The 144,179-nt window shown below is 38.1% G+C and overlaps 2 protein-coding genes across 9 annotated transcripts in view; both read left to right on the plus strand.

Annotated features, from left to right (window-relative positions):
• Window positions 1-19,461: 19,461 nt before the first annotated feature.
• Window positions 19,462-87,324, plus strand: Rlip (Ral interacting protein). 5 transcript variants are annotated; one of them, XM_083142742.1, is made up of 13 exons: window positions 19,462-19,592; window positions 26,546-26,650; window positions 58,607-58,748; window positions 60,027-60,226; window positions 62,182-62,298; window positions 65,800-65,944; window positions 69,258-69,435; window positions 70,339-70,469; window positions 72,543-72,738; window positions 75,953-76,484; window positions 80,640-80,835; window positions 81,697-81,814; window positions 87,071-87,324. In XM_083142742.1, the coding sequence occupies exons 2-13, from the start codon at window positions 26,566-26,568 to the stop codon at window positions 87,179-87,181; spliced, it is 2,151 nt and encodes a 716-aa protein (XP_082998868.1). In that variant the 5' UTR covers window positions 19,462-19,592; window positions 26,546-26,565; the 3' UTR covers window positions 87,182-87,324. The 5 variants fall into 5 exon arrangements, with proteins under 5 accessions (XP_082998868.1, XP_082998887.1, XP_082998877.1 ...); XM_083142761.1 differs by having other exon boundaries at window positions 80,652-80,835; XM_083142751.1 differs by lacking the exon at window positions 19,462-19,592 and adding an exon at window positions 23,300-23,318.
• Window positions 87,325-106,120: 18,796 nt separating this feature from the next.
• The window catches only part of LOC146004114 (AP-4 complex subunit epsilon-1-like), a 42,738-nt gene continuing 4,679 nt past the window's right edge, over window positions 106,121-144,179 (plus strand). Inside the window, exons 1-7 of one of the 4 annotated variants that reach the window (XM_083142795.1) lie at window positions 106,121-106,203; window positions 122,734-122,929; window positions 124,527-124,723; window positions 129,902-130,060; window positions 132,595-132,728; window positions 134,609-135,201; window positions 141,036-141,744. In XM_083142795.1, the coding sequence (XP_082998921.1) occupies window positions 122,848-122,929; window positions 124,527-124,723; window positions 129,902-130,060; window positions 132,595-132,728; window positions 134,609-135,201; window positions 141,036-141,744 (1,874 nt within the window). In that variant the 5' untranslated portion in view covers window positions 106,121-106,203; window positions 122,734-122,847. Of the gene's footprint in view, window positions 106,456-122,210; window positions 122,316-122,733; window positions 122,930-124,526; window positions 124,724-129,901; window positions 130,061-132,594; window positions 132,729-134,608; window positions 135,202-141,035; window positions 141,745-144,179 lie in introns of those variants that run through there. The other 3 variants (XM_083142782.1, XM_083142788.1, XM_083142797.1) reach the window with 3 other exon arrangements.

The following is a 144,179-nucleotide window of genomic DNA, read 5'->3' on the forward strand; positions in this document are numbered from 1 at the left end:
AGGGTAATCCTCGAGTACCGATCATCTGTTGCACCAACGTGTAAGCTGCGATAAACATAGGGAGTCACGAAACTCTGGATTTACCCTAGGAGAGAAGCTAGCCTCAAAGCAAGTGCCTAAACGTCATACAGATGGACGTACGTGATTGGTTACTCCTTTTGAGAAGGCATGGTTGGCTAGGTTCTACACGTGGTGTGGAAGGAAACAGGGAAAGAAGTAACAGTACCTGGACATTTGTCCTAAACAGTGACAAGCAATGGGCATGAGGAAATTTCAAGCATTGAATAAAAATTGGGAAAAACATATTTACATGAATAAATGTTGATATATTAGTGCAGCTTTCAATCGTAGTTATATTATATGTTACAGTTATATTTCTAGTTGATTTTTATATATATGCATGCATCTATCTCCATGTAGAATTTACGATCGCTTTGCTAATGTTTAAATCGCTACAGGTTTTTGGGTGCACGTTTATGCTTGTATTGCATGGGCAATTTTACAAATTATGTACTGCAGAATATGTACAGTAAACATCTCCCAAAGTATATACACATAGTAACATACTATATATTTCTCGCTTTTGAAATGCACAGTTTGAATCTATGACTTCCTATTTTATCGTTTATTTAGTTTTGAAATTCTGCCGGTTGCGGATGGTAGCCCTTATTCCGCTGCACGTTGGTTAACTCCGCTTTTACTCGCCAACCTCGGAGGGTAAAGTTTACCCTCCTCTTACTCCCAGATTACCCGGCATTTCTGTTGGTGCAACAGATAATCTGCTGATTCGTGGGTTTTAACTTAGTTTACTCTTACTCGCGAGTAAGTTGACGTTGGTGCAAACGAACATCAGACATTCAGGGGACCAAATATTAACATTTAGTTAACACATCGAAATTTCCCACTCTTTGAAATAAATGCTTGGAACTAAGTTGAAATTATTTTCCTCCATAATGGATATGCATGTACACATTAATATTGTGCCTTGCAATTTTTATTTTCACAGTATAATTCCGTTACTTTACTTTTAAAATAACATCACAGTATGCAATACTTTCATCCATTAGTGCCAATATTATTATACTAATGTGAAACAATAGCTTGCAGTATGGCAGTTATTTTTTCCCCCCCTCACTACAGAAACAAATATTATATTTCTGGTAATTGAATAATTTTGTGTACTTTTAGTACACAATATGTGTACTAAATATGGTGTTCAGGCTATGGATGATCATCCGTGGTGAGTTTTAAAATTCATTTTGGCAGATTAAATGAAATCATGGAATATGTAGAAGTTTGATCATAGTGTTTACTATAAAAAACTTGGAAATTAAGTAAATTCTATATTCTACATCACTAAAACAAAAAAAATGAGCTGCTGAGCTGCTGTTGCACTATTTGCTGCAACTAAAATTGATATTTTTTCCATCATATGGTTTTGAGTGATCACTGTTGCCAGCATCTATTGGATTGAACTGAATGATATCTGTTTTGTTGTTTACTTATGCATGTGACGTGCCGAGTGCAATGTTGCTGCAGCTACTTGCTTGCTTTGTATAACTTGCATGTGATATCTAGCCAGGAGTAGTAGCAGTGATCAGGCAAATTAATTCACAAGCATTCAAACAAAAGGACAGCTATATATATATATTCCTCGACATCCAAATTAGTAGAAAATCTATTGAATATTTTACATTGTGACAAACTATTGGGTCTCGACAATATGAACCACTTTATAAAATAAAGAACATAGTCCTGTATCTTAATACAAGAATTTTGAGGTAGATTTTTTTTGTTTGATACTTGAATCTTAATTGTAAAGGAAATTATGTACATTTTGAGAACTACAGGAATTCAGCAAGACAAGAGTTCTTAGATCTGAGTTGAGAGTTTAATACTTGATTATGAAAATAAGTAATTTTTTTGAAGAGAATCCTTCTTTGATTCAAAGAATGCTGAAAGTGTTAAAACTGAAAACGTATTTGCTCAAAGTTAATTAGATTTAATAGCAACAATTAATACAGAATATTTAAGATATAATTCAGGATAATGGCACAGTATTGCATATGTAGACGATCAAAAACAGTACAGTAGAATATCATTTTATAGTAGGGATGTAATTTCTCTTCAATATTTATGCCACCATTTCTCACATAAATAAAATAGATTAATGAACTTAGCAGACACTGTTTGTGAATGAAGAGGGCAAATTCTAAATGTTCACGTGGTATGCTGATCCAATTTGGGAGCAAAATAGACATCTGATTTTTTTTCTACATGACATGTTCATTGAAAAATACCTTGTGCTAATTGGCCCTGATACCTCCTACTTTGTGAGACACTACACATTTAATTTTTATACATTGGTAATTTATATGCATATGTGCATGGCTAGTTTACATGATACTGACTTTTTCTGTTTTTTGCATTATTCAATTCATTTATGCAACATACTACTTCTTCCCTCCAAAACCATTCTCCACTCTCCCAAGACTAAACCTGTTAATTGATAGCCTGTTTTTTCAGGAACCATTGCTATGAAAGTTTCCATATTTTGTTCTTTTCTTGATTAACTTCTTAAAATTGAACGAAAAATTTAAATGTGCATATGCATCTTTTTGCCATGCCTTATTAAAAAAAAGTGCTTAAAATGTAATTTAGGCAATGCTCCTGTACTTTATTATGTAAGCAAGAGTTGCAGTGTCATGTTTCCCTTTCCAGAAGCCTCACTTCTCGTAAGGTTATAATTGCAATTATATCTCAATGGAATAACAAAAATGGGGATTTTTACTTAAATAACTGCAATAAATTTATTTATTGCTCACTTCAAATTTACATGTCTTAATAGCCGAGTTGAAAGTTCAGTTCATTGCTTATTATCAAATACATTGTCTGAAAATCAAGTATAAGATTGTAATATGTCATGTATGAGGTGTGTTGATATGGGGATATGTTAATGTAGAATTTTCAAGTAAGTCGTGTGTTGATCTGAATTAGCATATGACTTGTATTGTATCACAAATGCTTATTTGTATAATCCTGCTCATGTGCTTTCTTCCAATCACCCCTCCCCAAGACAGATGCCTCAATATTGTACATAGTAAATTTGTACAACATGTTGTGACTGCTTGAAGAAGTGTGTGCTTTACTGTAAATAGTACTGGACTTAATGTTTGTCTTAAGATACACCGTGAATACTTGTTGAAAAAGGAACCAATACCATGTTGTTTAGATTTGTGTGTAAAATTTTGTAAAAAAATAAATTCTACCATCCATTAGAGGTACCTGAAAGTAATGTCAAATAATGATGTGAAAGAAAATAATACGATTAGAATTCTCTTCATATTAAGAGTGCACTTCAGAAGGTAAATGTGTCTTATTTTATTCAAAATATTGTGTGTGTGTGTGTGTGTGTAGATATATTTATGCATGTTTATGTATTGGACAGCATGTTATCGATTTGTGGTGACATCAGTATTTGTCAGCAGCAACATTAGTCTAGATGTAAATTGTTTAAAGGAAAAGCAAAAGTACCTAGTAGCAGTTTTGCTCTGTCTGTTAATGGAATCCCTTGATTTTTTACTACACACTGCACTATTTTAAACACTATTTTGCTTAATTTTACAGCGTGATACAATTATTTTGGTCGGAAATAAGTTTACACAGGAGTACCATAGTTTAATTTCACATAAACCAGGTCCATGTGCAGGGTCAAAACAATTAAAACAAATCTAGAAGCTTCTTCATGCGAGACTGTAGTGAAGAATTTTAACTCAGTTTGTGATAACAGTAAAATTACAGTTTGTATTTTTATTATTAGCATCATTTTTCTTTCATTGTTAATCACAATGACTAGGTTTTGTGTACAATTTGATGAAATTGACAAAGGGAAAGAAAGAACAGGTTGGGATTCGAATGTGGGAACTTTGGTAATGTGCTCAGCGACCAAGAAAAAAAACAATGAAATTACGCTTTTTCTTTTTCTTCATATTTTAGAAGTAGCAATGCCTGACAAGCAAAGATCTCGAAGTTTGTTACATATGTACCTTTAAGTTTTCACATGCATCATATTTGTAGTAAGATTACTTACTTTCAGCAGTGTGTAAAAATATCTCGAATGACACAACATATTATTCTAAAACCTAAAATCAGTGACATGTAGAGTAAAATTTTTGGGGGGGGGGTTAATCATGGTTAGTGGAAACAAAAGCAAGATATGATTACAAAAAAGAGTGGTGCATGTTAATCAATTGGAAATTTCTCGAATATTATGTATGCTATGATAGACTGGACTGTCAGTTTAAAGTGTGATCTCAATCACCGGACTATGTCTCACTGGAAATTGATTCTTGGGCTCCTTGATTTCAGGACATCAGCATTAGCCACTAGACCAGTGGTTCTTAACCTTTAGTTTACTCTTGTTAAGTATATTTTGTTGTTACAGACCCTCAGAGGCATTACATGCTACTCATCAAGAGTTTTTGTTACAATCAGTGGCACCAACTTACGTTGGCCTGTGGGGCTCAAGCCTACCCAGTAATTTGCCTGTTATATTTTATTTTAGAAATAAAGTCCCAGCACTTAAAAGAAAATGTTTCATCATTATACAGATAAAGAATTCCCACAACTTAATAACTGACAGTGTTAAAAAACATTTGGTAATAATTTGTTACATCTCCAATATGATATTAATGTAGCCCTGGAATCTGGACCCATCACCAGTATAATCCTTTGTTGGACTTGAGTTTGCCCCTTCATCTATTTTATCTTATCATCATTCATCCTCATCCTTGCGATTAACCAAAAGTGGCAGGAAGCTAAGTAAAATAAACTCAACCAATCAATCCAATATGATACTTTTCAGTGTCCTATATTATTTTCAGTACCCGCGAGGGCCTATAACAGGCTGATCTATAGACTTAGAAACTCTCAAAATAGGCAGCCGAAAAAGATAAACTACACTCTAAAAGTGATGAACGTGGACAGATTATTTTTATACTTTTCTCAAAGTAAGTACTCAAAAAGCAGTTGTCTTGAAAATAGGCACTTATGACTAAAATAGGCAGAAACAACCATTATAAAATTCTTGTATTCCTCTCGGTAGTGCCTCGAATTGTTTTTAAATGTGAAACCCTACATTTTCTGGCCAATGAACAAAATACATTTTAGGGCAAATCCCCGCCCTACTTATGGCATATATTAGCTATTGCATAAAATTATAAAGCAAATCTCTTGTTTCAGCCCACCCAAAGTTTCTCAAAGTAGTTGCTGCTTTTTACAATTTTACAATACAGTTTACAAATCCATATTTTATTGTAACAACAATAATGCAGTAAATGATTAGATAGCCTAGTGTTCCTTTAATGAAACGACTGGTGCTGCATTCTGAGTTCTGGCTCCCATGTTTCCTAAATGGTTTCCATACCTATGAGAAGCAAAAGTAGAAAATGATTTTTACACCAAGTATGCCATTATGCAAGGCATCAATAGTCATCTTTTATAGTTTGTTTGTAAGCGAGCCCCAACATTTGGAGGGGTTCTTTGCTGCCTTTGTTGATCTGGAAATGTGAATTTTATAATAAGTGGACCTTACATTAAGAATTTGTGTAATATGCACAATGTTGAAAGTTCATTATATTTCTTGAAGTCTAACATTAGTGCCACTCAATAAACTAATATGTTCACAAATATGGCAGCAATCATTCTGTAAATGATTTCACAGTAGTTATAAGAAGATGGTACACAGAGGGAGAGAATAAAGTTTCCATAAATACAAAATTACAACCCCAAAACAATTTTTAGAGAGACGTCAATGTGAATCTGCTTATGGAACATAAACAGTTGTTCTTGGATGATCATCAAAGTTAAATCTAGAGTTTGCATTTTGAGATAAGATATAGCTGTGTCAGTTCTCAAAAAGGGTCAAAAACTCCAATCTACCCTGATTGATTACCAGTGGCATCTGTATTAAGCATGTTGACCAAGAAAGCTTCATATTGTTTTTCCAGGTCCATGAAATCTATAATACTATCATTTTTATTCAGAAAAATATTGGTGCAGTCTTTTGCACAAAAGAAAGAATAACCTGTGGCACAACAGCCCCCATGACTGGCTTGCGCTATTCATTTGTAGCTCCCCAATGGTGGGTGGCCGCCGGTCCCATACACAGGCTGAAATTTCAAGAGAAAAGTTTTTACGCTTCCTCCAGGAGACTCGAACCTGCATGCGCCCAAAGCATGCCGCCTTAGACCGCACAGCCATGGTGTGGGACATGAAAGAAAGAATAGAAAATATAAATGCAATCAAATATCAGTCGAATTGTCTCAAGTGTGTTGTATAATGAAACTAAACTGCTGCTGCTGTCAAGTGTACAAAACAATAATTGTATTATTAATAAGGGATGGGAGCAGGGGGATAAAATATGAAAGCATAATTTTTCATAAATAGCCAAACTAGTGAAATCATATTTAACTAAATTATTAATACAAATGTGGTGTATTCATGTACGAATGTGTATTGCCAACATCTATAAATGAAAACATAAAACACACATAACGTCTAAGAAAGTTTTTGTTGCAGGAGGAAAATTTGTGTATTGCATTAGTGAAATCAATTGGTAGCATTGGTACAGCTTCTTTACATTGTTGCCATGTTTTCATGTGTTCCAAATTATATTCCTCCATTTCTAAAATACATTTTAACAGTATGTATTTTGCATTCTGTCATTTGCAAAATTTCAGTCCATACTACCTACATGTAGTAGCAAAGTACTGATAACATTTGCTAAACAATAGAACACCAATGAAAGAGAGATTACATCAGGAATCCGGGACACAGTACATCGTGCAGGGCTTACTCCTCCCCTTCTTACCTCCATGGGTCTCATAGCCTCCTAAGCCATCATATTCCTTGTAAGAATTCTCTTGCTCCTTCCTGAAATACTCTCAAGAAATGTTCCCATTGATTTTCTTTAGCTTAATTGTGTTACTCATCTCCTAAAAAGGGAACTGTTGTGTTGTACACGTTTTTACTGTCTTAACATTTTCGTTGCTACAAAGGTGAGAGTTGAAACAAACACACGATATTAAAGTGATAATCATGGCTATGTGAATGCATTTGGTGTCCTAAGTGACTATAAATATATCTTCACACATGTGACATATGATACTAAAGAATTTGTACTATTTTCGGGATAAACACTTATTATTTGTACAACAGTGCCTATAAAAATAATTTCCCTTTAGCTTGTAGAAAGAGATTTCTTGTGCTGTTGGTAACATGCAGAATTTATTACATTTTGTTACATCAAAGGACTCAGAAACAATGAAATTATTTTAACACTTGTACACTTTGAATGGCGTGCAATTTGATATTGCTGATCTTTATTAATCATGTATACGAGTTTTATATTTACAGGATTACCTTGAAGAAAGCAAATGAAAGATTAAGCTGTTGTGATAATGTTATATCATAATTTTTAAAAAAGAAATTATTAAACTGTGTTAATGTCTACCTATTTGGGTACTATTAGTAATTTCAACTATGATAATGCCTCTTTCACATAAGGTGAATGGTTGCAGTGATTGGTTTATTTAACTTCTACTGAAGCTCTGAATTCATAAAGCATGACAGAAGCCAATGGTCCCTCACTGCACTGTGAGGTACTAGATAGTTTCAAGTGTGAGATTTTACAGACAGACAAGGGGCCTTTCATTACATGGCCCACTCTGGCCGTTTGTCACGATCAATCACTTTCTATGGAAGAGGATGTAGTTTCTGTGTTGAAAGCTGGAGACAGTTATAAAAACATTCATAGATTACTTATCTTTGAGGGTCAATACTGGAGTGTCAAAATTAAATTTCTATGGTTGCAAATCTGAGTAATATTTTTAGGAATTAGTAGAGATGAAGAGATATAGGATAGAGACAGATGTTAATTGTTGCTGGCATTTGATATTTAATATATTTTTTACTGGTGACTAACACCAATGTGGAATGTAAATAAAAATGGGAATTACAGTGGACCAAGATTTTTCATAAGTGTACTAAAATAATATGACTGAAATGCCATGGCATTGGTCCCTTTTCTCTGTAGCTTATATATTTTTTTCCATGTTATATCTTGTGTGTGCATTCATATTTTTGTAGTCAGAGGTACCAAACATTATAGAGTTTGCATTGTGTAAAGTATTAACGTAGTTATGTGAGAGATATGAGGTAACATGGTAATTGCTACAATCCTTATATCAGCTGTTATCTCCCTTTAAGTCATGCCGAATTTTACACAAAAGTTTTTAAATTTTCATTTTCGCATAATGTGGTATGACTAGTTGTGTCTTCTTATTCGCCAGCCTTCCCATCAAACATTAGAATCTATTCCTTAAAAAAAAAAGGCTGTAAGACTTGCTCCCCAGTGCACAGTGGTTTGGATTCCAATTTAAACTGTAGGCCTGGTCCCAATTACCCTTTCTGAACATATAAACATATAACACACATACTGCTTGTATTAAAACCTATAGCAATTCAGAGAGAACTGCTGGTATTTTTTTCCTCCTATTGCATATTTTGGCCCTGTTCATGTACAGTCGTGGAACTTCTGGATTGTAATGATACCATTGAAGAAGTTCTTGACTACAATAAGCATAAGCATAAATGATCTATTTAATGATCATGCTGTTACCATATCTTTAGTGTTGTAAATTTGTTTGAATCTTTAACTTAATAAAAAAATGCCAATTCCATATTGCTGGTACCTCTGAATCACCAATGTTAGCTTCTTGAGAGAGAGAGAGAATATTGTAAATTTGGGGCTTTCATAACTGTATTTTAATCCTGTGTAACAATAACAACAAAAATGACCATACATGAACAAGAATTTTTATGCATACCTCATTGTTTCATGAAAAGTGTGTGTTTCTTTTGTACGCAATGACAATTTACCGTATTGCATTTTGTGAAAATGAGTATGTTTTTGTAACTGTAAAGACACAAATATTCATATATACATATAAAATAATACGCAGTGTGTGAAAGCAACTAGGAAAATAATGGTATGTTGCATTATTCCACTATGAATAAGTGATTTTTCTTAATTGTAAGGAATATTTAATGTACAGAGGAAAAGAGTGAAATGCAAGTGGTAATATTTTATAAATATAAGCTAGATGTTGTTGTCTACTTTTATGCGAATAAGCAAAGTTTTATGATTCATGCTGAATTAAAGATAAGAGTATGCAGTTTTCCCATCATTAAGTAGTGTTTCTAGTCTTAGGTTAGTTGCATTGCATGAGAAAAAAAAAAACTATACTAAGATTATAGAACAATTGCATACATGTATGTTGGAAGAGTTAATGTAAATAGTTACATCCGTAATGAAATACTTTCAGAAACTGTAACTACGTAAGAAATAAAAAGCAACTATGTTATTTGAAGTAGCTTACTGTATTGTTTCTTGAATGATCTACCTCTGTTCTTCAAGTATAATATTGGGGAATTCGTAAGAATTTTTAGGTTTATACAATCATGTGTGAATCCACAGGGGAGGAGGACAATGGGGGAATTTCCCTTCACCACTACTTGGTCTAGGGTTTTCATGGCATATAATTACTTAATACTGTTGGTGTGTTTATAGTGCCATAGTTACTTGGAAAAAATATTAAATTATGGTAATGAATAGGAAATAACCACATCTTACCCAGAATCTAGACTAGAGACCATTTAATTTTGAAGTTTGAGTTCTTGTTTATAGTAGTATGCATCACATAGTTTGTGTAAAGTAATTCAAATATGAGACATTTAACACTGGAAATATAATGTACCAATTTTTCCAGGTAATGAACACAAGTAAGTACAGAGTGGGTGAAAAGTCCCTACTCACTGCTACATAGGTGTATTAGGACAAAGTAACAAATCAACTGTTAGGTATTACAAATTACTTTTATTATTCAATACACACAAAACAATAATAAAACAATGCTTACATGATTAAGGATCCAAAACAACTGTGTAGCAGTGGGTAGGGACTTCGCCACTCTGTATATTGTACATGTATATGTACTTCACATCAGAAAAATGAGAAGGGTTCGTTTCAGGTCCAATTTGTAGTCGGATAAACTAATCCTGACTGGACCTTCAAAGTAGGATCTGAACCACTGCACAATTTACTTCCACCAGATAATCAACCCAAGACCCTTTGATTACAAGGTGATGATGGCATTAGAAAATTTTTGTGAAATTGAATTAAAGTTAAAACTTCCTGTGTTCTCCCACTGTGAGATGAAGGCACATGTGAAGATGTGGAGGTAGAGCCCCTGCACATTCTAGACCTCGGTTATCTTTGGAGGTGATGTGATCAGCACCACGTTCTGGCCACTTTACACCTCCGGTACAAATTTATTTCAGACTAGGCAAACCTCAGAGTCACTTTATGCTGGGACAAGGCCAGAAAATTCGGAAATTGTTCACCTCGGGAATGAAATGAAGGTCTTCACCTCGGGAATGAAATGGAGGTCTCCTGCATGGCAGTTAGATGCTCCACCAAATAGACCACCACGGCTCTGAAATTAGAAGTCTACATTTGTGATTTATCCCCCCCAAATTTCTTCAACACCCATCTACAATTTTTCACAAAAGCTGCTCAATTTATGGTCATTTTCGCACTAAATTTACACACTCACTCTAGTTATGGACTATACCCCTCTTCCCCTCCCACAATGATTACAGAAAGGAACAAGCTTGGAAATTCATTTCCTCAGGTGAAACTGTCCCAAGCATGGGAAATATTTTATCTACAATGCTCTCATTTTGTGTTGTCCACCAGTGAACATTATTGCCTTGTTACCAAGCCCTGGATTTAACTTGCTTAAGTGTCTAGTAATTATAGTAGCCATGTCTTTTCTGGTGTTCCAATTTAGACCTAATTAAAAATATTGAAATAATTCCATGCATAGCTGCAGGAAGAACGAGAAGAAGAGTATTTATTTATTTATTAGTAAATTTCTTTAATCATGCCCAGTCTGGGATTTACGAGGGCAATTCGGAAAAAAACTCCATTTTTTTATCAATGACAAGACATTGGTAGATACAGAACTTTTATTATACACATTACAAAAGTACAACATTACATTACTTTTCAACATAATCACCATGCAAATTGAGGCCCTTGTCATAAAGTTTCACAAGGTTTGAAATTCCTTCTGCAAAAACAACTTCCCACCTGGGAATGAAGCCACCCTCTAACAGCATCGTGAAGCGCATTGTCATTGTCTAAGCGGTGCGACGTAAGCCACTGTTTCATGTGCCTGAAGAGGTGGTAGTCGCTCTGTGCCAAATCTGGGATATAGGGAGGATGATCAAAAACCCCAACGGAACTTTTCCAAAAATTCTTGTCAATTTCCTGCACAAGTTCATTGCTGACTACAGATGGGTGCCCACTTCTTGCCACATTGTGCATGTCAGTTCGTCCATCTTTAACACATTGACTGCCGTGTGTATGATATGTCATACACATGGCTTCTTGCTTCTGGGCCACGTGTATGCTACTCCATACACAAACAAGAACCTGATTCTTGGCCGCGTGTATGGAAACGCATACACTGTTGAAGCAAAACTATATGGCTGTTAAATAGCCATGGCGTACAGCTAAGATGGGGCAGTAATAATTTTAATTTCTGTAATGTCTTACAAGAGTAAAAAAATCTTCAAAAATTTATTTACATTTACGTATTCTTTTCACTAGTACAAATGTATTGACAACTAAAAAAGAAGGGTAAATGTGTAAATACATTTTTTTCTGGTTGGAATTCACAGCAAACCATTATACATTATGGAATACATTGCTAGTACATCATAATTCTTACAAAACGATTCGTTATATAATATTTTTGTAAACTTATGTTCCTTGTAGATATATAGATAGATATAAGGATGACATATTTTATACGGAACACTTTGGAAGTTCAATGATTTTTGTTGAAACACTCCCGGCACATAAAAGGATTTTTGGGACATTTGTCAAATACTGTCTTCACCCACCTGGCAAACTTCCTCCCTGTCGAGTCAGAATTTCCACTTCGGCCATAGATTTTGTAGCAATGTTCACAGCGTCCTTGCTTCTTTCTTCCATTATCCCCTACTTTGTTTATCAAGTGATGAGTTTGAGTTTTTCTGCCTTGTTGCACAGGTAAAGTGAGTTTGCTGTCCAGGAGCTAATTGTTCAGAAATAATATTTAGGATTACAAGTTTCCTGAATTCATTTATGTGTATGTTACTGGACTGGATGCAGTCACTGTAGAGAATGTAGGCATTCACGAGAGCCGTTCCCCATATAAATTCAATAATAACTTTATTGTACCATTTTGTAGTCTTTCGCAGAGCATTCCCATATGAAGCGAATTGATCACTTACGTCAATGAAGGACTTGCTAGTAGTGTAATCAATAATTGCGGTAGGCTTTCTAATTTCTGAACCACGTCTCTCTGTTACAGTTACCTCTTCAGCAGAGTGAGCTGTAGATAGGACAAACACATCTCTCTTATCTTTCCACTTCAGAATAGTCACACCTTCCTGAGTTTCCATTCCTACAATATCATCTTTCCTCAATTTATCTTGAACAACATCTGCTGGCAAATATTTACGGTTAGACCTAATTGTACCGATCAGATGGGTATTATTGTCAATGGCAAGGTAAGCAAGAGGAACGATGGTGTAATAATTATCTGTGTAAAGACGCCGGCCTTCACCGAGAAGATCTCTTACAAGCTGTAATACAACAGTTTCAGGAACTGACATGTTACCGGCCGTTTATATTTCCAACATAAAGGATAATGTTCCATGTATAACCCCTGCTGGCACACAACTTGAAAACTTTCACTCCGTATTTATTCTTTTTGGAATGGATGTACTGCCGAAATGAAAGTCTTCCCCGCCATGGTATCATACTTTCGTCGACACAATTTTTTTTCCCCTGGTGTGTATATTTCTTGGAATTTTGAAATGAGTTTGTTGGTGATGTTCGTAATTTTATGTAATATATCATTAGGGACAGCACGTGAATTGTCTGCAATATGCCACATTCGTAGAAACAGTTCAAATCTGTTTCTACTCATTATACTTCGGGGAAGAGGAAAATCAAACAAAGCACTAGTGCTCCAGTAGTCTGATAATTTTGGTACTTTGATCACCACAAAATTTTAAAACAGCGTGATATTCGGAAAGAACAAGACAAAATGTGGTAACACAAAGCGAATAATTACGTGTATGAAATCATATACACGTGGCATACAACGTCAAATTGAAAACCTACGCCGCGTGTATAGAAATGCATACACACCACAAAAACCTCAATAATGGGCTTAATTTCAATTGTATTGATATATTATGCATACACATTTCATTCACAGTCGGTCAGTAACAAGAAAATCGGATTGGCCCAGAAGAGATACATTTTCAGTTACACGGTGGCAGTCAATGTGTTAAACATGCAACACCTTTACCCCTCACGTTTGGTCCGTAAACATTACACAGATGAATCGCAGCTACTGAAAGTTTTTTTTCACACAGAAATCATATTACTGCACGCACTTCACATTTGAAGGGATTTTCTATTGGAGCATTCATTTTCAATTGTTATAGCAGACGAGTCAACTGCAACACAATCTTCTTCTTCCACTGCTCACTGAACTACTGCGCACAGCACCACAGGACTAATGTCGCTATCCCCGTCTATTTCTCTCACATACACAAACCAATTTTTTTTATTATTTTTTTCGAATTTCCCTCGTATATGTTCAGGGTTGAGAACACCAAGATTCCCCCCCCCCCCTCTATGCTTAGTTATAACTTTTAGATCAAGTTATGTCAGATGGTTACTGATATTTTAAAAATATTTTTACATTCCAAGTACCTCATTTCTTCATGTGGTCTTTTTCAAAGCAACTTCCCTCTCTGGAAGCCTGGGACTACAGCCATCTAAATCCGGGCCTGATGATAATTTTGTGCTTCGTTTAAAAGCACTGATGTACAAAAGGGGAACCGATGGGGCTATGGCCCCTTCCAAAATTTTGAATAATATAATCAAATGAAAGCAGTAAATAACAGACAAACCAAAGTGCATGGTTTGCGAACTTACCTTGAAATGACCTCTGAATAATATTTTTTTTCTTTTGATGAACTTCTAAAACGAAAGATAAAAGTTGTAATTACAAGATATTTTAGAATGTACCCCACCACACCCTCCTAGAATCCAGTTATGCAATAACCACTCTTACAATTCCAGTCACCTCCGAAAGAGTTCTGTGTACATTAGTGCATAAAACCGATGCCTACTAGGCATATTGGTTGCTTCTAATAACAGAAGTGTTCATTCATTAGATCACATTTTTTGTTGCAAGAGATTTGGTAATTACTTTCACTTCCCAATAACGAAGTTAAAGTTGAAACAAAAGCTTCAATTAATTTCATTCAGCAGGATATTTGCTCCAATTCTACTGGCTCACTAAACAAATGTTTTGTCAAAAGACAGCAAAGTTGTTATTTGTGACCATTTTTACTGCCGACAATATTTGGGAACAAAATATACATGGGGTGATCACTAGATTATACTGTTGTTGTTGATTTGGTGTTTTAAGTCCACTTTATGCGCAGTAAGGCTAATCGGGACTGGGCCTACAGTTTAAAGTGGGATCCGATCCACTATGAGCCTCCACCGGGTATCGAACCCGGGATTCCTTGATTACAAGGCGGAGACGCTACCACTGCGCCATTGGGGAGGCCCCCACTAGATTATACTTATTGAACCATTCACATTTTTTTAAGTGTTTGCCAACCCCATCGACATCCTTGTTTTCTAGGGAGTGCAGTCACATTTAGTACACACCTAAATACCATACAAAATGCATATTTGGGTCAAAGAGCATTCCTCTTTGCTCTAGGATAGTCTGGTCTGGACCCGGGCCCAGAATTTTTTTTGAGAGAGGGACCAAACCTGAAAATATGGAATAACGTTTGATAATAATAATAATAATAAAAAGAAGAAGACAGTTTTTTTATTTTGCTTAGCTCTTACTTAATTTATGTAGTGCGTGAAATCATTGAAGACTCGGGGGTGGGGCAGATCTTAATTTCCACACACACAAAAATACCCAGTCTTGCCATAAATACTGTTACAAAGGTCTGACGTATATCATCCAACAAGTGTAAACAATTGAGCGCCACCTATGTGCTGGCTTCTACCCTGAGTCATTGTGAGAGTGGCTGTGATACAGCAGCTGTCAACATGGAATGGGGAGATTATGAAAACCGTGAAATTATCCAGACCTTAAAAAAGTTCAAAATCAGTAGCCGAAATCCAGTTCTGAAGCAGGTATTGATGGCTGGTGAGATGAACGTATCGAAAAGATTGATGTTCAGGCTACTTCATGAGGACCTTGGCTTAAAGCATATTACTGATCTACCGGACATTATCTTGATGCACGACTAAAGCAGCAGAGGGTGGTGAAATGCAGATGCTTCCCACAGCGTTACGCCCAGAATGGACATCGGAGGATTCTTTTCACCGATGAGAAAATCTTCACAATTGAAGAGAGCTTCAACCGCCAAAATGATCGGGTGTATGCCACTATCTCGCAGGAGGCCTATCAACAAGTTCCCAGATTTCAGAGGGGCAATCATCCCTCCTCAGTGATGGTTTGGTGAGAGGTGAGTTATTCTGGTGCCACCCAGCTGCATTTTTGTGAAAAGGGGTTAAAACCAATGCAGTAACGTATGCAGACATAGTCCTGGAGCCGATTGTCAAAGATTTAAGCATCACGTTGTTTGCAAACCAACAGTGGAGTTTCCAGCAACATTCTGCTCCAGCCCACAGGGCACAATCAACACAACAGTGGCTTGAGCATCACGTGCCTGATTTCGTTTTACCTGCAGACCCATTGGACTACAACTTGTGGTCAATGTTTGAGGGCATTGTCTGCAAGAAGGGGCACCCCACAATTGCCAGTTTAAAGTGTTCCTTGGTAGCAGCAGTAGCTGATTTCCCAGTGGACATCATGCATGCTGCAATAGATGAGTGGAACAAACCAACTGGCTTAAGGACAAAGGGTGTTCTGTTGCACAGTGTACAGCATGGTACTTAATGTTTACATTCAATTCTCAGAAGTATTCAAAGAGTTCTGCAAATGAAAGAATATTTTCAAATTTCTTTCCCTTTTCTTTTGCCTTTCACATCAATTTCAGTTAGAAATAAGTTGGGACAGCGATTAAAAAGAATGGATTGTCCCGGCGATATAGGGCAGAAGGTTTCACCTGGCACAGTTCGTGCCAAACCATAGATTTCATTCTGCAGACTTTCCCCGGCGTCACGTGAGTGTTTTCAACCATTGGCAGAAGCCTTGGAGAGAGCACGTGCTTTGTCCTCTGCCTACGAGGGGTAGCTGCTTCCTTCGCATGTCCTTTGTTGCCACGTTGTCAAGTACGTGAATGTTCTGGTGGTGGAGACATCTGTCCTTACACCCCCAAATTATCGCTCGCAGCCTGGCCTGTCGCTATGTTTGCTCGCTTCCGCCGAAATCAGAGGCAACAACGTTCTGCAGACGACAGAGAAGGTTTTGGTGGGATCCGTGCCAGGTTAAGCCTTTTGCACCGTAGTCTATGTCCCAGCTTTGCAATGGTTATAAAAATTAAAATTACCAAATATTGCAGACTGCAGCCTGTCTTTTTAACAAAACAAAAAAAATTTATGCAAGGAAAAAATCGTGTTTTTCTTCATAGGTTTTTGTATATTCACATTATGCCATTTAGTGGTTCGAAGGGGGCAAGCTACGTGCCTGGTCGGGTTGGCCGGATGTGTTCTCTAGCCCCTTCCACCCCACCCCTCAGTGACTACGTAACTGGTCAGAAATCATATGATTTGGATTAATTACACGTGTTGTTTTGCAAATAACTTTGTTGTGTTACATTTAATATATACAGGGTGATTGGTAATTCGACCTATTCCTGGAAAGGGGTAATACTAGAGCCCATTTGCAACAAGTTTGACCCTATGCACCGGGGGTTGGAAATCAATGTTATTCGAGTTATTGCAGTTTGTAGATTTTCGTGACTTATTCCAACTTGCGACCAAAAAACTACTAATTGTGAAAAAACGACTACATCCTGGGCACTTAATCGACATGTTGCTAACAACTGACGAATGAGTGACTACTGGGAAAAAAATTCATGTCCAAAATTCCCATACCCACAGAAAGAAACAGTCGTTTGACAACATTTGTATCGTTTTGGAGAGCTTATGAAACGAGGAAGTTTTTTCCGTAATTTTTACGCTAAGTGTGTTACCAATGTTTTGAGTAATCCTCTTCAAATTAAACGATAATTTCCAAATTTCTTCATGACGTGTACTCCAACGACTGTTTCTTTCTGTGGGTATGGGAATTTTGGGCATTATTTTTATTCCCAGTAGTCACCCATTCGCAGTGGCGAAGCGTCCTATGAGGCCCCGAGGCCAGGCCTACCCTAATATATTTGTCTATAACGGATTATTTTATTACTTATAAATTTCATTAAACGACGCTTAATAAAAGAAAACTGAAATTCTTGGTCTTCCGATAATTACCGCAAGTTTGCAACCCTGCCTGGAACCGTATCTGAGCATTCAGCGAGGCCCGCCCGAGAGTGCCTCAGCTGGTCCCATAACAACCTATGTGATTCTTGCGGGAAAGCATAATTTCAGGGGTGCGTTCGCCTGTAATGTAACCTGAGAGGCCGGCCTCTTTTCTCTCTCTCTCACCCCCTCTCCCTGACTTCCGAAGAGTGCCGATCGTGTACGAGCGCGTGACGAAGCAGGCAGTGGACGTACAGAGCTTGTTGAAGCAGTGTTTCCATGGAAGATTCAGAGCTGTGCCGGGAGCGGAGCACACCCAGCTGCTAACATGTAGCGAAAATGTGTTGCTAACACCTCTAAGCCTGACCTCCTAACCTATCAAAGTAGGCTTTATTAGAATTCTAACTGCAAATAATGCATGCAAGTTGGTTACCAGTGTTAAGTTTGGTGCTTTCAGCTCTTTTGAAGAACCGCTTTTCGCGAAGTGTTAGCTGCTGGATATGCCCCACAGCAATCTCGATTCAGAGAGGGAAAGTATTTTATTTCTTTGAGGAAAGGGATATTGAGACGAAATTTCCTTTCATGATTAGTGACGTAACTGAAAACGCGCTACTTTTAAAATAGGGCAAAGTACGTACAATGCAAACGTATAGAGAAAATCCATGTTACTGAAATTTTCTGGTCGGTGTGTTACACAGTCCGTGTTCTCATTTAGCATTTCATCATTTTCTAAATCATATTATATTTTTTTAAAAAAAGTCGCCTGTTGAAGAAGAATTATATGCATAAAAAAGTTAAAAAGAAATAATTGATTGATAGATTTACTTTATTTTACTTGGCTTTCTGCCATTTTTGTCTAATTGCGAAGATGAGAATGAGCGATAATATGATGACATTGACGGAGGGACACTCACGAAGAACACCTATGTCCAGGTGGGGATTCGAACCTGAGGCCCTTGTCGTAGCACGCTGTTATAACCAATCTGCCGCGGAGGTCAGCATTAAAAAGAAATAAACGCTAAGTGACGATCAAGTGAACCAACCATTTCTGTAATGCGAGAAACATTTACAATACTGTTATTGAAGTAGCAAATAATTTTTACGAGCAGCTTTAATCTAACAAATGTAAGATGGCTAGGGTTTGACAGAACGGCTTTTTCATTGGGTGACGCGTGGTCAGAACATCGAGTCCCATTGTCACTGTTTTCTGACCTTCGAGACAGAAGCGCCTTTATTCTCAGATATCTAATCGAGACTAGATTAAAGTAGAATCGTAACTAATGCCTCCAGGAGGAATCGAACCTTCTACTTCTTGATTATAAGGCGAGAGCGTTAATCACTACATTATCCTTTACAATCACTATCCCGACTTAAGTAGACGAGATTCAGGCAATATGTTATCTTTTATTTTCTAGGGGCTATATTTTAACATACTACTGTTAAAAAAATCACATCTTACACTCCCCCCCCCCAAACCCTGCTCCATCCTGTGCCTACCCTTCCAGAGACAGCACGCTTCGCCACTGCCCATTCGTCAGCTGTTAGCAACATGCCGACTAAGTGCCCAGGATGTAGTAGTTTTTCACAATTAGTAGTTTTTTGGTCGCAAGTCGGAATATGTCTCGAAAATCTACAAACTGCAATAACTCGAATCCCATTGATTTCCGACCCCCGGTGCATAGGGTCAAATTTGTTGCAAATGTGCTCTACTATTACCCCTTTCCAGGAATACGTCGAATTACAAATCACCCTGTATTTTTCATTTTTAGAAAATGTAATCCTTTTTTGAAGAATGGGGTGTCGTGTCGGTGAAGTATTCTGTTTGGAACGCACCCACCTGGCAACACGCCAGTTTAAAAAGAAAACAATCGAATGAAGTGAAGCGCTGTAAAGAGGGTGGATGAAAATAGTTGACAAGTGCAATTATAAATAAAGCAAGGAACCAAATATTTACGGATTAATAATGAAATATGGACTTCTACTAATTTAACATTTACGTGTAAGTGTTAGCGATTGTAGAGGTAGCAGATGCTCATACCACATTTTTTAGTGTGCTTATTTACTCTTGCTTCGTTTCACAGCTGTTCAGAATGAATTACTGTATGATCAGAAATAACTAAATAGAATGCGTTAAAGGGTTGTAATTAAATGACACCAGCCAAATTTACAAGACAATATGTCGCTATTGCATACGATGACAAAAAGTTTGCCGACTCGGTGCTGAATATGTTCGGTGGTCGACTCTAGATCTCATCATCAATTGATGGTTCCCGCTTCGTGCCCCGGACTGGATATATGGATGTTCATTTTTCTGCACCCCTTTCTCAGTTTCATCTAATCGCCATTCATGCCCATCGCCGCGATTCGCCTAAATATACAGGAATGCGACTTAAAGTAAAAATATAAATAGGCAACAAAATGTGCCAGGCGTTAATGTTCGTATTTTACATCCCAAAATTTTACTTATCGGAAACAAAAAAATAAAAACACACTATTACGTTCTCACTCACGTTATCTTCCAGATTTAATGCATTTATTCCTGAATATATCTTCCAGACTTAATGCATTTTTTCCTGAATATGAGCAACATTAAAGAATTCGATTATGTACATAACACTGTTGTAACATTGGTAACGGTTACGTATGTTTAACGATGAGGTACTACTTTACTATACCGGAGACACCTATCAATGAATTATTTCGCATTTTTTTACATTGCTAACGTACTATTCTGCATTGCGGAACATTTCTTTAGGTGAAATAATGAATTTCTAACGAAAATAATGTCTATTTTTTACATTAACGAGTACTTACTGTTGTTCCTTATTTCCCACAAACCATCCACGGGTAGCCCAAAAATTCACGACAGCCCCACGAACCATCACGGGGACGAGGTATGCCTACTAGGTTAGGTTAGGCCTGTTAGGTTAGGTTCCATTAGCACTCCCTTCGTTCAATTTAGCATATACGGACAATACGAGAGCGTAGCGTGCAATAGCGCGTCTGAAAGAGATTTTCGTAGAAAACCACATGCATTCGCATTAAAATGGATCAAAACTACATTCCCGAACATCAACAATGCTACAGAAAATGATTTGCGTAAGTACTTTCTCCTGTAAATTTGAAGAAATCTGTCTCTGGTATAGTAAAGTGTTACCAACGATTATAAGCAAGTTTTACAGGAGTATTAGGAAATGCTTTAGAATACTCGAAACCTGTACATATTTAAAATAATACAAAGGTTACGTGCCTCACCAAATTGTGCACGAAAACCTTTTTACATTGTACTTGTCAACTAATTGGGACTTGAGAGGTAACACAATTTGTTAAATTTCTCGTATCGGACAAACGGCTGAAATTTGCTAGTTCATTTAATTTGAATATTCGTACTTATGTATTCTGCATTGAGAAACATTACTTAAGGTGGCATTTCGCTTATTTCACGGAAATAAGCTCTATTTGCGACATATCGAGTAAGTTTTCTTCGTTTCTTTTTGCCTTCGGTAACACGCAAACTGGCGGTCACAGTTTCACTACCGTACTCGGCATGTAGTGTTTCCACCCCCACTCCAACCAAAAATACCTACGTAGCCCCACAAACCATTGACGCATAACCCCACGAACCATTCATACATAGCCCCACAAACCATTTCCGGTAAGGTTAGGTTAGGTAGGGTCACGTATAGGTTACAAGTTAAAAATTGGTTTCGAAAAAAATATGCGTAGCCCCACACACCATTCTCGCATACCCCCACGAACCATTGACACATAGCCCCACAAACCATTGACACATAGCCCCAGAAACTATTTGCGGAAACGTACCTTCTTCAGTTACAAAAACACGTGTTTGGAAACACTGATCGGGATTACATCATCACACACAGACTACATCCACCTGGAAGTAAATGGATGCAAGAGCTTTCGTGCATCGGTCACACATTTATATCGAAAAATAGATGATTTACCGGCAAAATTCAATGAACGATGCAAGAAAACACTTCCCCGAACTTCCACAAGTATAAAGAAACTGCATTCGGTAAGTAATTTCTCTTGTAAATTTGAAGAAATCCGTTTGTCCGATACAAGAAATTTACCGTCATTTTTAACATTTATACTTACATATTCTGCATTGCGAAAGATTCTTCAAGGTGCTATTTTGCTTTTTTCACAAAAAAAGTTCAATTTTTTACATAAAGAGTAAATTTGACATAAAGAGTAATTATTAAACCATTGGCGTTAGCCCCAAAAATTCACGATAGCCCCACGAACCATCACGGGGACGAGGTATGCCTACCAGGTTAGGTTAGGCCTGTTAGGTTCGGTTCTATTAGCACTCATTTCATTCAATTTAGCATATACGGACAACATTGGTTTTTCTCGATAAAAGAAAATACCAATGAGAACTTCTAAATGCTACAGTAACTTATTTCGGTAAGTAGTTTCTTGTGTAAAAATGAATAAATCCGTTGGGACGCTATCGAAGTTTTACCATTTCCTGAAATTTTTTGTGATGCCTAAAAGCTAAATTGTGAACATCAATTGACACGAATATATTTGTTTTATGCGAGCACTTCTGTTTCATATTTATAATGTGCTCTGTAAATTGACCTGAAATTGATATCGTTGAACACTAGTAGGAAAGCTGATGTAATTTAAACACTATTGTAACTCCTGTTTTACTTACATAGCTGGCTGGCTCTGTGGTCGATAACGGTTCCAATTGTTTTATGATTTCTCCTAGCACAAAGACTAATTATCGTAGAATTTTGGAAATCATTGTCACACGAAATTTGAACCTTCCTTGAAGTAATGAGCACTGTTTGGACTCGAAAATTTTTTATTTATGTTGAAAAAAAACAATTTGAAAATTATCTTACACACTTCTCATGGACAAGATATTCTCCGTCAACAAGTGACAGTAAATATCGTAGAAGCATGGGAATGAATGTAGAAGTAAATCGGAATCTTAGTAGAATGCATTTAGGGACTTTATTTTAATGCTAAGGGAACCAAACCTAACCTGCCTAACCTAACCACGAAAGCATATATTGAACAAAACCTTAAGTAATCGCTCAAACTCCACAGTATGTGTTAACAGACATACATCGAAATCGAACGATGTAAAAATTGCATTCGTAGCAACTTGGGCCCAAGCATGAGTATTCTTTGTGAGTGTCCCTTCATTGATTACATGTAATTCTCATCATCATGATTAGCTGAAAGTGGCAGAAAAGCGACGTAAAATAACAAAAATGAAAATACTTATACACATGCATAATTATTTGGGCACACAGTGTTATCTTTTATTTTTATCTGCCTTTGATGTGACAGATTTTTTGTTGAATAAATATGAGTTGTGAGGACAATAAAATAAAAAAAGTCACTATTGTACTGGAGGTATAAAAAGATGTGACACTCTTTACTCCTCCTTCATACTCCTACTCCACTGCAAAAATAATTATGTGTAGAACCTTTAAAAAATGCACCATGGATTTCAACAATATAGTTAGCAGCTAGCCATTTCCAAGGTGCTCTATCCAAGATTTTTGCATGTTGTTTCTTGGTGAAAGGAACACATTTGTATAAAAAAATTGTGTTGATATATGTCTAGAATTCACCCAGTATATCAGTGGTGTATTTTCCAGATGGATGGATTGTGAAATCTGATCACTAGACGATGTGGCATGCACAGAGTACAAATATAGAATAGTCTCCATATCCACAGGTAATGCTATCAATGAGTTACCACAGATAATATTTATAATATTTATGTCATGACAATGAAGATGAGTGGTAATTAGATGAAGAACACTGATGACAGGACACTTACAAAGAAATACCCATGCCACGGCCTCCCAGATGGCACAGTGGTAGCATCGTCGCCTTGTAATCAAGAGGTCCCGGGGTTGATAGCCGGTGGAGGCACATAGTGGTTTGGATCCCACTTTAAACTGTAGGTCCAGTCCCAATTAGCCTTACTGTGCAAAAAGTGGACCTCAAACATAAAATGAATCAATCAAAACACCCATGCCAAAAACAGGAGTCTAACCTTGTGCCTTTGGTGGCATGATCGCGAGTCAAACATTAAACTCACAGTGTCACCAAGATGGCAGTTACAGATAACAGCAAATCGTATCCACAAGTAGTATTTTTTTTTTTTTTTTTGTTGTTTAACTCTCCATTAGGCACATAGAATACAGGCATCCCCATTGATATTCATTGCAAGATTGCAACACTGTGAACTGTATGGTAATGGTTGCGATTGTTTTATGATTTTTCAAATTCTCTTAGCAGAAAGACTAATTTGTAGAATTTTGGCAATCATTGTCACACGAAATTTGATCCTTCCTTAGAGTAATGAACACTGTTTGGATTTCAAAAAAGTTATTTATGTTGGAAAGAAACTTAAAAATTATTGATTGATTGATTTGCTTTATTTTACTTCGCTTTTTGTGCAACTTTTGGCTAATATGTGAAGATGTGGATGAGTGATGACATGATGAAATTGATGAATGGACACTCACAAACATCCATAGCCAGGCCGGGATTCGAACCTGGGACCCCTGGCATCATAGCGTGATGTGCTAACCACTCCGTCACGGGGACCAAAAACTTAAAAATTACCTTACACAAGCATGCACGCTTCCCATGCTCAAGGCATTCTTCGTTAATATGAGCGACAGCAAGTATCATAGAATAGTGGGAATGAATATAGAAGTAATTTGGAACCTTCTTGAAACTAATCAGCACAGTCATCATTTTGAAAAAGTCCATTTTATGGGTAAAATAAGATGTTAGAGGTATCTTGCGCAAAACTCCTCATTTCGCATGCTTGACACATACCACCTACCCTAACTGCGAGAGCATTTACAGATATTATTTTAATGCCAAGAGAACTAAACCTGGCCCACCTAACATATCCATGAAAGCATTTAGGGTTATTATTAAAATTCTAAAGGAAGTTAACCTGACCCTCCTAACCTAACTATGAAAGCATGTATTGAACAAAATCTTCAAACATTTTGGCAACAAGAATTATATTGAAGTGAGAAACCAGTATCAAGGAAACACACTAAGTAATCTCTGAAACTCTGCAGTATGTGTTAACAGACATAAATCGAAATTGAACCATGTAAATAAATGCATACGTAACATGATGAAATCGTAATAAAACAAATGGATCTTGGGCCAACTGTAGCCTACTGCACATGAGTGTGTTTGTGTAGCTGAACGTTGTCTCTTTTTTTGTTTTATGCACAGTTGTGTAGCACTTCCAAGCCACGTAATATTAGAATGCTAACATCTTTCACGTGCTTGGTGTACAGTTGGCCCCATACATCTAAATACGCAACAAGAAAAATATCAGTGCATCAGAAGACAGAGCACACTGCAGATCCAATGTTATATAGCTATGGAAGTATGAAAAACTCAATATCCTGACCAAGGCAGAAATTTATTTTATTATAAAACATAAATTTGTCTCACTGTGTGTAATGACATAATCATTTAGTTTATGTTTTATAATAAAATGAATTTCTGCCTTGGTCAGCATATTGAGTTTTTCATATCATGGAAACAAGGCTTAATGGTGTTATAATATGGAAGTAGGTTAGTGAGTAAGGGGAGGATACGTAGCTATGTATTAGTGCTGAAAGTAAGCATGAAAGTCGTCTTATGACCGAGAATGAACATGGCAGTGCTTCAGTTGTTAAGGATTTAGGCACGTGGGGAAACTATACACCAAGCATGTGACTGGTGTTAACTTCATAATATTACATTATTTTGAAAGAGCATTAGAAAATTGCAGCTGATCTTAGAAGGAGGACAAAGAAAGAACATTTTGCACCCATAATCAATATAATTCATGGTGTTTCATACCTTGAACATAGTTAAAGGATTGGAAGACAGGGGTAAACCACGGGCCTATGCATGTTACAGAAAATGACATGCCTTACAGAGGGTTAAATGCATTCCTATGATAAATCTTAATTGTTGAATTACACACAGTGAGACATTTTATATTTGCTTGAAAAGGGGCATTTTTAGCATCATTACCTTTGCAAAAAATAATCTAGGTCTATTTTCTTAACATGTTCAAGGAATGCAGCAGCCAGATCCACAGCAAGTGATGTTATGAGTAGAAGACAACTATTTACACTATTTGAAATATACTTTCCCATTTTTTTAGTTTACAAAATTTTCTAGACCACATTGTTCTTTTAAACTTATGAGAACTAAATTCACAGCTGTTTTACAGTATTATTTGGGCTACAATGAAACTTTTAAAACAATTGCATGGTTCAAGAGGGGTGGCAGGAGACAAGGTGGCTACAATAACTGCATGCTAGTTAATGTTACTTTAAAATTTTGCCATTAGCAGCAGCAGCAATGTATGAACAGCACAACAACTACTGCAATCTCCATTTTGGTATGAAGTTTCTGCATAATTACAACCACTGCCTCTACTTGTAACGTAACTTTCAAATGCTTTTTCCATCCTCATATTTGCATACATGTTGCAAATAAATGAATGCATTACATTTCAAACTTTTGGGAAGCAAATAGACAACTTCAGATAAACAGGTAACATGTTCAGACAATGCTACAGGGTGATGCATTGACTCCTGCATGGGAGTTAAGAATTGACCCTTTGGAAGACCAAGATGAAAGTAGAAAGATCATGTTGCAATGAACATGAAGGAAAGTGGCAAAGATGGTAAAGATTGGACTGAACTTGCTCAGGACAGGGACAGGTAGAGAAACCTTTCTTCCTACAGAAGAATAACTGAAACTGGGATTAGGAATCCCTGAGATTTAGCCCTAGTTAGTTTTTTAATAAAAATAATCCATATGGAAGAGCCGCAGTTAAAGTAATCTGTTTTCATTTATGTTTTAAGTTCAATTTAACTTATTTGCATTTCCAGGTACTCTCATAGTATTTCTCTTTTCTAGCTTAGGCAAGCCCTAGCACTATGGAGTTCGAAAGTCCAGACGTGGAGAGGGATTTTCCTGGCCTGTATGCATCTGAGTCGGGAAGGAAAAGCAATGAGAGCGATTGTGAGTACTTCGTTTTTTTGTTTTTTTTGTGAGATTCTTATGAGATGGAATAAACTGCAGTATGAGAGAGACCATTATTGTAGGAGTGTTGTCAGAGTAAACGCTAAGCTCACACATAGTTGCTTTACATTACTTTTTTTTTATATTTTCATTGATGCATTATTTAGTAAATAAGTCTAGGCTGTTTTTAGTGATTTTTCATACCTATATTTTTTTGCAATAGAAAATATGAAAAGTGTTTAAGTGATTTTATATTATATGTATAAGATGTTGTGCAGCACAGATGGACCTGCCTGTGAGAACTTCAGCGCAGCTTTGAGGAACATGCGAAGTTTGTTAGAGCTGAGAGTTGTTGAAACATAGATATAATAAAGAAAAAGGCTAGTAATAAACAAATCACTAGAAGAACAAAGAAAAAAATTAAAAAATAGTGCAGTTAAATATGCAAGGTGAATGTTGTGCTCAGCTGCGACCGATCCGGGGTCAACAAAGGCACAAATGTCATATGTTGTATGATGAAATAGAGTAGATGATGTCAATGGAGTTTTGTGGTTGTTATAGTATATTTTGCACTTTGCACGCCGTGCACACTTTAGGGTGACCAGCTTCTGATGGCGAACTCATGCCTGGCTACACCAGTGCAAAACAAGCAAAACATAAATAAAACAGTTGATGGTATATATATATATATAAAAGAAGGAAACACTATGCATATTTACATTGCAATATCAAATATATTGAATGCTGTTCAAGGAAGGGACTTTTACACTAATATGAATGTCATAATACTTTGTTCAATTATCTAATTCGTTTTTGTTAACCATCTCTTCTTATTTTGTTTTAAATGGAGGTCACCAGTTACAGCCTGTGCTGTTTTGTGTTACCCTTATCTTCTCTGGCAGTAATGCAGGGGGTGGACATTTTTGCAGTATAATTTAGAGTAAAAAGATTGTTACTTATCAGCAGTAAAGCAAACGAGAGCTCTTGACCTAGTTAGATGTAGGTTAGAGCTTAATTGCATGTGATAAGAAATATTTACCACCTGTGGTCAGTAGAGTTGAAACTATCATGGCTAGCACTGTATTATTCTCCTACCGATTTGTGAAGTGTTATAGTGTTACACCAAAGGAACACAGTGAGCAGAGAATATTTCTTGTGTTTATTTCTTTCACACTGGTACATAGCACATTGTACAATTACAGAAATCACAGCCAGGCTTAAGAAATTACAAATTGAATTTGTCCCTACTTGCCCATATTTGATGTTAATTGAATTCAGCACTTGAATTGGAAATTATTAGCTGGGGGATGTTTGAACCGTGAAACTAGCTCGGGTGATGCTCGTATGGTTTAACATGGTAATAAAGCTGGGGGAATACTTTGTGAACATTTTGCTACCTGGGCAGTATGCCTTCTTCGCTTCAAGCACTGCTTGGGGTATAAACTAAAACATTAAAATAGAAAATTTCAATAAGGCATACTGAGAAATAAATTCAGTCTGCTAAAAGATTGCCTCCACTTGAGCAATGTTGCTTTCTGTGATTGCAGTGACAGAGCGACGTGAATGCAGAGAATCTTCAACACTGGTTATGCCCTGTTTGAACTTCTCAGCTCACTCCTACACTTGTGATCGACTCATACAGTTGTCACTGTACTGAACTGTCATGCGGAGATGAATTTCTATCGGTTTCATGCCTTCACTCAACAAAAATTTCACGTCACTTCGCTGCTTCAGCTTGGAGCACTCCTGTAAGGATGCCGCCATCTTGTGTAACTGTTTCCCAGCATTCTGTCCGTGAGGCAGGCATGCCAGCCCCAGCTATGAATAGCTTACAGATGCCTTCACAAAATAACAAACATATAACAATCACGTTGTATGTTTAGATTTTTTTTATACTAATTTTTTGGTTATTTAGTGAATGCTCCTTGTATTTGGTCTTACTTCTCTCTCAAGTTATTCACAGTGCATTACAGTAAATAATGATATTTTGAGCGAAGCGAGTAAGAAAATTTTTAGATCCAATTTTTGCAAACTGAAAACAATATTGATTTAATAGTGCTCAAATAATTTCACGGGTCGCCATGGCAGATCCGACTCCTACCGCCCCCTAGCTATTGCTCTGAACTTGTTGAGACTGTAAGAAAAGGAGGTATTGCGAGCGAAGCGACGAAGGAAATATTACGAAACATATTTTTTACTTGCATAAAATTTTAAATAGAGGGGGTGCAATTACTCCTCTGTGCCCCTCCCCCCCTCGCCAGAGGTGCTCTTGGCCATCTTGAAGAAAAATGCCAGAAATATATTAAAACTAATTCCATCTTGAGTATCATTTTGTCCTACTACTCTTAGATTCTGCTAGCCTTGCTTTTCTTTACTTCAATGTTTGCCCCCCTAGAATTGGTTTGCATCCAAGGTTGGGGGGCAATACCCTGCTCCACTGAGGACATGTTCATGTGTGCTGAAAATTACAGATTATTCCCCAAAAAATTGAAATCATCCAAAATAACTTTGAAATTGAAATATGCCGTAAAATGTATAACGAAATTAGAAATCTTAAAGGAGTTGTAAAATATTACAGATTTCAAAGACAAGCATTATAGCAAATATGTTGTGCTGTAATTAAATAGCAAATATTATTATAAACTTTTATTATTTTCTTTTATCATCTTAACTTGGAGGTGACTCTTCTACTTGAAACACCGGATGAGAGAATATCTTGCACAAGTGTTTTTTATGATTTTTTTCACATTTCATCAGTGGCGTAGCATGGACATTTCGGGTGGGAATGCCAAGTCCGAAGGAAGAGTCGGCCCTTTCTTGCTTAATAATTTACTTATGTTATTAGTCGCCACAGGTATTATTTGCCTGAAGTAAGCTCGGTTTTCAATAAAACATCATCATTGCATGTTTTAGCTAGAAAATTAGATGCCTCACTATGCCATAGATGTTTTGAACTCTGGTGTTCTATACCATTTTTTATATCTTTGTGCATGACGCAAGTCATTAAAAACCTACCTGAATCACAAGCGCCTCTGCACAACAGTAGACGTCATTGTTGTGGGCGATCCAACTACTGATTGATTTGGTTTATTTTACTTCGCTTTTCTACCACTTTTGGTTAATTGCGAATATGAATATGAGTGATGATATTGATGAAGGGACACTGACAAGGAACACCCGTGCTCACGCCGGGATTCGAACCAGGGACCTCTGTCGTCTTGGCACACTGTGAAAGCAGAGTGGATGATCCAAATATCGTACACTCTACTGACGTAACAATGCCGATTAGTAATTCAGACCACTGTTTATTACATCTTGAGAATGCTGATAAACATTTTAAAATAATTTTGTCCAGAGACCATTCGATGTTAAGAGTTTTCAAATGAATGCTAAACATTTCCATTCACACAATATTAAGTAGTTAGATAATAATGAAAAAATACAATAAAAAAATAATAGTTTTGCGGGTTAAGTGGTAGAGCAGCCACAGGCTGAATTTCTATCACGAGGACTTCAGCAACTTATTTGACAAAAACTGTGTTGATCTTTTAGTTTCTAATGCACATCGCTGTTCGTGCGATAAATTATACAATGCAGTGGACATTAAGAAGCAGTATATTTGAGATTGGTAAAGTTACGTCAGTCAATATTGCGTATTGTAGCATCACATAGCACGAGTTGCATGAGCGCGAAGAGCGAAGAACCGGGTAGGAATTCTGCCACTGTCGTCTGCTTCAGAAGGCAGGAAGGGTCACATGAACCAATCACGGTAGACCTCTCGTACGCTGGCGTAAGAGAGCCCATTCACGCGTGTGCTGTAGAAATGGAAGCTTTCCCTCCATAAAGGCAGCAAGGAATGTAGGAGTCCTGTACGCCGAACCTGCTCGGCATCCGGCCGGGAAAGGCATTGAAAAGAGATGCTAGAAAGAGTGTTGAGAGTGGAGCGTTGCAAGCAGATCGCGAAAAATAGCCATTATAATGCCATGAAGGTCAAACATATATGAAATTAGTCCCGTTTTACTTTATAATCACAGTATTTAAGCATTTTTGAAATTTTAAATCTGGGAACGCCGGGCATACTATAACGCTACGCCACTGCATTTCATACCATTAATAAACTGTAACCTTGCAATCAATGGTTCTGGGTTTGATCCCTGGTGGATTGATATTGCACAGTGGATTGGATCAATTCTGAACTGTAGTTATAGTTCTGATTAGTGTAATGGAGTTAAAACAACTTTGATCAAAATAATAAGCTTTCTCCTTGTTTTTCTAATTTGAAATGAAGCATGCTGGTTTTCAGTGAAGGAGAGGGAGTGAACTGATTTATTTGACTCCATCTCTGTATACCCATTCATGTAATACATTCTCTGGCAAAAAGGAGTGAAAGAAAGGGGTCCGGATTGGTGTGTAATTTTATGGGATATTGCCATGATACAAAGGTAATTAATTTCTTGGGTGTCCATGTTTGAGAATACTTATTGATACATTCCAATCTGAAAAAGGTACTTTGCAGCTATTACTTGCTGCTATACCATGGATTCAGAAATATCTCCTTTCACACACAGGCACAGATGAAATATGAAAGACTCAGTTAAGAAAACCGATGGAAATGGTTATGATAAAATGTGCTTAACATTGTCGGAAGTGTCATCTCATGGGTTTATATTGAAATTTCCACTTGAAGTCAACAGTGCATTTAGCACCAAAATTACCGTAAACTGGACTTTTGTGAAAATTTTTAGGGTTGTGTGGATAAATCACTGTCACCTTAGAACAGGAGTGTACAACTGCTTTGCAATCGTGCAATGCATTGTTGCAGGTTTTGACATACTTTGTAATCAGAGTGCAATGGCAACTGCTCCTTATTGTTCAACCACTATATAAAGCAAATTATTTCCTGAGTATTTTCTGTTGTTCTTTGCCTATGCACAGCTGGAAATCTCTGTGTTTCCACAAGATGGTGTGCTCAGCTGCTGCCACTTCGAGAGAGCATTGGAAGCCTACCTATCCTCTTACATGCATTTCTGGCATTAAACCTGACTTTATCCTATCCCAGGTGGACTGCAACCTCCTCCAAAGTTGCCAACCTCAGAATGGGCGAATCTTTCCACGCATGTAAAAGTGGCCATATTCTTGCCTTCTGGACCGTGCGCCCACACGGTGTGTATTGACTGGAAACGACACCAAATGTCCTGAAACTCGTAAGTTCGTAAAGATTGTGTTGCATACCTACCAATGTCAGTGGCGTATACTCTGGGTCATCTAGTTATCGGAGATGACCCGGGTATAATTTAAATATATATATATATATATATATATATATATATATATATATATATATATATATATTCTTCATATTCTTCTGAACCAATCATTGATTCATACATTTCTTTGCTTCGTGCGCTCGAATGTTTTCAACCGTTTGCTGCGGAATGTCCGAGAGGCTTTCTCCAACTGGTGGAATCTTGGCAGGGTGAGATTCCACAGACTCCCTTTAAATCCCTTGATGGGAGGAGGGGAGAGGAGGAGGAAACACTGCTTCTCAGATGCGGTGATTCTGTAGCCAGGGTAACCTCCTTTTGGAGAGAGTCCACCAGTCGCACTCTCCACCCCAGAGCCTTTGCCGTTCCATCGGCTGGTGCCCTCTTCTGCCATTCTTCCCTGATGGCCTTTGTACTGTAGAAGCTGTGTTGTTTACGACAGGGAAATTTCTCAGGAACGGGAATTCTGGGTTCATAAATTATGTACTTGGTTTGATTTGAGTTGGTGTTTTAAGTCCACTTTATGCACAGTAAGGCTAATCGGGACTGGACCTACAGTTTAAAGTGGGATCCGAACCACTATGTGCCTCCACCAGATATCGAACCCGGGACACCTTGATTACCACTGCACCAAATGGGAAGCCACAAATTACGTACTGAAAAGGAAGTAGGGAAAATACATCTGAAAGTGCGCGAGAAACAGGGAAATCTGAATAACATTTGCATACCAATTCCACGTTAATTCCCATTTTACATTTTCTTCTGTCTTCCTCATCTCTGCAATTTCAACAGAATTTGTCGAAGGGAATAAGCTTAAATATTGAAGATAATTAAATAAATTAAAATTTAAACTAAAAATTCAAGAAATTACACCGACCTCCTTGGGGGAGTGCTTAGCACAGTTCCCTACGACGCCAGAGATCCAGGGCATGGGTGCTCTTTGTAAATGGCCCTTCATCCATTTCATCATATTTTCACTTATCGCGATTAGCCAAAAGTGGAAGAAAAGCGACGTAAAATAACCTAACACAATCAATCTAACAGCATGGATTATTTCACTAGCACATTCCTTACATATTCTATGTTACAGGTTATTTTTTTTATAGGTTTATCATACTTTCTTGTTTTATTATTTGAAATTCTAAAGATAGTTTAATTACAATCTCAACAATTAGGCTAATCGATAGTGGTCGCAACAATAAGAAAATTTTCCACCCATATATTAAAAAATTCTGTATGGATGCTGAAGCAAATTTGAAGGGGAACTTCAGGAGTGGATGGATGAATCAAGGTTCGGATATTATCCACTCGTTAAAACCAGCATGCGCCACTGATCAATGTTTTGTTTACGTCAAGTATTGAACTTCTATACAGTAAACGGAAGATATTGTTAAAAACATTCATTGGTTATTTAGAGTGAAAAAAATAAAAAGGAACAGCACCAGTACTTATTTTGCGAGCATGAAAGGTGCTTAGAATGTCTGTAGTTTGTCGACGTACAGAGCAATGTATGTAAATTTTAACTTCCACTTTTCTAAGCTGGTCGCGCTAGCCGTTTTCCCCTCTGTACAGCTCGCGCTCAACCCCGCCCCCCCTCCACACTCATCCACGGCCCTTTTTTCTTTCACAATCGGCCGGTCTTCCAAGAAAACCGCATGCTGAGAGCTAGGAAAAGAAAAAAGAATGCAGGGAGAGGTTTTGGGGGAGAATCAATGGTTTGGGCGATGCTTGTAAACAGTTCTTCACTACGCTATATCCTAATACTAAATTACGATGGGGTTGTAGTGCAATGACAACAGTGAAGAACGGGGGATTTGCCCAGTATATTGTTCACAAATGGGAAGGGCTGGTTGCACAGACTCAAATACACCTTTACAAAAGGTTTGCCTGCAAAAGAAAAATTGTGCCAAATTATAACTTTTTTTTTTGTGAGAACACGAAAGTCTAGTACCAAGGGATTTTTTTTAGGAGGAAGGTGACTTTACTCAAAGTTTTTAGGTAAATATTATGTAAATTCTATCTGGTGGTGGATTATCAACCAGCCACGCAAATGAATGACTTTTTAGCTGTCGATCATAAATAAGTTCAATGAACGTTCATTGTCAGTTTGAGATATTTCTGAGGGTCAATGGTAAAAAATACTTGATGATCTGTTATGGAACTAGTGCTATTTTTAAACATTTTGAACGTCCGTTCAACTTAATTTCGAATTTGGCTCCTTTCATGATTTGTAAGTAGGGGGATAAAATATAACCCAAAGAAGTCACAACATAAGATAGTTCTGTGTCATCATATACAAAAATACTTTTAGGCATAGGTCTTATGTAAAATAAAATACATTAATTATATGTTGTTTTTTCTTTTCCAATGACATTATTTAGTTGAATAATATGACAGACTTACTATTGATAATGATCATACAAAACACACCATAAAAATTTCATTCACTTTCAACTTTCTGGGGCCGGCCACCGTGGGGGAGTGGTTAGCACATCGCGCTACGACGCCAGGGGTCCCGGGTTCGAATTCCGGCTTGGCCGCGGATGTTTGTGAGTGTCCATTCATCAATTTCATCATATCATCACTTATTCCCTTCTTCGCAAATTGGCCAAAAGTGGCACAAAGAGCGAAGTAAAATAAAGCAAATCAATCAACTTTCTGGATATACGACAAATAACACTATTTCTGTATAAGGAATTTTAGGCGTGCTCAGATCCTCGGATTATGGGGAGCAAGGGCCTTGATAAGAGTTCAGCTGACGAAATAAAGCCTTCATTCCATCTCACTGTTTTTATTACATTGATGGGAACAAAACAGGGTCGTGTGTGTCCCGACCCACCTAAAATCACTTTATTAGATGAATTTCAACTTCAGTGGCACCATTGTTCTCTGCTGGCGCTTTATTTTCCATCTCTGCCGTTCAAAGACTATTGTACGTATAAACGTGGTTTAGTACCGCAAATTCAAAAGAACTACACATAATTTATTCATGTGCAATATATGGGCAATTTATTCTGCAGACACATACAGATAATACAACTAAAGAATAAAATATGTGGAGGTGTTAATAAGAAATTTGCTAGTGGGAGAGTCCAATTACATAGGAAGTAATACACTACCCTTTCCTTACGTAGTTACTTGGAACTTTCGTAGGTTTGAAAATAGTATTTACTTTTATTTCTATAAAAGCATAATGTTGTTTAAGAACTGTTATTAGATTCTTCTGCACTAAATTTCTAAGTGAGGCTATTAAGGGGCAACTTCTCCCTTCCCCCCCCCATTTACTCACCATATGCGAAGAGTGTGAATACTTTTTTGCTGAAATGGGAAAATGAACCACAGCAAGAAACTAATAAAATACGTCTGTTTTTATGAACAGCTGCAGAATTATCTACAAACTTGTTGAAATTCACAGTTTTGCTAGCTTGTACTCATTGGACGAAATACATACAGCCAGGGACGGAGCTACAAGGAGGTTAGGGGGGATGAAACCCCAACAACATATCTAAGCTCCCTGTAGCCCCCAGATTTTTATAGTACTGTAGACGCCTTTCGATCGAAAATTAAAGAAGTAGAAGCTATCTTACGTAATATTTTCCATTATAAAACTTCCCTTAGGGCAAGGCCATTGCAATGTACAAGTACATTTCCTGCTTTTATAAGATCGCAAGATTATTACAACGTGTTGTACGTAAAATCGTGGTTGGAGGTGGCAGCTGCAGATCTGCATGGATCAACAACGGACATTGATTATTTAATACGTACTAAGTAATTGTTAAATCACAAGTCTCCAAACTTGCCAAAAAAAAATTTACAGATACTCTGCTGCCTATCTGGTAGGTGGATGTGTTCAGTGGCTGTGGGATTGCTGTTTGGTTGTTGGAGGGTCAAACGATGATAATACGATGCCTACGAAGTTAAATGATAGCAATTATTATCCTATGTAAATCATGTCACTATTTTTGGAACGAGTGTTAAAAATTAATTTTTATAAGTTGGAGGATGTTACCAATTGTATTGTGAAGGCAACACTGAGAGAACAAACATATTTTCAGTGCAAATTCACCTACACTAGGAGACAAAAGCATTGACTATCAATATCATTGACATAAATCAATGGATACAGTTGCAGCTCTCGCACTGGGCAGATGTGATTAGTATTGAAAATAACTACCAATAGTTTTATATATGTTTCACATCTGATTCTTCTCCATGGAATAGAAATTGGCCACTCGGCATAAATTATTTTCCAACGTCATAAATAATAATTTATTAACATGAAGACCTAGGCTTACAAGGAATAAAACTGCCCAAGCTTGCTGATTTTTGCACTAAATTGCAATGTTTAGTTGCTCAAAGGCTAATCGGGACAAAACCTACAGCCTATAGTGGAATCCGAGCCACTTAATTAAATGTCCCTAACCGTTGACTGAACTCGTGACCCGTCGATTACAAAGCATCATTATTACCGCTAACCGAGGCGGGAAGGTTCACTTATAATCTTTCTAATTATTAACATTTAAGAGTTAGTTAGTTTCTTTAGTCTTTTAATTCCTTAATGTCGTATTTTTGCCTCTCGGATGTTTTCAATAACGATGTAACGATGAAAGGATTGAGAAAACATCGCTGACAATTATGTTCATTGCAAATACTCGAATGAGAAACTACAATCAGAAAAGCTGCCCCCCGTGGCGGAGTGATTCAGTTCCTTTTTCACATGCATGCTCGGATCCGGAGAGATAGTTCGAAACTATGAATAAGAGGAGTGTACAGTTAACAGAATCAAGCATATCTGGAAACTAGTAAGCCGCGTGAAAACTGACATACGTGTATTTCAGGATAACTATGATAGATATGAACAAGAAACTGTATTAGCCTTATCTGCGGATGTTTGAAAAGTCCTGTAGTAAATTCACAAATTCGTCGTTCCGGTTCAATATGAGTAATATGCATTGGCTGTAAATAGTTTTAATTGTATCAAAAATGCTAAAAGTACACATTTTACTAACTACACGACTTTCCCAATGATTCCAAATGGCTAACTTAGATTGATATTCATGTGAATTAGCACTGGGCTCCGTGATGAAGTGCTTAGCACATCCGGGAGTTCGAATCCCGGCATGGATGCTCTTTGTGAGTGTCCGTTCATCAGTTTCATCATACAATTCATCCTCAGGCGGAGCACAAAGCATGACGCCTTAGGTTGTAAGACACGTTTTTATTACGTTAAGAAAAGAAAGAACATCAAAATCATCTCACTTAGGATAATCCACCAACTGCAGAAAACGCAAAAGAATGTCTTCCGCCTGTTCTGCACATGTGTCGCAACAGGCTGAATAGCTATGCACTACTACAAAACATCGTCATTATTTCCCTACTTTACAGCACCATACAGGAGAGATATCCTGCTACTCGATGTTATAAACTATTCCATATATGTTGGTCATAGGCGTGCGCACGGGAGGTGGGGGAATTGCCCCCTAATCACGGACGTTCGCAGATTTTTCCACAAAGGGACAAGAAAGGTATTTTTTTCATGGGGCATATTACCCCGATACTAGTGCTGTCCCCTCTAAAAACACCACTTGAATTTGAAATTATCGCATTCCTGTGTCCCCATTACATAATAATTCATGTAAATTACTATGACTGAAATATAATTATACTTGTGAAATATATACTTTTAGGTTGACCTTCGTTTTCGAGGTGTGGTCATCCTTGCCCCCCTCCCAGACGTTCCATGCCCCTATATTATTATACTTTCACCTAGAAATTTAGTGGAGAGCAATATTATTGCTGTTATTAAACAATATTATACTCTAAAAGGAAATGGCGCAACCACAAGGGGACAGGGGGGCATTGCCTTATGCCTTTTTCCAACCTTGGACGGAAATCAATTATAGGGGGGGCATACATTGAAGTAAAAAAAAGCAAGACTAGCAGAATCTATACTAGTAGCAGGACAAAAGGATACTCAAGACGGAATTAGTTTTCACGTCCATCTTGCATTATTTCTTCCAGACGGTCAGGATCACTTGCTGGGGGTTACAGAGGGACAATTGTCCCCTCGACTTTAAATTTTATACAAATAAAAATACATTTCGTAAAATTTTCTTTCTCGCTTCGCTCGCGGTACCTGCTTTTCTTGCAAGTCTTGTCAACTTCCGAGCCGTAGCTAGGAAGTAGCAGGAGTTGGCCCTGGGCGCCGAACAATCTGATTGAGAAAAATTGTAAAAGAGAATGCCATGCCGTCTCATGAAATTTTTTGCGCCCTATTAAATCAATACTGTTTTCAACTTTCAAAAATTTGGATCGAAAAATTTTCTTGCTCGCTTCGCTCGCAGTTTCTTTTATCCAATAGATTGTAAATTACCAGAGAGAAAGTAAGAACAAATAAGTAATGCAGACAGTTGCTGCTATAACAGTTTGGTTTGGAGGAAAACGAGCGCTCACATTTCAGAGACAATCTATATAATTTTTGCTGTTGGTTTGTTAAGGGGCGGATGAATAGATTACGTAATGTATTTAAATAATATGTTAATACCTAGGTATATATATATATATATATATATATATATAATATACACGCGCGCGCGAACACACACACATATATATATATCACATCAATGCAAAAAACTAAAACAGTGAGATAAAATGAGGTTTTCTTTCCCGATCTGACTGAATTTTCAAGGCTTTTGCCCCCCCCCCTTATCAGAGAGTCTGCGCACGCCTATGATGGTGGTACCTTCTTCTAATAATAAAAACAAATTAAAATAACTGTAATATTAAATTAATAATTAAAATATTAATTAATATTGTTATTACATGAATGGGAAAAAGACGGCATATGAATAGGAATATAACCGCACATATTCATTATCTAGCTCATGAATAGTTCAGATCGCTTCAATTTGTATAAGAACAACTGCCCTGGCAAGGTGATTGTGAAACAGATAAGGAATTGAATATTGTTTGAATAACGAAAAAGGATGTTAGATCCATTTGACGAAATGAAAAGCACTTAATTTAATATTTAATCATATTACTTGAGTAGTGGTGTGCATAAATCTTATTTGATACAGTCATCCAAAGTTGTTTGACCCCAATGTAATCCTTCCCTTAGAATATGTTTGACGGAAATACACGTCTCTCGATTATACGACAGATGGTAAACAAAACAAGCATATTTACATTATTTAATTTTAGTACTTCGTAAGTCTCTCGTGGAAGATTCGGACTCCCTGGACACCCCGGCTCCCCTAAATAGTCCTTGGCTCTCAGTTGTATTGCGATGTTCGTCAATGTGTGTTTTTCTCGTCTATGGTTTTTCTTCTTTCAGACACTCGGAAAAAGTTTTGTCTTGTAACAGGAAACCTGTTATGGTCAGACACTTGAGCGGGGGGAGAGTAGCGGACAGGGAACCTTGTGGTCTGCTTCTTTCGACAGAGCAACCCCTCCCTCCAGCAAAGTCCCATGCAATGGATTTGCCTTCGAAGGGGGAAATGGAATCAATATTGGTAAGACTAGGAAGAATAAATGACATCTGTCTGTTGCTTTTTTCGAGCGACGCTGATACGGGCTCTTAAACAAAAGTCACTTCGACAGGGGCTGACGGATGGGCTAGTGCGCCTAGGGTGCAAAATCAAACAAGGCGTCAGTAAACTACTGAACAAAGAAAAAGCAAATAAAGTTGTTACAATCAAAGCCAGTTCTCTCTTGTACGCAAACTCGTGGAAATTGAAGGTATAATTTAACAATACAGGGAATTTATCCAATTTGTTTAAAATTTGGTATACTTACTAATTTGGGCCTCGTAATCACGAATCTGCACTTAAAAATTGGCGCTCACGTATAAATTTGGCGCTTATTTGGGGACAGTTGAATCCGGCCAATTTCTAACATGCCTTTAACAGGAACTCTATAGATATATGCGGGGAGTCGGAGCGGAGCGGAGTCGGAGCCGCGATAGCGGTTGGGGGCGGTAGGTCAATTACCCCAGGGGCGGAGCCCGGAATCGGCGGGAAATTTGGAAATTGAGGGTGTGGAAATAAGAACTTAATGTACATTATTTTGCTATTTCCACGTGCGAGCGCCAAATTTTGACTGCAGATTCGTGATTAGGGGGCCAAAATTAGTGAGTATGCCGAATTTCAAACAAAATGGAGAAATTCCCTGTATTGTAAAATCGCTCCGGTAATATTTATGTATCCCACTGTACGTCCCTCATGCCCTCTCCTCGAAAAGAAAGAAGAAACTTATTTCTGAATTATTTAGGGGATTCCATCCCCGCGCTGCAGTGTGTAGATGTAGAATGGGCAACAAACGTACGGAAATCAACAACGTAAAACGATCACAATAAATAGCCCAAACCCGCCGTTAGCAGGGTGTGATGCATGCATTACAAAGAGCCTCATACTATAGTTGTATAGTGAATCAAAATCATCTGAATCAGGATTCTATAAAGGCTAAAAAAAGTTAAGAAGAAAAGGGTGAGTTTCTTTAAAAAATAAAAAATAAAGAGCCTTCGAGAAAGAATTACACCTGCAAGCACCTTTCAACAATGCAAGTATTGAGCGAAAGGGTTAATCTCGATGTTTCATCCTGTCGGCTTCTCTGCTTCTATGAACCAGTTTGCTTAGTGTAGTAACGTTATGTTATCCCGTAGAATAAAAATAAATATTAGTGACAAAAATGAATCTAACTGCCAACCGGGAGACCAGGGTTCGATTTCCGGGGTGGGTGATCTAAGGCCTTTTTTCCGGCCTTCGCCCAACATAAACCGGCTCCGGGGCTCATCCAGCCTCAAATCAATGAGTACCCGGGGGCAACCCTGGGGGTAAAAACGGCCGGAACGTGGTGCTGATCACATCACCTCCAAAATGGCCAAGATCTAGAATGTGTGGGGCTCTGAGATGGTCATTTTCATTCACCCTCACACATCCTCACCTTCACAACTCGGGCTCGCCCTCACCCTCACGACTCGACTTTCGCCCTCACCCTCACACCCCCTCACCTTCACGACTCGAATTTCGCATTCACCGTCACGCCCAATCTCACCCTCACGGATAGGCTTCGCCCTCACCGTCACGACTCGCCTTTCACCCTCACAAGTCTTCGGAGGGCGAGGTCTGCCCTCATGAGGGTCACCCTCCCTCTGGGCCGTATCCCCTAAATATGCCTTTTACACTGAATCGATGTTGCATGGCTGCATGCAAGCATGGTAAATTATTTGAGCGCTCATAAAATATTTGGACATCTCTACCCAGTGCCAAATTTTGTCGGCAGTTTACCGCGAAACATTGTCTTAACACACACAAGCAAAATATGTAGTAATTACCCAATAGTAATCATGTCAAAATGTTTACGAGATATGAAAGTTGTCTGTTTATACTATATATGAGGGCCTTGTTAGTTCGCACAGGGCCTCGAGTTTCCTCAAATTAGCCAGCCACTCACACGAAATAAATTCGTATGCTTTAAACGCATCGATGCTGCAGATAGTAATGAAGATCTGGTACAAACCTCGTGAATTCGTCTGAACAGTTTTGGGAACCCGCCTAGGGCCAGCTGTGCAAAAAAAATCGTACAGAAAGAAGCATTTAGAAACTCAGTTGTATTTACCTTGCCGCACCAAGACCTGTCTGATAACGAAATATCGTTTATGTAAAAATTATTTCACTTGTGCATGACGTAAGTAAACAGCATACCTCCGTTGAATGTTGGGCTAACAATAAAAGAATGATAACGTGAACTATATAGTCAAGGCCGTTTTCGCTTCCACTGCCAGGTACGGGATACGTATTGCACCAAGGTTGGTTGGTCGGCAGGGAGCTTTCCTATCGCAATTGCTTGCTAGCTGCTGGATAAACAGACTGGGTGGGAATAATTAACTCGTGACGCAACCCACGTGTGTTTCACTTTAAAATACCGTTAGTACGAACATGTTTTATCTTTGTGTTCTCTATTTTAGTATGTTGGAGTAGTTTCTCTGTTTTTATTGGTGTTCTGGAATATATGTAATGAAGTGTGCAGTTCGAAAGTGCGAAAGTTTCTGCTCTCGGGATGTGGTAGTGTAGTTGCAACGTCGAAGTTATTGGGATTGCTTAGTAAGTGACAAAATTTAGGTATGTATACATTTAGCCATTTTTTTAAAAAAATATAGTAGGAACATGCGAACAATTTTTTGCAAATTTGATGAGAATATCGAGTCTGTGTTCGTTTCGTGAGAGTGCGAGCGCATCGAGTTGATGACTTTCTCCGTGAAGGGTCTGTGTTAGAGTCCCGGCCAGGGCATGGATATTTCATTGTGTTTATTCTTTCAACTGTTTGATCTGTCTGTATTAAACCAAGGAGGTAGAAAAGAGACGTCAGATCATTACGATTTTTACATTGTTTTCGCACGCAGGTGCACTAATGTAAAGATCAGCGAAATATGCACTCTCGACCGGGACTCGAACCCAGATCTCTAGCATACTCAGACTTATACTCATATAGACTCAGACTGAGCTACCGAGCCAGCCCTGATTTAGACTGATTTTTCGCTTCACCGGTATTTGTAATAATCCGTGATAATTTTACTGCAACGGAATTTGCTGTTTGGGTATTGGTGAGCGCGATGTTGCCGAGTTATTTCCCAGCTAGAGATGATCGAGAGCCTCATCTTGTATCGTAAGTCTCTCTCGGTCTCATCTTGTTCTCATGCAACCTCAAAAGATATAAAAGCAGTACAGGGTTTCTATAAATTAGTTATACAAAAGTAACCGTTAATTGTGAAGAAAGTGTATTTGTAACAGAAATGTTTTATACATCAATGAATACAGCATATCTTCAAGTTTTCTCTACAAGTGTTCAATACGTGATCCTTTCATCACATGGAAAATGTCCCAGAGGTATTCGATTTTCTGCCAAACCCTTTGAAGCATGTCTGCATCGATGGGCGCAGCTGCCTGCGTTTTTCGGATCCGCAGCTCGTCGACCCGCAGCTGGGAAGAGGGGGAACAAACACACGTTCTTTAATGTAACCCCAGATAGAGAAATACATGGGTCAAATCAGGCGAACGAGGTGGCCACGGAATCGTTCCACCACAACCAATCCAAGTCGGTACTTCACGATTGAGGTAGGCGGTTACTTCGGTACTTTAGTATTATACGGACTACCTTATTTGTCTACGTTAAAATAGGCTAGCTAGGTTTAGTTCTCTTAGCTTAAATAATATTTTTTATTGTATTTATGCTAATGGAACCTAATCTAACAGGCCTAACCTAACCTCATAGGCATTCCTCGTCTTACCACTGTTTTTCTTATTTATGAAAATGCGGAGGAAAATGAATTCAGCACCCATATCTTCACACAATTGTGGCATTAGATAATTCTCAAGCATGTCCAGGTATGATATGCCTGTGACAGTCTGGCTCAATACTAGAGAAGATAAGCAAACACTCACGCCTCCAGTGGCGGCGTCTGAAACTAACAACTGGAAACAAATGACGTGCGACAATAAACTTGAAGATATGCTGTATTCATTGATGTATAAACCATTTCTGTTACACATACACTTTCTTTACAATTAACGCTTACTTTTGTATAACTAATTTATATAAACCCTGTATATTAAGCGTATAGAGACCATTAAGGGAAAATACTTTTATTGATAATGTTTTTCCGTTTGACCCCTCGCTACGAATGAATCCTCGTAAAAACGAACTTTTATGGTATGTATATGCAGGCACGTAAAACACGTTCACGTTTGCTTAGTGATGGATTATAGCTCTTGCACGACAACTTGAGCTCTGTGGTAAGCGGAAATTGGAAGGCCATGTGGGCTTTGTCAACAAAAAAGGCAGGCTGATGCATCAAAATTCCAATGTTGCCACCTACATATGACAGTCAGATTTACCGTCATTTATTATCATTATTATTCATGTATGTAGCGGTAAAAAGACGTGTTGATTCAAAGCGTTGAGAGTTTTAAGTTGTAAGAATACATATTTGATTTTTGCCAAGCCGACGGGAGGAACGAGACATTCGCTTGTGTTAAGGGTGAGCACCTGAAGGGTCACGCTATGCGTCTAAAGCTTAGGAAATTCGACCGTAATGACAAACATTTAAATATCTCGGTTTCCAACGGTCAGATTCATGTGAAACTTATACCAGCGCAGCGGCATGTGTGCAAGGACGGATATGTGGAGTTTCGTCACGATCAAGCGACAATTACGGACGCCAGATCAAATCGGTTCTAATTGATCAGTTTGTGGACAGCGATTGCAATTGAGCTATGGGCGACAGCCAGGCGGAAGCTTAATCCGCACAAGTCAACTTCGGACACGGTACGTCCTAGTTTGGAGACAATAGAGCAAAGTGGACTGACCCCTTCGGAAGCGTCACTCCAACGTGCGCATAGCGTCGTTTTTCAAAATCTAAATAAAACGAAGGACATGGTTTTTCGTTAGACAGTCTTACCGCGATCTTTGTAAGGAGAGCAGCTCCGTGCTACCTCTCCATATACAGTCTTACCGCGATCTTTGTAGGGAGAGCAGCTCCGTGCTACCTCTCCATAGACAGTCTTACCGCGATCTTTGTAGGGAGAGCAGCTCCGTGCTACCTCTCCATAGACAGTCTTACCGCGATCTTTGTAGGGAGAGCAGCTCCGTGCTACCTCTCCATATACAGTTTTGCCGCGATTCTTGGAACGAGAGCACCTTCGTGTTACCTTTCGTGTACAGTGGACTTTGTCGTGTTGTGCGAACACCAGTGTGTGTGATAGGCAGTAAGTCTACACGAGTGCGCCTACCTCAACCGCTGGGGGAAGTTGAAGCGAAACTGTTTCCGTGATTACCTTACGCCATTTATAATTTTTGAGAAACGAGGAACACCGGAAACTATGGCGGGCTAGAGGGAGAAGAGAGATGAGGGCGTTACGTCGATTCGCCTGATGTCAGAAGAAACTACGCCGATGATGCCTATCCGCCGCCATGGAGAGAGAGAGAACGTCGAACGCCGCCCTATTGATACGCCGACGATGCCTACCATCCGCCACGTTGACGCCCCGACGACGCCTACCAGCCGCGACAGAGAGACGTAGAGAGAGATGTTGACGCCCCGACGACGCCGACGACGCCTACCATCTAACACGTTGACGCCCCGACGACGCCTACCAGCCGCGACAGAGAGACGTAGAGAGAGATGTTGACGCCCCGACGACGCCTACAACGACCGCTCAGATGCGACGTCCGAACCGCGCCATACCACGGAGATCCACCGATCCCGAGAGGAAGAGGAGCCGGGAAACTAGGTGTTTGAATCCTTCTCGCATCTTCATCGTCGCGACCAAAGGAACCTTTCGCGTGGATACTATGTGTTTCAATCGCCCATAAAGACGCCTGGATGCACCCCGGAAGCTGAGAGATGGTAAAGTATTCATCTGTGTGAACCTTAACACGTGACGGCCCGATTGATTTAGAGAACGCCCTTGAAATTCGTCGACATTTTGCAAACGCTCACTCAACTCGAAATTTTATATCGAACTCCCGTCGCGCTTGTCATGTGTAATCTATCCGTCTCAGGTCAATTTTTCTTATTCCTTGTGATATTTTTTTTTATGATCTTAAATTCATTGTTGTTTGTGCTCCTTTGTATTTGTTTAAAGTGCGTACTATTAGAGTAAAGCGCCGCCCGCTTAATTGCATATTCTACTTGAGGTTTGTTCATTTTTATGTGTGAGCGCTGTGTCGCTGCTAGCTATGTCCGGTCGCATATGTGATTATTTGTTAAAGTATTTGCCTGGTAATGTGAATTGCTCGTCGCGGCGAAGTGTTTAAGTCCCGCCTGCTAGAGAGTATATTGTTTGAGCCGCTCAACGGAGGTTATTTGTTATGTATGGAACCACGTGAGGTCTTGTAAAAGGAAAACGTCCGCCCACGTGAATGTAATTGCCGTTGAGACGCCTTTGTTTATACTGGTCAAGTAATGTATTGTCACCGCGCCGACTAGTTTCTTTTTAAAAAACAAAAGGTGAACTTAAGTAAGGGCTGGCTAGGATTTAAGTAGCACTGGAGCAAAATCACAAATGACCTGATTAGACAAAAAGTAAGATAAAATTAATTGAGAATGCAATAATTAGGGCTTGTCGTCATAAAACCTGTACATGTCATGTATAATTTCTTGTGTCGATGACCCCATGAGGTTTGAATCTGAGAGAGAATGTGAGAGTGCAAGTGTGGGGACCTGTAATGATTCCATTTTGTTGGTTATGAATAGAATATACTTTTTATTTTCATGTTAATTTTGGGCTATATCATTTTCGTATGCATGTCGCTACCCGTGATTTTCAGGTATGCAGCTAGCCGCTTCCCGGCTACAGGTAAAGAGGTGGTAATTTGAAAGTACATATGTCTTTGTTTTTATTCGATATGGCGTATCACTATGCACTGTTGGTCACCGGTTCCTACACACGAACTTAACCTGGACCGTAACGCTATTTCGCTTGTCCGAGGGAGATTTTGCCGCCTCTATTTAGGTAGTGGTAGCATTTGTTTTCCCGGGCAAGGGAGGGTGTTTCATTCATTCACACATACAGTTGTAAACAATTATCTGGTCACTCAGTTTAGATGTAGAGTTGCGTTATTCGACATTCCGCATTCCAAAGCCAGGTAAGAAATGTGGTTTGCAATGTGTTCAGTGTGTTATCTTTCAGGAAGGAAGAAGCACAAGTTTCGTTTCCAAAGATGCCCGCCGACCTTTGTGGTGGAGTGGTTAGTACAGCGCGCTACGACTACAGGGGTTCCGGGTTCTAATCCCCGCCTGGGCAGGCTTGTAAGAGATTCTTACGTTGTGGACAATACTGTAGCGTAATGTCGCGCAACCCTAACTTTGAAACCAGTGACTTGCCCATAGGAGGGTTTTTTGTCACATTGGTACTCACAATTGAATTTATTCTGTAGTTTTTGATAATGAATTATCTCGTTTTGCAGTTCGAGTTTGTGGTATACCTGACATATAAATGTTGTTGGAAAGTTCAGGGATGACGGCGATCCAGGGGCCTCCCCGATGACGTAGTGGCAACGTAGTAGCCTTGTAATCAAGGGGTCCCGGGTTCGATACCCGGTGGAGGCACATGGCACAGTGGCTCGGTTCCTGATTAGCCTATCTGTGCATAAAATGGACTTCAAAAACAACAAATCAAAACTCTTTACAAGGAACTTTGATGCTTCGATTAGACAACACTGCGTGGTAAATGTTGCCGTATCGTGTGCGTGGACAAGAGATAGCCCTCGCTCGTTTTGCCTTCCCCAATGACACCAGGGCACTTCTACCCATACGCTTAATTTCTTGGCCCCTGCTATAGAACTCGCGACTTAGTACGGCGCTACATTAACCATTCCGCCACCGAGATTGGAACTCAAGGAGTCTTTGTAATCCAAACTACCTCATCTTATCCAGAACATTAGTATTACCTCATTTCCGTCATTTTCCATACATTTCCATGTTCTTAGAAAAGTAAGCATAGCATTCATGTTATTTATCCGAGTCTCCCCGTATTTTTATCGTAATGATTTGTTTTTTATGAGATCAATAACAATTACCAGCCACATAATCATATAACTAACCGAACAAAGAACTGTTTGGCAGTGAGAATTATAAATCTGTTCCAAACCTTTCGATTGCTTTTTCCTCCTTTTTTCGCGTGCTGCTTTATTTTTGCCGATGGCTTTTTTTTGTCTTTTTAGCGGCTGTAGCTTTTTTTAATGTGTATTTCCGATTGCTTGTCTATAATAACTCTGCCAATATATATATATATTTTACACCCGACATCACGGGAGTACAGTTAACAAATTAGGTTTTGGTAGGTGGGTGACTTGTACGTTCCATTTTAGTCAACAGTAAGGAGTTAACGAAAAAATGTCAACTTGTTAAAAATAAGCCAGTGAACAATAATGATTTTTTCATTTGTTTTTCCAACTATTCATCATCGCAGTTAGTAAGTTGCTACTTGCAGTAACGCTTTGTTACCGTAGCGTGATTCGAAGTCAAGATGTGAAAGGTTCGAATCTGGGGCAAGTCATGAAGGTTTCATTCTGCTATTTTCTTTATCTGTTTTTATCAATTTATCATTCGTCCTCGGCTTTGCAATTATCCTAGAGAGGTAGAAGAGTGACGTAAAACTAAACATAACGTACCAAATATTGTTATCAGTATCGTGCTGGCAAAGAAACAACAACAAAAAACATATTTCCTGAAGGTAGATATAAGTAGCTTGGATGGCAACACAACAAGCAAAACGAAGGAGGCACGAAGTTAGGCTGCGTCTGTTAGCCTTGGTTACATTATCTGCCTGATCGAAATAGAATGGGCACTTCCGGGAGATCTTTCCGCTCGAGTGCGAGGCTCTTCACACACCCTTCTGATGCAAGGGTGGTTGTCAACGCCCCCCCCCCCCCTTCCTGGAGAGTTCGCTTAGTTTACAGTCAGGGGGTGCTCGTTCGGCGGCGCAGATTGTATGCGCAGTTGTCCGTGGATGAATTACGTCATCGTCGAAACGCTCGGCACGGAAAAGGCTGGTTCCTTACGCAAATATTGAGATATTTGACAATGAATATTTTCTAAAATATAGTAGCAGGGGAAAAGTTACAACTTTTACTGTTAAGATTCATCCTTTGTAATCAATTTATCACAAAGTTGATTCAAATGTGAAAAACGGTTTTCAAGAAATCGTGTTACGAAGGAACCCCTGTTTTGTTCTCTCCAGGCTTCCAATGTAAGGGAGTTTGGATTTCTTTTTTTTCTATGTTTTGAAATAAGATTATTTTGTTCTTGTCAACTTAAATCATGCCTAAATGCTATGGAAAGCTGTGAAAACTATTATCAGAAAACTAACGGAAGTAATCTAAAATACCACAGCTTGATTGATATAAAAAATGCGGGATTGCCCATTTTTATGAAAGTCACTGTGCGAGATCTAAAAGCAGAACTTTTTAATGTTGTATGTAAATGTAAGGGTGTAATAAACGTGACTGCTTCCCAGGCACGTATCCAAGGGGGGACTTAGGGGGCTCGAGCCCCCCTAAAGTTTTCGGTTTACACTAGATAAAATGAGATTTTTTGATTCTTGTGGTGTCAAATAAAATAATGTGACGTTAATTTAAGGAGAGAAATAATTATCGAGGCAAGACGGATAATATTCTATAACCCTGTTATTGGTAACAGCTCGTATCCAAGGTGGGAATCAAATGGCTCAAGCCCCCCTTCAGAAAATTTTCAGTTTACGCTAGATAAAATTAGGTTTTTGGCTTCTTGAGTAATATGGTGATAATTTGAGAGATAATTATCGACGCAAGACGGAGAATGTTCTATAAGCCTGCTATTATTAATAGCGCGTATCTGAGGTAGAGATCAGGTGCCTTGAGCCCCCCCCCCCCCGCTCCCCAAGGAAATTGTTCAGTTTACACTGATAATATTAGGTTTTTGACTTGTTGAATAATGTAATAATAATTTGATATATATATATATATATATATATATATAATTATTGCCCGACCCTGTGGCCGAGCGGTTAGCACATCGCGCTGCGACGCCAAGGGTCCCGGGTTCGAATCCCGGTCGGGCTTGGTTGTTTGTGAATGTTCATTCATCAATTTCATCCTTTCATCACTCATCCTCATCTTCGCAAATTAGCCAAGAGGCACAAAACGCGAAGTAAAATAAACTAAATCAATCAATCAATATATATAATTATCGACGCGAGACGGAGAATGTTCTATAACTCTACTCTATTATTGTTAATAGTGCGTATGCAAGGTGGGCATCAGGTGTCTCGAACCCCCTACCCCAGGATTTTTTTCAGTTTACACGAGATAAAATTATGTTTTTGTCTTCTTCAATTATGCGACGATAATTTAAGGAGATGAATAATTATCGACGCAAGACGGAGAATGTTCTATAACCCTGTTATTGTTTATAGCGCGTATCCAAGGTGGGGATCGTAACTCGTGCCCCCCCCCCCCACCAGGAAATTTTTCAGTTTACACTAGATAAAATTAGGTTTTTGTCTTCTTGAATAATGTGACGATAATTTTAGGAGAGAATTACTTATCAAGGCAAGACGGAGAATGTTCTATAACCCTGTTGTTGATAATATTGCACGTAAACTTTTCTTACGCTTTCGGTGTTGTCGTAGCGAAATTGAACACTATGTAGAGACTTGTCAACATTTGGAAGCTGCACAACAAAGGTAGCGCCACAGGTAGGGCGATTCGGATTCATTGTAATTTTTTAATCTCTGGAAAACGCGAGAGAGAACCTTCTTGAAAAAGAGAAGGAGTTGAACTACTGGCAATATTTACGAATCGTTTTATCTGCGGAACGTTCTAGAATATAATGAGGATATAAATACGCAGCTTCAATTTCCCGGTTGATCTGTACAACAGAATCAGTTAATGAGACTTCAGAGGTAAGTGTGACAGTTCATAAAGTTGATTAGTGATCAGTCAGTGTCCATTGGTAGCTTTATAAGATCTAGTGATTCGAAAATGAAAAGGACTAAATACCGTAAAGTAACGAAGTTTACTACTAGTTCCAGTTCGGTCCCAAAGCTAAAGACATTGACGACAGCGGAACGTCGAGTAGTGCTACGAGTAGTTCGGGTTGAAAGACGAAGAGATCGAAGGTCTCTCTCTCTCTCTCTAAAGTGAATATTTCGGCAGTATCGGTCTGGGCATTGGGGACATTATCTGCCCCCAGTAATAATTGAAGGAATGCTCTTTTAGCCAAAATATGCATTTTTGTGTCGTATGTAAAATAATAATAAACATGATTGCCCCGGGATATATGATTTACCCCTCCATCTTTACTATTGCGCCATCACTAGCTACAACATATTTTGATTTCTATTGTTCCCACATATTTATTTTAATTTTAGTATTGTTAATCATATTCCACTGTGTTACCTCACGTAGCCCCCCCCCTACACACACGTACGATTTCAGTTGTAAGTTTTAGACTAAGCTTGTCAAATGTCCACTTATATCTTTGTATTCTTGAGCCATTTAAAAAAAATAATTTCGCCCCTTCTTCTGGACTACTTCATAGCAATGTTTTCCCACTGAAAACCCCTTTGCAGATCGAGATCCGGCGCTATAGCCTTCCCAAGCCACCGTCCCCTCCAAATACTCTCTTGGCCTCATGAAAGAAAAATATATGTATTTCTACGAAATATTAATTTGACTTGGCAGTTTCTTTTTTCGAACAGGAATAAGTTTTAAATTTTAATAGCTTATAAATTTACACTAGCAATTTTTAGTAAAGATTTTGCGTAACCCTAAAAGTACATTTAGAGACTGCAAGATCAACTCTCGATATTTCAGATATATTAATAATTTTCATCACCTCGTCTTGTAATAATTATTTGTTACTTCAATAACCTCCTCGCAAATGTTTCTCGCATATTAAAAACATGGATGCCATTTCCTGTTTATTTCCTTGTAATGCTGACCTCCGTGGCGAAGTGGTTAACACAACGCTTTACGATGCCAAGGGCCCCCAGGTTCGAATCCCCGCCCGGGCATGGGTCTACTTTCCTTTCTTCAATTTCATCATATCATTACGCATCCTCATCTTTGCGATTAACCATATGTGACAGATAAGCAAAGTAAAATAAACTAAGTCTATTAATCAATTATTTTTGAAACTCTTTAATTCTTCTTTAGCATGCCACGTTTTTTGTTAAAATTATATTACGATTTGTAAAATGACGAAATTCTTAAGGAGAACACGCAACTTTCTTATTGGGGTGTTCATAATGTTGAGTAGTACATCAATATTATGCGTACGTATCAGGGTTCGATTTCGATATTTAGACGCTATTTGGGGACAAATGTGTAACATTTAGGTGCCAATGCTGACAATTAGTGCCGAAATGCGATTCAGTAGTAATATGTCAAGACTCAAGAACTAGTTGGGCGGAGGGGGGAGGGGGGATTATGGGTACATTTCTAGGGCTTATAGGATGAAAAAGTATAAAGAGACGATTGGAATGCCAGCCGCAAGGTTCACGTTAGAACAAAGAATTCTTATGTATGACACTTACGTGAAAACAGTCTCGTGTCGAGACGTGTGTAGGCAATTTGTACAGAAATTCCCAGGCGTTTCACCTCCACATAGAGATACGGTTAGACATCTTGTCCTTAAATTACGAGAAACTGGATCGTTAAATTGTAAAGCACCTAAGCAAAAACGACGGATTCTAACCGAAGCAAAACTCGATGAAATTGGTGCAGCGTTAGAACGTTCTCCAAACAAACCTCTACGCCGTGTTTCACAGGAGATGGGCGTGTCAAAATCATCGGCACATACAGCCACTAAGCTACTAAAATTAAAACCGTACTCTTATAACACAGGTTAGTGCTCGTTTTGCAATATTTATATAAATGTCTGCATATGTCCATAAAAATAAGCGGGCATTACAGGCCGCAAATGTCGGCATCTCCGTCAGCGCCGCCCGCCACGCTTCTCCCGATCTCTCGGCTGAAGATCGAAATGAACGCACGGTATAAACTGATAACACATGTGTATCAGTATCATGTATGTAAATACGTGCTTCTAAATTATTAGGTGAAAGCTCCCCTTCGTTCAAATACTTTCGACACTTGTGCTTGCCACTGTTCATATAATTTTGATTACTCTCACATAAAAATAACCAGGAATTTGTAGCGACCAGGACACATGCAGTAGCAGTTGGTTGTTGGGTAGATGATTATTTAAAAATGTGTGCGTGCGGTTGCGCGCACCACATTACATTTATAACCTTCGTGATTGTTGCTTTAAGCATTGCATCAATCATTAGAGTGTGCACGATGTAAAATTATTACAACACACGCGCAAACATTTATAGTTGTATCTCATTCCAATTTTATTGATTAGCTTTCGGACTTGCGGACAAGAGATAGGCATGTTAAAACAAATTGGTACTGTTAAAACGAGAGAGAGAATGCTTGTATAATAATAATAATGATAATGTTGAAAAATTAAAATCGTAACATTTCTTAGTAATTTGTGTTCTTACACATATTGCTTTACCATGCCATAAATTAAAAACTTCAGATCATATGCACCATGCTATTATCCTTGTCCATAAATGCGACAGGAAATGTTTATGGTGGTATTACTATAGGTGTATAATGAGTACTGAAATCTCTCCCCCGAGTTTCTTAAGGACATAGAGGGAAAACAATCCCCTATCAGGCTCTGTAGGTGATAGACTTCACTACTGAAATCACGGCATATGAATCACTGCACCCGTTGACGGGTCGAAGGCGAGAGGAGTGGGAAAGTAGAAACAGAAAAAGTATCGTGCCTGCCAACAGGCGACAATATGTACCGCCTAGTGTAGTGGGGGAGTTCTTTCCAATCTACGTAGTCACACCGAGGGATGAAAATGTGTATCGCATATGAACTGCGACTCCGATAAGATAAATCTTACAAAAGCTTTAAGAGTGATCTCTCACTGCTAGACTCGCTACTCCTGCACTGAAAAATAACACGTCGCGATTAGCTTAGATTAACTTGAGTACCTACTGAAATGTCGAATGTCTGCAGCTCTTTTGTAGACTCTGTAGTGCAACAATGTATTTAAACTTCTATTCCCCCATCCCTCTTAAGAACCATTATTTTGAAATTCAAACAAAAAAGGGATATTTGGATAGTTGTATTTTTTGATTGGCTTCATTTTTTTATATGTTGAAGTAGGTAATGAGAAATGAATATTGTGCAATTTTGAGACCTTGAAAAAAAATTTCTCTCCCCTGTAGAAAATGTCAAAGTTCAAGGTCAGACCGCCCATTTTTCATAAAAGTGAAACATGGGTAAGTTCGGAGTGCTGTATCTTTAGAAATCAACATCCCAAACTTTTGTTTCGATATACTGTCAATATAAGACTGTTTGCTTATATACATTCAATTGTTTTGATGGGACATTGTTGCTTTCCATTGTTATGCGGCAACCAAGAGGTCCAAAATGCAGTTTTTTTTTCCGTTTTCGGCCCTTAATATCTTCGTTAAGCAACAGTATCCCCAAAGATTTGTTTACTGGCCATTGAAGCTCACTATTAGGACAAGCTACCTGATATAGCAAATTACTGGGATATTGATAATGTTAGCAGATATAACCCTTTGAATACTCAAAAATTGCGAAATCCGCATCTTTAGAATTAGGCCTATCTCAAAACAGCATCAAGGTAAAAAATACACTAAATATGCCAACTTGTAGGTGAATATCTGTACTAACACCAGAAAATTAAAAAAAAATAAACTTTGGGGCCTCGTCCCATTTTCGAGAAAATAATTTTTAAAATATTAGGAAACGTCAATGTAAATTATCATACTTCCTCCTCTATCAGAAAATGGAACAGACATTTCTCCTACTTTTCTTTGTTCCAAATGGAACAGCCCATGTCTTGACAAGTTGTGGGACAGTTTTAGTTTTTCTTTCTTTGATGGAAAAGCGTAGTGCTAACGTCGCATCCTTGTAATCAAGGGGTCCTAGGTTTTATGCAAGGTTGAGGTACAAGTTGTTCGGAATCCGGGACCCTTGATTGCAAGGATGTGACGTTACCACTACGCTACCCATCAAAGAAAGAAAAACTAAAACTGTCCCATAACTTGTCGAGACATGGGCTGTTCCATTTGGAACAAAGAAAAGTAGGAGAAATGTCTGTTCCACTTTCTAATAGGGGAGGAAGTATGATAATTTACATTGAGGTTCCCTAATATTTTAAAGATTATTTTCTCGAAAATGGGACGAGGCCCCAAAGTTTATTTTTTTTTAATTTCCTGGTGTTAGTACATATATTCACCTACAAGTTGGCATATTTAGTGTATTTTTTACCTTGATGCTGTTTTGAGATAGGCCTAATTCTAAAGATGCGGATTTCGCAATTTTTGAGTATTCAAAGGGTTATATCTGCTAACATTATCAATATCCCAGTAATTTGCTATATCAGGTAGCTTGTCCTAATAGTGAGCTTCAATGGCCAGTAAACAAATCTTTGGGGGTACTGTTGCTTAACGAAGATATTAAGGGCCGAAAACGGAAAAAAAACTGCATTTTGGACCTCTTTGTTGCCGCATAACAATGGAAAGCAACAATGTCCCATCAAAACAATTGAATGTATATAAGCAAACAGTCTTATATTAACAGTATATCGGAAACAAAAGTTCGGGATGTTGTTGATTTCCAAAGATACAGCACTCCAAATTTACCCATGTTTCACTTTTCATGAAAAATGGGCGGTCTGACCTTGAACTTTGACATTTGCATAGAGGGGAGGGAAAATTTTTTCAAGGTCTCAAAATTGCACAATAATCATTTCTCATTACCTACTTCAACATATAAAAAAATGAAGCCAATCATAAAATACAACTATCTCACTTTGTTCGAATTTCAAAATATTGCCTCTTAAACAATAACTAGTATTTCACGAGCATTGGTGTGCAATAAGAAATTTCTTCGCTAGGCAAATTCACACTATAATAAAATAGAATGATACTAATAAAAATATAATAACACTAAATCTCGTGATTCTGGGAGGTTTAAATTTGTTCGGGAGACTGGGAGAGTGAGTTCGATCCCTGCATGCGTGAGGGGGCAGGGGTAAAGGCAACCAGAGCAGGCGCGGAGCGTCCATGTAAGCCGTGTAAGCCGGGCTTACACTTTATTAGTTCTAGTAAAATATATGTAATTATATGGCAAAATTCCTAAAAACTTCAAAGTTCAACTCGGCCCGATACCAGTCTTTGAGATCCTGTTTGTTAGATTGCAACACTTCAGCACCAGACTGCACATGAGAACTCCCGCCTTTTGCTTGGGGAAAGTTGTAAGCCGTCTGAATGTTGCCTTACAAATTTCTGACCGCGAAGGAGCAGTGCCTACCGTCGCCCACCGTATCTGGAAGGAGAAGATCAAGGAATATAGGGAGAAAAGCGCGTTGAAACCCTAGGTGTGTAAACCTACGGGCAGAGGCTTACAACAGCGTTGCAAACCTCATGTTTAGAAAAAGTGTTGTTCATGGACGTCCGCAGTATTTCTTTCCACCAGGGAGGATTAAGCAAAGTATTTTTTTTCAGGGGTTAGGGTAAACTAGGTATATTTCCCTTCTCAAAATATACTAATTCAATTTGAAGTTAACATTTTTCTGCAACGCCCTTACAATAATAAACTATTTGATGTGACTGAAATGAAATTATATGTGTGAAAATGGTTGACATTCATTTTTCAGGAAGTGTCTCTTCCCCTTGCCCCTTCTGGACATCCATGATGTCGTTTAAACTCCGAAATTATGCTACATACTACTAAATTGTTCTGGGATTTTCATATTATAAATATTAATTTATAACAAAAACAAATATAAATTCGAATGGTTCAACCAGCGGCATGGGTTCCACGTTATGTGAAAAGTTTGAGAAAATTCAACCACAACGAAAAGCGGCCCTGTTGTTTTATTTATATCTCCAACTTACAAACGACTTTTTAAACTTGTGCGAGATTTAGCACCATTATGCTTGGGTTGGCTTCACTGAATACGCGCTAGCGAGACACAGGTCCTGCAAGAGGAGGGGCTCCAGCGTTGTCGGATATGAATGGTTGACTGCAAAGGAAATTTGAGCCGGTGGTGCTTCAAGGAGGTTTTTTCCCAGGAACAGGGAATTCTGAAGCAAAAAACTAACAGGAAGGGGAAAAAGGAGAAACCTAGAAATGAGCGAGATACGGGAAAACTTGATACACATTGATGTGCTAAATTCTTGTTGTTTCTGTTTTTCGCTTGTAGGAGAGCATAAACATTAGACATATTAAGACTCTGTTTTCCGTTTATGTATGAACTCAGCTGGTAATAATTGAGCTAAAAAGTGAAATAAATGTTAATGAAAACTGAAGATTGAACCAATTTTACAAATTCCATGTCAAAGTGAACCAAATATTATTAATTACATAGTCCGTGATTCAAACACTCTTCGAACAACCTACGAAAAGCCTGTTTATGATCTTTTAGGTGCTAGATTTGCTTTTACACTATCCTAAGAAAGCACTTACATGTCCTTTGATAGAAATTTCTGGATATATCCCTACAATTTGTGAGCATTTCTTTTATATTGTATTTTTTTTTACTAAATATAGGGAATTTTAAGGCAAGAGAGGGAATTTATTTATATCCGAAAGGGATATTCCCCTCACAGTCCGAAAGATCACTGCTTTGAGCAGTGACCGATTTTGGATCTGGTTTCTTTTTGTTTCCCCCTTCTTGCTGTGTGTTTGTTAAAGTCTCGAGGTATTGCTTTTGCGAATTCCATCTATTGAAAAGCGGACTGTCGTCCCTGTGCTGTGGTGTGATACAGTAGTGAAGTGCATTATGGAATAAAATGAGTGTGATTGTGAGGTGGGGTGGAGAACTTGTTGAAGACGCCATTGTCCATCAAGGATTTTGTGGCCAAGAAGAAACTTGTGGATATAGATAGGCCCACCCCTTCCTTCTCTAGCAGACATAGTAACAGAAACGAAAAATAAAGTGCGCCGATTTTGCGATTCATGATACGGAGCTGATATTTGGTTATGCGGTTGTAAAAAGTATTCAGCACTTTTCTGTTTCCTTCTGTTTTCGTTTGTTTATTATTATTCATTTTATCTAACTTTGCATATTTTTTATCGATACGTTACTCATTGTGATAGGAATAACACTGACTTAATTATCAGATATCCAGAATTTTTAATTTGGTGAAAAATTCCAGGGAAGTGTTCTGAAAAAATTGGGGGGGGGGGTCGATGTGTTTGGATAAATCACTAACCATGTCAGCCCAAAAATAAGCACAACGGGAAATAGCCTTCGTCATGCTAGGCTTACACTGTTGGAAAGTCACGCTCCGCCACTGAACCAGAGCATGGTGTTGATCACATCACCTTCATGATGGTTGATATCAAGAATTAGTGAGACCCTACCTCAGCATCCCTTGTGTGCTGGAACAGTTAGAACATTATATTTTTTATAATAACATGCACTACTTTATAAAAATGAATATGTATTTGGTTTGTTTTTTAAGTCCACTTTATGCACAGAAAGGCTAACCAGGACTGGACGTACAGTTTAAAGTGGAATCCGAACCTCCTTGCCATGTGTCTCCACTGGGTATCGAACCCTGGATCCCTTGATTACAAGGTGATGATGTTACCACTACACCACTGGAAAGGCCTTAAATGCATATGGATTATACTATAATAATAATAATAATAATAATAATAATAATAATAATAATAATAATTATGCCTTCAGTTTTATCTCAACTAGATGATCGACCTAGAAACATTTCTGTTGTATCACCATGTGTAGAATTCTTCATTAACATATTGACCACAATTAATGATACACCCTGTATATAAAAACTGCTGTTAACCAACAGAAGGATTGGTGTGGGTGTGTTATAGTGAATTGGATTTGTATGAATATTGACCCCCTTTTTGTTATTCAAGCCTGTTGTTTGCATTCGTTACATGTCATGCCCCGTTGCCCCTTCCTTCCTGTGAAGGTGGAGAGTTGCAAATTTGTTCCCCACCCACTATTAGTGGAACTCGGCTGCCGTTGTAGCCAGCATATGAGTGCCTCCTCCCTCAGAAGGTATTACAGCTGCTTGCTGAGTACTTCTTTCTACTTTTCAGTTAGCGATGATTCCCACGAGAGGCCATCAAAGAAGGACCTTCTGATAGGAAAACGGAAAGACAAGAAGGAATCCAAGAAGGACAGAGGATATGCTGCACTGGAAGGGGAGAGCTCAGCAGAAGAAATGGACCTGGAATTGAAGTAAGTTTTTGTTTTAATGAATTGCCCCCCTTTCCCCTCCTTATTTCAAATTCCATCAAATTTTATACCTTTGCCAAATTAGCAACAGAAGTTTCTTTATTCTCTCAGCACAAGTAATTATGTTTCTCCACATACTACAGGCTGTTCCAAAACTATTCTACAGTTTCATGTTTAATAACTGATGATTTATTATTACTGTATCAGTTATTCGTTGTTTCAAGTCACCAACATTATTAGCAGGGTAGCGTCAGCTTTGCTTACACACTGTATTTGTTTTTGTGTGTTTTTACATATGTATAACTAACTGTTTGTATTGGTAATTCATTTATGTGTGTAATTTGGCCAGATCATATATTAGTAAAAAAAAAAAATGTAAAGTGTTCTCCTGTGTCCCCCTGGTCGTGAGTGGGGGTGATGTGATCAGCACCATGCCCCTGACCGCCTTTACCCCCAGGTTTCCCCAGGTACCCATGTTATTCGATGCTGGGTGGGCGCCGGGGCTGCTTCCAATGTTAGAAAAGTTCCCGGATTTGAACCAGCTGGGGATCAAACCCGGGACCTTTAGCATGGTAGTCAGACACATTACCGACTGAGCCACCACGGCCACAGATCATATATTAGTGTTAGTTTAATTTCAACTGTGAATATATTCTGTAAATTTCTGGTTTTTCCACAAGTTCTCTGGAGTGTAGTTTAAATGAGCCAATGGGATTTGAACCTTCAGCCCTCCCCCCACACGAGTGAGTGAGTATAAATATTGCTTCTCTGGCGGATGGGTGACAGAGTGTCTGAAACTGAAATTTCGAGAGAGAGAGTGTGGAAAGTTATCTTACGGATTTCAGCGGACTGCTATCAGCGTACAGAGAATAAGGCAGTTCCATCGATGTAAATAAATGTATAAAGCCCATTTCTGCAACTTTCAGCAACAACCCTGCAACGTTAATTTCGTAAGTTCTTGCCTGTCATTTTATTATTTAGTTCTGAGCGCTTTGGTGAGGGATGGGATGCGAACCCAGGGCTAAAAATGCAAATTAGTTGTTTATTTGAGTTTTTTCTGCCAGGAGCAACCTGTGTAAGGGTGGTGTGTTAACAGGACATAGAATTATTTTGGTCTTGTCCTTGGATTTTTTGTGTGTGAAAGAACACAGGCAAAGAAAGGGAAAGTGAATAACGATTGCGGAAAAGGGTCAAAATTCTAACGAGGGCTCAATCTGTCTTGTGAAACCCTGCTATTGTTTTATGAACACCCTGTATATTGAACTGTATTTCCTTTTGTAGAAGCCCTTCAAAGTCCAAGAAATCAAAATCCTTCAAGTTCCCCAGCAAGAAAGACAAGAGGGAAAAGTCAAAGGAGAAAGACAGCAAGGACAGTGAGAAGGAAGACAAGAAGGAGAAGAAGAAGGAGAAGGAAGGAAAGGTCAAGCTAAAGCTCAAAGAAAGGAAAAAGTCCAAGCATGGAGATGAAAGTATTGACCTGGGTAAGTTGCATCTTTTCTACCCTTCTGGTGTACTTTATTGTTTATCTGTATTTGTGCATTTAACCAGTAACTGAAGTGGAAATTCGTACATTTGTGAACGTTGTCTTTTACAATGTCTTTTCGAAAGGTAAAACCCATTGCAGTTACCTAGTTGCATACATGACATAAGGTGGTTAATGAACACTATAGTTCTTCACTGAATCTTTTCAATTTTTATTGGATCAGTAGAATATCAGTTATTGGTATCAGGAAATTTATGTACCTAGTCTGGCCATAAATACTGTTACAAACTTTGGGCTTGGACTGTACATCTGGTAATCATGCTCATGAACCATGCTTGCCCGGAAGTTCACTCCTGACCATTGTGTGTTCAAGTGTGAAAGAGTAAGCGTGTATCTTCGTGGTGCGAATATGAAAACAGAGTAGCCGTAATTGCTCTGCATATGGTTGGAAAGTCACACACTGAGATTTTCCAGACCCTAAAAATCCTGAAGATCAGCAAAAGGTTTGTGTAATGGACAATCCATAGATTCACTGAGACTGGTAGTGTGAAAGAACTCGTCCAAGAGTTGGTCGACTTCGCACCATATGAACAGCGGTGGCTGTTAAAGCAGTGGTGGCTCGTGTCTGCCAAAATCCCACCAGGAAGAAAGTGATAATGGCATGGAAGCTGAACATTTCAAGACAATCAATGTCTTGGATGACTTTGGAGTTGGAGCTTACCGGCGGAGTACTAGACATTTACTGGCGCAGATGGAACTGAAATCGAGAATGCTCCTGTTGTGGTACGGTGCCAATGGGCCTGGCAGGATTCTCTTCACTGATGAGGAAGTGTTCGCCACTGAAGAAAGTTTTAACCACTAAAATGAAAGAGTGTATGCTTCAAGCTCTCGAGAAGTTCGTGAGAGAGTTCCCAAAGTTCATGGATGCCACCAACCCTCCTCAGTAATGATTTGGTGGAAGGTGAGCTATGAGAGTTCCACCAGGCCTCATTTTAGTGAAAACCCGTGCGAAAGTGAATCTGGGAAGTGTCCTGGAGCCTCTTGTGGTGCCGTTGAACCAAACAATGTTTCACAATGAACCCTGGAGCTTTCAGAAAGATTCTACCCGAGCTCATAAGACGAGGATGATGCGACGGTGACTGGAGACCATTGTACTCTATTTCATCTCCACTGTTGATAGACCATCTGATAGCCCTGATTTCAAAACCCTGTACTGCAAACTGTGGCCAGTGCTAGAGATGACTGTCTGCAAGAATAGACACCCTATAATTGTAAAGTGATCCTTGATGGCAGCAATGGTTTTCTTTCCCATCGACACCATCCGTGCTGAAATAGCGGCCTTGCCAGAGAAACTTTGAGCCTGTGTAAAGTGGACATTTTGAAAACTGGTTGATGCTATTTGTGTGTAATGCATGTAAGTGTAACATACTAAAAGAAAATGTAAAAATCTGAAACCATATTCAACTTATTCACAAAATAGTACGTAACAGTATTTATGGCCAGACTAGGTCGTACCTGATTAATTATATTCTTTTATCTTTGGCTATGTACATAGTATTTCTTGCATTTTTGTGATTATTAGTTTTCTTCTTGTTTTTGTTCAAGAGTTGGTTGTAAGAGTGTCACATGACACATAAAATCTTTTCTCTTTTATTCTATTATGACAGCCTCTTAAGTTTTTCTGTGAGGAATACAAATAAAACACACAGTAAGTGCATTTTTGTTATAATATAGTGACACAAGAGACTTTAGCTATGCAGTGTTGAAGTAAATGTAGGAAAATGGTTGTGTGTAAAATCATGCTGATGTAGGGAGATAACAGGAACATGTTGGAAATACACAGAATAGATTATTAAAAGACTGAGCTATGTATATTCTTGCTATTATTCATTTACTGAACAAGTAGTTCTGCATGCCAATACTAAAATGTAATTATTTCATTTTGACGTCCAGATGAACAGCCAGTGTTTGGTGTTTGCCTGCAAGTGGCTGTTGAAAGAAGCAGGTGCCATGATGGTGTTGACATTCCAGTTGTAGTTAGAGAGTGCATTGATTTTGTGGAAGAGCAAGGTAGGTTGTAAGTTAAACTTTACAATATTTTTATCGATTTTAATTACTTTAATGTAGACTATACGACGCACGGTTTTAGAAGCGATATCGGGCGGAGTTACGGAGAGCGTGTCCTTGGCGACCAGCCAATAGCAGGAGTGCAACGTTGTACAGTTAGGAAACTGCGGCGAGCAAGTTAAGCTCCGTGTTCTGTAATGTTTTTGCACGCAAGAAGTTCTTTATAAAACTCACAACTAAAAGGTTCATCATTGCATGGGACACGACATTATGAACCTGACTGTCCAAATCTCATGCATTTCCGTCGCCTACAGCCGGAGATATCGTTTCTCGAAGAAACAAGGGAAATAGCGCATCTCTACACACACACACAACGACCCTTCATTTTCCTTCAGTGTTCCGGCTGTTTTTTTTATTTGCCACCTTGTTAACCCCGCTGAGTTGTGTCTTGGTAAAGTATGAACAATGGCCCTTCATTGTCGTGGGCGTTTACGAACATTGCGAGTCTGAGTCACTTTCAGTTCAGCGTTTTCATAACAAGGGCGGTGTAAGATAATTATACTCGTACGCCACGAAGAACAGTTGTGAGACGATTCAATATGGCCCTTATTGATTGATTAAATGTTGGTTTATTTTACTTCGCTTTTCTGCTACCTTTGGCTAATCGCAAAGATGAGGATGGATGATGATATGATGAAATTGATGAAGGGACACTTACAAACACCTATGCCCGGGCCGGGATTTGAACTGTGAAGCACTGTTAAGTCCAGCCCTTATGTTCGATAGTTATGCAATAGTGTGTGTTCTGCGAGTGTTACTTATAATTTCGTGCCGGCCCCCATGGTAGAGTGGTTAGCATATCGCGCTACGATGCCAGGGATCCGGGTTCAAATCCCAGCCTGGACATAGATTTTGTGAATGTCCACCCATCAATTTCATCATATCATCGCTCATTCCCATCTTCACAATTAGCCAAAAGTGACAGAAAAGTTAAATAAAATAAAGTAAATGAAATCAAATTAATAATGTCGCTCTCGAAACCTATTACAAGTAGTACAGGCACCAAGGGTAAAATATTACGTTCACAAGACAGAAATCTAGTGTATTCTTGCTTCAAGGAATTGGCATCGGAAGAAGTGCGTGCTGAAACAGTGTTTTCTCAGAGTCGAGAACTTACGGCTAAAGTGTGTGGTGTCTGTGTGCATACTGTGTGGCATATTATATAACAGGGTAAGGTATCTACCACAGAAGTCGGTGAACCCCTATTCAAATCTTCTGGGAAACATGCCAGAAAACAGAAACGAGAGTGATGATGATGACCTTGCAGTTCCTCTACAATAAATACCTTCAAACTTCTTTCAGGTACGAGTTTCTCTTATATGCTGCAGTGATATGATATAATTCTGTGTAGAATTCTTTACTATATATTTCATTGTACTCAAATATCACGTGCATGCATTATATATAAAAAGCTGAATATTGGACACGGCGAAATCTCTGCGTTTCCTTTCTGCTAGCAGTTGGTTTGGCAGCAGCGCGATAGCACTGGCTGCGTATTGGCTGAACTCATGTTTCGTCTAAAAGTGTACGCCGTATAGTATGTATTGCAATTATTTCTTCATAAATCTGTCAGAATATACAGAAATAGATGTCAAAAAAAGTTTTATACCAAGTTATCTCGGGCTGTAAACCAGTTACTAATTTTAATCAAAATACAAATCTTAGCAACCATATTTGTGCTTAAAGATTGTATGACTTTGGTGAAAAGTCTATAAGTCTATATTAATTACTGTGTTTTGTTTATATGCTATTACTAAGATTTACAGTGTTCAATTTTTTTGAATTGTCATGGCCTGATTACTAGTTACTCTAGTTCCTGGTCACTAATTCTGCCATCAGAATCACTCAAGAACTCCATTGGCAAAGTTACACAGTTATAAATGCAATATTTTTATTACAAGAAATTATCCAACAGATTTCCACTAGGACACAAGGTTTTCCAAGCTTACGCTTTACCATGCTTCGAATGACATCTGTTGAGGAAAAAATAAACACACAAACTCCTGACACGAATTCATTCATGATAGAAACATAGGACTGAAAATAGTCACAAACATGAGATAACCCGGGATAAAAATATTTGATTGGAATTTGACACTTAAGTTTACTTGGGATAAGGACTGGAGGAGTTAATGAAGAAGACAAAATTCTGGATTTTAAATTTTTCTGCATTTTAAGTTCATTATCCACAGCCCCTTAAGGATGTATTCTCGAGTTTCCACTGCAATACATGCAGAACAATATTGCAGCAGTAAGGTCTGATTAGACTGCAAGTTTAGCACATACATGCTTAAGAATATTTTGCTGTATGGACCAAATATATTAAACTATGCCCTCATGTAATAGTGTGATAAAAAATTTGTATGTACCTGACAATTACAAGGAACCCTAAATGACTAGTGAACACTAAATATTTTTAAAAAATTAATCAGCAAATCTGGAGGAAAATAGTATTATGCCTACTTGTCTGTACATCCACGTTGGTGATATATGATGTCCTTGATAACAAGTAATTTGGTAAATAATAGAACAAAATTCTACCTTATTTCAAACATCATTTATGCCATTTAGTCTGATTCTCTGCCTGTATGTATCCAGTTAACAGTGTTATTAGCAAAGAAGCAAGCTTTGTCAAGGTGAAGTATCTCCACTTTAAACTTTTTAATTAATTTGAATTAAAATTTAGTTGCACACTTATTTTTATTTCATGTTGCTTTTTGCACCACTTTTAGCTAATCTCGATGATGAGTGATGATTAAATGAAATTGATGAAGGGACAATCACAAAGAATACCCATGTCCAGGCTAGAACCCTCGGAACTTCTGTGGCTAGTTGAAAGTCAACCACTTAATATGCTTGGCCACCAAGCTGGCTCATTTAGTTATAATAACAAGCAATGCACACCTTCAAGAAGAATGGTAATATAGTGTGTTATTTCCTAATGTAAAAATTGTAGCTTTTCTGACAACATTATTTGAACAAGTGTTGTTGGGTTACCAGCCAGTATTAACGTTAGTATCCATTGTATGTACTAGAAACGTTGGATGCAATGTTGGCTGGTAACCTGAGAAGACTTGCTTGAATCTCCTAATGTATTGTACAAAATAGTGTTTATTATATTTCCATGCTGAATATAGTTGGAAATTTGACGTTATGTTAGATGTTTGGATAGAATATACAATAAATTTGAAAGTGTTCTTATTTATTTCGTTGCCACTAACATTATTGATCCATATTGAGTGTTGAACTCTAAATTATATAGTAGTTTTAATAACAGCTGTATGAGGAGAAGCAGATGTTCTATAGTTGAAGTAAAATATAATTATATCAAGTACATTCATTATTTGATAATAGTTTTAGCCTCTGAATATGTATGTGATCAAATCAATTTTATGTGTAATTATTGGCTTTGTAATATACATGCACGTGCAATGTTTCTTCTAGGTCTGAACTATGAGGGTATTTATCGATCATCTGGCATGAAATCCAAAGTCCAGCAGCTGAGAAAAATGTACAATCATCGAGAACCAGTCAACTTGTACGACTGTGATCCTCCCATAGTCACTAGCTTATTAAAGCAATTTCTTAGGTATGAAATTTATAATATAATTGTGAAGTAACAATATGTAAATTACATCATTTTGGTATGAGGTGCAATGTAACAAGGTCCTACTTTAAAGAGATAGATGTCTTTCAACATTTGGAAACGTCCCTTTAATGTTGTTCTATCTTTGGCACCTTGCCAAGCACTTGTAATTTATTTAAATTAAATTTTGTTGAATTACTCCAGTCTATCTCTTTGGCACTTTCCATTACTGTTTCTGTATTTAATTGTAGTTGTGCACAGTGTGAACTGTGTGAACTGACGTAATTATTATCTCCTGACTTACATAGTATGGCAAAGAGAGTGCCTTTTTGTTCTGACAATGCATAATGGTCCATGTACTGGCACGTTTGTTCATAGCAAGAATAAAAAGTAATAATCATTCGTCAACTAAAGAAACGTAGATATGTACAATCATGTATGAATATATCACAGTATTTTTCAGTAGTTCTTATGATTAACTTAGCTGCCGAAACCCTGTTCCCATACATAAACATCATCTTGTAGAGAAATTAAAAGTATAATAATGTATATATTGAGTTTAACGTGATTATCAGAATAACTAAAAGGTCTAAATGTTATAAAAATAATGCAAAATTATTCCTAATTTTTATATAAACTGTGCAGGGCCCTTTACACAGTATTCCTACCTAGAAAATTAATTATTACTAGGGTTGATCCAATAGCACCTGGAACCAATGGCAATACTCGTTGTAACGTTCCTTCCGTGTGCTACACACTACACCTGGAAGCGATGCAAAAGTCTACCCATATGTGCTAGCATGTAGCCAGCCATAGACATGAACTCAAAGTATCTCAGGGCTTGCCGGGTTTAGTAAGGAAAGGTAAAATATCAAATAGTAAAATTTTATTTATATTTACACACGCATGTAAATTACCAGTTTAGCACACTCACACTTATTTAATTTAGGAACCTCAATTAGTGTGTGTAACCAATAGCGGCCTTTGTATTTGACACGTGCCACGCCACCTGGGGACAACATGCGTGGAATCACAAAAGTGTTGTGATCAAAGGATACCACAGTGTCAATCAGGCTACTTCAAGGGAACGGACAGGTCCCTTGGTATGTCCAGTCAGTAGCAAGAGAAGGCGAGGTACAAAGGGAAGGTCTGGGAGCACTCAGGAGACTTGGGCGTGGGCCACCACGACCTAAGGGTAACACACCAGGCTCGTATAGGGCAGACCTGGCAGGTAGGCTATCTGCTTCTCTTCTTTTCCTCCTGGCTGCTTGGCTGTTGGATCCTGGTCGAGGCAGCATCCAGACTAGATATTGGAACCAGGTCTTTCGCAGTCGGTATCTGAGCTCCAGATAATAAACCTTTTTAAGCAAGGCCTCAAGTGAAGAGTGCTCCCCTGTGCTTAGCACAACGCCATGAAGGCGTATAGGAGGTGTGGGGGTAACGCCCCACATTTTCTTGATCCGGTCGTGAGTGGGGGTTATGTGATCAGCATCACGCCCCTGACCGCCTTTACCCCCCAGGGTTTCCCCCAGGTACCCATGTTATTCGATGCTGGGTGGGCACCGGGGCCGCTTCCATCGTTAGAAAAGTTCCCGGATTTGAACCAGCCGGGGATCAGATGTAGTCAGATGTGTTACCGACTGAGCCACCGTGGCCATTAAGCAATGCCTCATCACTAGGAGAATATCAACTCTGGCCCTGGCACCTATTAACCTGTTGGGTGAGATGAGTCAAGGCAATATGAATAATAAACCTTTTCCTGCTCCCTCAAAAATAGGCAATAGTTACGCTGGAGAGTTCAATGAACAAACCGATCTCTAACTACGCACTGATAATGATCAGGCTGGAAAGTTCATACGAACTAATCGATCACTGATATTTTTAATCGACTGAGCTCCGGGTCTGGCTGCATCGTTTATATACTGTTTAATAGCAGCACAGAGGTGGGTGCAGAAGATCGGAACTAAGCTGGCTCCAGCGTTGCAAACTCCCTTCAAATTTAAGAGTTGCAACCTATGTGCTATGAATTATCATGTTTTTACATTGTAAAAATCACTAACATAAAAAGTTACTGAAAGCACATGGTAATACAATCTTAACCCTTGTGTGCTAAAGGACTTAATGTTACAATAACAAGTTACATTCAAAGAAATAAAAGAATACAAGTTTCATGTTTAACAACAATGCACCCTAGATTAGATAAAAGATAAACTGAATGCATAAGCCTTGCAGGGCATTTTGCATGCTTTCTTAATCATCCTTAATAAAACATTTTAAAGAATATGGCAACCACACAGGATCGCTAAATGTGGTGACCACGCAGGGTCGTTGCATCAATATCAATACCAATACTTGTATATAGTAACAATTTAAATTTATGCAGGCTCTTTATAGATGTTGATAAATTAGTATTCCATTCCATCTCTATCATTTCCATTTACCAGAGCTGTGTTTTAAAATATTCACAGGTTCAAATACAGAACAATCAGAATATTAAAGTAAGTGTCATTTATACATAAAATGGTGCAAATATTTGCACAGAATGATGGTATTTGGAAATTTTACATAATTTCCTCGATATTTAGACTCTGTGAAAGTGTCATTTCGCATTTTGTGTACATATTGTGATTAATCTGGTACAATCACCAGTGCTATCATCTGAGCCCTAATATTATAGTTATCTTTTCATGACTGTAAATCATTTTCTACAAGTTGGACAAAATGATTTTTGAATGCTTTGAATGCACTTCGCTAGAGAGAAGAGAAAGAGAAAGAGAGAGAGAGATAGAGAGAGAGAGAGAGAGATAAATACAGGGGGATCCGTGGGTACCTGGGGAGGGGGAGGAGAAGGAAGGAGGAAGAAGAAAGAAGAAGAAGAGCAGAGAAGAAAAGAAAGAAAGAAAGGGAGAGAGAGAGAGAACAAAGAAATGTTTGGAAAGGGGGGTAAAGGTGGCCAGGGGTGTGGTGCAGGAAAAAGGGAAGAAGAAAGACAGAAAATATAAGTTTCTCCTTCTCTTATATCTTTCTTCTTGGTTTTCTTCATTATAAATTTGTCATTCTTTCCTCCCTCTCCAAGATAGCCAGACCAGTCCTAGAAAAAGACAATCTCAATCTTCCTCCCTGGAGAGAAAGAAATGAAGAGAAACAACTTTTCTCACTCTCTCACTCTCTCTCTCTCTCTCGTCATGTGGGAAAGAAGAAATTACATCTGATTTGTAAAATTATGATGGTGTGTATGAAATTGCAAATACACCACTGAGCATAATGTTTCATGAAAGCTATCCAATGCTAATAATGATTGTCCTTCTATTTTTAGAGAATTGCCAGAACCAATTTTAACAAATGAATTGTTGCCAAAGTTTGAAGAAGTGTCTGCTTTAAAAGATACAAGACGGAGGGAAGATGAGTTTGTAGCCTTGATGGAGAAACTCCCAGCATGCAATAGGCTACTTCTTGCTTGGATATTTGTTCACATGAATCATGTGATTGAAAAGGTAAGTGGTGCTCATGTCAATCACGAAAATCAGCAAATTTGAAACTGATTTTTCTTTCTGATTACAAAGCTGTTAAAAGTACGGCTATTGGCAAAGTTTTAAGTTTTGTCAAAAAATAGAGTGTCTGACCAGCATAATATTTCTCTCACAGTAAGACTAGTCCAATTATAATTGAAAAGTATGTGATATACATACCAAACCAAATGGCCTAAATGAGAAATCTTCAAACAACATCAGTTAGTGTGTAAATGGTAATTAATAGTTTATGTCAGAGCAGAGAGCAAACACATGGAGCAGTTGTTGGATATTCATTCCTGTATTCACCGTCTCATTGAAGTTTTTAATATTTATATGTATTATCATTTATATGTAGTATAGTCAATTGATGTATTATCAGTTATCAACCTGTATAAATGGTATATTGGCACTTTAGTATATTGATAAGCAGGGGGTAAACAAAACTAAAAATAATTCAGGAGTCGTTATTTATATATTTTTCAAGTAGTGGCTAAGAGAACCATGAGTCCAACTAAGATAAAGCTACACATTTTGAAATTTGACCTTAATAACTATTTTATTAGTACAAGATTGGATTAAAAGTGATTTTTTAAGACACATTTGCGTTATGTATCTGATTTTCCACCAAAATACAGAAAACACAGAAACAACAAAAACATATACTGTGCTCGTTATTGAAAGAAAAAGAATAATGGAAATTTCTAAGAGGAAACTTGAAATACGATTCAAATATTTTTTTTAGAAGTAAATGTGAAGATACAGGTGCCAGGTAAAAATTTTCAGGTGCCATCCTGACCGGGCACCCTACATTTGTCTACCCCTGCTGATAAAATGTTCGTATTCATTCATCTATGTGTTTCTTCAATTTCTTTTCCTTTTCTGTAGGAGAAGCAGAACAAGATGAATTTCCAAAACATTGCTCTTGTGTTGAGTCCAACCATGCAGATCAGCCACAGGGTATTGAATGCTTTGTTTTCTCACAGCAAGACATTATTTAAAGGAACAGTATTGAAGAAGTAAGTGGTCATTTGATTTGATTGTTACTGTCATTTCTTGAATTGGTACATTTTACAGTTATTTGCTTGAATTTTGGATGTAACAGTACTTGAATTTTGCTTATTCTATTTTGTCTTTCTACCTCTTTAGGCTAATCCTGGAAATGAAGATAAATTGTCAAAATAGATGAGGGACAACCACCATAAAACATTCATGCCATACTCATTCATGGATGCACCACTTTTGCTCGCTTGTAATCGTTTGAGTGCCCCATTCTTAAGTATGCTACGCTTGAGTGTACTGCATTCATAGTAAAATGGTGGACGGTGTTATTGTTACGCAAAACATTGTCTTGTATTACAAAGCCTAATCACCAGCACTGTCAACTGAAAATCAATACATGGAAGGAAACTACTCCATGCAATTACAAATTCTAAATAATAATAAACACAAATGAACATAGTTATGACCTCCAGCAATGATACTATCAGTCAGCAGAAGTAAATACTGTATTGTCTTTTTCCATTAAAGACAGTAGTAACATAGACCTAATAATAATAGAACCCTTCATTTTTAATTAATTTTAACTTCTTATTAAGTCAGGATGGGAATAAATGTAATGTAGAATAGGTGTTCCAGGTGTGGGTCTAGATATATACAAAGGTCGGCCAAAAAGTAATGCACAATCCACTGTAGCTCAGGAATGGTAAGGACTAGGGAAATGAAATTTTGGAGGTAGAAGCTTTGGTCCTTTGGAAATGTCACTCAATGTATGATCCATGTGCTTCACTGCACTGCAGCCATCTTTGTTTCCATGATACGAGTTCACTTTCGTAAAATTCTTTAGGTTGGTCTTACACCACTTTTTCACAGGCAATGAGCTCGTTGTCATCTGTAAACTGTTTCCCACGCTGATGAGCCTTCAGTTGTTGAAACAGATGGAAATCCGATGGCACTAGGTCAGGACTGTATGGGGGTTGTGGCACCACTGTCCATACCAGTTGGCCAATGTTCTGAACTGTCATGAGTGCAGCATGCTGTCGTGCGTTATCGTGATGCAACTTGATGACCGTTACACGTAACTCTGGCCTCTCTGTTCCAAAAATAACATTGTTTGTTAATGGTCATTCCATGTTCGAGAAAGTCTATGCAATTCACCCCCATGGGATCCCAAGAGAATGTCACCATCAATTTGTTGTGTAACCTGGCAAGTCACGGCTTCTTTCGCCATGGAGATCCGGAATGCCTCCATTCCATAGACTGCCTTTTGCTCTCCGGATCGTAATGAAACAGCCAGGTTTCATCACATGTAATGATGCCATGAAAGCATTTTGGAAAATCCTTGGAGAAACTTTGCAAAAGATCATCACACGTGGTGTAAAGACCAACCTAAAGAGTTTTATGAAAGTGCATTTGTGTCATGGAAACAAAGATGGCTGCAGTGCAGTGAAGCACATGGATCATACATTGAGTGACATTTCCCAAGGACCAAGGACCTACAAAATGTAATTTCCCTAATCCTTATCATTCCCGAGCTACAGTGGATTGTGCATTACTTTTTGACCGACCTTTGTATATGTTTATATCACAGTTTTAAAGAATAAATTTGTACCTACTTGTGCAATGTATTTTTGTCTTAAGGATAGATGTTGTGCCACAATATCTGGAAAATAAATGTGTTCGTAATTCCATAAAAAGTGATCGGTAGTGAAATCATGGATCATTGCACCAACGCACTTGGCCCACTAAAGTGGCTTAAACGATATATTTTAGTTAGTTGTCCAGTTGGTGGTTCATTCAATTTTTACTAAAACTGCAGTCGAGCATCAGTTCCCTGATCAATGTAGACAAACAAGACAATACTTACGTCTGTGTGTAATCCACACTCGTTGTACCACCGAGAATTAAATTTAGGTTGCATATTTATGATAGATTTGCACAGTGTTTTTGTTGGGAAACATTTCTCATGCTTTTACACTGAGCAGGAGTTGTAGTTTTATCTTTAGGAAACAGCCATGTTCCGAGTAGTGTTATCTGCCCATTATCTGCTCTGACCTTACCCTTTGTTAGTGAGCCTGTTATCTCTTTTGCAGATACATCCCCCCTATCAGTGCTGGCAGCCCTCTTCTTCCTCCCGCGCTGCCTGAAACTCCCACCGGCATAGAGGAGGAGATAAGGAAGCAGGAGTCCTTGCTTAATCAAATCCACCAGGAGATGAACGCAGGCTACGTTTCCAAACGGAGGGAGGAACAGTTGTGGGAGGTTCAGCGGATCATAACTCAACTTAAGGTAATTATGGGATCGAATTCATACGGTTAATCTTCAGAATTCTTAATCAAGGCAATTATGTGTGTGTTGTAAGTGGAACAGATTAGTCAGTACCAGTGGTGTATTCTGGAAATAGGACATGGTTTACCACAATATTTCTTATTTATTATACAGCATGTTCCAAAATGATTATTGGGCTTTCATAGACGTTTAATTTCCGTTATATGTGGAGTACAAGGACAAAGCTTATATGGGAGAAAACAACAACTCAACAAGTTTACATAGTGTACGTTATAAATGTTCAATGTGAGCACCTTTAGTGACATGGCACACATCCATCCGGTAGTCCAATTCTTCCCAACACTTTCATTCAACACTCTTGGACATCCGTCCCGCACCGTGATCTAAGGCGTCATGCTTTGGGCTTTGGCTACAGGATGTGCACAGTTTTGAGTCTCCTCGGGGAAGCGTAACAACTTTTCTCCTGAGATTTTGGCCTGTGTATGGGAACGGTGACCACCCACCATCGTGAGGAAATTTGGGAGCTACGAATTAGTACCGTAACCTGGTCATGGAAACCTACAACAACGACTGGGGGTTCGTCGTGCTGACCACATGCCACCCCATAATTGGTTGGAGATTCTCCCACCTCGGGATCAGGTGAGAGTGAGGTTGACAGTTGGTAGATAGGCCAAGGCATTTGCACCATGGGTTATTATTACTCTTGGACATACAGAACTCTTCCCTTTGCAGACACATCCAGTTGTTTGAAACTTATTAAACCATCGACGAATGTTGTTATCGGATGGAGGATCACTTCCAAATCACTGTCGAAAATCTCACTGAACTGATACAGCAGAACCACACCTTGCAAATTCAATGACACAAAAGGACTCCTGCATGATAGTCACCATCTTGTAATACACCTACGCCACTGTGATTGATGGGAAACACTCAAGGTAGCGAACTTCCACAGCCGTTCTTATCATACATGTACGATATAAACATTCACCTCTGTCTGTTGCAATATACAAACTATACTTGAAACCCCAATAATCATTTTGGGACATGGTGTATATTAATTACATAATTAGATATAATAGAAATAAAACACCAATGCAGTCATGCAAGTAAAACAAAAACAATAGTCTGACATCTTCAAATTTTCCAAGTAAAGCTTGGAGGAGAAGAAGACATCAGACGATGAATTCAAAATAGATCTGACACTGCAGAAGGCCAAATCTTCCACCGACGAAGACACGGAGGAGTGCCGAGAATCTGAAGTGGGAACAGAGGAAGAGAAAGCAGGGGGAATGCAGTCATGCAAGTAAAACAAAAACAATAGTCTGACATCTTCAAATTTTCCACACTTTCTTGATCTCGGCCGAGCTGGGTGTGATGTGATTAGCACCATGCCCCTGGCTGTACCATGGCTGCCTTAACCCCCCAGAGTTTCCTCCAGGTACCCACTTTATACGATGCTGCGTGGGTGCCAGAGCCGCTTGAACAGGTTGAAAAAGTTTCATTTCTCCCCTGCCGGGGATCGAACCTGGGTCTCTCGCATGGTAGTCAGACGCCCTAACGACTGAGCTACCACGGCTTTCCTTAATATATAATTAAAATGTTCACTTGGTGTTGAAACATTTTTGGGAACAAGCAGCGACACCACAGTAAGTACGCATATTGCACTACGACACTAGGGGTCCTGGGTTCAAATCCCGGCCTGGGCATGAATGTTTGTGAGTGTCCATTCATCAATTTATATCATCCCTCATCCCCATTTTTGCAAATTAGCCAAAAGGGGCAAAAAAATCAAAGTAAAATAAAGGAAATCAATCAATCGCAGTAAGTACATCATGCTTTGAACATTTATAAATTTAGTGGCATTTAATTCTATGTATAATATATTCAGTTGTAGAAATATTCTAATTTTGTTTGCAACATTTGAAGGCATGGCTGCTATACTCCATATATATATACCGTGCGTTCATTTTGATCTGCAGCCGAGAGATCGGGAGAAGCGTGGCGGGCGGCGCTGACGGAGATGCCGACATTTGCGGCCTGTAATGCCCGCTTATTTTTATAGACATATGCAGACATTTATATAAATATTGCAAAACGATCACTAACCTGTGTTATAACACGCAAAAGTTCTTCTGTAATTCATCCAAGTTCTGCTCTTATATACACAAAAAAATACGCTTTAGAAACGATGTTAAGAGCCACAGATAATAAAACATTTTAATCATAGTTTTGACCAGTAACGTCCTGCTTAAGTTTATATCCTTGAAAGAGTTTTGTGCCGATGGGGATCGTTTGGAGGTTTTGAATGTGCAACACTGTATCAAGATTACGCTGTAGAAGAAACCGTTAAAAGTCAATAGTGTTCGTGAGCTTCCTTGCAATCCGAAATCTCCGAGCGTGTTAATTTCGTACTGTGTGCAAGAGTGTTATTCTTGGTTACTTGCAGTTACTTGTTTGTGTTATTGTAGTGTGTATGTGTGATGTGTCAGTGAGACGATTGGAATCCCAGCTGCAAGATTCACGTTAGAACAAAGATTTTTTTATGTATGACACGTACCTACGCGAAAACAAACTCGTGTCGAGACGTGTGTAGGTAATTTGTACAGAAATTCCCATGCGTTTCAACTCCACACAGAGATACGGTTAGACATCTTGTCCTTAAATTACGAGAAACTGTATCGTTAAATTTTAAAACACCTAAGCAAAAACGACGGATTCTAACCGAAGCAAAACTCGATGATATTGGTGCAGCGTTAGAACGTTCTCCAAACAAACCTCTACGCCGTGTTTCACAAGAGGTGGGCGTGTCAAAATCATCGGCACATACAGTCACTAAGCTACTAAAATTAAAACCATACTGTTATAACGCAGGTTAGTGCTCGTTTTGCAATATTTATATAAATGTCTGCATATGTCCATAAAAATAAGCGGACATTACAGGCCGAAAATGTCGGCATCTCCGTTAGCGCCGCCCGCCACGCTTCTCCTGATCTCTCGGCTGCAGATCGAAATGGACGCACGGTATATATATATATATATCAATATCTGTCCATTATTATCCTTCTTCTTACAATACATGGACTACATTTAACTTACTTGACCACATTCTGTTTATTATAGTTCATTCTACTCTAACGCAGATATGTAGATGAGAATGTATATTTGTGCTTAATTATACTTAAGGTTGTAATTGCAAATGTTTTAATTTCAGAGAAAGCTTAGAATGGTGCAGAAGGCCCAGGGTCTTAGCCAGAAGAGCTTGGAGGAGAAGAAGACATCAGACGATGAATTCAAAATAGATCTGACACTACAGAAGGCCAAGTCTTCCACCGACGAAGACACGGAGGAGTGCCGAGAATCTGAAGCGGGAACAGAGGAAGAGAAAGCAGGGGGAAAGGGAGACGATCAGACAACAAAGCACGAGCAGAAAGAATTCCCGGCGGAGAAGGAACCAGCCGGTTCGGGTTCCTCACAGGCAGAAACCGAGGCTGAAGGAGCAGGGGTTGAATCTCAGGAGCAAGTGGAAGCGCAAGTAGAAGTGGAGAAAGTGGAAGAAGTACCGAGGGAGCAGCAAGGAAAGTCCGATGAGGAATCCAGTGCTCCTGCTGCTTCGAGTGAGAGCAGTGGTGATCAGCATGGTAGCGGGAAAGAAGAAGAGACGCGGCCTGCAGCTGTTCTCCCTCATCCTGCTGATGTACCCGACGGCACAACAGTCGCAAGGGCTAGAGCCTCAGAAGAAACTGGTAAGCATCTTATGCTTTATGTTAGATATATTCTATGGCTGAGGTGCAGCCAATACCAGTGGTATCTGTATCTGTTGGAACTTATAGCAGCTGATATTTTCCTCAGTCCTGGTGTTTTGTGAGGTCTGCAAAATGCTACGCTACACTTTCTCATAGTCTAAATATCATGGAAATTATGCAAAATGCACAAATTTCACAATTTTTTTGCAATAATAAAATTGTTACAATTTTCAAGTATTGGTATCGATGGCAATCAGTAAAAGTATAAGCGCTGGTGTCGGCTCAGCTCTGACATATATCAGTATGATATTCTTCATAATTTATTTCAGCCACCACTGAGCTACTAAGCTGCAAGTTACATGCTTGACCAGAAGTTGATTTGATAGCTCTGTGCTGGAGTACAGAATGCCAGAGACAGAGGTTTTATCCCTGGTTGAGTCAAGTTTTCACATAACATTTAAGTCAGTTATAATGTACCCCTCTTGAGTGCCACAAGCTATAGGTAGTTCAGATGAAACTGTTCATTTGAATTAACTTAATTGAAACTAATTTTATTTTTCAATATTATTAATAGACAACAATCACTATCAGGCTGTGAAAAGTCATTACTTTTTTTTTTCATATTCTTTAAAAGCCATTTTTATCTCTGTTTACAGTTATTGACCTGAACATCTTGAGAAATTAGGTAAAGGTAAAGCTAAAGTTCCCCGTTCATATACTACCATGCCATGAAGGCACATTTAGGGGATGTGGGGGTAGGGCTCCACACATTCTTGATCTCAGCAATTTTGGAGATGATGTAATCAACACCACACTCTGGCCACCTTTACTCCCCAGGTACCGTTTGATTTGAGGTGGGGGTGAGCCCCAGAGTCTCTCTATGCAGGGATAAGGCCAGAAAAATTCTGACCTTAGATCACCCACCCTGGGAATCGAACCCGGGTCTCCTACTTGGCAGTCAGACAGACACCCGACTGACTAGACCACTATAGCTCAAATTATCCACAAGTACTCGTAAATACTTTCAGAAAAGTTAAAGAGTTTTGAAAAAAGGCATTTGTGTTTTACAAACATCATTGTCCCACAGCAGCTGCTACTTATGTAAGAAGAGACACTTGAAAGATATATCATCTCTGTGAGCGGAAGCCATGGGGGCCTCCCTGATGGCACACTGGTAGCGTCGTTGCCTTGTAATCAAGGGGTCCCGGGTTCAATACCCAGCGGAGGCACAAGTGGTTCGGATCCCACTTTAAATTGTAGATCCAGTCCCGATTAGCCTTTCTGTGCATAAAGTGGACTTAAACAACAAATCAATCAATGAAGCCATGGGTGTATTTGGGGGGGATGGTTCAACGGGTCCAATGCCCCCCCCCCCCTTTTTGGTTCAGTAAAATTACCAGATTACCTGTTCTATCCGCTATGCGCAGAGACTTGTTCGTAAAAATTTCTTCAGACTTATTTTGTTCTCATAAATTACAAGTGTATAGAATGGGATACGGATGGGAAAGAAATTAATTTCACACACCAGATGGGACTGCAAAGCAAATGTCTGCAATTTCCTGATAGTTTCAGAATTTATCTGGAAAATACTCAAAAAACTCCTGACATTTCACAAATTTTATAATACCACATGTAATTTCTGCCTGAAGCAGCTGCTTGTGAACTTATAGTGTGAACATTATAATTTCATTAGAAGTTCCTGATATGGTTTGTTACCATTCAAGATTTAAGTATTCCTCAGGTTCTAATTTTTTGATAATTTGAAATTTCCCAACTGTTTGATAATTTCGAAAATTGATAAACCATTTTCCAAACTGTAGATTGAAATGGGAAACTTGTCCCTATTGGAAATTGTAACTGCATGTGGGTTAGCTTCAGCTATTAGTACTTCTACTCTCTCTGGGTTGAGTGGGTGTAGATTTAGAAAAAAAAATAGTTGGTGAAGAAGATGATGGTGCTGATGTAATGGGTGGTAGAATTAAGGGGGTGAGATAGATAGATAATTTCAGAGAAGTGTCCAAAAGCAATTTTTGTACATTGTTCAGCACATATTTTAACCCTGGCTATTGCCCATTTCTGTGGAATTTCTGCGATATTGAGACTGTCCAATCAGTTATAAATTTTCCCCTCTAATCTTCTCAAAGTATCAGACCCCCGTGGTTAGCACATCTTGCATCCTAGGTTAGAAGTTCGAAACCTGGAATGGGCATGGGCGTTTGTGGGTGTCCATTCATCAATTTCATCATGTCATCACGCATCCCGATCTTCGGAAATTAGCCAAAAGTGGCACAAAAAGCGAAGTAAAATAATGCAAATAAATCAATCAATCTTCTCAAAGTAATTTGGTTGTAAAAATGTAGTGCAAGATAGCGAGGGTAGTTCTGTAATGTTCTCAAGTTGTTTGACACAAGATGGACAGAAAAGTATCAATACTCAGTAGGGTGACTTGTGAAATCTTATACATTAATAGTAGAACTTTTACTGTTGACCATTTTTGGACCACTGTGTAGTAAAAATGAACCCAAGTTTCTTTGAACACAGTCAACACATTGAAAAATTGCAACAACTTATTCCAATGTGAAATGCCTATTCCTCATTCATTGGAACCGTGTGTCAAAATGTTGGATGGCCTGGTTGATATTTTTTACATTTTCAAATCTGAATGAAAAATGTGGCAAACAGTAATTGAAAATACTTGTCCAGGGTCTGCATTGTAAGCAGTAGAAAATTGTGACAAGCTCTTGTACTCAAATATGCACAAATTGTTTGGTGATCTTGGCCACACTGCCAGTTTCATCTTCAACACCCGAGAGGATGTGTTTAACATTATGGAGGTTGAAATAATGTCTTCGCAATTCAACAGGAGATTCTCGACTAATGAACCCTGCACTGTTAGGTGTACATACAAACAAATATTAAAATAATACCGATGATGTTATTTTCAGTTTTGTAGCAAGGAGGAAAAGACTAATTCTAACATTGTAATTTAATTCTTTTTTAAAGAGAAGCTGGGATTAGCTTTTTCAAAAGCATTTTCTGCTCCTTTTATGTAGAAAAGTTAGTTCATAGATAAGACTTAATTTAATAAATGTGTGACCTTACATGTGGTGGTAGAGTGGATTTTGATAGCCAGATCATAACTAGGGACGCTATATGTATGTCCCAGATTTTCAGGGACATTTGTCCCGGTGTTTCGAATAGTTTCTTCGGGATGCACAAATGTCCTGGAATCGGGTGGGAAAGAAGAAATGATTAAGACTATACTTTCCTGAACTTTTTTATATTTAAATGCGTGGACGTAATTTTAAAATGCTAATTTTACAAAACAATCTAACTCTACATTGAACCACTCCCTCTCCATAATGCAAGAGAAACAAGATACAGACGGTACTGCAAACATATTTGACTTCACAATGGCGCAGCCATCTGTTAGCATTGCTGAATTTCAGTTACGATTCTCTTCCATTGTATAATAACCTGCTTACTATCAGGAGTCAGTGTTGGGTGCCTATCTGTTCAGTCCTCAGTTTTCAAATAAAGGTCCCACACAATGTGTGATGTAAATGACAATTATGTTGTACAGTACATACATACAACTTTATCGTGTCCAGCCCTCCCCCCCCCACTCTCTAACAAGCTACCAGTCAGTAGTGTCCTGGATTTTCACTTATGAATATAGGAACCATAATTGAACCAAACTTAACCCCCACCCCTTACGTGGGCTATATATACGGCCTTGGCTGAAGCCAGTAGCTTTTGTTTTCCCTCTAATGAAATAACATACAAGTAATTAGCTATAAACAGTTACAAATTATATTGATGTTTCTTGAAGCAGTACAGGTGGAATAATGGGCTCATTAAGTAAAGACATTTAACTTTTAGCCTTAACTTGCAGTTTAGAATATTTCACACAAGTATATATATATGTTGTTTTTTTTTAAAGTTTTTTTTCCAGTACTTGTCAATAAACTTGAATCATATGAACAATCAAGATTTAATATTTGTTAATAAATTATAAAACCTTGCTGACCTATCTGCAAATGTATTTAAAAATACTTTGAAAATGTGGGAAACCTGTGCATTGTGATCAGTTAAAGATGATATAACTTTTGCATGTTTTCTTTTTGTTTTAACGTGGCGGTTCCTCATGTAAAGTATTATCTGTAGGGAGCACTACCACTGAAGAACCCAGCTTCCAGGAAATGATGCAGCAAGAACTTGTATTGAAGTTGGAACATCAAGAGTTGATGAGTCTCCAGACTGAACTCCAGAGTCGAATCCAGAAGGAAAGGCTTGAAGTAGAAAGGCTCAAAGCTGAAATAGCTGAAATGCGAACATTGTATGGCTACAGGTGGGGGATTACTTTATAAAATATAATATTGCATTTTACATTCTAAGCATTATTTTTACACACTCGCCAATTACAGATCATAATTTGAAATGCTTACTTTCATTTGATGTACATGGAAATAATGCATTGTGGTCTACCCTTCTATCATACATTCTGTTATTTTTTATTCACAAGATTACAACTTACTTCATAGATATACGACAGATTTCTTTAATTTGCAAAACAGGATAAAAGTAAAAGACATGTACGTATTTATTCAAATATGATTTTGTTCATAGTAATATTAAATTCTGAAGAAACTGCATATTTAGATATTTACTTCACAAAATAAGTGTGTAAGACTTTTATATCTCTGAAAATAACAACAGAAATAACAGAATTTTGGAAAAAGTTACTGGTTGTTTAAGAAGTTGGAACATTATCTGAGATCCACACAGTTTTCAGCAATTTTACTGGAATGAAACTGGAAAATCAATATACCTATATTGGCCGATACCATCAAGTATCGATTAATCTGCTCCATCACTCTCTAACATTCACATGTGTGATATATGGACATTAGAATTTATTTATTTATTTTACCCTTCAGTAGCAATTTTGTACATATGTACCAATGTGTTGAGAAATTTAATATTAGTGTTTGTTTATTCAAACTTTTAATAATAATTCATAATTGGGAAAAGAGAGACGCGGTAGTATATAAATACGGAGGAACTAGTACTCACTTTTATCCACGAAGCTGTTTTTTTTCTTTTTCGTATTTTAATAATTGACATAATTATTCAGCAAACTATAATTGTTGTATTATCGTTTTAGCATAATTGGTTTAAATCCACACATACATTTTACTTTCTTCTGCAGGACTTTCTCAACAAATAGTTCTGAGAACAGTTCTGGTTCTAGCTCTGAAGATAGTGATGCAGAAGAGGAACTGCAGAAGAAATTATCTGAGATGGTAATGGAAAATGAAGTGTTGGAGGTAAGTTGTCTTTGCTTTTACCTGTTCACATAACTTTTCAGTAAGTTACAATTTACATTTTTCATTCTGCTTTAAGGCATTTCTGTGTTCAATACATTTATGATGTTCAGTGGTGTTACGTCATTATAACAACAGTCAAAAAATCAGTGATCAGAACGCTACATTTTAAAAGTAGCTTCGCTACAGCTACAGCTACTCTTCCAAAATGTAGCTTCGCTACAGCTACAGCTACATTTTCCAAGAAGTACCTCGCTACGCTACTCCTGTTCGCTACTCGCTACTTCGCTACGTTTCCGCTACTTTTGCATAAAAGAAATTAACAACCACATGGATATTCCAAGAAGACCCTAGTATGATAGTTGTACTTGCTGGAAAATAGATTCTGTTATTTATTATCATGATTCCCGTAATTCTGTAATTTTGATAGCAGTGTTACTTCAGTTGCTTATTTTCAATATAGTGTTTCAGAATAACATACCTATGTAAGCGGCAGATCAATTCAAATTTGATATATGAGTATTTCAATTAGGATGACACAAAATTAATGAGTACAACTATACACAAATAAAATTAGGTAGAATTACACTGATGAACAAATTTAAACTTTTTTTGCTCCTTTGAACGAAAATAGGTGATTATTTATAATTCGACCCCGCTGAATCCAAATCTGAAAGTAGAAATGCTGTATCACCTATCGTTTTCCCTGGATTTTCATATTTTGTTTTTAATAAAAATTTAATTCCCTTTGTAATAATACATCGAAATTTGAAATTATTTTCGTTTGTTTGCTCATGAAATAAGATTTAAATATTGAAGTGAATAACTATGAAATATAAAAAAATTAAAAAACATATATAGGACCGATTTTGACTGTTCAATTTAGAAATTTCATGCAAAAAAAAGGAGAAAAACACATTTTTACTCACATTTTCAAAATTTCTTTCTTGAACTCTGCCGTTTGTAACTGTCACCAGAAACCTCTTCCTTGAGGTTCCAACAGTAGTCTGCTAACATGTTCTGTACCGATTTTCCTGCATATCGTTTCTCCATGACACAAATATCCTGGTGAAATCTCTCGCCGCATTCGTCACTAACCGCGCCCAAGTTAGGGGGGGGGGGAAGTTCAAATGCGAATGTAAAAAGTCAATTTTCAAGGACATATTGCACCCCATGTGCTGATAATACTTCAACAAGTTCTTAACAAGTTCCTTGTAGTTGTCAGATTTCACATTTCCAAGAAAATTACAGCTTACTTGTCTGAAAGCTAACCATGCGCATTTCTCTTTTTCTGTTAGCAATTCCACAAAGTTGTCATCATGAATGATCTCACGGATTTGCGGCCCAATAAATATGCCTTCTTTTAACTTACTATCACTGAGTTTAGGAAATGTTTTTCTCAAGTACCAAAAACCCTCACCGTGTTTATCCAAAGCCTTAACAAATTTTTTTATCAGCTCTAACTTTATATGCAACGGTGGTAACAAAATCTTATCTTTCTCAAGTATAGGGTGATGCCTAACACTCTTCTCTCCAGGAATTAAGTTTTTCTGTATGGGCCAATCCACAATGTTGTAATGTTTATCTCTTGCCCGGCTGTCCCATTCGCAAAGAAAGCAACAACATTTTGTAAACCCAGACTGCATGCCTAACAGTATACCAATCATTTTGAGGTCTCCGCATATCTGCCAACCATATTTTTCATAATTTATCACTTTTAATATTGTAATCATATTTATCATATGTTTCCTTCATGGTGGAAGAATAGGCAAGGGGTACTGATGGGTATATATTCCCATTATGCAACAATACTACTTTTAAACTATTCTTAGATGAATCTAGAAATAGTCTCCACTTGTTTGGGTTGTGACTCCTTCCAAGTTCTTGCAGAAGGCCTTCTACATCATTGCAGTAAGTTAACTCATTACTAACAGAAAAAAAATGTGTCAGTGATTGTTGGCGTTTCCAATATGACACCTTAACACCATCTTGTAATAAATTCCACCCTCGGAGACGAGAACCTAATAATTCCGCTTGAACTTTAGAAAGATTGAGGTCTCTGACTAGATCATTTAGTTCGAATTGGAAAATAAAGTGAGGTATATTTGGATCAGGAAAATTTGGATCGGTGTTTGAATATGAGGGTCCAGGTTCGTCATCTGGAGAAGCACTGCTTGGTTCTGTTTCATCCGCTGTCCATTCTTTAGGGGGCTTAGGAATTGGTATGAACTCATGACTCATAGGTTTTTTGGCTGAAGGAACATCAGGATAAAATATAGAATGTTTTGATTTTGAACTATATCCCAATATGTTTGTTAAACAGAAGTAACAATCCGAAGTATGATCTTTCTGTTCTGTCCATATTACAGGTTTCCGAAGGGCATTGATATGTGAGTGCCATTAAGCCAACCACTTAAAGTTCGCGAACAATACAACAAATTATACCTGGTGACCAGCTTTTTCCCTCGTCTACTTTACTTACAAAATACAACTCGTATGCTTTTTTCACTATAGGAGTGATAGTATTTCTCTGTGACTTCGGAGTAAATTCCCCGCAAACATAACAAAACAAGTTCTGGTTATTCACACATTTGCGTGACATGGGGAACTCATTAATTGAGTTATAATATATTTCTTTAAAAAAAAACAATTTGAATGCTCTGATCGTTTTGTTAAAATACAACTTACACTTCACTTCACTATACACAAATTTACATTCACAATTTCACGAACATACACAAACATAAAATACGGCTACTCGCGAAGTTATCGGAAAGGAAGTTAAGACTCGACTAACCCACAGAAGAACAAATTTTAACAAACAGGAAATTACTCTACTGCCAGATGTTTCTTCCACGAAATATTAAGTGCCAGTCATAAACACACAAGGTCGCTAAAAGGTTCTTATCCATTTGCTAGGAACCGAACGTTAAGCCGTATGCTGAGCAGGGTGCGGAGACCTGAAACCATAAAACTATAAAGTGTGGGTGTTCTGCAAAAACTTTAGGTGATACAGAAAAACGGATGCGATATTCGTTATCAGCACATCTGAATACATAAAGATCACTTATTTAAAGGAGTATTTCATTGTTTATCAGTGTTATTTACATTTATATATCAACATATTTTCCTTGAGAATAAATATTGAGTTAAGTCACATAGTGGTTCGAAACCAGTCTCGATTTCCTTATCTGTGCATAAAGTGGACTCCAAATAAAAACTAGGAAAGACACATGGAGGATGGGATCCTCCTGCTCCTCCTTTCCCCACGCTGCTCTTTCATCATTCTTTTTCATTCTCACAATTAGCCAAAAGTGACAGGAAGCGACTCTAGATAAGATTGATTGACTTTTTGTTTTAAGTCCACTTTATGCACAGTAAGGCTAATCGGGACTGGACCTACAGTTTAAAGTGGGGTCCGAACCACTATGTGCCTCCACCAGGTATCGAACCCGGAACCCCTTGACTGTAGATAAGATAATTACTAAATAAAACATTGATCTTTATTGTCATGATTAGCAAAATTAACAGAAAATCTAAAGGGGAATATATTGAGAAAACTGATGTGCAAATCCGAGAGTTCTGTTAACATACTGAGCCATTGATTGCTGGCACTATTGCTGTCATTCTAGTGGAAAATGGATCGCTCCTTTTTGCACTGCAAGTTGTGTTTTACACAGTAATTGAAGACATTTTGCTGCCTCTTATACTAGGTATATCCACAATATATGTTCCGGGGTGGCGCAAACGAGGATTTTTTTTTCAGGGGTGCCACAAATGAGGCATTTCCCCAAAATCTAAAAAAAAAGTAGTTGTTAGCTGAAATATATTCATATATGTCAGTTAGTTGTCTGGATTTTAGAATTATTAAGATACTGTGATATCAAGATATTTATTATCTACATTATCCATATTTTCATGTAATAGACTTTGTCTTTATGAACCTCCTACAAAAGTAAGCGTTATTGTCGATTTTTTTAATGCTGTTGCCACATTCAAAATTTACCTCAAAATGCTGAGAAGAAATGTAGCTGTAGCGAAATTTTCGCTACAACTACAGGAATTTTGTAGCTTCGCTACCGCTACAACTACAATTTTCAAAATGTAGCGCCGCTACAGCTACAGCTACAAATTTTGTAGCTAGCTACAGTAGCGCCGCTACAAGTAGCGCGCTACTTTCGACCACTGCAAAAAATTTACAAATATTGCATATACCCAGTTGTCTGGTCTGATAATTATCAATGGCCCTCTTTAAAGGTACCATATCAACATTCGTTTGGAGCGACTGAGGTAAATTCAGTCAGGATGACCCACTGTGGGACAACCTCCCAAATATACCCATTAGTAAAATTGTATTAATATATATTATTGTGAACAGCAAACAAGCGAATGTTGGATGTCCATTTTGATAGTAAAATATTGTAAAGATTAACAAACGGATTGTGAATTTAGCACCAACCAACAAGTGCAGGTGAAACCGTGAGAGGACATCTGACAGTGCCATGGTCCACAGCAGATGTCTGGGTGTGTGTACTGTGCAGGGTGGTGGGTTGGGGAATCCTCACTGTGGACCCCCTCCTCACCTTCCTCTTTCTCCCATCGGGCTTCCTCCACCCATCAGCTGAATTTTATTTTCTACTCTTCTTTGTGCAGATCTCTGCTTAACATTTTCTTTCTAACTCAGGATTCATGTAATGGATGTGTCTACACAACATTCCCCACCCATGCTCACCTATTCTGAACATTCTTTAATTTTCATATGGTGCTGTGAATATTGATTTTGTTCTGATTTTGACATTGCTTGTCAAAATGTTTCTAGTTTACCTGGAAACATGAATAAGTGAGGGTGACTGAAAAAATCATCACAAAATTTCTTACGAAATATTCAATAACTGAAGAAGATCAGTATGTACGTACAGCAAACATGCCATGAATATGGATATTTCTCATTACAATTTGTATCCACTAATTAGCTTCAACAAGTGTTCCTTTGCCAAAATGATATCTCTTACAACCAGAACCACTGCATTCTTCCATAAATAACTGTATACGTAGTTAAAAATAAACATTTCATGATGGTCTGGAAATTTACTTAGAATATCTGGAAAATCTTAATTTGGTTTAACAAAGTGAGTGGGAATTCTGAAAATATTGTGCTGTCAAAACAGGATTTTCTTCTAATTTTAAGTATAGAAATTTTTGTGTGATTTCATATTGTTTGCTATATATTAATATTTGACCATTTGTTTCTTCTTGAAGCACAAACGAGCAATGTTGACAGAGAGGATACAGAGCGAACGTGAAGCTTGCATTCATTTACGTGCTCAGATCGGAATGCTTCAACTGCAGCAAGAATCAAAACAGCTGTGATATATTTCATCTCCATGAAATACTGTTTTATGCTGAAAAAGGAACTATTTTAAGGATGTAATTTATGCCATAGAAAGCAACACTTTTAAGTTTTGTATATGTGTAAATATATTTAAAATAAAAGTATCTTGTGAGTGAATATTACTGAAAAACGTGTCTTATTTCATATTAATACTAATGATGATGATACACTGCTTCTAAAATTCAGTTCTTAATTGTTATTCTGGCAAACTCTCATCCCTGTTAGAGGTGTTGTAGACCCATAAATATCATTCAGCAGACCTGTTGAATTAATTCCGTATGTGATCTCATGATAGTTTGTTGTGAATTTTACTCAATGCAAAGAGTGCTCTATGTATCAGTTTCCTAGAAATGTTGATTTTGCTTTTACCTTATGTAAATATCCCAGATTCATGCCTTTCGTATATGGTTCTAACTGTGACTGTAGCTTAGGTCCTACTACTGTTATAGATATAATATTTCTGATCTCTTCTGAAACCTTTCTGCCAACCTAATTAGCTTGTTTGTTTTGTTTTGTTTGTGTGTGTGTTTAGGCCTTATTTTCCAAATTCTTATAAAAGTAGTTATGGTAATGACAGCATAACCAAATATCAGATAATTTTCTTTTCTACATAAACCTAGTGAATATATCCATACTTCATCAGAAATTTCTAAAACTTAACCATTTCATAGTGTTGTTGAAGTCCTGATTCGAACACCTCTTTACTTCAAAGAAACTACCGAAAGAACAGTTTCTCTCTGACAACCAAATGTCAAGTCCACGTGGAGCCCAGTATATCCTTCCCTCAAACCTTTCCACCAATGGCATCTGTTTTAATAACTGAGGTACTTGTCAAGTCCACGTGGAGTAAATTAGATGTAGCCAATTCAGTATCTTTAGAGATTTTATAATGTCAACTTGCGGTTATCTCTGCTAGGTTGTGTTATTGTGTTGTGCTATTTTTTATTTTTTTATTTACAATTTGGAGACCTTAGTAGTGTAACGTTGTCGCAGTTTGTGTTGGATGTCTGAACACTGCAAGTAAAAGAGCCAACAGCGCTTCTCACTCAAAAAAACAGGTGCTGGCTCAGACAAAGCACTTCGGTTGGTCTTCAGAGTGAACATGCAGGTTTCAGGCCGGCTGATGTAATGTATGTTAATGAAACTTGAAGAGATTTTCTTCTTTTGTTGTAGAAAGCATGCACATATCACATCATGGTGCTGAGAATAAATGTTTTGAAAGAGAGAGATTCTTTTCAGGAGATACTGTATAACTAATTGATTTATTTTAATAGGAAACAAAAACTTGTACATAATAAAACCACTTCAACTATTTTGTAATTTATTGATATTTTGAAACCAATTGGTAAAGGAAATTATTTGCTACTATATAAATATGTATTTGATATATGGGGTGGGTGAGAAATAACTAGGCATTGAAAATTTCCGGTAGTTTTTGTAATATGTAAGCAATATCAAGTAAACTTTCTGTTTTCATTATGTTTTCACATTATCACTTTCATTATGGAATAGGATTCCATATGCGCATACTAATATTAGTAACAACCATTCTCAAAATAAACAAATAAAAGCATTATGACGTAATGTAACAATGCGATGACATTTTGAATAGTACCTGACAATGTTGCAAGGGTATGCTTAGCCTATCGTAGTTGGAGGAAGCTGGTGGATCCCACCGGTGCCTACATTGAATGGACATTTCCACTCAATTTTTTTTTACAACAATTTTAAAAACTACACCCTGGAAAAATTACCCCTGCAAGTTCTCGTGTTTCTCTGCATCCAGTTTAAGGCAGAAACGAGACTTCCAAAGTTGTGAGGCTAGCGTTGCACTGAAAACACGCCGCCGCCATGTTAACACGTCATGCCTTAGAGAGAGCTCGTTTGTCATCTGCTTCGAGCGTACAGTTTACTGTGGGTAGCCCACGGTGAGCGAACAGTGCAGCAGTTTTACAAATCTGTACAGATTTAAATAATGGAAGAAGGGGCGATAGTGGAAAGGAAAGCTATGCTTTGTAATGATCATTCTTCCATGAAATATCCCTGCTGCTCACGTGCAAGATAAATGAAAGGGTTCTGCTGCGTACGTGTTCTCAGGTCATGCGAAAAATATTGCTCGTAAAAATGGTTGCTGACCAAACTTTCAAAAATATATATATTTTAAACTTATATTTATCGAAATTTACTGTAACCTATGTAGTGCAAAATAAGAATTTTCACATTCTTCACTTTATTTATAAAGCCTATTTTACTTTATTTTCCATAAAGCAATTTCAGTTTGTGTTTCATTTCTGTTGCGTAAGTTATGATCATTTTGGGCAATTAAGATAAAATACAGTGAGAAGATTACATCAGTTGCACAGTACATATTAATACTTAGTTTGTGTGTAATTATTACAAGGAAATAATGTGTATAACCAAGGGCGTATTTAAAGGGGGGGTTCAAGGGGTCCACCCCCCTTTGGTTCAGTAAAATTGCCAGAGTTACCTGTTCATCCACTTGTTCATAAAAATTTCTTCGGACTTATTTCATTCTCTTAAATTAAGAGACGTAATTACAGGATACAGATAAGAAGGAAATGACGTAATTCCACACACCAGATGGGACTGCAGACCAAATGTCTGCAATTTCCTGATAGTTTCGGAATTTCTGCAATAAGAAACTGCATTGAGACTGTCAAATCAGTTATTTTTTCCCCCTCGAGTCATCTTAAAGATATTTGGTTTTTAAAAACGCAGTGACACAAGATGAACAGAGAAGTATCAATACTAGTGTGACTTCGTGACTACATAGTACATACACACAACTTTGTCGGGTCCAGCACCCCCTGCTCCCCAACAAGTTTCCGGCCAGCAGTGTCCTGGATTTTCACTTATGAAGTAAAGCAACTCTAATCATACCAAAAGTTGATCCCCCCCCCCCACGTAAACTATATATACGCCCATGTGCATAACAATATCCCATACTGAAATAGTACAGTCAACGGCAAAGATAATGGTAGGCAAATTATCCATCACTATTTTCATTACTTTTTTTATTCTACATTCTGTGTTGTTTTAAGGAATGAAACTATGTTGACGAATTTATTTTAATTTATTGTTATCACGTTGTGTAATACAGACCGGATGAAAATAGTGGTGGACTGCCTACTGTTGTTTTTGTCGATGGGTGTACGATATATTTTGAATTTTGTACTGCAAAAAAAGCTGCTTCATCTCATTACCCCAAACGCATTAATTGGTTGGTTCACAACTTCACCACTAAGGATCCTATCGAGACGAGACATGGCAGCCTTGGTCTCGTTCTTGTTGAGAGTTGTAAATGTCTGTCTCCTGTTTATTTGTAAATGTCTCATTGACATTCTCAATTTATAAACATCCATCTCTGTTTGGGAGGGCAATTCTCGTTTTCGTCTGAAGTCTCAAAAAATATAGAATTAACTACGTATGCAAAGGCTTATGATTAGGGCTCGGAAGTTGAAGACCTATAAATTGCCAAAAAAGGACCTATAAAAAGATCTGAAAATATAAAAAAAAAGGACCTAAAAATGGAAAAAATGACGTATAAATGTATTTCAAATTAATTAATAAGTTCAGTTTTAATTACATTTGTAATGAATAAAAAAAATTCAAAATTCTGGTGGTATGGAACGCAGTGCGAAAAAACTATATGAATGAAATGCATCTTCTTCCAGATTCTTCTTTTAGATTAACATAATTTGAAAAATCATATTTGGCCTTACCACACTAGGCTTACAGAAATAGGACTTCGGATCCTATTTCAGTCGTCCAAAAATGTTTTTCTCTCGTTTCAGGGATGGTTCAAATATTTTTTTTTTTTTTTTTTTTTTGTTTCTTTACTACAGAAAGGACGTTTAAGAGGTGATGAACTCATGATAATTCGAATTGAGAATGGGCAGTAAAAACGTAGTCGAAAGAAGGTGAAGTTGCAAGAAAAAGCCGTTAAGACCTAAAAAAAGACTAAAAAAGGACCAATAAGCCAAGGAAATACCGAAAAAGACAAATAAAACCCACCTTTTTCTGGCCCACAATAACCCAAAATGAACATATATTATGTTGGGACTTGTCTTCGGACACTAGGAAAGAAAAGGATTTTTCCTCAACTTCCGAGCCCTACTTACCATTATAAAAAAAAAGGAAAAAAAAAAACAACCTTAATATATATATATTTTTTTACTCCTCATTTTAACAGTACGAGCCCTCAAAAACTGAATATTATCCTGCTTATATATATGCAAACCAAACCGTATATTCAGAATTACCAGAAATGAACTGGCTTTGTAATTATTATACACACAATTCATGATTTATCTGAGGAAGTCGCATGTTCCAGGTTTGACTCTCGACCTGGGCATGACTGTTCCCTTGTGAGTGACATTTCATTGAACTGGAAATTGTTACATGGGAGGATGTTTGCTCGAGACTTTGGGGACACCTAGGGGAATGCTTCTATTGTTAATGTTAGTGTTGCTCACTAGACGAGACATTTTCAGTCTCGTCTCATAAAAGGAGATGGGACAGAAGAAAAATTCCGTCTCGTATCGTGGCAGGTTGGGTGATACTTAGATTGTGCTTGTTGGTGGTAGTGGTGTCCTCCTGCACCCCGACTTCGAATACTGCTTGTAGTCATTCATATTCATTGTAGCGATTATCCAAAAGTGGGAAGAAATGTGATGTTAGAGAAGATACATACTAAATTAACCATGTGTTCTCATTGTTGCGGTTAAACAAAATGACGTAAAAGTAGGCTAAATACAAAAATTTACAGTATATATATTATCTGAAGAAAACTGTCATTTACTGAGGGAAATTTAAAAACTCCCCGTACCTTTTCATACCGTATCACCTCCTATATTGCAGAAATTGATGTGTAAACCAGAGTGTTGTAAACGTATTATCTTAAAATTTGCGAATAAAATAATATAATGAAAATAATTGTAATTCCAGAAAAGGCATTCCTATAACATTAAGTTCGTGCCAGTCAGAACCAACCTATGTATTTGCAAATGAACAAGGCTGTTCACGTGTTCAGCCATTGACTGCTACAAGTTTTGCTTTGTCACCCTAATGGGAAAACCCTCTACCGAGTGGCTGAATTATAGTAAATTCTGCTATACTGCTAGGGCATAATTCATCTTCAAGAAAAGAAGCACAGATTTTTGCACTGGAAGTTACAAGATACTTGTTTTACACAGTAACAAGTGACTTTGCTGTCGCTTCCGCAGCTCATGCTAAGTTGACGGGATGAGCAGAAGCCCTGCCTGCATGCATTTGTAAGTGATGACGTCAGAGGACCTCGTGTCTGTGGAGAGGATGTTTTCAAATCCGTGACGTAGAAGGTGAATTTCAGTGGTGTTTGAATCCGTGTTTCTCGAGAAGCAAAACAAATATCGCTGAGATATTTTGCTCATCTCATGTTTGTGTCATTATCTGTAAAATGAATGGATTTAAAACGTTTTTCATGTCAAAGTGGAAATGTCCATTCTGAGCTGACACATAATGATATTATGTATATCATTGAGATTGCTTAAATATTACAAAAACTACAGCAAATTTTCAATGCCTACATACTTCTCTCCCATCCTGTATATAAAAGTAACAAATTAATTCTTTTAAATATATTCAACGTATTTGTGTGCGTGTGTATGTGCATGCATGCATATATATAAAGAAATGTGTGTAAGTGTGTGTGTGTGTGTGAGAGAGAGAGAGAGAGAGAGAGAGAGAGAGAGAGAGAGAGAGAGAGAGAGAGAGAGAGAGAGTAGAATTAGTTTGTTTCCTTCCACACCAAGGGATACAACTGTGCATACAGTTAATATTCAATATACCAGGTGTGCCGGTTAATCATTCTTAATTTCGTCGCTGGATGGCGCTGGAAGCAAGGGTTGGTGCCCAGTCTCAACTGTTAGGGTCAGTGTGTTGCCAGGACAGTACTTGTCAAAATGCCGTGGATGTGCAACCAAGTGCGAATGCGATATTGGGTTTGTGTGAAACATGTTTACCTTCAAACCAAATAAGTAGCATGTGCGGCACGTCCTGCTTTTCTTGTTCAATCAAAAGTCAAAAGAAAAATGTGAGTGAAAGCCATCGTATCCTTGTGGAAACGTATGGTGACAATGTCCTAATGCAAGACACGTGTGTGCGTTGGTTTTGACGATTCAAAAGTGGTGATTTCGACTTGAAAGACAAAGATTGCCCGGGCCAGTCAAAAAAATTCCAAGATGCCGAATTGCAAGCACTGTTGGACGAGGATGATACGCAGACGCAACAACAACTGGCAGAGAAGTTAAATGTTGGTCGCCAAACCATATCTGATCACCTTCATGCTATGGGAAAGATCCAGAAGGCAGGAACATGGGTCCCACATCATCTGAACGACAGACAAATGGAAAAGCGAAAAACGGTGTGTGAAGTATTGCTTTCTCTGCATGAAAGAAAGTCTTTCTTGCATCGGACAGTGACTGGGGACGAGAAATGGATCTACTTCGAGAACCCAAAATGCAGAAAGTCATGGGTTGACCCAGGACAACCTTCAACATCAACCGCAAAACGGAATCGCTTTGGAATAAAGACAATGCTGTGCATTTGGTGGGATCAGAAGGGTGTGGTGTACCATGAGCTTCTGAAACCAGGTGAAACAGTGAATGCCGTTCGCTACCGTCAACAACTCATCAATTTGAACCATGCATTGATCGAAAAGCACCCAGATTGGGCGACAAGACACGGAAAAGTGATTTTGCAGCACAACAACGCCTCATCACACACAGCGAAAGGAGTCAGAGACGCCATTTCTGCACTTGGCTTGGAATTCTTGCCCCACCTGCCATACTCACCAGACTTAGCCCCTTTGGGCTACCACTTGTTTTCATCGATGTCTTACTCCCTTTCCCAGCAACACTTCAACAATTACGAAGATGTTGAACAATGGCTTGCTGACTGGATCACCTCAAAATGTGAATGATTTTTCTGGAAGGGCATCCACAATTTGACGGACAGATGGGCACAATGTATAGCTAGCGATGGCACATACTTTGAAGAAAGCATTTGTTACCTTTCTCCCCAGATACACTTGTTTTCTTTCTGATCAATTAAGAATTATTAACCGGCACACCTGGTAAATCATTTGCCAAAGTTACGTCAGATCACTGTACTGAGATCAGCTGCCTGATGTAGATAGAGTCAATAGACTCGTAAGTTTTAACTTTCTCCTTATATTTATTTACTAATTTATATTTTCTGTGTTAAAGTACAGAAAAAACTGTCAAGTATCATCTCGATATACCATCCCTATTCTGCTTTCTCAGTTTTTAGTGCTGCAAACTTGCAAAACAATGTTTTCGTTCATTTTGTCCCATCGGAAGACATTGCAAGCACTTGTGGGTAGTGGCAGAGCAAACACCTTCTTTTGAATGATGCATAACTGTAGTAAACATTCTACCAGACATAGGTAAAAGTATACCAAGTTTGAGTGAGATTCCCCCCCCCCCCCATGTGTCACTTTCAGGATGACAACAGATTCTAATAGAGTGGATATCCTTCATCAATTTATGCTGTAGTATTAACACATTGTATACTCTTATGTTTTCATATATGAAAATGCGTAAATGTACGCTATAGATCCAGTTTGTTCTCTTTAAATCAGGCATGTGTTGTTTGGTTTTCTTTTATAGCAAAGAGCCCATGAGGTTCACAAGAAATTTCATGAGACCCTTAATTCTCTAGAATCGCTTCCATTCAGTACTAGAAAGTTAAATTCTGTCTATCATGTCAAATATTTTCCAAAGTTATGTTCTGGTAAGTTATGTAATAGTAAAACACCTTGATTGATTTCGTTCAAATGTAATCTCGGGTATCTGGCTGGTATGAAAATTGGATTTGGCCCCCATTTAAAATATTTGGTGGGAAGTTTAATTTTATACCATATACAATGAATATGACTGGCAAAAGTTAATGAAGTACCAGCCTTGATGGCAGTGGCGGCTGCTCCTTAGGTGGCAAAGTTGCATAACAAACTCATATTTCTAGACTTATATGGATAATTATTAAACTTATTTTGTAGAGAATATTAGTTACATAAGGATTTCCCCCCTCCCCCCACGGCATATTTTGTTGTGTGCCTATGTATGGGATGGAAATCTCGGTCTTTCTGTGTGGTGGTGTACTTGTCCTCTGCACTTCAAAATGGCATTGGAGGCCTCCCTATCCTTTTGCACGTGTTTCGAACACTATACCTGCCTCTTCCCCTGTACCAGTGTATGGGCTGCGGGTGGTTGCAAGTCAATTCCAACTACCTCCAGAGTTACCAACCTCAGAACTGCAGTGCCCACTCAGAATGTTGAGAAACGTGCATGTCAAAGGAACCTGTTCTTTTGGACATAATTTCATTATAACCTGTGATTTGAAGAGGGATAAGGGGGGATTTCCCATTCTGGTCTCTTATGTGCTGGGAAACTGGATTGAGATTGGGTGTCATTAGAAGAGGAGAAGTTAAATTCTTGTATGAATAAATGCTCGTAAAATACTGTGTTTGTGAACATACGTGCACGCACATTGTTTTCCCCACTGCAAGCACCAACATTCCGAACCATGAGCCGTTACACTGCTTGTTGGTTCGTTGTGTTGTGTGGCATAGTGACAATGGAATAGAGGTTGGCTGAGAAACTGAATCTGTGTTTACGACCAAAATAAGTGTAGAAAGGTATGAGACATGAGATTAGGAATTTTGAAAGGCACCTACATGCTAATTCGCTTGGCTTCCTCTGACTGATCCAGTACGCTTTTGCATTATTGCTGACATCTTCTCATGCTATGTTATTGTGAACCTACTCCACCACCTGCGCACGTATTAAAATATATTGACAATAAACACTGAGTCGTGAAGTTACATGTGGTGCCCATTAGCTCGTACAGAGTGGTAATTTGAATGTTGATGACTCAATACATTTCTAAGTTCAAGTTCACTGACAGAACCGGAGCAGTGCAGAGAATTTCCAGTGCGAATTGCCATGTTGACCCACAACATATGTTTCATAAATCTTGAATTTCTGGGTTTATGCAAAATTTCAGGAGCACAAGGGCATTGCTCGACTCCTAGCCATTGTGGGAGTGGCCGCTACACCACTGGGCATGCAGGATCCCAATTCCTGCCTGCAGAAAATATTTCTTCCCGGTTTTCGGGATTCTAATCAGTGGACAGTTTCGATTGGAAATAATATTTCCCATCCAAAACAAAATATTTCCGCTCTGGTCCCACATAAAGTACCAGTATTGATATTATACTGCAGTGGCGTAGCATGGGCATTTCGGGTAGGAATGCCAAGTCCGAAGGAAGGGTAGGCCCTTTTTTGCTTAATACGTAATTTTCTTATGGAATTAGTCACCACAGTTATTATATTTGCTTGAAGTCAGCTGGGTTTTCAATATAACATCATCCAAGCATGTTTTAGCTAGAAAATTAGATGCCTCACTATGCCACAAATGTTTTGAACTCTGGTGTTTTATACCTTTTTTTATATCTTTCTGCATGACGCAAGTCACTAAAAACCTACCTGAATCACAAGCGCCTTTGCACAACAGTAGACGTCATTGTTGTGGATGATCCAACTACTGATTCATTTGGTTTATTTTACTTCGCTTTTCTACCACTTTTGGTTAATGATGTTGAAGAAGGGACGCTCACAAACAACACCCATGCTCACGTCGGGATTCGAATCAGGGGCCTCTCTCATCTTGGCGCGCTGTGCAAAACACTATGACACGGAGGTGGGTGGATGATCCAACTATCGTACACTCTACTGACGTAACAGTGCCGATTAGTAATTCAGACAGGGGCGGCGCCAGAAATTTTCGACCGGGTGGGCAGAAGCTCCATATTGATAGATTAGGGTGGGCAGTATGAATTTAAGACCATATATATGTGTCCATGTAAGACGTACAGTATATGTATCCCCCTCTCTCTTACACGCCCAATTTCCTTCTTGCTTCTTTTCCCTTTCATTTCCTTGTTTTCCTCTTTATTCTTTCCTAATCTATTCTCGCAACTTGTTCCATTTCCTTTCGCATTATCTCTGATGGACACAATTATTTCAACAAAGTGTTTATCCAAGCCATACATTCACAGTCACATTCTTTCATGCATGTTCATGTAATGAAATAAATGTGAATTAGCTTTAAGCTTGTGTTGCATCACATTTTGCTCTTCGAAAAAAAAAAAAAAGAAAGAAAGAAAGTACAGCACATACTTGATTTTATGTATTCGGCGACAGTGATAGAAAGTGCGATGGTAGACAATCGTGATGTTTCTCGTAATTTAAATGCATGTTCCTGAGCATAGTATTTTCATCGTATGAGTTTTTGACTGAAAGATTTATCTTACTCTTTGGGGGTCACTTTTCTTAGCTTACAAGGTTTGTACAACTGACAACCTATCTGAATGTTTGCAGTAGGGGCGATTAGGGTTCCAACATTTGAGGGGCAAGGGCAATATATTTTATTTTGGTAGAAAAGGCTTAGCGGGGGCAAAAAGTGGCAAAATGTGGGAGGGGGATGCACTTCCCCTCCTGCTGTCCCTAATCGCCGCCACTGAATGTTTGGATTAAAATGAACCTCATTAGGAATGATTTAAAACACAGACGGAAAGCAAATTCTTTGTTCATTGTCCATGAAGAATTCCTAGGCTTATGAAAGGCTATTTTGACAAAATATCACTCATAAATAATAAACAAGTAAGATTGAAAAATCTGTTCAGAATTGAAGAGATTATTAGCTAAGTTGATATTCGTTTTCTGAGCTAAGCCAGAATAAAACTTTAATTTAAATTAAAAAGAGAGGTGCATATTATTACATAAGATGAATTATATTAAATTACATTATAATTAGGAACAATACGACGAAAATCGCCCCCCCCCCCCCGCAAATAATCTTTCCTTATATATTTTTGTTTTTATGTTTAACTAGAAATGCTGGAAATAATACATAGGAAAGTCATGTGGATTTTATAAATGTTGATATTGTTAGGCAGGCAATAATAGTTTGTATAATTAGTATATTTCCTATAGATAGAGGATGTTTCATTTGTAACAATGGTACTCATGCGGGAGAAGCAATACATGTATGGTTACATGAATATATTTTTTGAGGTAACAAAATTATTTAGGACACTAGGAATTCATCGAAGTTGATCACCGTACCAGAAATAATTCATCTAACTTATATTTCATAGATGACTTGGGTTGTATGGCATGATCATTTTGAACACACTAGAATGTCAACCTCTGTCCTGTACAGCATACCCTGCAAACTTTATTCATGCAGCTCAACGAGTCCCTGGCACCTGGAACCACAGGCGAAGAAATAATTTATAGGGATTTGTATTTTGAGTGTCCGCGTGTGTTTGTTTTCGCTCCTTCGTCACTTTCATCTAATCACCATTGAACCTTTTCGTCGTCATTATCCAAATTAGCAGAAAAATGACTTAAAATAAGACAAATCATCCACAACTTACTCTTCCAAATATGTAGTTTCATTAGTACATACCACTTCGAAAGATGAGGTGGTAGTTTCTACTAATGAAACACATTGCACAGTGTTCATTAGTAGATCAAGGCAGCTATTTCCGTGAACAATGACGTTGTTTTCCAAAAGCCTCAAATATTTGTCTCAGGCAATACACCCTCTTAAAATGGACGCATCTTCTGTGGTGGTAAAATGACATGTTGACATAATGACATAAAATGTTGCGAGTTCTTTCTGTATATTTTGTCTCCAATGGCATAACGCTGTCGCATTATAATGAAAAGATCCTGTGTTCAACTCCCCCTCCTCTGGTGATCCATACATACATAACTGGTTTATCAAAATTTATTCAGTTCGGTATTGTTGTGATTATTGTGATCCTTTCTTATTAGTAGAACGAATATAAAGTTGATATTTCACATACCATATTGGTATTTGAAGATGACAGGTATATAAAAATTGTAATGAAATAAAGAAAGAGATGCTTCTGAAATTTCAATGCGGAGCTAATTAGAACTATGCTACACTGCGTAGAATACTTAATCCCGAAAATTTATGACTGCAGCAACAGAAGCCTTCCATCTGTCCCTATCCGGAGCAAGATCAATCAAATTTTTCCCATCCTTACCTATTTCCTTTAGGTCCATCTCAATGTTATCCCTCCATCTTCGTCTTGGCCTTCCTACTGGTCTCTTACCGTCAGGTTTCCCAACAAGAATCCTGTAAACTATTCTTTCCTCTGCCATTCGTGTCACATGGTCAGCACATCTAAGTCTTCTTGATCAAATTATTCTAATAATAATTAAAATGTCGAAATAATGTATTGTGCTGCTGGAGGAAGTAAGGCTAAGATGTTTTTATTTGCTTATTTGGAGATTATTTCAACCATACCCAGGCCGGGATTTATATACGTATGTGGAGGCCTGGAGCTTACAGCACCAAGACCTCGCTCCAATTCCCTCTACACAGTTTCTGTTAACTTCTCGTCAAGTTACATGGTGTGGTTTGTTATTATAATTTTTTACCACATCCGAAGTACCTAATATTTTAATTATGTGGTACTTTCCAAAGCAGTCTTTCCCAGTGAAGGCCTGGAGCTGCAGTCCTCAAGTTCACTCTAAAGTCTGATCTAATCTTGATTATACCCTGCATAATTTTATCCTCCTAAGCATACTAGCTGCTTTTAATCATAGAAGTATTAATTTGGCAGTTTTTTTTTGTTTCAATACCTCTATTAATTACTTTCACTTTCTAATGAAAAAATAGCTTTTTATGGGTTGATAATATGTGAACATTTCTAGCATAGATAATATTCACAAATAAAATATACATGTTATGAACACCAGAATACACTTATTTATTGAGTGATTTACATATCCCTAAGCATATCCCTTATTATATTTGATTGGATGGGCACATAAATTTTTGGGTGGGCGCTTGCCCACCCGTGCCCACCCCTGTCGCCGTTGCTGGTGCAGAGGCGCTTATGATTCAGGTAGGTTTTTAATGACTTGCGTCATGCAGAAAGGTATAAAAAAAGGTATAAAACACCAGAGTTCAAAACATTTGTGGCATACTGAGGCATCTAATTTTCTAGCTAAAACATGCATGGATGATGTTTTATTGAAAACCCAGCTGACTTCAGGCAAATAAACAATACCTGTGGCAATTAATACCATAAGTAAATTATTAAGCAAGAAAGGGCCGACCCTTCCTTCGGACTTGGCGTTCCCACCCGAAATGTCCATGCTACGCCACTGCTGGTATAATTGTCATATCATTTCGTTATTTTTAAACTCTTTTTAGTAAAAATGTCAACAATACTCATAATTATGTACTTAGTATATGGTAATAAGTCATGTGTTTTGCTGTCTCCGGTCATAGCCCCCCCCCCCCAAAGTTGATGGTTTAGCGGTCTCAGCCCCCAAAGTTGATGGTCTAGAACATTTTAAATATGTATTTAAAGTTAAGTTCATGTTGCACAATTCAGAGTAAACTTTACAAGAGAAGCAAAATAATACATTAGATCCTCTTAAGCAAAATTATTTGAGGGGATCTGCCCTCACATCGTTAACATTGGGGCGGGCTCGAGCCCCCCAAGCCCCATACAGTCGGTGCCTATGACATCCATATATGTATAATGTATGTGTGTGTGTGTGTGTGTGTAATTATTGATCTCAAGTCACATATAAAGGCCCACAGGGTGATTCAAAAGTCCCTTAACACCCCCTATAAAAAGTAAAGAAGTTAGGATTATATTTATATGGTCATGATAGAAACAGATTAGGCTTAGGGGGAACCACATTGGTGTGTTCCAAGCGGACGTTCGCCATATTGAATTCAACTCATTTTTTAATGGGAAGGGGGTGATGTGCATAGGCGCCAGAGATTTGGAAGCCGTAAAGCTAAGTAAAGCATAAATACCGATTTCTCTCTGTTTGGATTCGACTCCTGGCCTGGGCATGGGTGTTCTTTATACGTGTCCCTTCATCAAAATAATCATATCATCGCTCGACATACCTATCTTCGCGATTTGCCAAAAGTGGAAGAAAAGCGAAGTAAAATAAACCAAATCAATCAACTGAAAAAAAAAGGACGCACTACATGCGTTCCAGCAGTCTCATGGCCGTGTGCACGAACGAAGATCAAATTTTAAACTCGGATCGGGAAAGGATCACTGGAAAATTCCATTGCACGAAGACGGTTCAACACTTGATCGCGATCTAGGAACATCAAAACGAGTTTATCTTCTGAACGGCCATTCGCCACCGTTTTGGTGGCCGATCCTGGTTCACGATACTGACGCTTCGTCTGCAGGCAGTTGTTTTTGAATATAAAAAGAGCGGAAAGTGATATCGAGGGCGTGCAAACGCTATAGATGTTGAATATACAGTGCTGATAATTCGAGAGTTGTGTATAGTAATCTAAAAACTGCCAAAATAATAATAATAACTTGTGGTTCTGTGGTGCAAAGTCGAAATGTTTCTAAATACTGTACTTTCTATCCCAGAACACAAAACATGTGCAAGTGCAAGGTAAATTAGAACAGAACAATGTTACGATATTGCTACATGGTGTTGCTACACGACATGACAATATAAATATATAAGAATTAAGAAATGAAAAATTCAAATACTTACCACAATACAGTAATAATAATAATAAAATATCTTTATTGAGCGGGCGAGTTTCAGCGTACGTTGTTCTCTCGCGAATGCATTTCGTAAGGCATTGAAGTCCCGTAGAAGAAGGTTCCATGCTTTCTCCTTATTCTTTTGTCTTATGCCGTCAGTTCTTTTTTAAGATTATTATTTCTTTACACCCTACTACATCCTTGTACTCGTCGACAAGGTTGATCAGTACATTTCTCAAATTCAGATAAGTTTGCGGCCCGAATTGCTTTCTTCTCCTACACGTTGATACTTTAACACATCACACTATTCGGTGGGGTTCTTGATTGTCATTTGTTTTAGCCAACCAATCAGGTATAGCCTTACAAATTAATCTCGGATCATTTGAACGGAATCTCTTGAACGTCGTTTTTCGTTGGTGCAATGCAAATCTTTAAACCAAGTTCATTTAGAGTGGATCAAAATTGATCCCGCTCATCTGAACTTCGAAATAATCGGCGTTGGTGCACTCGGCCATCAGAGGGCGAAGCAACGAGTTAGAATATAATGACTCGATCGGGAAAGTGATCGTGTTGAGCTCCCAGATGCTAGGTGAGCATTGCTCGAATACTTACAGCACCCCAAGCCTTAAATGATGATCGTTAGGTGTGGAAGCATTCAGTATGCAGCACATTTTCTATGATAGATACTATACTCTTTCAAAAAAAGGAGGACATTTACCGATTTCTAAAAAATCCGCCCGGACGCCGGACAGACACCTAAAAAGGAGGACATGTCCGGATAAAAGAGGACGTCTGGTCACCCTAAATATACATATGTCATTGAGAAGTAACTTCAATTTATTTTTCTCTGCACAAATCCAACTCTTCATAAGACAAATATACTCAGAAATAAAGATTTGGCTCTACTAAATCGGGACGCTCCGATCTGCCGCCGTCGAAGGCGGTGCCGCGGCCAATCGTTTGGGTCGCCCGGCCGCCGGCCCTTAAGCCGCCCACACACACATACACCTATTGTTTTGAATGTTGGTTAAGCATTAGTATTCGCGATTAAAATTATCCGATATGCCATCTGGTGAGATTTTCAGGAACCACTCCACGTAGGACACCTCGCTGCGCTTCGCCGTATTGAAGCCATTCAAAGCATGGGGAATATGCGATACAGGGCGTGTCCCGAAGGTGCAAAAACGTACTTGAAGCGAGCATGCTCCGAGTATGGTCTTGGAGTGCAGTCTTGAAGTCGTGGATTGGAAGTGAAAGTCTTTCGAATTGCACTTCGACTGCAGCGCCAAATACGATCAGTAGATAAAACTGAGTACTCATTGTTTCCCCCACGTTTTAAACACTTGTTTTTCACCATAGAAATCACTTTGCATTTTCAAATGTTTGTACACATACATTTCCACATATTAGAAGCACTTTAACCAACAACTTGCTGACCCATAACGTATATTTAACTTGTGTTGCTGGCTTTCTATCTCCGCGATTTGAAACAAACGAACAACGAGTGTGGAAATCACGTGACCGAGTCAGCTTCCATCTGCACTGCGAGCATGCACTTGCGTACTCCTGTTCTTGGCGCTTTCGAACTGTACTATAGTCGGGACGCGCTAGCAACCGGCGTGGAACCAGCCGCTCTCGTAGCGACGCGCTGTTGCCGGATTTTCGCGAGCCCACAGAAACACGTGGGCTTTATTTCCTTCCAAGCTTTGCAATGCAGGTGAATTGCTTTATTTTCAAATCATTTCTGAGAGCCCAGTTCGGCAGTTACAACCGAGGTGCAGTGCAAATGAAACGGCACCGCTTTGAAAAACCAGTGCGTATACATTAGTTTCGTGTGCGTTTCCCGTGTTATTTTTATTATCATAATTAAATGCTTCGCTCTCAGCACAGTTTCACCTTCGTTATAGTTCATGGAATTCACATCGCATTCGCAATATTTAAATATAACGCGTAATTTAAACGTTTCTTCCATACCAGCAATGACAACACGCTGCTATTACGTACTACCATATTCTATGGTACTACTAATGAATGTAAACAAAGATCTATCCTACGTAGAGCGGCCATATTGGAAGCGACACTATAGCTCAGGTGGTAATTTTAATCGCAAATAGCTAAATATGTAACACTGCAAATTTCAGCCACATTATGAAGTAGCACACACATGTTTACAGGTACTTGTAAAAAAAATATCTATACACTAATCCTCATTATATACATATAAAACCTTGGCATATTGAAAATAGAATATTTTCAAATTCTGCTTGACTTTTCCGAAGGGAAACAAAGGTGCCTATTTTGCAATGGACGGGCTCATTCAAGAGCATGCAGATTACAGTATTCCCATGCATCTTCCTTTATTCTCGTACATATTCATTCATAATATACCATACTTTTTACTTGATTCATTGTGGGTTTGAAAAATGAAGTACTGAAATAATAAACGCACAAGAACAAGAAAGACACTCAAATTGAGTGATAATCCCACATTATTGATTCTGACCATTTCAGAGCAGAATCCTGCGTAATTTTCCACCTGTTGCATGCGAAGTTTCGGTGTGCAAAAGTTATGTAATACGAGTTGTTGAAAGTTATACATTGCCCCCCTCCCTTATAGGTGAGCCAAACGAGAACTGGAAGAGCCCGGCCCCTCGGTTCAGGCCCGTAGCTAGAGGGGGGCAGGGGGAAAATTCTGAGAGCCTGCCTGCACCCTGAGAGCCTGATTTGGCCCCCTGTTAAAAATACAGAAAACATTCCTGCCTGAAATTCTCAATAATCTTTACAATTATATCATGTGTTACTCTAGCAACATAGCAAAGACACTTATTGATTTTGCGATTTATTAGGGTGTATGGGGTTCCGTATAATGTCGTATCATGATTGGGGGGAGGGGGAAAATTCCCTTCCAGATTCGGACTTCGGAAAATGATTTCGCAATTTTCAGTATCTAGAACAGTTGTGACATTGTGCCTAAAGGTGTCGGATGTTTTTCTTGGATGTGTTGCTATGAATTTGAAACTGCTTAAATTTTTGTTTCATGTGGATATTTAATTTTTGTTACTTATCGTTGCTTTTCTGCCACTTCTAGCTAATCGCAAAAATGAGTGATGACGTGAAATTCATGAAGCACTCATAAACAGTGCCGCAAGCACAAGGGGGCAGGGGGCATGGCCCTTTCCCCGACCTTGGACAGAAGTCCATTCTAGGGAAAGCAAACATTGAAGTAGAAAAACAAGACTAAGAGAATCTAAGAATAGCAGGACAATTGAATACTCATGATGGAATTAGTTTTTACGTGTTCCTTACATTTTTCTTACAGACGGCGAAGGGCACTTACAAGGGACACAGAGGGGCAATTGCCTGCCTCAATTTCAAATTCTGTACAAATAAAAATACATTTCGTAAAATTTTAAACAATCTTGCTCGATGGCCCATTCTTCACCTTCATCAATGCTGTCGTACTCCTACTCCTCAACAGGGCATGAATACATCGCGATCTGCACGCTAGCTGCAACAGCGCCTTCTGTAGCCACTGACAACGACATCTACTGGGGTAACCGCACTCCGTTCTTATCATTTTGCAACGCTCTTTTGACTTCGACCTTGCCTGCTGTTACACATACACGTCTCCCTGAACAGTACCACGTTTCTCATAACATGCTTTCCTCTCTCTGTCAGTGTGCATCACTTTAGTTTCCTATTTCCTTTTCGTTCCCACGATATGTTCAAATTTCATACCTTTCTTATCATTTTGCAACGCACTTTACTTTTATTTTTGTACATACACGAACCCTTATTCAAGGCGCTGTAGCTGAGGACCCCCTAAAGGCTTACTTGTCTTCGCCCCCTCCCCCGCACTGCGGGGTTTTGCGGCTTGTAGATCCGGCACTGGTTTAACGTGGGATGTTATTGGATTTTATCTGATGCATTCTTTCCTTCGACGTGTACAGTGGGATCCATGAGTATTACCGTGCAAATTGTCCACCACCATGTTCGTGCACTTTATATGACCCAATAAGAACTTCAAGAATTAAAAGAAAACTCAAAACAAGCTGTTCACAACTTCTGCATCAGCATACATAAAAATCCATTGCTTAAAAACACACAGAATATAAGAGAAAACTCAATGAAAATAGTCATGGACAATTTGCGCGATAATACTCATGGATACAAACTACTCATACGCCTAATTCAGTAAATTTGGCTAAAATCAACATACGGTTGATAGGACCAGGAGAACGAGGAGAAGAAGAAGAAGAAGGGTTGGTTGGCAACACTTGTTATGTATCAGCTGGAGCTGGGCAAAGTAAAACGCATGGATGTGCATGACAGGTTTTGTTCATTTTGTTACCTAAAAGTACAATCAATTTTATTTTTGTGATGTAGCTAATTACTGTGTAAGAGGGAACTTCAGAATATGTCTGGGATATTTGAGAAGACATTCGAATCACTAGGAACAATGTTTGCTAGTGTTCCAAGCATTGGGATCCAAACTTTGTTGGAGAAGTGCTTTAGTGCACGGACGAAACAGGTGTGTTTATTACGCATATATCTGGTAGTTAAGCCTGTTATTCAAGCAACTGGGTAAGTTACTTACTTTACTAACATGTCATTTTTCTCAGTGATATTATTTCATGACGTCGCTTAATAATAATGATGTTAAGAATGTTTACATGACATACGAAAATAGTTTTGAATTGTCAAGTTCTTGCTTCAAATACGCAATTTCATCCAGAGTTAGATTGTTTTTTTTATTCAGTGCTCCGATGGTTTATGTATGTGTTATTCCTTTAGATAGCAATGCTATGCACGCACAGGAAGGGAAGGAAAGTGTAAAAATATTACGGGACACAAATGTAAGCCTAAATAAACTAATCACGAAAACATCAGCAATCAGTTAAGCCTACCTTGAGAAAAATACGCAGCATACGGAGGCAAGCCAGACCATATCATGTATAAAATGCAGTTTTAGGTTGTGCGTACAATTTTGATTTCGATTTTAAATAGAGATGCATAGTTCATTTTTGACAAACATAGGTAACGGTTCCGATTGTTTTATGATTTCTCCAAGCACAAAGACTGGTACTATTATAGTATGGGGGTGACACCTATAAATCATATATTTCGCACTTTTTTACATTGCTAACGTACTATTTTGGGTACTACTTTACTATACCTGAGACACCTGGGAATAATTTCTTTCGCACTTTTTTACATTGCTAATGTACTATTCTGCATTGCGGAACACTTATTTAGGTGAAATAATTGAATTTGTTAGGAAAGTAATGTATATTTCTTACATTTACGAGTACTTACTGTTCTTGTTTATTTCCACACACAACATGGCGATAGCTTACCGTTGATCGTTCCTTGAGCCGGAAAAACCATTGACGTCAGCCCAAAAATTCACGATAGCCCCACACACCATCACGGGGACGAGGTATGCCTACTAGGTTAGGTTAGGCCTGTTAGGTTTGGTTCCATTAGCACTCCTTTTGTTCAATTTAGCATATACGGACAATACGAGAGCGTATTGTGCTCTCATGCAGGAAGCAAATGGCGGCAGCTGCAATAGCGCATCGGAAATAGATTTTCGTACAAAACCACATGCATTCGCATTAAAATGAATCAAAATTACATTCCCGAACATCAACAACGCTACAGAAAATGATTTGCGTAAGTACTTTCTCCTGTAAATTTGAAGAAATCTGTCTCAGGTATAGTAAAGTGTTACCCTATTTTGGAATGCGGAGCATTTCCTAAGGTGAAATAATGCATTTCTAACTAACATACTGTCCATTTCGGTAACACTTTACTATACCAGAGACGGATTTGTAAAGTAGTACCGTCTTATTTCTTACATTTACGAGTACTTACTGTTACTTGTTATTTCAATTCTGTAACACATTATGGCAGGTTCAGGACACGTTGTGAGAGTGTTTTGTCGATTTATGCAGTGCTGCAACCTCGTTCACCGGAAAATACTTACTTTCGTACTCGGATTTGAAATTATACTAATACATCGCAAACCATTGACATTAGCCTCACAAACCATTCAAGTTAGCGTTCGCCCCAAAAACGGTAAATGTCTGTTATATCGGAGACACATTTCTTCATTTTTACAGAAGAAACTACTTACGGAAATGAGTTTCTGTAGTGTTTTGAAAGTTCTTGGAGGTATTTTCTCACCGTAGAATGCTGCACAACAATAAGCACTTTTGATAGCCTATAACAAACTTGCATTTTGTGCAAAGCGACAACATTATGCCGTTGTTTCCATTATGTACCTGCAGATGGCGCGAGCGTTGAAAGTCATGCGGTCTCGCCAGTGTTTCCAAATGTGCCTTTTTTACCAGAATTTTATTTATTTTATTTTTTATCTATGCTTACCTAACCTAACCTTGCCGGAAATCGTTCGTGGGGCTATCGTGAATGGTTTTTGGGGCTATCCGTCAATGGTTTGTGGGGGCTATCGTGAATGGTTTGTGATGACATAATGAACACGAAAGTAAGTATTTTTCGGTTAAGAAGGTTGAAACACTGCATACCCCACTCCAAATCGACAAAACACAAGCACGACCTGCGATGATCCACAGCTGTGCATATTGTATGTTCCGCAATGGAAGAAAGGACCCAAATGAATTACTCGTAATGTGAAAAATCGAAGCTTTTTTCGTGTAAAAAGTATAATGGCACCTTCAACTATGTTCCGCAAAACACTATTGGTAAGTACGAACCATTTAAAACTGAAAATATTTGATAGAAATGTGTCTCCGATATAACAGACAATTACCCCAAAAACCATTCACGTTAGCCCTAAAAAACATTTTCCGTAAAGTTAAGTGAGGTTAGGCAAGCATTGTTAAAAAAACATACTCGACACGTCATGTTCTACTGAAAACACTGCGAGTTTGAAACACTGACTACAAGGTTACGTCATGTAACACATGGAACATTGTGCTCTCGTGCAGAAAGCAAATGGCAGCAGCAGAAACAGCATGTCGGACAGAGATTTTCGCAGAAAACAACATGTATTAGCATCAAAATGGATCAAAAGTACATTCACGAACTTCCACAACGCTACAGAAAATGATTTCCGTAAGTACTTTCTCCTGTAAATTTGAAGAAATCCGTCACCCCTTTACTATAATGTTACCCAAAGACTATTTATCGTAGAATTTTGGAAATCATTCTCACACGAAATTTGAACCTTCCTTAAAGTAATGAGCACTATTTGGACTCCAAAAGAGTTATTTATGTTGAAAGAAAACAACTTGAAAATTACCTTACCCACTTCTCATGGACAAGATATTCTCCGTTGACAAGCGACAGTAAATATCATAGAAGCATGGGAATGAATGTAGAAGTAAATCGGAACCTTAGTAGAAAGCATTTAGGGACTTTATTTTAATGCTGAGGGAACCGAACCTAACCAGCCTAACCTAACCACGAAAGCATATATTGAACAAGACCTTAAGTACTTGCTAAAACTCCGCAGTATGCGTTAACAGACATACATCAAAATTGAACCATGTAAAAATTGCATTCGTAACATGATGAAATCTCAATAAAACAAAAGGAACTTGGGCCGAAACACGAAATGTGAAATAACACACTGTAATGTTCATTTTTGAAATGTGTAAGGTATGTTTTCATACCATTTTTTGTCATGAAATTTAGAGTTTATTTACCGACACGATACTTTCTGAAGTTGGAATTATCCTAGCAGTCAGTGACGTGCCCAGGATTTTCGAAAGGAGGGGGTTAGGTATACATTTTTTAGTGGTCAACGCTCATATATCCCATATTTTCCTGCATTTGATAACCCCTACCAATACCCCCTTGGGCATGCCACGCTAGGAGTAATGCAAAATCACTGAAATTTGATAAATCGTGCTGCTGACTTATTTCCACAGGAATAAACAAACACAATACTTTGATAACTACATGAATGTTTATTTTGTGTAATGAGTACAGTTTTTAAATCAAATTTAGGATTACATTCACCATGTTATATACTGCTTTTGGTCCCAAAATGTGTTTAGTTATTGTACATAAATCTGATCTTTTATTCACCATGAATATATGTCCGTACAAATAAGGATGGTACTTACGACACCACATTTTGCTAGTCCCAACTGCATAGGGATTGTTGAGGCTTACATGTGTTTTTTTGCATTTGCATTATATCATGACAACTGTTAATGTAAATGTAGTTAATGCACTTTTGGTACTCTTAACACTATAGTTATGCTTCTATGTGCTTACCATTTGTATACAATGGTACAGTTGGATACAATTGTCAGGTTTGATTTCCTTAAGTTTTCCACACATTCTCCTGCACGTGTATGAGTCTTCCATGCAAGGGAACTCTTCAGATAGTGGCAAGTTACAAGTGCGGTTGGAGACTGAGCACATTTTGTTTTTAAAATGCATGAATTGGTTTCTGTGAACTTCACAGTAAGCCACTCTTGTCTGAAGCATTTGTTTTTTTCTGTGTAGGCAATCAAATCTAATGTCAAAACAACATTGTAAGCATGCAGAAGTATAATTATAATGCTAAGCACACCAAAACTGACCCATAACCAGCTCACATGAGTGTATAAAATCATAACACAATCTTGAGGCCCTTACTGATGTTCATGGGAAACGGGATATGATAATGTACTAGTGCCTTGAAATATTTAACCCCCATTTTTTTCTGCTATGCATGAACACATATTTGTTTTATGCTGTACCCTTGATCCTCTGTACCCCCTCGAGAAAGTAAAATATTTTGCATGATTTATGAATTTTTTTTGTTTTTGAATGTTTTCAGTTGTTTTTATCTCACAAAAATGTGTTAGTGTGAAGTAAAGTACATCTGCTACATTAGCCTATTACCCTACCATGAAGCAGAACAGCCCGTAGGCTTCACGCAAGTGAATATATACCACCCAACACAACACTTGTCAACAGGTGCTTTATTATAATTTTACGTTTACTTATCACCCCCACTCATCAACGAGGGGGCAATGTGGTCTTTTTGCCTCCCCCCAGTCGCGCCCTAAAAAATGAGACTATATTTTTTTAAACTTATTTTTGAATCTGAAGAAATTTGAGAAAATATTTTTGCACCTGTTAATGAACCTGGCAAGTTTCTGCTAACAGCAAGAACAGGAAGTGCGTGACTGTCAGATTCCTAAGCAGATTACGAATGGCAGTTTGGTCTCTTCAATTGAAGTGGAACATCAATTGTCTCTCCCCTTCCCCCTAGGAATTTGCTACTTCTGTTTTGAGTTCTATGGTGCGCTCGCTCCGGGGAGGGGGCAGAGGTTGGTGCACTCAGATAAGAACTGTCTGCAGTTCCTAAATAGATACTACCTGACACATTTCTGCGAAACAGGTTTCATGGAGGAACCAAATGTCCTTTGACGAATTTCTGGCCTCCCTCTCTCTGCATGCTTCGTGCCCGGAACCTCTTTGGGCGGGAGAATATGAAAGTTAATTAAAGGCAGATGCGCGTTTCGCACGCTTTGTCTGGAACTTTTCAATTGAAGTTTGGTGTTGGGTTTTGTCTGGAACTTTTCAATTGAAGTTTGGTGTTGGGTTGGCCAGTTACGGTCCGTTATCTATGGTGAATCGCCCCGGTGCATCGAAACAGTGCATCCGTCAACCACCACATCGTATCATTATTAATACAGTCAAATTTTGATTACGAAAAGGTGGTTGCAGAGTGGACCAATACAAAATGTCTTTTTTGAGGTAAGCACAGTAGAATAAAATTTTCCTTCATTTACATGAGAGAAGCGATTGTAGTAAAACCACCAAAATAAAAAAAACTTAACAACAAATGTTTGATTTCCGGGGAAGCACACACATGATTCCTTCATTCATGATTATCACCATCGTATCCTTTAGCCATTGCGTAAACTTCAGTAACAAGTTCTACAGTAATCACCTCTGTGTGAACATAAGACATGTAAAACTAAATGTAAAAATGTGATCGCACGATTTTCTGCAAAAGATTGCACCAGGTGGAGGAAGGTGGGGTTGTATTTCGGGCACTCACCAGAGGTCCATCACTCCAGTGTCCCGCGCCAGATAAATATAATTGTTTGTGCCCAGTTTATTGCAGGTTTATATGACCTTGGTGTGGTGGTTCCAATAAAGCAACTAATTTTGTTGTTTTGACATACTTAAAAGTATCCAAAATTATTTATATCATATTGTAAACAAGTACTACTCGTAAATTAAAATCGTGTATTTCAATCAACTATAGTTCATATGCAATATTCATTTAATTATAGAGTGAAGTCAGGAAGTGGAAATGTTATTTTATTATGAAACAATATAAATTCACCATAGCATCAAAATTCAATGAAAAGTTACCCAATAGGAATTATGATAGAGAATGTTATTGTATATGATTAAAATTTGCCACATTCATAGGTATAACAATAGTTTGATATTGAACGCACAGAGTTTTGTAATTAAATATAATGAACGTCGAACCATGAAAAGGAATACCAATTTACAAGCTCGCATAATTTTTTGTTTTAACTTTCAACATGTTCTGTTTATTGCTCATAGGTACTAGCACGAAATTGTGATTTTATTGAACATCTGTACTTCAGACTAAGGAACAAAAATCTTTCAATTTTTTCAGACTTCTGTAATATTTTGGTAGTAGGTTTTGGTTGTATATTGCAACCCCCACCTAGGGCTGGCCCTGGAAGAAGTTAAGATTTGCTTTACCAGCCCTTCCAAGAACCATGTGGCTATTAGAAATTTTGAAAAAAGGAACATAGTTTTTAAAGAGAATTAGGACTATTTTTAATTGATTGTATCATCCTTTAACTGTTTATGTGGAATAATTTAGTGATGGTTCCAAGAACAACTTAATATTACAAAAACTGGCTGCTTACCGTCGATAGCGTAGTGGTTAATGTAGCCGCTTTATCATTGAAGAGACAAGGCTAGATTCCTATGGAGAGTGGACAATTTCACCACTTCAGAACTATATGTACCCAGCTCCAAATAATATGTAATGTTGATTACAACTGACAATATCTGTAAGTGACATTCTTGAAAATCCATGACAGTTTCAAAAAGTTTTTTCTAACGTCACTTATCTATAAAATCAGATTAATCTCAACGGGGACGGAAAAGCAGTAACTCTCCAAAAAAGCAGCGAGGAGATAGGCGACGAGCGAGACTATTTTGTGGGTGGAGATTCCAATTTTTTATAGCCTATATTCCTAAATATCACATGCAAATTTCTCTTTTGTGGACGAAAGTTCATTAAACTACCAGGTTATTTACTACTGAGTCTTCACTGTTGAAAAACCGGCAATGAAACAGGAGAGAAATGTCCCTGTCTATTAATTATTAAAGGTGCAACATCAGTGTGAAATATAACTCAACAGTCTGGCATCTATAATCACCCTAAAGCCATCGGCAGCAATTTAGGAGGATTGTACCCATATGGAATCTTACAACCTGCCACTCATGGAAGCATATACAATACCTGCAAGGTAAAATGCTATTCACATGCCTGCCAGTTACATTATCCCCTCTTCTACATGAAATATCAATGCAAAATCGAAACCTGACAATTTTTTAAATTTTAGTTCTTGCGTTTATGATTTGCAAAAATTACGTAACAGAAATTCCACTTCACATTTCTTGATTTTAAGTAGTGTCTATAAAGATTTAGTTCAAACAGTATAGTCCTCATGAATTTCGAGTTTTGAAAATGCATTCTTTTTTTGTAAATGATATGAACATTTAAATGCCTGTACAGATAGCAAACTGCCTGTAAGGAGCATGCTTTTAATGCCTGCAAGCAAGAATTTTACTTCCCTTGCATCTGACATTTTGAAATCTGGGAGGGAAGGTTTAGGTCCAAATCCTGGGCCATGCATGAGAGTTGTATTGTTGTTATCTACTTAATCTAATCATTATTCATTCTCAATACCGCGATTAACTCAAGAAATAAAAATGCAACAAAAATTGAATATAAATATAATTTTCCTTGGATGTCGACCAGGCTAAATAAATTGCCTTTTAAGAGCTAAAAAAAAGAAGTTTGCCCAGATAAAGAATGGACTTGAGGAAATCCAGACTTTCCGCCTCCAGTTCAAGGGGGGAAAAGCGGTGTTGCTATCGGTTGCTACATGCTTGATTTTTGTCCAGTCGCACACGACACCTCTTCCTGTCAGCATGCTCCCTTCGGTCAAATTTCAGGGAGAGGCAGGGAATCGGAGACCCAATCGCTTGCTACGTGGCGGCAACCATTAGGCTTCGCCGTGCTGGCTTTGATGAGGGTGCCAGCTGTTTCAAAAATGACCCAAATCAAAAAAATTGGCAACGTAGAATACCACTAGAACTCACCCACCCATGGCAAGTGAACAAAGCCGATTGGTTCAGCTGTGAACCTCCTTGGCTTTCGACGGAAAAGAGAAAAATGGAATTTCCAAGTCCGTTCCCTCTCCGGAACCACTTAGTTCCAATCTTGTCATCTGCGCCGAAAACTTGATAACATCCCCACAACGATATCTCGAGATAACATCATTCAGCAGCACAAAACTTCAAGACGTATTTTACGTAATACTTTTCTTTGTACCGGATGTCCCCTAAAATTTCTTTCTTTATTTTACGATAATCAGGAGTAATGCTATGGTATAAATTGAAATATATTACAGTACTTCTCACTGGCTAGTTCTTTCACCTGCTGTTGAACCAGTGACCATTTAATTACAAGGTCATATCTGTAGTTCAAAGGTCACTTAACCACCCTGCAAGGAAATATTACCGCTTACTTTTCCCAAGAAGAATCTGGCACATGGTCCCACAGTCATTATAATCCTCTGTGGGGTTATGTGTTGTCCTTACGTGTGCTGAATGTCCCTTTTACAGTGTCAGCTTTTAGCAAAGATTTGGAGATTTTAAGAAACTTTTATAGGTTTTAGTCTTGGTAAGGTGTTTGTGTGACACACACACATATAAACAGGGTGTTCCAGGAGGAAGCGGCAATACTTTGGGAACTGGTAGTATATATTATAGAACTGGTGATTCTAAGCAAAAAAGTTCATATGAATATGGATCCGATTTTGAAGGATAACTGAGATATGAAGAGAAATAAAAATGATGTAGGAAAACGTAAACAAAAACAGTAGCAAGTAAAAGATGGCAATGTAATGGTAATTTTGTAAGTAAATATGAGAAGGGACATGCTGATACTAATCTTTATTGCAAGAAATTGTGCTGTAGCAGTAATTAGCGCACAATAATTAAGTAATGAAGCAAGCAATAAATGTAGAAAAATGAAATGTTAACACCTACTGGTCAGTACTCACATGAACAAATGTATCGAGGGAAAAGGCCACAGAAATGATAGCAGATCACAGCAGATTCTCAAAAATACTACCACCAACATCAATGCACTTCTGAGCGCGTCTGAGGACATATTGTGTTGCACTACAAAGTTCCCGATGATGTTCCCGGATAACGCAGCAGCATTCATAATGCGAATGTGCAGTTCATCCCTTGTATTCACGCTTTCCCGCTAAACCTCCTGCTTCATCCACCCCCATAAACAGAAATCAAGAGAGGTTAGGTTGGGAGAATGAGGTGGCCATGGAACCAGACCACTACCATGTCAACGACAACGACCAATCCATCGGTTAGGGTAGGTGGAATTCAGATGTTGAATGATCAACTGACTGGAATGAGCAGTTCTACATTTATTGCTTGCTTCATTACTTAATTATTGTGTACTAATTACTGCTACAACACAAATTCATGCATTAAAGATTAGTATCAGCATGCCCCTTCTCATATTTACTTACACAATTACCATTACATGCCATGTTTTCTTGTTACTGTTTTTGTTTACGTTTTTCTACATCATTTTTTATTTCTGTTCATATCTCTGTTATCGTTCAAAATCGGACCTATGTTCATATGAACTTTTTTGCTTAGAATCACCCATACTACCAGTTCCCAAAGTATTGCCGCTTCCTCCTGGAGCACCCTGTATGTATAATATGTATGTATGTATGTTTGGTGGATTTAAGAACTTGCCCCCTCCACTCCTAAATAAGTTCAGACTTCCCTGGGCACATAGTGGTTCAGATCTCACTTTAAACTGTATGTCCAGTCCTCATGGCCGTAGGCAGGAAAAAAAATTGGGGGGGGGTTCATTCATAATTGTTCCCATGGGCGTCGCCAGAAATTTGAATAATAGAAATAATAACAATAATTGTACAATAATAATTATTATATTATTGTTATATCTTTGAGGGGCTTACTCAGTCCAGCAGATGAGTGAATATCCAGCACAAGTTTCTTTTTGTTTTTTTTTACGTTTCATACAGTGTGTACTGAAATGCACAATTATTATACTTCGTCATTAAACTTTAGATACCTTCAAGAGAAAAGCTTTAAAAGTTAGATGGAAATTTTAGTCATAAAGTTTTTGTTGTTTGACTTTAAAACTAAATTTTTGGAATTTTGAAAAGTGTGGAACCAGTTATTCTTTTTAAAAACTTAGCCTGGTGCATAGATTCTAACCTCATTCGCGAACATAATGCGCTACAAAACTGGAGATCCTAGGTTTGAACTCCTATCAAGGGCAGAGGTGGTCACCCTCCGGAGGGCGACCCTCATGAGGACAGACCTCACCCTCACCCTCCGAAGACTTGTGAGGGTGAGGGCGAGATCGACCCGTGAGGGTGAGGGCGGAGCCGTGAGGGTGAGGACGAGATCGATCCGTGAGGGTGAGGGCGTGTGAGGGTGAGGGCGACTGGTGAGTCGGGAGGGTGAGGGCGTGTGAGGGTGAGGGCGAAGCCGTGAGGGTGAGGGCATGTGAGGGTGAGGGCGACTGGTGAGTCGTGAGGGTGAGGGCGTGTGAGGGTGAGGGCGACTGCTGAGTCGTGAGGGTGAGGGCATGTGAGGGTGAGGGCGAAAGGCAAATCGCGGGGGTGAGGGCATGTGAGGGTGAGGGCCATGAGGATGAAGTCGAGTCGTGAGGGTGAGGGTGTGTGAGGGCGAAAGGCGAGTTGTGAGGGTGAGGGCGAGGGCAAGGAAAATCCGTGAGGGTGAAAGGCGAGTCGTGAGGCCATGTGACGGTGAGGGCGAGCCGTGAGGGTGAAGGCGTGTGAGGGCGAGGCATGAAGGTGAGGGAGATTGAACGAAAATGACCACCTCTTGTTTAAAGTTGGAACCGAACTACAATGTGCCTCCTCCACCGGGTCTAGTAAGAAATAGGCTTTAATATTTTTAATTCGTTTCATTGTGTTTCTAGTCCAAAAACGCATTTTTATATTGCCTATAAATGCCTATTAGGTGAGTGCCTATTTTGCTTAATCGTCCCTAAAATGCCTATTCTGCCATTTTTGCTTATTTCAGCTTTGTTATGCGCCTTTGGCTTTCCCGATGTTGAATGTAAGCGTTCGTTGACGTTGCGCGCATTCTTTTACAACATACTTGTTTCTCTTAACATATTGCCCTCTCACCCCACATCAGTCCTTTTTATTCCTCTTCTTATCTATGTTCCTCTTTTTTAATTTACTTGTTGTTGCTATCCCCTCATACTACCCAGGTCTTGTGAAATATATGCCGTCAAATATTTCTCAGTGTTCACATTATGTATAGATATGTAGACAGAGGCAAAGGAATTGAGAATGGGAAAGAAATAATTTAATAATTCCCATTCAGTATCGATGCCTCATATGCAAACAGGTAGGAGCAAGCGAGTACTCGACTGTTTCCCCTATTGACAATGACATTACTGTAACCACATTCGTTAAAAGAACAGCATTCATATCATGACGATCAGATTTCCATTTACCTGGTAGAGGTTCAATCAACAAATTTTCTTGACGGAAAATAAACTAAACTAAATGTTTGGTAATTGCAACGTTGTGTTCTCTTAAAATCGAGACGAATTACATGGGGTGTAGGCAGCAGTAGCATATGATATTCGTAGTATCTTTGCTATAACCCACTCTGTTAAACGCATGTGATTATTTATTAATCGAAACACTGACCGTATTATGACGGATTTCTTCCGAAAAAAAAAATGAAGTGAAATAGTTTTTTGGGGAGAGAAAATGAAATGAAAAGTTTCATGTGCCCAGATATGGGTTTTTCTTTGTGTTCCCTCGCCTATTCCTTATTCATGTATCTTTATCGTTGCTATTCTAGAGAAGTATAATTGGAACGTGAAGAAACCAAAATACGAATTGATTGATTGATTGATTTGCTTTATTGTACTTCGCTTTTGTGCCAATTTTGGCTAATTGTGAAGATGGGATGCGTGTTGAGATGATATGATGAAATTAATGAATGGTGACTCACAAACATCCATGCACAAGCCGACAGTCGAACCCGGGACCCCTTGCGTCGTAACGCGATGTGCTAACCACTCCGCATCAGGGGGTGGTTCAAAATAAGAAGAAAAAGAAGCAATGTACATTGCCCATCAACAAGGTAGTAATATTTTATATTCGTTATCAAGGGATGTAGTTTGTTAGACGTAAACTTTATGCTCAAATAAGCTAATATCTACTGCACCTACAATTACAATGGGAGAAGTACTAAATTGTACACCAGCTAGAAGTGGAATCCTTGGATTCCAAAACGCAGAGGTGCAACAACGAATTTTGTCGGTGGGGGGGGGGGGGGCAAGTACCAGGGTAAAAGTACCAATAGCTGTAGTAGTAGTAAAAAATGACATTATTATTATTATTATTATTATTAGTAGTAGTAGTAGTAGTAGTAGTAACAGCAGCAGCATCAAAAACGTTATTATCCTCTTAAATTACGCAAAAAGGGGGTAGAAGTCGGTGCTAAAGTATTTGCTTGGTCAAACTATATGAAATATCTTTTCAACACGTTCAATTTCACATTAGCTAATAATGGAAAACAATCACACAAACTGTATTTTTGAATGGCAGAAAATGCACGATAAATGCATTCTGATTATAATTCTTTTCGTACACATGACATGTATAACTTTCATGTACATCATATGTTGAACACATATGAAACATGGAGCGACATAAAATAAGAAAATACATATGCAACATGCTGCCACTAAATTGTGTACAAATTCAAAATTTATTCAATACATATATGTACAACAGATGCATATTGCCTAAATATATTACATTACAGAAAACAATTGTATTGCGAGAAAAGCGTATATGAAAATTTTTAGATCCAATTTTTCCAAACTGAAAAGAATATTGATTTAATATGACGCAAATAATTTCACGGGGCGCAATGGCATTCTCTCTTTTATAGCTTTTTTTAAAAATTTAGATCGCTCAGCGTCCATGGCCGACTCCCGCCGCCCCCTAACTACGGCTCTGAACTTGACGAGATTGAGAAAACCAGACAGTGCGAGCGAAGCGTGCAAGAAAATTTTACGAAATGTATTTTTATTTGCACAATATTTGAAATCAATGGGGGGGCAATTGCTCCTATGTGCCCCCTGGAAATGCCCTTGGCCGTCAACGTTTGCCCCCTTAGAATTGACTTCCGTCGAAGGTTTGGGGGCAATGCCTCCCTGCTCCCCTGTAGTTGCGCCACTGTCAAAACGACAGCGTGGGCACTAGTCTGTTTGACAAAGGAAAGTTTATTTAACCACGACACGATACAATCAGCGATTCACGAATCAATGAAAAATAATTTTTGAAATTGACTGACATATTCAAAATTGTAGCACAGTACTATTGTACTTTGATTGTTCTGTCTTCATAACCACGAAATTTATGCCTCGTCAATATATTTCCCCCTTTTAAAAGCTTCTACGTTCTATTTAGTGAACATATTTCCATTTCCAAGCTGACTTCAAGCTACTCTAAATACTCCTGTTCGCGGTGCAGATTTCCATCACGGTTTCCAAGAAGATCAGTGAATGGAATGTTGTTTTCCAAATCCAAACTGTCCTTGCAGACAAGAGGGTGGGGGTAGGGGCTTTGAACGCCTGCGGGGCAAGTCTTTCTCATCTATGGAATTCCGGTAATTGTGACGTAGTGAGATCGAGTCCAACATCTCTGGGCAGAGAATGAATTGATACAACTCAGATGCTTGTATATTATCATTGTTATAGTGTGATAAACAACAAGAAATAAAGACGGAGCAGTTGCATCTTCCATTGATAAGGTGTTTATAAAGTGAACGCTACTGTCAGTGGCCCACCCACAATACTGTATATGACACGATTTTTGTGACAGCGTATAGTTAAAATAATAAATATATTAAAAATAATAATTATACTTGATGTAAATTAATTATGCAATATATAACTCAAATAATCTTAGTCCAAAATGATACTCATTGTTAAACCTTATTGCTTAATAAAGAAAATTTATTATTATTATCATTATTATTAACTTTCTTCACATGAATGAGTTAACAATTTCGTGTCATTTCAATGTATGAAATGCACGTGGTAAAGGAACCAGTCATTTCTTCAAACATCGCTAACTCTCTCATGAGGGCAGACCTCACCCTCACCCTCACCCTCCGAAGACTTGTGAGGGTGAGGGCGAGATCGATCCGTGAGGGTGAGGGCATGTGAGGGTGAGGGCGAAAGGAGAGTTGTGAGGGTGAGGGCGTGTGAGGGCGAGGGCGAAAGGCAAATCGTGAGGGTGAGGGCGTGTGAGGGTGAGAGCGACTTGTGAGCCGTGAGGGTGAGGGCGTGTGAGGGTGAGGATGAGAGGCAAGTCGTGAGGGTGAGGGCGTGTGAGGGTGAGGGCAAAAGGCGAGTCGTGAGGGTGAGGGCGAAAGGCAAATCGTGAGGGTGAGGGCGTGTGAGGGTGAGGGCGAAGCCAAGCTGTGAGGGTGAGGGCGACTGGTGAGTCGTGAGGGTGAGGGCCTGTGAGGGTGAGGGCGAAAGGCAAATCGTGAGGGTGAGGGCGTGTGAGGGTGAGGGCGAAGCCGAGCCGTGAGGGTGAGGGCGTGTGAGGGTGAGGGCGACTGGTGAGTCGTGAGGGTGAGGGTGTGTGAGGGTGAGGGCGAAACGCAAATTGTGAGGGTGAGGGTGTGTGAGGGTGAGGGCGAAGCCGAGCTGTGAGGGTGAGGGTGTGTGAGGGTGAGGGCGATAGGCAAATTGTGAGGGTGAGGGTGAAGCCGAGCCGTGAGGGTGAGGGAGGTTGAACGAAAATGACCACCTCTGATCAAGGGGGATTTTCGACTTTATCGGACGGGGAATTTAAAAGCTGGAAAGGGAATTTTGGGACAATCATAAGGGAATCTTCAGTCTATATTCCTTGTGACGCAGGAGCAACACTGGAAAGATGACAGCAGAAGTGATAATGGAGGGGTCGCGGGTGGGCTACGATTCTGAGAATAAATCCTGTTTCACTCAAGTTTCAGAATTCCAAATGTATGAAAATTCTAGCTCGATTGTTTCAACATTGTCTCCATGTATTTTTGTGATGCTTCGAAAAAAAATTGAAAATTTGTTACAGATTTTGGTTTCTGAACTTCCATTAATCCAACATGTCCGAAGTTTCTAGGGGGGTTTGAACCCTAGAAACCCCCCCTCTAAATACGGCCATGCCAGGCCTGACTAGCCTGTCTGTGCATAAAATCCGGGTACAAGTTGATTGTAATATGTCAAAGATGCTAAGATTCTGGCAAAAAATTAAAAAAACCTACATTATGTACTGCTCTGAGGTATTTTGTGATACTGCAGGCTCGATCAGGACTCAAACCTGGGTCTGTGACATACTGTACTACTGAACCAGTTCTGGTTTTGCTTGATTTTTTGCTGCCACTGTTTTATGTCTGTGGAATTAGCTTCGTCAGTGATAGTACAACATGATTTGTTGCCTTTGAAATACTGACGATGAGGATTACATGCATGTGTAATGTTTACCCAACAAATAATACATCATATGAAATTTTTTATAAATTATGGTCTCTGATTGGCTGGGAATACACAGAGGCTGGATGAAGCATGGAAGTTTGTTGCAATTATTCACTCATCCATTCATCATTTTATTAATTCTAACAATTACATGTAGCTTATTGATGTAGAAATCTGATGAAAAATAACTAGATAGAATAGAAAGTATGAGAATTGTAACCAATAGCCATGTTACCTTACATTCATTTTGTTCAACTTGTAACGAACCTGAGTGTTTATGGTTTTGTATTTGTAAAATGTTGAGATTTTTAAAATGATTGTTATTTCAAATAATGTTCAGATTATCACAGACAACTATAGTTAGACTGGTAAAGTTGTTTTTGGAACTTGTACATATGTTTTCAAATACGTCATGATCTGTTCGTGTTGACGTCACTTTTTCCATCTCGGCAGAGGAAGTTTATGAACCCACCTGGATATTTTCAACTAACGACGGGTGGTGGTGTTGCAAAAAAGAAGGGGAGGAATCAACAAGAAGTTGGTAACGGGGAGAATTCTTCTTGCCGATAAGTTGAAAGTAAGGAACTAATTATGTAATTAGACTTTTGCGACTTTTGAGTGAATTGCACAACGTTAGTTTGAAAGTTCTAGTGCTTTAATTCTTAGTGTTATGAGAAACTGATTATCTATGTGTATGCGGTTTGTAACCTTATATAATAGAAAAATGCATATGCAGGTGTGAACCTACAACAGCGTATAATTTCAGATATTGGTGGTGTTATACTTGTTACCCAGCAAGCCCATATGCGTTACTAACATTCTTACGTTCCCGACAAAAGGACTAGCCGACTAACCTTGTGATGACTGGTGTCCTACCAGAGGACGTTGCAAACTACTTTAAAGCCTGTTCACATAGTATATAATAATTATATTATTATACAGTTATAAAATTGATGGTAATTATGCTGTTATTCTTTCCCCACATCTTCTTGAAGGAAGAGAAAAAGTTGGTGCAAGAAAGTTTGCAGATAGTGAAGCAGAAGCTGTCCGATCCTTCCACCAAACCTCTGACTACAAGAAGTTGTCTGGCACTTGTCATATACTGTGAAATGTTAGGCTACAAAGCTGAATTTGCCTACATACATGCAATTAAGCTAGCACAAAGCAGCAACTTCAAGTACAAGAGAATAGGTGAGTAGAAAGTATAAAGTGCTTATGAGCAAGTGGCATCCTCAAAATCACTCTAAGTTTATTGGTGATGTCACGACAGATGATATTGCCTCAAAAATAAATTGTAGTTCAGGTAAATTCAGATTTACAGTAAGATGTGTGGATATTCACTCCTTATGTTGATAGTAATTACACTTTATATTCAGTTAGTAGTATGAGTTGGAAATCTGTGAAAGCATGAAGTTTGAGATTAAGAACAACATTCTTTTTCTGTGTAATGATGCACATTACTTGTCGAAGTAACATTTTCTCCTTCACACGTAATATCAGGTTTACTTCCATTGATAATTGCAAAAGTTGACATATTGCCACAAGTTTTTCTGTACCTTTTACACATATGCAGGAATAAATAACTGTATATGGCCTAGCCACTACTTCTTTGAACCAAAACCATGCCATTACCTTTGCGAATATCTGCTATTTGTGCTTGCAATTTGAAATTGTTCAGAATAGAATGTCATTTTGTAAACGTTATGTTGCAACTATGTCATATCAATCAACTTGAGTTTTGCTTATAAATAATCAAGCATTAACATATGGGTTAATCAGGATATTAAAACATTTGACATGGAGTTCACTTTTGCAACTAATTTTTTCACAGAATTAAAGAAAAATCTCAATTAAATTTTTTTTTATGATATTCAATATCCACAAAAATGTCAGTTCGCAACTTGTGTATGTTGCAGGAAAACCTGGCCTGGAACAATTTCTATTTTTGTTGTTTTAACTTTTCTATCTCTTAGGTTAATAGTGACTAGGAGGATGAAGGATGAAAGAAGTAGATAATGGACAAATACATGTCCTTGGCTCACCAAGTTTTTGAACCCTGAAAACAGAAGTGCAGCCAAATTTGTTTGCGGTTGTGGAACACAATCTTTGTTGTTTTTTTTAAAGCACTTGTAATGTCTTTCTTGGATTTTTTGTTAAAGAACATAGTGCATTACTCAGAGATTTTTTTTTCCATAACGACATTACTCTATTGAACACTGCTTTTTTAAAATTTTGAGAATGGTTGGGTATTGGTCTGTAATTCTTGATGTCTGTTCTGTACCCTCTCATGTGTATTGGCCTAATTTAATAATTTTTAATGTTTCAGGGAAAGCATCCTTTTGTGCAGTTGCAAAATATGTATTACTTACATTTGCTACTTACAAAAATAAGACACGGATGTATTTTGTATTTTTGTTCCTTAGCATTGCTTTTCTGTCACTTCTTTGCTAATCACAACAAGGAGGATGAGTGATGATGATCTGATGAAATTTGATGAAAAGAACACTCAATAAAGAACCCATATGCAAACACTGCAAGGGCAGAACTGGTAGAGTGTAATGGTGAAATTGCAGTGTTATGCATCATTACTGTGTTTTGGGGTTGTTTGGATTGAAGCAAATAAAGTAACTTAAATATATTATTATTATTAATATATTATATTATAATTATAAGGTGAAGAAATAAACCAAGAGCAGGCACATGTTGGTTTATTATAGGTAATTGTGAAGCTGTAAATTGATGTGCCTATTGTTTATTATTTTGATTTATCACTGTTGCTCCTTTCTAGGATATTTGGCATGTTCTTTCCTGCTGAATGAAACCCATGAGCTGGCAGTATTGTTCGTGAACACCATTCTCCAGGATCTCCAAAGCAGGCATCTGCTGGTGATTGGAATGGCTTTGGCTGCCACCTGCTGCTTGATTCCTCTAGAAGTTGCTCCTGCAGTCCTCCCACTTGTTCAGAAGAAGCTCGATCATCCCAACGTTAGTGTTTAATCTGCTTGAATGGGTAAAAAAGGGTCCAGATTCACTTAAGGTGTGCAGTTGAAAATGTCCTTTGGTTTTGACAGTATTCCAGCAATCACATCTGATTGTCCGTTGATGTTTGTAAGTCCACATTATGCTCATGTAGGCAAATTGATATTGGATCTATATTTTTAAGCAGGATCCAAGCCACTGTGCAATGTTTCCTTACTGGGGATTGAACCAGGGATTCCTTGATTACCAAGCATTAACATTACAACTATGTGATCTTGGAGGTTCATCCCTTGTTGTGTTAAAAAAATAATTCTAGACACTGCAGTTGATTGGGAATGGCACAGAGGTAATTCTATTGCCTTGCAAAATAGGGGTATTGGGTCGGGGTTAATTCCATGGTGGGTTTGCACAGTGGTTTATATTGTAGGTCCAGTCTCGATTAGCCTATCTGAGCATAAAGTACACTTTGATTCAATATGGTGCATTATGTCTTATAAGTGCTTCCATGTGAAATCAACAAGGTCCTCAACCTTACATTTTTTGATTCATTTTAAATTTAACATACTGAAAGGGACACATGAGGTAGGAAAAATATGCAAAGTTGCAGATCCATTGCAGTTTTGCAAACTATGAGATTTTGACCATTTTCTCCATCTTGTTAGAGGCCGCGGTGGCTCAGTGGGTAACGCGTCTGACTACCATGCTTAAGGTCCCGGGTTCGATCCCCGGCCCGTTCAAATCCGGAAACTTTTCTAACGGTGAAAGCGGCCCCGGTGCCCACCCAGCGTCGAATAACATGGGTACCTGGGGGAAACCCTGGGGGGTAAAGGCGCTCAGGGGCGTGATGCTGATCACATCACCCCCACTCACGACCGGATCAAGAAAGTGTGGGGCGTTACCCCCACACCCCCTATACGCCTTCATGGCGTGGTGCTATGCACAGGGGAACACTTTACCTTTTACTTTTTACCTTTTCTCCATCTTGTTAACTTTAAAGTGTAATGTTTTGGCAATCAGAGCACTTATAGAAGTAATTTGGACGGCGTTGGAAAGGTGTTGAAGGGCTCTTTCACAAGAGATATTGCACATCTATATCAGGATGAAACAAAAATTGAAGATGGTGTAAAGAAAACTTTGGCAGCCATTTCCTTAAAAACTGTTTTTTTTTTTTTTTTTTTTTTTTTTTCAAAAAATTATGTCACATACGCAGGGTGGCGATAGACCTGGAAAAGTCAGGGAATTTTGTCTTGATTGACCTTTTTTTATGCGATGGAATGAATGTGCCAGGCTTTGCTTTGAAAGATGTCGTTATGAAGTACTAAATGGGAACAGGAAATCTTGGGCTAAGTCTGAGCATCAACTTTTAGGTCTGTTTTATGGACAACACAATTACAGTGCCAGAAACTAGTGATGGGAGGTGGGGAGGGAGAGAGAGATTTCCGGACGGGTAGAAAAAATTATAAGCCTCTAAACATTACGTGGAAAATGCAAAATGCATTGAGTTATCATTTTTTCTTGTCTGTATGGGAGTAGTAAGGGGACAGGACTGTCAACAAATATATGGGAAGGGGGGGGGGGCATATACCACTATGGCACCATCTGATAGTTGTCAGACGTCGTAGTACGGCATTTTGTCCGACATTCTGAAGGAACGTGAAAACAAATAAGAGCACTATGCAACCCTGTAATTTGTCGAATGTCGTGGTACAGCATTTGTCAGTTGAACATTTTAGGCTCAATTGATGCATATGATTTTTGTCTGATATCGCCGTCAGACTAACGTTGAACTTTGACAAAATGTCTCACTACAACATGCGACAAAAATCACATGCATGACACACTTATGGAATCGATTGTTCTTGGATGTCTTCGGACTGCAAAATCTGACGAAAATGGCACGCATAAACAGAGCCTTGTGCACTCAAGTTTGTCTGCTGTGGTACCACATTTCAATGAACAAATTTTTTGGCTCCGTTTAATCCTGTGATTTTTGTGGAACAATAGCTGTTCAATATTTGTCATTCTGCGACATCCGACAAAAATTGCATGCATTGCACTCTTATGAATCCGATGTTTCTTGGATGTTCCAGTATGATATTTGTTGTCGTTTACAATGTTTGTCAGATGGAACATCCAACAAAAATCACATGCATAAACGGAACCTTAGTCTGCTGCACCACTGCAAATATGCTGCTGGAATGTTATTACTCTTCGGGCTCACTTAACCTTATTTAATGTAGCAATCCCTACAAAGGTTTTCTTTCTTCCCCATGGCGTAATACTGGTTTTGCACAAGTTACGATGCGTTTACGACGACATTGAACTATTCTTCAATATCAAGAAGAATCCAACAAATCAAGATATATGTTGAATAGTATCACAAAAAAAGTGAAACAGAAATCTGCATTGGTAAAGGTTATAAAAATTTGACAAACGGATGCTCCTAACCTCAAGTTTTCTGCAACATTCGTATTGCAATGAACATTCCTCTCTGTCCTGCCTGTTTAAACTTGTGAGAGATGGATATTAATCTGTCACTGAGTCAAGTTAATGTGCAATGTTATGAAATAAAATACTAATAATAAATATGTAAATATTTTAATATTATAATTACACAAATCATTCAGTCCTAAAAGCATATGACTTTCTTCAGTAATTTGAAGTTTCTCTGCCAGCCCTGATAAATTTTTACATTTCATCTACTGATTTATAGAGGGGCATCCAGAAAGTAAATTCCAATTAGCAGGGACCTTGATTTCTTGCAAACGTGATAACAGAGTAAAATGTTAATTGCTGCGAAGTAGTGTGTATGAATGTGCAGAGATGTCTGGACACATTTTTCACCCGTTCAAAATAGTGAAATAATGCGAATAAGGCATAAAATGTGAATTGTTGGCATTTTTCGCCAATTTTAAAAACTGTACTTAAACAACGAAGAAATACCTTGAAATCTAACATTCTTGTATTTTTTTAGGCTTATAGAAACAAAATGTGCCATATTTGTGTGTATAGAACGTGCAAGTTTTCCAACATTTTAATCCAATAGAAAATTATAATGCATGTTATACATGAAAAAATTCCGATATTAAATCACATTTTTCCCACGATTTTTTAACTTCTATCAGAATAACTTGCACTACAGAGCAAAGTGGCGGGGTTCTGACAGGAGATCGAGTTCGTATCTACCGTCACACGGGAGCCGCATCATCAGTATTTTTTGGCACGAGAAGTGTTTTGAATTACCAAGCTAAGTGTTGGCAGGGATTGAGTGCTCACCTACCACCACAGGGGAGTCGTAACATCGACATTTGTAGAGGGACAAATAATGGAAAATAACTTCCTTAAAAATTGGTTCGAACATATCAAACTATCACGAAAATACGTAGACAATGTAACCTACAATTGAAAATGATAATTTAAAAGCACAATGGAAGTGTACGTTTTGGTATATTTGTCAGGAAAATGTTCTAAATTAAAAACACGAAAATTTGAAAATATAACACTAAAAAGTAAAAAAAAGAAAGCTAATGCCAATTTTTGATGCCTTAATATATCAGTATCTGTCATGTGAGATTGATTGATTGATTTAGAATTTGTGGGTGCGCCGCCAAGTATGGGCATTATGCACCCTTCAGTATATAACTGGAACTAGGAGAAACACTTAGTCAGGAAACTCTTTATTGACATGTTACAGTTCATATGCTACATACTACACAACACCCCATACTAAAACACGCAGTCCGCATGTAATGTAGTAGACGTTCTGGTGAACCCCGGATGAATGTACGGAGGAGGGGAAGGTACAACATGTCAGTTCGGCAGTGCACCTCAAGTGGCATCCCGTGCGAACAGGAAGATGTAGTGAGCTTGCCATGCAAATTACATCACTGTTTGCTGGATCAGCATCGAGGAAGTATTGTCAGTTGTGTGTTCATTAGGGACGTGGGTGCAGGTATAGTCAATGTACAGGTATTCAACTGCAGAATTGGCCGATGCTCATTTCATGTATGGGTTAGCAGACTGCAATAGTAGTCGTGCTCAGCTTTTGTACCGCAAGAAATATCCAGAATGACAGTGCCCATACAGGAGAATGTTTCAGGCAATACATCGTCGTCTGAGGGAACAAGGAACATTCACGCCTGCCACATGTGACAGGAGGAGGCCGAGAAAGACGAGGACACCACAACTGAAGGAGGCAATTCTGCATGCCGTTGAAGGCGAACCAAGTGTCAGCACAAGACAATTAGTAGCCAGACGTAATGTGGACCACGTGACTATCAGCATCACTGTCAGCAGCCAATTTCCCTGCATGAGTAATGTTCTGTGAATTGTTTCGCCAGCAATGTGCAAACCCTGACTTTAGTGTAACTGTGCTGTTTACTGATGAGGCCTCCTTCCAACATTACCAGATTGTGAATTCCCACAATCAGCATGTATGGGACGACTCGAATCTGCATGCGATTGTGCAAGCACGTCATCAACACTGGTTGGCCGTTAATGTGTGGTCTGACATTGTGGGTGATTGCTTGGTGGGGCCCTATGTGCTCTTTCCCTGGCTTAGCAGACGAACATACAAAGCGTTCTTATGGAACACCTATTGGAACAAGTGCCACTCGATATACGACGACACATGTACTTCATGCACGATGGATCTCCTGCCCATTTCAGTGTGAATGGCGGACATTTTGAGCATTTCTTGTGAACCTGTTTGTCTGTTACCTACAGATCTGGTGTGCAGTGTTCTGGTATGGGGTGTTGTGTAGTATGTAGCATAGGAACTGTAACGTGTCAATAAAGCATTTCCTGACTACGATGTGTGTCTCTAACCCCCCAATTTCACCTGGGGTCAATGCCAATGTCTCCCATCATGTTTCCCGCCACTTCAGATGTGGGGATGTGGCATCTGACATCTTTTTTGACATTCCACACTACACCGCTTTCGCCTCATACACAGTGTGCAGCATTTTCGAAAATGCACTCTAATGCGACAATGACACATTTCCGGCCCCATGTTCATATAACATTATTTCATCGTCTCCATGTGAGGAATATTTTCCACCATCAGTTTATATAAAATATGCAGAAATTAATATATTGTTTACTGAAAATTTTTTATGTTTAATTGAAAAATCTGTAATGATGTTGAAGGTGTGATGTAAGATCATGTTTAATTTTTCTCTACAGGAATACATCAGGTCTAAAGCTGTGATCGTTATGCATTATTTTTTAAGGAAGTGCTCTGAACAGTCCCTTCATTATATGCCTCAAGTAAGAAGCCACCTTTCAGACAGAAACCCTGCAGTTGTTGCTCAAGTGCTTCACTACTTGGAGGATGTGGCTCAGGTAATTACCTTAATGAGAAGTTAAGCTGATCCCATTCAGTAGCTCCTTGCCTTAGTAGCCTGTTATTACATTGAGTGCCTGACTCACAATCTCAGCTACTAAGACTTTGGGAGCATATTTTTGTAATTGTGTTTTGACTTTCCACTTGTTTAAATTAATCACAATTATGAGTGGTGATATAGATCTTGAATAAGCCCAACAAATTGAGGCCTCACTGCAGTTCTAACTATCAATTTTTCTTCCATTGATTTGTATACAGTGGAACCTCGATTTTACGTTTTTCAGGGGACAAAGCTGAAAAAAACTAAAATGTGGAAAACTAAAAATCTAGGAAGATTTTATAATATTTTGCTACGTTGGGACCATCAAGACTGAATGTATAATATGGGAAAATGTAAAATCTGGGAACATAAAATTGGGGTTTCACTGTATACTGAGCTGCTACTGATGTATCTCTGTAAGAAACTGTCACCAATACTTTTCTGGAGTCTTGAGTATTTAGCAGATAAAAAATTTCCTGGAAGTTTTGTATAATTTGCGGTTATTTTTATTTTGCACCAGTATTTTGTGCAGTGAAATTAATATTGTGATTAAGTTACAGCTGTTTTAATTTTCAGATTATCTTGTATGTGAAGTTATGAATTTTTCAAAGTATAACTTTTGTAAAAAAATTGGTTCATTGTAGTTTCAATTTAATGTATATACGAGGTCTAGTCAAAAAAAGAATGAGAATGAATTTTTTACTTACGAAATACATTAGGCAGGGTCCAGGTTGATATGGTCTTTTTCGAAGTAGTCCCCATCGAGTTGTATATACTTGGCCCAACATGTCTGCCAGTCCTGGAAGACATGCTGGAACCCGTTGGCATCATCTTCAGAATTGCCTCCGCCTTCTTCAGAACAGCCTTTGATGAGTTGAAAAGCTTGCCCCGCAGCTCAGATTTCAGATGAGAGAACAAAAAATGTCACAGGAGCAGGATCCAGGCCATATGGAGTGTGCAGGACACATTCAATGTTTTGATGGAATTCAGGTAAGCCTCGCCCTGCTCCGCTACCAGATGCTGAAGCTCCCGACACACCTCCACTCTCACCTGCTTCTGTTCAGGTAGCAATCTCGACACCCATTTTGCACATACACGTCTCATGTGCAAGCAATCGTGCAAAATGGTGAGCTCATTGCATTGCCATGGGAAATGTGTAACATGTCTGCCAGTTCATCTATTGTTTTTCGGCGATCTTCCCGAACAATGATGTCAGCTGTGTTAACCATGATCTCGTTCACTGCGGTAGCCGGAGTACCCGGACTGCCTTGCTTTGTGGTCGAAACACAGCCCTCCTTTAACTGTTGAACCACCGAAATGTGGTTGATTGTGGAAGGATATCTTCGCCGCATGCTTCCATGGCGGATTTCTGCAGACGGATGAAAAATTTCAAAGCCACATACTGCTCCTCACGAACACTCCATTTTCCGTATGCGACTTTTGACCATTCGTGTTTTGTTTGTGCAGTGTTGCCAGATACATGTGCATTGCAATTTTTTCTGCTGATTCCACAAGATACGTTCATCTCGTGCAAATTTGTTTCACCGCTGCGTGTTCACTGTGTGATATAAGAAAAAGTCACTCTTTTTTGACTATCCCTCGTACATTAACATTTTTATCAGCTGAGGGGTGTAAGGGGTATCTTCCACGTAGGCGCCCAAAAGTCAACCTCACTTCCACGTAGTGCACCCTGGACTAAAGACTAACGAGGCTCTGGCGACTGGCCCCATGGCCAGTATAATTTTGTTTGTGTTGTCCTGTGTTTTGTCCTTATTTGTGCTGAGTGTTCTTTGCAGCCTCGGCTTTTAACAACAGTCAGAACATTTTAATGTTTTATGATTTTAATTAAGCAACGTTAGAGTTGTTACGTGTAACGGTAAGGGGCTGGACCCCGTATAATGTGACGGGTGCAAAATAGCCTTAGTGCTGACGCACCCAAAAATTTTAAAATCAAATCAAATCAAATCAGCTTTTAACAGAAGTCAGAACATTTTAAACTTTTTAATTATTCAACGTTAGAGTTGTCCTTTGTAATGATAAGGGGCTGGCCCCCGTATAATGTGAGGGGAGCAAAATAGCCTAAGTGCTGACGCTCCCACAATTTTAAAATCAAATTCAAATTCAAATTCCAAGGGGCTATTTACACCCCTTTTTAAGATTTGAGTCAGAATTTTAGATAAGGGGCTATTTCCCCGTATACATAGAAGGGTGCAAAATGGCCTTTAGTGCCGACGCACCCAAACAATTTTTAAATCAATCAATCAATCAATTTTATCAGCTGAGTCCTAATATTTTATAAAATTATGGGAACTGTAAAAATACTCAATGTCAGATGATATGACACACAGGTTTTGTCAGCTTGATTGCCAATAGTTTTACTAACCAGATTTTTCTAAATTGGCTTTAGTTTGAGTACATGTACCAGTAAATTTTACATTGGTAAACATTTCATTTGCTATATCTTTAATGTTCATGTTACCTTTTTCATTGTAGTTGAATCCAAGTGCCTTAAGTAACCTTGTACCTGCGTTGATACATATCGAGAAACAAATAGTTGAGAGAAACTTGCCAGAAGAATATAACTATCATAAAGCTCCTGCCCCATGGATGCAGCTCAACATTCTAAGGTAAATTGTGGCCACTAATATTTACATTCACAATTACACAACATTCTACATATAAATACCCTCTGTAGTTACAATGCAATATTGCTACAGGCCCGTAGCCAGAATTTTATATGGGGAAGGGGGGTGGGGCTCATCCCTAACAAGCAGCTGCCATCTAAAGACGAAAACGTGGAGGGTAAAAGCCCTGCAGATGAATTTCTCAGTACATTACAACTTATTGTCCCTACAAGATGTTCAAACCCTACTAAGGAAGTAAAATTAATTACCATTATGTATGAAATTTGTAGGATTTTGGAGGGGAAGCCCCCCCCCAAGCCCACCCACTGGGTACGTGCCTGTCTGTATCTGTAGATTTGTGTGGAAACTGTATTATTGAACCCTACCATGAATTTGTTTTTGATCACCATGCTGTTAAGGATAAATTAATATTATTAATCATTTAAATATTGATCGATTTTAACTGATTATTGCCAGTTAATAATGTACCATGATATGTACATATCATGTAGTATGATATTGATAGAAAATCAAAATTATTGTGCAATTTCTTGTTTGTTAAATATTCTAAATACATTTCTTCCTCTAAAGGAAAACCATCAGAAATACATCGTCACATTTTGATTAAAAATGTGAACAGATTATGCACAAAACATTTATTTTCTGTCAGGTTGGTAGGTACACTTATTAGTGATAACTAGGGCTGGATTTTGATGACCTTAAAATTGCCAAAAAATGACCTTTAAAAAATGCATTTATGACCTTATACATGCAAGAAAATGCCCTATAAATTTAGAAAAATGACCTAAAAATTCTGAAAGATTTGTAAAACAAATTTATAAACTACCAAGAGAAATTCAAATTACAAATTAACGTTACAGTATCTGTCACATGTTCGTTGCGTATGGTAGTACAAGTAAGAAAGTTCACTTTTTGTCATCTTTTACACTTTTAAGTACTGAGTTGCAGTACACAACGAAAATCATATGCAAATTTTCAAAAGTGAATGATTGTCGGTTTTCAGACAAGAGAGCCTTGTACACGGAAAAATTTCTCTCGACTTCCACAGATGCAAGATGAGCGTACTTGAAGTGAACTTTCAATTCCATAGAGTGCAAATTTCTTCCCTGACAAAATGTCCGATACAGAGCACAAAACTTTGTACCCCTTGATTTTAACAATAATCCATCTGGCGACAATATATTTACTATCACATTGTTTGAGCTGAATTGTTACACAACAGCTTGTGTGAACAATACTGCACAGAATTTCTTTGTTTCTTCAAACACAGTCATTCAGAACTGAGCTGAAGGCAATGAGACGAGAGTCGGGAACCTCTCTCCTTGAAAGGGTTGCATTTGCATGTAAAATGTTCCTTCTTTCACCAAAAATGTAGAAAAATGCATAAAATTACTTTTAAAAGGCCGAAAAATGACAAACGGTTTAAAAAGTTTAAAAAATGACCTTTACTCCAAAAAGGGTCAATAAATGAAAAGAAAATGCCCCAAGAAAGGCATCCCAATTAATTCATTTACGTGTAAAACAAGTATCTATCTACTTATGCAATGTTTCTGCCTTACCAAAAAAAAAAATGCATTTGCATCAAAATCCTAGCCCTAGTGATAACATTTCCATATTGATTTATATTTGATAAATAATGCGGTCACTAGGTAATTATTTGTTCATGGTCAGCTTTAGAAAGCAGTTATCCAGAAAATGCTTATTGTTTGTACGTAAGTTTTGAGTTATATTTGATTTTGGTTTCATTCTTGAATATTCGTTTCCACTAATTTCATAATCCTCTATCATGTAATATTTTTGTATTTATCTATTATTTATTATCTATAATTATTTCTACTGAAATCTTTATTTCTCTTCCACAGGCTGTTCCGCTACTTGTATAAGGCCGATCCGACCGTGAAGAGTGTGATTCCCCTGGTGCAAGAAGTATTGAAGTCGGCAGAAACTTGTGATTATGTAGGCTATGCAATTATATATGAAAGCATCGTAACGCTCGTTACTTTGGATGCATCCGAAGACCACTTATCGCTACTTATGAACTACACACGACATTTCTTGCTAAGCAAGAGCAATAACCTTAAATACACTGGTCTGATTTTGCTTGAGGTGATACTACAGCGTTATCCTGTCCAGATTGCTTCCGAACAGCAAGATATCATCTTAAGTGGGTTGGATCATCCGGATGAGTCCATTAAGAGAAAAACCCTGACTCTGCTCTGCTGCATGGCAAATCCTCAGAATATCGAAGTCATATGCGGAAAGATTTACGATTACATACAAGTGTGTCACAATGAATATTTCCAGAAAGATTTGCTGACGAGAGTCTTGGATCTGATGGAGAAATTGCCTGTGAGGTTTGACTGGTACATGATGATGCTACTGAGGTTGTTGCCAGTAGCAGATCTGAGCCAAAGTAAAATTATACAGAACAAGATCAAATCATCTTTGTCTAAATGTAAGTATATTCATATAATTATGTTATGGTTGTTTTTTCCCTTTTGGTATACTAGTGAAATTCATCATAAAACTGTATCTGCAGATTAAGTTTTCACTGTGCATAGCAGCAGCAGGTAGGGCCTCTCTGATGGTGATGATTAGACCTTGGATTTTTAGGTTCTAAAAAGTGTATTTTTAGGTCCCTAAAATAGGTTCTAAAAATCCTAAAATAGGTTCCAAAATTCCTGAAATAGGTTCTAAAAATCCTAAAATAGGTTCCAAAAACTTAATATGATACAACATTTCTGAAAAATACTGATTAGCTATTTAAGAACAAAATTTCAAAAGAACCTGTAAGGAATTTTAATAGGCATATACCGGGTGGGGCACCTAAAAGTACCATCAAAATATTTCGTGAACAACAATAAATATTGAAAAATTGCTTTTGCATATATGTAGGTATGAGAGGGGCTCGTGGAATTAGTGGACACAATACGTTCAACTACGTAAGGAAATATGGTTTTCAACACAAACTTAATTTTTTTAAATGGAAACCCCATTTTATTTTTAGCTCATTTGAAATTATGGAAAAATTCATTGAGAATGGCGTTTGTTACATTGTAATGCGTCAAGTAGTTCTCAAGTAATTGTAACGTGAAGTTGACGCTTGAAACAAACATTCTCACAAGTTGATTCGTATGTCGTAACATACATATCACCCTTTTGACCCCATTTGGGTATCGTAACAAACATGTTACTCTTCTGCAAACTATGTGTTGTGCTTAGGAAAGTTATTATGTTCCAACACCTGCAGGTTACAATAAAATGTGTAGTTTATACATGAGTAAGCTTTGACAAATTTCTAAAAGGTTCTGATACATCTTTCGGAATTAACAAATATTTGTTAATTAAAAAGTATACATTTAAACATTCCGCCATCAGTTACATACATAAATGTTAGTACATTAACGTCTTTCTAATTTTTAATTGACGTTCATTCATTTACGTTATAATTTTTAGTACATCGGAACAATCAACTTTTCTCGTTTGGTCATGACAAATCTAAGTTTTCAAGTATTAAACTTTGCACTTTATACATTTTTCGTTTCTTTCTTTCAAATTGATTTATCAAATTTATCAAATAAAGCAAGGACTTAACAAAGTACAATACACTGATTAACCAGACATTTGTGATAGTGTATTTACGTCAGAACTGTTACTGAGAAAATAGTATTTTCAAACTCTGAAAAGGTCAAGATGATACTTATCTATGGCGAGTGTAGGAAAATGAACCACAAGTGTGTGGGCTGTATGCATGACAGTATTTACGCTCGGCTCTGCCGACAGGCATAGTGGGGATGTGCATTCATGCTCAACTTCATGTTACAATTATTTGAGAACTACTTGACATTTTACAATGTAACAAAAGCCATTCTTAACCTCTTAAATCCCAGCCTGTAGATAGAGAGCAGAATCCCATGACCATGTTACGCAGAGAGCATTAGGCAACACCTAGCGATAGTGTAAATCATCTATCATATTAGTTGCTAATTCCATAATTTTTGTATTCAAATGATTAGATTTGTTATTGTGATTGATTTGGTGGTCCACTTTGTACTCAGTAAGGCTAATCGGGACTGGACCTACAGTTTAAAGTGCGATCCGAACCACTGTGCCATGTGCCTCCACCAGGTATTGAACCCGGGACCCCTTGATTACAAGGCGACGACGCTGCCACTGCACCATCGGGGAGGCCCTCAAATGATTAGAATTAATATTATTCAGTACCCCATCAGACACACGTAAAGGGGTGTTGCAAACAAGGAAACACAAGAAAGAATGTGAAAATCCAAACTATATTGAGAAAACTGTCAATATCGGATGATCCGATTTAGTATACTCCATGTCGGCTCTCTTGTTAGTCCATGCACACAAGTATTTTACAACATGCGAAAAAAATGCTTCAATACATTTGCCAGGTGTTGACAGTTCTTCAGCCACGACGGCAAGATGAAAATCATAGTCATTTCAAACTTATAACATGGATTCTCATGTGCATCACTGAAAGGATAGTTCACATATGTCCAGTCTCTGACAGACTTTGCCTCATCTTCCACATCGGATATATCTGAATATTCAGACTCACTACAATCACTCTCCTCTTCTTCCAGAACATAATCCAACAAACTACAGAACTACTATCCTCCTCCTCCATATTTATCTGTTTTTTTTTTTTTTACAAAATATGCAACAAAACAAAAAAACACAGGTCTCCTCAATAGCACGGTTACCTACTTTCAGCAACAGATGGCGTAACGAGTGTGCTTTGCTCATTGCTTGCGACAGTCACGTGCTCAAATGACGTCACAGCAACACGTAGACTTCGGTCCTTCCCGACCAGAGGCATCCCTTTCGGCCAATAGTACCAGCTACGTACGGGCCGTACGTAGTGGTAGGAGGGCATGCAGGCTCGACTACGTACGGGCTGTGCATATTGGTAGTCAAGAGGTTAATGAATTTTTCCGTACTTTCAAATGAGCTAAAATGGGGTTTCCATTTAAAAAATCTAAGTTCGTTTTAAAAATCATATTTCCTTACGTACTTGAACGTATTGTGTCCACTAATTTCATGAGCCCCTCTCATACATATATATCTGCGAAAACAGTTTTGCAATATTTATTGTTGTTCACGAAATATTTTCGGTGGTACTTTTAGGTGCCCCACCTGGTATATAACAACTAAATTTTAATTTGTTTGCATCACTTTCAAATTATCCACAAATTATTGTAATATTATACTTGTGTTGTTAGCAAAAGTCACTTGTTGATATGAAAAATTAATTACGTATGTATAATGTTTTGCACACTATCAGGGTAGCTACTCACTTGGAAGTTGGAGTACCTTGAATTATGCGTGAATTATTGGTTCTGCGAATTATGCGTGAATTTTGATAAAACGTGAAAGAAAGGTTCCAATTGTTTTCTCCGTAGACGTCAAAAATTGCAACTTTTATTAAGGGGACAGTTTACTTTCTCTGAGTAGACAAGACTTAGCCTTAAGAGTCCATAATGCATGTTCAAAAAGTAGGAGGGTACTGCCCATCCAATAGCCGCCACTGTTTGCAGGTAACAGTGCCTTCAGACAGTTTGTTTTGTAGCTTTGAAAAACATCAGAGACTTGGAGGGAGGGAAATCGAACTTTTTCACTTCAAGTTATTACTTAATAACTCAAAGTGCAAATGTGACGCTGGCAGTTCTTTGAAGTCTAAGAGAAGCTGTGAAATGCTCCCAATCAGTGAAATGTTAATTGCCAACATACTTTTAAGTAATAATAGAAGTAAAAATGTCTTATTGTTATTGTCCATAATTTATTGATTGAATCTTACCATAGGTATAAATGTAAATGAAAATAACTTATATTTAACAGTTTTGTACTATGCATGATAAAACTTTCAATGTGTCACAAGAGCCACATATTCATGGTGAATAAAACTACAAGATTTCAGTACAAAAAACTGGACACATTTTTGGATCAAAAGCGATATAAATAATGGCATTTCGGTGTTGAAATGGTGAATAAAACCCTAAATTTTATTTAAAAACTACATTTATTACACAAAAGAAACATTTCCCTTCTAATAGTATATCTATGTAATTATCAGAGTAATAAGTTTATTCCTGTGTAAAGGGGCCCATTTTTTTTCTCAAATATTTACAGCAGAATTAATAAATTTTATGTGATTTGCTTAACTCCCAGGATAATTCAAATTTCAGAAAATGTTTCATCTGTAAATAAATTTAAAAAAAATCATGTTTAAGACTTTATTTTGCAGTTCATTTCGCATCATTTCGTGACAAAACATGTTAGGAAAATGCACAACACCTTTCAAAAACATGAAAAATGAACATTACAGTGCATTATTTCACATTTTGTGTTTTTGTCAAAAACAAAATATGCATGCCTCTATGTGTCACCATGAATATACATGTACTCGACTCAACATGCTGAGCTGCATGTTGAACAATGAACTCGATATCTTCTTTCTGAGTTTTCTACTCATAGTTGTAAGTATTGGTCTCTGCATGGACATTCCATTTTAAGTGTCCCTTTATCAATTTAATGTAATCACCATTTCATCTTCATCCTCATTAGCCCAAGGTGGCAGAAAATCAACATCAAATAATTATTTAATTCATTAATAATTAATACTGTTTGTAAGTTTTTTTTAATATATATATATCATGGAGAGTGCAACAGGTAATTGTTGAGGAACAAGCCCTCGGGTGCATATTTATTTTATCAAAACTTTTTTGTCTGAAATCCTTGCCTTTTATTGAGTAAATTGCTTAACATGCATTTTTTATCTAAGACAAAATTTACACAGTCACATACATTAAGGATTTATTCTACACTCCTCACAAAAGGTTTTGAATATTGTTACATTAGACAATAGGTGACAGACACCTCCTTGGAATGCAACAACACATGGTATCTGTGTGGTGGACGTTCTCATCTTTTCGCTAAAATATGCCACCATGCCTATCAACTATTGCGTAATATAATATTATTCCAAACTTGTTGTGCCTAATATAACAGTATTCCAAACTTTTTGTGAGGAGTGTATATTGGATCAGCATACTATTGATTAACAGTTAAGGAAGATTCTCATGCACTAAAACTTCTGAAACAAGCATTATGTAAATGTGTGTCATAATGAAGGAAGAAAAAATGACAACTCTTGAAATACAAACATTATATGCGAGTCATTTCAAGAAGTTTTGTACATGGTGGGTTTTTTTTACAAAAAGGATCAGAGTACCTCTGTTGTTAATTCATCTGATTGCTCAGGTCACCAGATCAGAAATATCCTGAATTCATTCCCACAGAGTGATTTCTTCAGTGTTTGGAACAAGCCAAAGTTTGGTGGGCTTGTGTCAGGACTGGATGGTGCATGGGGAATAAGTTTCCATCCATACTCTTCCAGAATGTCTCTTACTATGCAGGCAGCACACAACTTCACATTATGTTGCAAAATGAGGAGACCCTGACCTCATTTTTTCCCATTCCAATGTAAAATTATCAGAACAGGAAAAGGTTACGTGCACACAGTGTTCCAAATAAAGAGGATCTCAACTGACGTGAAAATCGAATCAATTCATGCATGTACAGTGTTCTAGACTTTGAAATTGCCCTTGTATGTCACACACCCTTATCTCTGTCTGCATCGGCATTAACTTATGTTTAAAGCATATGCTTTTATCATGATGGAGGAAAGAGCCAATTTATGCATAAATCCAGCCCTTATTCAACAGTATGAGTAATTTTTACGGTTAAAATAATGTTATCGATTTCAGTATTTTTTAAATTTATATTCTGACTACCTCAGGTAAACACAAATAGTGCTTATGAAAAGGAAAACTTCACAAGTTTTTTAGGAAAATTACAGTTTCACAATTACAAACATTACAGATGTTAATCATGCACATCAGTTGTAACACGGCACAAGCCAGGAATCAAATTCCTGATGACTGCTCTGATGGTAGTAAAGCTACTTGCAAAAACTGGCTATGACAATTTTTGCAGAAACTTGTGTATCAACTTGATGTGTGCAATGTTATATGTGGAGCGCACATTTAAAGTTTCTAATGTTTATAATTTTGTAAGTTTTGTATGAATGCTGTAACTTTGTAATTTTACTAAACTTGTTGAGCTTTCATCAGCACTAATTGTGTTTACCAGTATTCATTAATTATTGATAAAAAAAAATATTGAAATCAGAAAGTCATTTTTATTAATCCTGTATACTCTTATCATTAGTTGAATATTTCTAATTTTTTAAACCATTGGTTGCAGGTGGTTGTGATGGAACAGCAGACAGCTCTTCCAGAATAATTAAAATGATTCAAATTTTAAGAAAGTTCTCTGGGACCAAAACAGTGTCAACATCTATTTTGGAATTATATGTGTGGGTGACTAGTCGTTTCTTTCCGCTAGAGAAGGACAGAAGTGCAGAGGATATTATCACAGATTTGATCGAACTTGGAAGAAAGGTCATGAAAAACAACAAAGACATGCCAACCGTTATCTGCGAGCTCATGGTGTCAATTATAATTGCTTTATCTGTGATAGCCGAAAAAAGTTGCAGTGTTCCATGTTGCCTTAAAGAGTTCTTATTCGAAACCTTAGCCACGAAGAATATTTATATAATGGACAAAAGCAACGAAGTGCTGAGGATGTTAGATTTTGTAGACTCACTAAGGTGCAGCATGAGGGAGAATCAGGATATCGATAGATTGGACTTCACTCTTTCATTTCTGGATGGCTACGTTGCTAAAAGTTTGGAAGGAAGTGGGAGACCTTATGTACCGTTGGTGGGAGGTTTAGCTTTAAGTCTTTCTGCAAGCTCATCTAGTGCAAAAGCTTCAGGCCATCAACTTCAACTTAACTTGCAGCCGTACGGACAGCTGCTGGAAAGTCCTAGTCGAAGTTCAAGCCATGGTTCAATAGGATTCCACAGCGAATCAGTCAGCTCTGGTGATTCATTTTCATGGTCTCTGAGAAGGTGAGTATTCTCCTCTAATTCTCTTCATACCAGTTCGTATCAAATAATTATGGAATATGAGAACCATAGTAGTCTACTTGGTAGGGCATCTGACTTTCATGTGTGAGACAGGTTTGGATGTCTGATCTCAGATGGGAATTTTTCAGACAATGTCCCCTTCACAGAGTGACTGGGGCTCACCCAGTCTTTAATTGTGGAGGACAAAGGTAGCCAGAGCATGGTGCTAATCATCTCCAACTAACGCCAATATCAAGAATGTGTGGAGCTTCCATTCTCCTCTGCGTACCTCATGTGTAGGGGATCACTTCACTTTTTTTTTTAAAAAAAAGAAAATGTAATATAATTCTCAAAACAAGGGTGTAGAAACAAGATGATTTCACAAAAAAAAAAAAATGTCAAATAATGAAATATTCTGTCCTTGAGGAACCTAATCAAATACTAACCTTGGCCAAGATAATTTGCCCCTAGTTAATCAGAAAATTAAAATTTGTAAAATTGGCTTGTCCACCTAGTAGAGTAGGAGGAGCATAAATAAATTAAACCAAACATGATTTTCATAAATTGTTTACAAGTAATCCATAAAAATGCAAAATAGATATTAGGGGCCTACTAGGATGGCAAGATGAAAATAACAATAACAAGTTTACTTATCAATAAGTTAAATTATTCATTTGGTAAACAAGAGATATAAATATGGAGAAACTAGTACTCACTTTATCCGCGAAACTGTTTTTTCTTCTTTGTTCTATTAATTTCAGTGGCCACTGCCACCATCCTCGTTGGAACTTGCTGTACTGTTGCTTGGTGCATAGTACAGTACAGCGAGTTCCAACGCACTGAAATTAATAGAACAAAGAAGAAAAAACAGTTTCGCAGATGAAGTGAGTACTAGTTTCTCCATATTTATATACTACCGTGTCTCTTTTCCCAATTATGAAAGAGATATAAGAAAACAAACAAATATATATTTGAATTTACAAAAAGTCACTTTAAAAGGATAGCTTAGCCTAAAATTACATTTAATTTGGATTCAACAATTGATAAAAACATAAAATTTTTTCATCCGTGGACCGATATGTCCACTGAGGGGACTTCCACGCAAGGGACAAAATGTTTTCTTTTTCTGTGTTACTTCTTGGAAATTCAAGTTAGGCAGACAGAAATTTGTAGATGAGTTCTGTACATAATGTTTATAACTCAAAGTGATTAATGAATGGTTTGCAAAAGTTTGCATTTCGAGAAGTTTGTCCAGGGAGAGGAAATGTGATCTCAACAAAGTTGGAATATTTGAACTTAATACCACAAATCTCACATAAAAGGCAATTCAAGCACCAGTGCCCATTCCCTCCAGTTTCCTGATGTTGAGTGAATCTGTGGATTTTTATAGGAGCTTTTTAACAGTGTCCATGGAGTGGAACTTTACCCGGAACATTATATTTTTTTACATTTTACTCAACTAAGATATTTTTAAAATTATTTTTTGATGTTCTTATTAGGTTCTAAGGTGATTATGAAATTAATTACAATATATTAAAACTTAACGTGTATAAATGAAAGGATGTTAAAATAGTCCATATCCATAAATTTTGAATGCAGACAGTCCATGGAGGGGAAATTTTTCTCATTCTTTGTAAAATTCTGAAGAGAGGAAATTTTTTTCTGAAAAGAATAAGGCTGATGAATCTTGTAACTAGTAATTAAATTAACTCCCACTGGAAAAAAATTGTAAATATTTTTAAAACAGTTTTTTTGACTGCCAGACAAGATTTCTACTCCCCCTTTTTTTAGAACGACCCATCAGGATTAATAGTTCTAAAGTTGAAATTAAAAGTTTTATAAACGTGAAATGTGTTTTCTTGCCATATTTTTAGTTGCGAAACTATGGTAAGCATGAGAATTTTAGTTAATTGCCGAATAAACCCATACTGCTTCAGTTTTGTGGTCTTAACGTCATTTGAATTCTTCAAAATTCTGAAACTTTAATTGTGCACAACCATATTCGATGAAAATGTACTTCAGTAAAGTATAACAGTTGGGCTGAAAAGTTTGTAGGCTGACTCATAGATGGCGTTACTAGAATTAAATCCATGTGATTTTTACTTAGTACTAACCTTCAAAAGATACGTGTATAAATTTCACAGCTGCCGGATAATTAGTTCATGAGATATAGGATTGTGAGTGAAGCAGCTTTTGTTATTGTGAAAAAAATGGAGAAAAAAGAATTTCGTGTGTTAATAAAGCATTGCTTTTTGGCGAAAAAAAATACTGTTGAAGCCAAGGCTTGGCTTGATAAACATTATTCGGACTCTGCACCAGGAAAATCAACCGTTGAGAAGTGGTTTGCTAAATTTAAACGAGGCGAAATGAGCATCGAAGATGATGCACGCAGTGGACGCCCCAAAGAGGCTGTTACCGACGAAAACATCAAAAAAGTC

The sequence above is a fragment of the Lepisma saccharinum genome, chromosome 1 (assembly GCF_977018435.1).
Source record: "Lepisma saccharinum chromosome 1, izLepSacc3.1, whole genome shotgun sequence".
NCBI classification, from domain to species: domain Eukaryota; kingdom Metazoa; phylum Arthropoda; class Insecta; order Zygentoma; family Lepismatidae; genus Lepisma; species Lepisma saccharinum.

What these genes read in the sequence shown, in the direction of transcription:
- Rlip (XM_083142742.1), top strand. Translation starts at nt 26,566, where the DNA reads ATGGAGTTCGAAAGTCCAGACGTGGAGAGGGATTTTCCTGGCCTGTAT. An exon ending in AGATGAAAGTATTGACCTGG is followed by an intron (nt 60,227 to 62,181) that starts GTAAGTTGCATC and finishes TTTGACGTCCAG; the next exon opens with ATGAACAGCCAGTGTTTGGT. An exon ending in CGAACATTGTATGGCTACAG is followed by an intron (nt 80,836 to 81,696) that starts GTGGGGGATTAC and finishes TTTCTTCTGCAG; the next exon opens with GACTTTCTCAACAAATAGTT.